Source organism: Tinamus guttatus, unplaced genomic scaffold, assembly GCF_059628265.1.
Source record: "Tinamus guttatus ecotype Peru unplaced genomic scaffold, ASM5962826v1 Tinamus_guttatus_pri_ptg000004l, whole genome shotgun sequence".
In the NCBI taxonomy this organism is placed as follows: domain Eukaryota; kingdom Metazoa; phylum Chordata; class Aves; order Tinamiformes; family Tinamidae; genus Tinamus; species Tinamus guttatus.
In genome coordinates, this window is record NW_028288538.1 from 9360207 (window position 1) to 9482102 (window position 121896).

The 121896-nt window shown below is 42.9% G+C and overlaps 5 protein-coding genes across 5 annotated transcripts in view; 4 read left to right on the plus strand and 1 right to left on the minus strand.

Moving 5' to 3' along the window:
* BNC1 (basonuclin zinc finger protein 1) overlaps positions 1-4562 on the plus strand; it is a 6669-nt gene extending 2107 nt beyond the window's left edge. The window contains exons 4-5 of the mRNA XM_010221888.2: positions 1-1703; positions 3765-4562. The exon at positions 1-1703 is cut by the window's left edge and continues 219 nt beyond it. Of these exons, the coding sequence (XP_010220190.2) occupies positions 1-1703; positions 3765-4446 (2385 nt within the window). The 3' untranslated portion in view covers positions 4447-4562. The remainder of the gene's footprint in view (positions 1704-3764) is intronic.
* A 26139-nt stretch (positions 4563-30701) lies between these two features.
* Positions 30702-68014, plus strand: HDGFL3 (HDGF like 3). Its single transcript, XM_088540190.1, has 6 exons — positions 30702-30846; positions 53211-53287; positions 56503-56641; positions 57935-58093; positions 59628-59774; positions 66646-68014. The coding sequence occupies exons 1-6, from the start codon at positions 30763-30765 to the stop codon at positions 66649-66651; spliced, it is 612 nt and encodes a 203-aa protein (XP_088396316.1). The 5' UTR covers positions 30702-30762; the 3' UTR covers positions 66652-68014.
* Positions 68015-69172: 1158 nt separating this feature from the next.
* TM6SF1 (transmembrane 6 superfamily member 1) lies at positions 69173-87729 on the minus strand. The gene is made up of 10 exons (XM_088539882.1): positions 87600-87729; positions 85923-86026; positions 84463-84560; positions 83433-83536; positions 82477-82559; positions 81104-81225; positions 77857-77961; positions 75676-75768; positions 74582-74701; positions 69173-69535 (listed from the first exon to the last, which is right to left on the minus strand). The coding sequence occupies exons 1-10, from the start codon at positions 87689-87691 to the stop codon at positions 69344-69346; spliced, it is 1113 nt and encodes a 370-aa protein (XP_088396008.1). The 5' UTR covers positions 87692-87729; the 3' UTR covers positions 69173-69343.
* An 8477-nt stretch (positions 87730-96206) lies between these two features.
* Positions 96207-110988, plus strand: BTBD1 (BTB domain containing 1). The gene is made up of 8 exons (XM_088539897.1): positions 96207-96623; positions 102661-102817; positions 103427-103532; positions 105072-105269; positions 105545-105737; positions 106329-106416; positions 109346-109492; positions 110432-110988. The coding sequence occupies exons 1-8, from the start codon at positions 96226-96228 to the stop codon at positions 110588-110590; spliced, it is 1446 nt and encodes a 481-aa protein (XP_088396023.1). The 5' UTR covers positions 96207-96225; the 3' UTR covers positions 110591-110988.
* A 1295-nt stretch (positions 110989-112283) lies between these two features.
* On the plus strand, positions 112284-116316 carry CUNH15orf40 (chromosome unknown C15orf40 homolog). Its single transcript, XM_088525957.1, has 4 exons — positions 112284-112358; positions 112445-112577; positions 113437-113564; positions 115590-116316. Exons 1-4 carry the CDS (start codon positions 112296-112298, stop codon positions 115680-115682), a joined length of 417 nt encoding a protein of 138 aa, XP_088382083.1. The 5' UTR covers positions 112284-112295; the 3' UTR covers positions 115683-116316.
* Positions 116317-121896: the final 5580 nt, after the last annotated feature.

Here is a 121896-nt window from a genome sequence, read left to right on the forward strand (position 1 = left end):
GCCTCCTTGGACAAACTGAGTCCCACCAGCATTCATCCCTTTGAGAATATTGTAAATAACATGGCTTTCATGCTGCCATTTCAATTTTTTAGTCCAGTGCCTCCACCTTTGATAGGTTCACCACCAGAAAGACACTTTATTGAGCAAAGTCAAGACCATAGCAGTGAAACTAAAGATGTTCAGATACCATTTTCTGAAAGCAGCTTCTTAACTTCTAGTTCTGCACCATTTCAAGTTGAAAATGAGAGAAGCATAAATGGTCCAGATGTCATCACTAAAACAGAAGATGATGCCCTTTTAAGTGATTCCAGTTCACATAATACAGCAGCAAAGCTTGAAATGACAGCACTATCTCCAGAAAACAAAATGAAATCTGTTGAAAAAAATGGCGCTGGGCCAAGGAAAGGGCGTGTGTTCTGCACTGCGTGTGAAAAGACTTTTTATGACAAAGGTACTTTGAAAATACATTATAATGCTGTTCATCTGAAGATAAAGCACAAATGCACAATTGAGGGCTGCAATATGGTGTTTAGTTCTCTGCGTAGTCGGAATCGTCACAGTGCAAATCCAAACCCCAGACTCCATATGCCAATGAATAGAAATAACAGGGATAAAGATCTAAGAAATGGTTTGACCATTGCAGCACCTGGAGATAGTAAAAGGACAGAATTTACAATTTTAGCTCCAGATAGCAGAACTATTACCAACTATGCCAGCTCTTGTACAGATTCCAAGAGTCAAGCTGCTTTCCCCAGCATTGGACAGAATGGGGTTCTGTTTCCAAACTTAAAGACCGTGCAGCCTGTTCTGCCTTTTTACCGCAGTCCAGTCACACCAGCTGAGCTTGCTAATACTCCAGGTACTCTTCCTTCTCTGCCTCTTGTTTCTTCCTCAATACCAGAGCAGCTCGTTTCAAACGAATTGCCATTTGACTTGCTACCCAAGAAGAAGTCTCGTAAATCCAGCATGCCCATTAAGATAGAGAAAGAAGCTGTTGAGACCCCTAATGAAAGCAGCGATGCCGCCAGCTCCGAAGATGATACACGTCTGCAAGTGGTAAGCGATGGAGAGCTTGAGAGCTGTGAGCATAAGATAGAGAAGCAGGTGACCAACAGGGTGGAAAAGCACCCTCTTTCAGGTAATTCATGGAAATCTCTCTCTGGGGTAGAGGGCCCACAGTATTTTGAATCTGTCTTTGCACCAGATAACAAATACATCAAGGATGTCTCTGAGAATGAATTGCATCACTGTGAGAAAGAGGTTAATCCAGAAGAAAACCAACCATTAAAACTAGTTTCCCATGAAATTTTATATGAAGATCCAAATCACCACCACATTGATGTTATAAAACCAGTGACTGAACCCCCCCTGTATATTAAAGAGCAGTCAAAGCGCAGGATGCCTAAAAATGACTGCCCTGAATTGCAACACCACTTGCTGACCGGGGGCTTTTTCAGCACTTTGTCAAACAGGGGTGCTGCCATTCCTTGTTTTGAAGACTCTAAAGATATGGATCATGTCAGTCAACATGCACTAGGGATTCAGAAGGAAGAAAGCCGCTTTCATTGTGACATCTGTAAGAAGACTTTTAAAAACCCTTACAGTGTAAAAATGCATTTTAAAAATGTACATCTGAAAGAAATGCATATTTGCACAGTTGAGGGCTGTAATGCTGCTTTCCCTTCTCGTAGAAGTCGAGACAGGTAAGAAAATTATAAACAAAATTGTATTTATTTTACCATCACAATGAAGCCTAATTTGAAATTAAAATGGGTGTTGGAGGAATGGAGCCTGCGAGATTTTTCTGTGTATCTTCGTATAACAGGTGCGATAACTTATCAGAACATTCATGAAATGAAAATCTATTGAAAGAAACATTTCCTTTCTACTAGACTACAAGGTATTAAATAAAGCCATGAAAATTTCATAACTGATAAAGACTGCAATAGTTGAAAATACTTTAGAACATAAAGGGGAAACCACAAGGGTATGAATTTAGCAATTTTTCAGCAGTTGTATGGGGGGACTTATATGTTTAATATGTACTTTCATGTGTATTTTAATGTATGCTGTTTTCTTTAATGAAAAAGCAATTAGATCAATTCAGGAAACCTTTACTCACCTTTCTCCTTGCTTTGCACAAGGATTTTGAACAGGCTGGTGGGAAAAAGTCCACAAGAAAAGTCAGATTAGCTTGTGTCAGTACAAAATTATCATTGCGCATTGCTAGCTGAGCTAATGCTGTCTGTTGTATGTTCACCTTGATAGCGCTTTAATAATGAGAGCACATACTAATTCCTAAATTATACCATAAATTTGATTCATTTCACTGTCACTCCAGTCTTGCATTGCTATAGATCAGTTCATTTCGGTGCGTTACATGCGCAGGCTGAGGAACGGGAACTGCAGCTTTGAGCCCAGCAGTTACGTATATTAATTGATAAGTGGCATAGAGCAGGCCCTTTAAAATGTGAGCGAGTCCTGTAGGTTGGCTGAGACTCGGTGCTGGAGCAGGGCTTGGCGGCCCAAAGCAGGCCTGGCTCGAGCTTCGGAGTGACCCAAGGTTTAGGCTGCCTCGATCTGCTCGGAGCTGGAGGCAGATGCAGTCCAGAGGGAGGACGAGCCAGTGCGAGCGGCCAGACGTGCGGATCCGCCTGCGGATGCCAGGGCTTCATACCCTCATCTGCTGCCTGCATCTTTCCAGATGTGAATTCCTCTCCCCTGTAATAGTGCTCTGCACCACAGGGATAAAGACCAGTGCTAAGATTTGCCTTCACATGCCACAAATGCCTTCCCGCACCAAGATACTTAGCTCAGGTTTAACATAGGTGCTTTTGGGAGATGGCTTGCTTTACATACAAAAAACTAAAAAATAAATGTGTGGAGAGGGAGCATAAAAGCCATTCCACTCCAAGGTCTAAGCAAAACAGTAGGTATTTAGAATAACTCTGCAAAAGCTTCTAGAGTTAAGTGCTGTGACTACAGGTGTAAAGTGTTTCTGTACCATTTTGAATAGTCCATAGTTCAGATGAAAACAAGCTAAGTGATGATAAGGGGGGAAATGAATGTTTTTCCTGTCCTGCAATGAACTGAATCTTCTAGCCAGAGTCTGGAAGTTCACAGCGAGCTGACTGGTAGTACTGAATGAATAACAGTGATTTCCTATGTTTCAGTGGGTTTAAATTTAACCTAGGGATGCCCATCTGAAAACTGCAGGTTCTTGAAAATGCAATATCCCTTCACTCAAGGAAATTCCTTTTAAGGAAAAGCAATATATTAGTGGGTACAGCTGCATCTTAGTATATGGTTAAAGCACTTAGTCATCAGTGTTTCTTTACAGGTTCAGGTGCTGATCCTTTCCTGCTTTGTTCATTGGAAAAGGTTCTTGTTTTCTCCCCTTCCCAGTTGAATCTGTCTTCTCACTTCAGCATAAAGATAGTGTTTTAGTGCGTTCCCCAACTCTTTTAGGTTCATCCTCAATCTAGTGGTACAGACACCTTCCCACAATGTAGGAGATGATCTGGGACATTAATTTTGTGAAATTATTTCTAACATTTGCCTGTGAAAGCAAGTTCAGATATCCAGTCGCATGTATAAATCATCTGTGTGCACTCCCACTGTGGCAGTTGGTCAGATTAGCAATATACAGTTCATGCATGCTACTAAATATTGATATATATTTTTTTTCTGATTAATGATCATTATGAAATGACTTTTCAGTGAGGCAAAACACTTTCTTGCTAAGTTTGTCTTTGTTCTTCTAGACATAGTTCAAACCTAAATCTTCATCATAAGCTTCTGACTAAAGATACACTGGAATTCAACAACCATTTCAATGCAACATACCTCTTGAAAGACATGGCTAAAGAGTTTTGTCAAGATGTCTCTTTAAAACAACATGTTGGACATACTTCTGTAATCTTCAAAGGAACAAACAGAGCAGGCAGCTTGGTTTTTCCAGTGAGCCAAATTAGAGAGCCCTGTTCTGAGAGCTATGGATACGATCCATTGAGTGATGGAGCCGTTCTGGATCTAAGCACTACTTCCAGCATTAAATCCGAGAGCAGTGCTCATTCTTCCTGGGACTCTGATGGAGGAAGCGAGGTGTGCGCCATGCCCTTGGACGATAGCGATGAAAGCTGTGAAGGACCCAGCCTAATGCCTGGTGACGAACTCTACCAAGACTGTACTTTAATTGAGAAAGCTAATCAAAACTTTACTAATTTGCCTTCCAGTTTGCCAATAACTTGTCACATATGCCAAAAAACTTACAGTAATAAAGGAACATTCAGGGCTCATTACAAAACTGTGCATCTCCGCCAGCTCCACAAGTGTAAAGTCCCAGGTTGCAACACGATGTTTTCATCTGTTCGCAGTCGGAACAGGCACAGTCAAAACCCCAACCTGCACAAAAGCCTGGCTGGGTCACCAACTAGCCTACAGTAAGATCATGCTGATCTGAATTTATTTCTGCTGTTAATCATTTCAATTAAGGAATGTCTTAATTTTGTTTCAACTCACTAGACTTGCAGCCCACTTGCCAGCCGCGGTCAGACCCTTTTCTCCCATGTGTGCTCTCTAGAAGTTTCGCTTAGCAAAGCTTGCTGCCATTGTTTTAGTGTAATGATTTGGTTTGACTTTAAATAGCTAAAAATTCTGTAAGGATAAGAAGGCAGTTTTGAAATCAGGAAAATACAGCATCATTAACTGAAATACTTCTGATACCTGCCAAGTATTACTTGACAACAGTAGGAAATTCAAATGAGAGGCACCATTCCTTGTGTTTACATGATAAAGGAGTAAAGGTTGGCATGCATTTCCTCTGGGTGGAGAATTTGGGGGCTACCATTTCATTCCTGAGACCATAGTCCAAGAGAGACTTGCAGTGTTAAGTGAATGTGATAATTGCAGTTTACTGTGTCCTGAAAACCAAAAGATAAAATGCAAATTTGGGAGGATTTTGCAGATAGTCCAAACTTTCTGAAAACCTTGTGGTCCTTATTCTTTAAGTTTGCATTTCTCATGAGTAAATATTGCAGTATTTTGCCTTTATTAGAATTGAGAATGATTTGTTTTGCAAAAGGTGGGTCTCCTTAACTGAGAGGATTATCTAATTTAAATCTGAGGTATTCTGATAGATTGTAGTGGTTAGAGTGGAAGAATAGGTTTAGCTAATATTTCAGAACCACAGCCAATGCATCCATGAAATGGAGGAAGGGAATGAGCCCTTAATTAAAATGCACTTTTTGAGTTCCACTTTCAGGAAGTTTCCTTTTAAATAGAAGAAAAAAGAGGCCAAAAAAAAGACAAAAAAGAAGCCCAAACAGTTAAAGCATCTGAAGGTGCAATTCTAAGTGTTTGAGAGGTGCAGCTAAAATGGATGCAGTAGATACCTTTCATAACTCAGCAGTTAGTTTCTAGTACTGGTGGGGGGCAAATGTTGATCTTTAACACTAAGAGGATGTTTATTCTGATTCACATCTTTTTGTTTTGTTCTTCACAAGCATTGTTCAATATCTGTTAAAATGTTTAATATCCTTGTACTTGTCCCTGTAATTAACAGTATTCTGTATTGTTCTATGCACTTAAAAGACTGATCTTGCATTGTATTTAAACACTTTAATATTTAATTTGTAGTCACATCATACAAATGCTGTGTGTGTACTTGTGGTGCATCTTTGACTAAATCATTTCCAAATGGAAAAGAAGAAACGCTAAAGCAAGCTTTAGGGTAACTTTTTTTAATTCACCAGTTGAAACCAGTTATCAGTTATAATATGCAAGTATGACATTGACAGCACAATCTGTACATATTATACCAAAGCGCTTACACTATTTGTGGTTTCTAAACTAGTCTAGCTTTCCAGTATAACTGGATCTTAGTCTTTATTCATTTTTGTGACTGAATAAGAATAGACTGCATTTTTGGGTTTAGTATGTGTGTAGGAAGAATAGTACAATGCTATTGCCATATGTCTTGATGTTTAACTTATTCTAAAATATACTATGGTATTGTAGCCATTTCATATTGTATAAAGGAAACAAAAGTGGACTGAATATTTCACCAATTTTTTTGGCAACTGGTTTGTTTGTGAGTATGGGTTATGCAAGGAGAAACATGACACAGTTGTAAATGTTTGTGCTCAGTAGAAATCATATCTGTGCATTGTGTAAAGTAATCTTATTTTTTTAATTTGCGGTAGGTTTATGTGATATTTAAAATAATCCATTTGTGCTTGAAGGTGTCAGGAAATGTTATTAGCGTGGGGAAAGCTGTGCCATTGCTTTGGGGATTTGTGTTTTGGGTTTTGTTCTGTTTTTTTTTTACTGACGATGGATATTGTTTGGCGGTTTTTGTTTGTTTTTTGAGTGGGAACTCATGTTAGTCAAGATCTTTATTTGAAAGCTAAGGTCACAATCTTAGGGGATACAATTGCTCCCTACCTTTTGATAGTATAAATCAATGATTTGTTATCCAGCTATTTCAAACTTTTTAAAATATATATACATATATATATAAACTATTTGTTTAATCATAAATGGTGTTTTCGAAAGTGTACTGTAAACTAATGCTGTAATGCCCCTTAATTTGGCTTTCACCATGTCCCAAAAGACAACACAGTTTGTATACCCTAAGAATTTTGTATGTATTAATAAAAACAAATAATAATGTCTCTAGTTGATTTTAAAAAGTAGGCTTTTGTGACTGAAAACATTGTTATTCTTCAGTTTCATTAGAAAAAAACTAAAAGCACATTCCCTATTTAGAGGGCACTGTGTTTTAACAGTGATACTAAGTGATTCTACAAAAAGGATGTATAAGTATTTTAATAAGCCCTTAGAAATAATAAGAAATTTTGGCAGATATTTTACTGATTCTTTATGCAATAAGCAAGAGGAGGCATCAGTATAAATGTCATCATTGGAAACAGGGGTAAATACCTGGTTATTGAGAATTTCTTTGAAAGTTAGGCATTTGGGGTCCTTCTTTTACTCCATATTTCATGATTTGCTTGCTATTTCTCCGAAATCTGAGCAAGATGGGAGAGTCATGAGTGATGGGCTCAGCCCTCAGTACCTCAGTGCCGCGTGTGTCTCCTGAAGCGTCCGTGCAGCTCGCTGCTCCTAACCATCACAGCGTGCCTGGACCAAGCCTTCACATCTCCTGATAGCTTTAAATATGTGGTACTTACAATAGCCTGTAGCACATATTCACCACAGATGTTGAAGGAGGGAACTTCAGAATAATAGTACCATTATTTTAGGCTTTTCATAGCAAGTCAAAGCTGAACTGGTTTCTACTAATTTAAGTTAGTCCAGAGATGTTCATACCTGTGATGCTGCAAGTGTGCACAGTAGGAAGATCAGATTTTTGCATGATATGAACAGGGTCTGGTCGTGCCCATCTTTGCTACCTGTGTATCTTGCTCCATTCTGTTTTGTTTGTATTTTTTTTTCCCCTTTAGAAAACAACAGCCTCAAAACCTAGATCCTGCTGCCTCTCTGTGACTGCAAAGGAAAAGGCACAGATGCACACTGCAGGGTAGCCAGTCTGCCCGCTTGAGCACCTGGGTTCTCCAAATACAGGTATTTTAAATATTTCTTGATAGCAAGCATATATAGCTCTGGGAGAGTGAATGTCATAGTGCTTAAAGGGATATTTGCAAAAATCTGTCTTGAACTGAGTATAAGGGATCTGGTTTTATAGCTCAAGTTTAAGTACTCTGAAAGAACTGCAGCAAAACTAGAGGCAGTTGTTTCTGATGGACTTTAGTGAAGTCACACACTGTAAAACCAGTGGAGTGGAGAAGCAGTTCCAAAAATACCTGTGTGATGCCATGCACTGAGCAGGGAAGCCTAAGAAACAGCCAAACTAGCTGAGCTTAGTCCAGGCAGTTAAACAGGGTGCCAGGCTTCCTCCAAAAGGGTTCCTAGGCAGCTTCCGACTAATGAGTCGGCATAGGTATGAGCAACGCAGCTAAACTAAAAACACCTTTCGAGCTGGAGATGCAGCCCATAAGGAACCCATTCAGCCTGCAAGTGAGTATTCATTTCAAAACTGAAATGTGGGTTTGAATCTGATTTGGGAAGGAGACGGCAGTGCAATAAGAGAAGGAAGCCTAGGCTGGATCAAAGGGGTGTTCTGGAGGGGAAGCCAAGCTACAGGTTTTGCACAGAGCAGCATTTACTGCTGCTTCTCTCATTCGAGGGGGGCAGAGGGCAAGGCAATATATAAAAAGGAAAGGCTGAAAGTTAAGCGTATGCAGCGTGATCAATTCTGTTTGGGCTTGCTTGGTTAGTGAGGTTTCTCTGTAACCTCAGCACGCCGGTCTCTGGTGGCAGAAGGGCTTTTAGTTTCCCTCCGCCCCCCACTCCACCCGTGGGTCTTCTGGTGTTTTTTGCATTAGCGAAGTTGCTAACTTGCAAATGTAGTGTTGAAACATCACCCTGTTAAGCTATAACCTTGTCAGCTCAGTTCCCAGTGAGCACCCTCCACATCTCTGGAGTGTTTTGTAAATGGATAAGAGTAGCAGTAAAGTAACGTCGCTGAGGGACAGTCGCTCTCTGCTGAGAACATCCAATTCTGCAGCAGGTTAGAGCTTCACAGAAGCAGTCGTTGCCATTTGTAGTGTTTTTCCAAAGCTGTTACTATCATAAGCTTGTAAAATTGACTGAATTACATGCTATTACTGCTTGCAGATGAATGCGTCCAGTAAGCAGAGGAGTTGATTTTAACTCCTACATGCAGCAAAATAAGGATTTGTCAAAAATGCAGCTTCCAAAGTCTTTAGCAAAGCTCCCCTTAGTTAAAATTGTAAGGAGTATCACATATCGCAAACCTTCTGCATTTTTAAGCTCTTTCTTTGCAATAAATTAAGGCCAATCCAGCCATGCCTGCTAAACAGCGAACTGGTTCTTTGCTTCAGTCTTTTAAATCTTAGTGACTAATCTTGTTTTATAGTTTCTGTTCACACAATGTAGTGGCTTTTGTAATGTGTCTTCCTATTACTTTTGTTAGTTCCCACAGAAGCTTCTGTTGTGAAGTTTACAAATTTAGGTCGCTTTAAGGCAACCTAAATTGAAGGCTATTGAAATATTGAAGACTATACACTTAACTGAGAGTTGCAAGTTCAAGAAACTGTAAGAGTTGGATGGGGAAGTTGATTTGCCCTTTGGGGTGAGCCGCTGCATGCTGATGTATTGCTCAAAACATCCTAGAAGGGCCCCAGGCCTTCCCTGTCATATGACGATGATGATATAAGTGAAGTAAATTCCCAACTTTTGAAGCTTCCTTGCTGATATTGGTAGGCCATGAGTTAAACTGTAAGCTCTTAAGATGTGTGACACCCTTGCTGCACCTTCCCTGTCTGCAAACTCCTGCCGTAGTCCAGTGCTTCTCCTCTCTTCAGTCCAGAAGCCCAGCCTGCCCTTCTCTTTCAAGTCTAAAGCCATAATCTCTGTTACCAATAAGGTAGTTGTGGAGCATGAATTGGAACATTGTGGGCTGCTTTTCACCTCCTCTTTGGACACATACAAGATTTAGAAACTGCTAGTCCTAACAAATCTGGTCAGTCACAGTAATAAACTGGAATGGGTCAGTATTTTACTCCTAACTTTAAAGAAAAACAGGATGAGTGACTTGAAAGTAATTTATCATTCCTATGTATTGAGTAGCATAGGTTACAGAAAAGCTGACCAGACAGAAGATTTAGATCTGACTTTGCATTCTAATTTGAAAATTGCTAGAAGTTATAGAAAATACTTCTTCTGAACAAATAGGAATGGTGGTATATTTATGTACTCTGCATAGATAATGTGCACACACAGATCAGTACATAGTACAGCTGCATATACATAGGGCTGCTTATTTGTGTTAAACGTAATTCAACTCTTGTTTATGACAGTATAAATTGGGAGTGACTACAGTGAGTTCAGTACAACAGCAGATAACACTGGAGTCAGGGTTGGGGGGTTGCTGGTGTATGAGGTTGTAGACAGCTCCTACCAGCTTGTAATTGCTACCTTACTGAAGCAGATTAAAGTATTGCACTTCTGATAGAGCAGGAGAGTTTTAATAATTTCTACTAGTTTAAAACTGTGTTTCTATATGGCCACTGTGGCAACAGTTCTATGAAAAGTGTTTTGCAATCCTCCGCTGGTAAGATAGTGCGAGACCGATGCTGCATAGATGTTAGGCAACAACTCTGGGTGAGCTGTGCCAGCTTAGGCCAGTTCAACCTGGACAGTTATATCTTATCATGTTCAAACAGTCTCCAGCCAAAAATTCTCCAAGAGAACAAAACTGGTGAGTGTTCGGCTTGGAGAGATGAGAGAACCGGGAGCAGTCGGAGCGACTGCAGAGGAGACGCTAGGAAAACAGCATAACCTGAGAGGAGACGCGTTATTGCTGCTCTGGGAAGCAGACATCTGCACCTCTGTGTGGGATGATATAAACCGTACGGTGGATTCCTGAGCGCTGAGAGGCCATGTGCAAGTGAGAGGTACAAGCAGGCACCTCGGGCTGCAGCAGCTCAGATAAACCCCCTCCAGATAGCGGCCTGCCTCGCGCTGCCGTGCGCGTGCTAGCGCGGGCTTCTCGGTAGCTGTGAAACAAGCACTTGTCTCCTGCAGAGAGTGACACTGCGGAGCTGCCGCTCTGCCCCGGTGTCCCACAGGCTGGGAGCAGCTCTGGGCACACGCAGGAAAACGTGTGGACATAGTGAAATGGGCCCCTGCGCGGCCTGCATCCCCCACTGCGTCCGTGTGCTTGGCCTCCCTGCTGCTTTTCAGAAAGGATTTCTTTAACCCCCAGAAACACCAGAATGAATAAGAGCAGCAGCAGCCACAGGTGAAGCTGGGGCTGTAACACACAAGGCAGCCTAGGCAGGAAGGTGAAGGAGTGCCTGGCACAGATGTCCCCGTGAGGGTGGGATCTGGTACTTGGCTGCTGTTGTCAGCAGTGTGAGAGGCTCTTTTATGAGGGATTTCTTCTTGAGCGTTTGTGGCACAGGGGGAGGGAAGCTTTGAAGAAAATGGTGGTAACTGAACGGAGGGAAACCTGGGAGCGGGCGGTGATGCGGCAGGAGATGAAGCAGGACTGGAGCCAGCTCTGGATGCCAAAGACGAAAGGGATAAGTGCTGTCTCCTCCGACTTGCTCTTTTTCCTCTCGCTTTTGAGAGCAAGGCCCCTTTCCCTCTTCTTTTTCCTCTACTCTGTCATGATATAACAAAAACAAAATGTTGTAAGGGGACAGTCAGAAAGCAGTCTCTTACCCAGATCTTTGCAAGATTTGTCGGGGGCAAAAAATGGGAGCTTTCTGCTCGCTCCGCACGTGCAGCTCAGCTACATGGAGAAAACCAGCCGCTGCCTTTGCGCGGGGCTGCGCGCGGCCGTGCTCGCCCTGCGCCGCGGCCAGCGCTGTTAGCAGGGGCCGCGTGTCCTCTTCGTGCACCCCCAGCCGGGAGGGGCAGGGCAACCCACAGGGGATGAGGTGGCTTTTGGGATGTCTATGTTTTCCCATCTTTAGCTCCCTATTTTTTTTAATCTTCAGGGCTCATAAGCTTTCACTTCCAAATCACCACTCTTTGTTTAAAGCAAAGCAGTAATAAAAAGAAAATTACACTGCTCTCAAAATTAAAGAGCAAAAGCTGGTGTTTGATGTCAGCTCCCATCCCCTTTCTATTACCCTTCTCTGTGATTGAAAGAAATCAATTGTTGCTAAACTGGTGTTTATTTTGTTTTACACATCAGGCTATTATTGCAGAGAATGGATGATGTTGCTGGTCATTTTGAGTCCTGCATTCTGCAAGGAAATGTTGAACATATGTATATATATTGCTGCACTCTTCTGGAGGGAATTAGAACTGGCCAGATCAGGCTATTCATTACTACGATTGGAGGTGATCCTGCTTTCACCATATGGTAAATGTCTGTGAAATCTATGCAGGTATCCTTACAGATAAGTAAAATCTATATTTTGTTTTGTTTCAAGATGTTCATAGCAGTAATATGCCTGGTGATGCCTAGGGGAATGTGGATCTCTTAAAATAAGCTGTATTTTGTATTATGAGGTCTGTTGGTCACAGTCAGAAGTTAAGATCATAAGATGTACAGCACAAACTAATCTACTACTGCTTCAAACTGAACAGTTTCAAGATGATAAATGCACGTGATAATGTTAAGCAGTGGAAATAGATTGGTGCTGCACATCTGGTTTCAGGGATGCATGTAGCCCAGACAAAAACAATAGTCAAACAAGGAAGGTAGAATAATTTCCAGGTCAGTAATAATAACTGTTCACACAGCACTCAGGGGAAATCAGGCATGCGTATCTGCATTCAGATATGTGCTGCAAACCCAAGAAGCCTGCGTGGCCTTCTATAAGAACATGCCAAAGTTCTTTGAAAAGCTGTGTTTTTCATCACATTAATTAAACGCTGGATAAGGGTAGAAGACCACCATCGTGACATTACATCAACAACTTTTGCACTGTCTAATGTAAATACCACAAAGATTCCTTCAAACTAAAGTGAGGGCAATGTGTCCCAGAAATCTCTGCAGGACATAATTTAACCAGACGTATCACCCTGCTTGGCATCCTGCTCCTGAAGTAGAGAATACCTCATGAAGTGGGGTTGCTTTTGCAGAAGGGGAGAAAATATCTTTCTGATCTCAGATATTTCCTCTTGTGTTTTCAGTTTATCTTCATAGTGAAAGATTCCCAGTGCTAATCTAAATGTATTTATCTTGTGCAAAAAAAAAGTCTATAACATGGATGCAAGTAGAAAACCAATAGAGTGCCTTTGAAAATACCCCAAATCACACAAATTCTGTGAACAGTGAGGCAGGTATCCCTTTCCTGACCTAACATCAAAGGAGAGTCTCAAGGCATTTCAAATAAAGATAAAAATGTTTAATTCTGTGTACAGAAAATACCTTCAAGTAAAACATATATTGGAATGAGAGAGCTCCCTGGTGTTTTGGCCTTCTGCTCTCTGAAAGTCACAGGGCCGAGACTGGGTCACAAGTGGAACTGAATGTTTTGTTTGTTCTTCTTGTGCTTGTCTGAAATAATTACGTGCTGCCACGTAACAGGAGAATGTTGCTGTGTGGAAAAAATCACTGCAAGTAGTTGGATATTCAAGACAGGTATGTGCTTTATAGAAGTGCCACATTTTTGGATCCGGATGTGTGACCCAGCATCTGTCCTGGTGTGAGACTGAACCAGCCTCTTTTGCCTTAAGGACTCAAACCCGAAGACTAGGCTCCCAGGGCATGTGCCCAGGGTTATTTTAGATGCAGGCTGCATGGCTCAAAATCTGTCAAAATATATGTGTTACAGTTAGGCTGGTTCTGTTTTTTCTTAAGTAACAGTGATTCCCTTTTTTGTCCTATTTTGCTAACCCAGGGTCCACCATTCTGTTTAGCAGCTATATGGCCTCTGCCCCAATGCAAAACTTCAGACATAATTTGATGAAACAAAGGAAAAATAAATGTGGTGTTATTCTGAATCCTGAGAACTCTTACACAGTCTAATGCTAAGTAGGAATTGGGAAAGGGAGAAAAGGACTGAAGCGTAGAGGAGGTAGTGTCATTGGTATATCACAATGGATTTGGTTTGGGAACACTCAGACATTTGCCATTATGTTCTCCCATCGACCCTGAAATGTTATAATTTTAAGAGCTGGTAATGTTTGGGTTTGGTCTGTTGTTTACAGTGAGACAAACGGGCCTACTGTTGCAACCTCTTCTTGATCCCAGAGGTCCTTGCTCAAAAACTGCCCTACACCGTTACGTGATCGGTGATATCATGTCTTCCTACATGCATATGCTTCCTTAAAGCCTTTTGCAGGGAAAAGGTGACTGTCATTTTCAAAGTACTAACTTTGAGTAGCGCTCTGTATATAGCAGAAGTGTGTTTTTAAAACATAGTACTACCTGTGCAGCTTCATCATGCATGAAATCGTTGGGAGCTGTTGGGATGATACTATCTAATCTGTTGAAAGTCTTAAATTCACATCTGCAGGTAACTCAGCTCTCAACTCAGTGCTTTGAAACAGATAAGTGATAGTAAGGTTTTGCTGAATCTCTCACTGACATAATACATATAAGTTCTTTTTTCTTGCACATATTGAAATATTGTAAAGACTTCTTTGTGCAGAGCTCCAAAAACTGGGTGAATAATTAGATTTTTTCATTACTTTGTCCACACTGCTCAGTGATGTTTTTCTGTTGTTGAACACTCTTTTCTGTGCATGCAATTTTAGACTATGGATCACATTCCAAGTTTAAAAGTGGAGATTCTGTATAATTTTTGCACTTTTGCTTTCTCTTATTCCCAGATTGTTGTCTCTGCTGAAGTCAACATATTTAATTCATTTTTTCCTGGCCAGTGGCAAACTTTCTCAATAGGATAGCTTTAAATGTTTTGGTACAGCAGATGTAAAGCAGCAGGCAAGATGTTGGGGGAAGATGTGTGGTAGGATGCTTCTGAGCAGCTCTCCTAGAATTCCTCTGCAAGAAAACATGCCCCCCCAAAATAAATAAAGGTTGGACGATTCATCACTTTTTGTTAGTTTCATGGCTCTGTTCTTGCCCATTTTCATTCCTGGAAAGTAGCTGGAGCTCCTGATAGTACTTAAGTTTCTGAGCACAAAGAAAGAAATTGTACTCAGGACCTAACCAAGACAGCAAGTTCCTCCAGCCCTCTGCTGCTTTCATACAGAGTGAATGTGTGAGCCGTTTTCTGACACAAAACAGGGCCAGTGCGTCTAGAGAGTTGATGGTTTTAGGAGGTTTTGTTGTTCTTGGGTTTCGGGCTTTTTTGCTTCCTGTGTTCTTGTACCTCCCTTTTACAGATTTGTTTTTCCCTTTTCTCTATTGTTCATCTTTTCTTTATTTGACATCCGTCATATGGATTAAAATCTATGTTGTTGAGGTCAAGACAGACATTTAATCTGTGATATTCTGGTGAGCTCTAAGTTGAACAGACTGAGTTTCTTCAGTTGCAAAGCATGGCAGCTATGCCTTTGAACTTGTAACCCAAGTTCATTTGCCTTGCACTTCCTTGGGTTTCTTCCAAATGTGAACTTCCTGAATGATTGTGATCTCAAGGTCTTGGCTTGTAGATACATTTGAGGATAACAAAGGACATTTATGGAAAAGTAAGAAAAAAAAAGGAGGAATATTATGAGTTATTATACTAAATGTTTAGCATCAGTGATACTTGTGTAGTAGCAACAGAGCTTTGGAGGTGTTAATGAAGCCATCTTGTCATTCCTGGGATAAAGGATAATATTGGTGTCCTTTGTTTTAGAGAAAAAGAAGGATAGTCTGTTTCAGAAGTAGCCTCTGATGTTGTTATCATGTTTGGATAATTTTCAGAGATCCTGAAGATGAAATTAAATCTTTCCTGGGCAATCCTGGCTCCCTTGCAGCCTCTTCCAGGGTCTCTTTCAGTTACAAGATACTTTGGGACTATTCAGTGTTTCAGTGATCACCTGGCAGAGTAGAAGTGGGGGGAATTTTCTCTACGTTGTAATCCACACTCACAGCCATCGTGTGCAAAGAAAGCAGCTACCAGAAAAGTAAGAACTGGAAATAAACCCTTATATACAGTGGTTACATGGGTCTCTTGTCTCCCTGTTATCACAGTATCCTTCATTTCTTCATGCTTAAATGTACATTTCTTCATCTTAAATGTGTGATAGCAGGAGAGATTGGATTGAGTTCCCCAGAAAGTTAACATGCCATCCTAAATCAGAGGCAATACTGGCAGAACAAAGATCAGCTTAGCTGGAGTGCAGGTACTTGCTGGGAAATAGCAAGTGAATCATGAATCAAATTGTACCCAGCGTTTTCAAATCAAAGAACTACCGAGTTGTGAGCAACTTTTTCAAAGGACCGCAGGAATATCTACTGGAGTACCAAGGGGCTTCTGTTTGGTGGTGAATTATAAGCAGAAGACAGGTCTAGGCATTGACTTGACTAAAACATTCAGCTTTGAGGCACAGTGGAACTTTTTCCTGTTCGATTAAAATTCCTTGTGCTCAAGCACAAGCAGTTCCTCTCCTTCACCTTGTTCCCAAAGGCTTGCTGTAGTTAAGAGGAGGACCCTGAGGAAGTGAGCATGTTATCAGTCTTTTAGTTTAATATTTGCATCTTCTGCTAGATGTGTATAAATTGGAAGAATTGACTCAAAACTGAAGAAAAAATTACAACACTGTTGGAATATGGCCTGTGAGCACATCCAGGTGATGCTACCTTAACTCCAAAATGGTTAGCCTGGTGTAGCTGCAAGTTGTTAGATCTTGTTCTGCCCGTCAGAAATAGCATAGACCTTTTTCTCATTTGGCAACTTGTTGCCTGCTGTGTTTTAAGGTTGAATTTGGCTTTGATATTGCTCTCTGGGTATTAAATGATCAGTTTCCGCTACAGTCTGAATACCCCAACTTGTCGTACTCCATGGAAGTGAAGTCAGTGTTTGAGAAGGAATTTGAGTTTCTTTTTATGTCAAAATGCATGTAAAATTGTTATCTAATAATGCTAGATTTTACAATCCAAGATTGAGATGAGTTTGTGATTCTTCAGGCATTACCCACAAAACCCGCTGTTGAGAATCACCTCCCGAGACTAGCAGGGAAAGGCCTTGCAGTTGCTCTGCTCTTGTATTTGTCCAACAACATTTGCTTTTCAGCAGCTGGTGGCAGCACAGATGTGCTGCATTGGTCACTGGCCTTGTTACTGCTTGAAATATGGAACCATGAATTTTGGAAGTCCGGACATGAAGGGAAGGGAATATGCACCTTGCACATCACACTTCAAAGGCAGCTCCGGGAAAGGCTCTTTGAGTGTTCAAGGTGAGCAACCCTTTATGGTAGCTTGTCGCCGTGCCACAATTATCTCAGCATTAACACGTACAGGGGTGTCGCAATGAGCTGCCCGCTGGGGAGATCCCAGTGATTCTGCTGCAAGACACTCGCGTCACAGCATTTCCTGGCATAACAAAACGTGCGTGCCAAACGCCTGCCAACGGGGAGGGTGAAGCCCTTCCCGAGGTGCCGGGAGGGATCGCGCCCACCCCGGGGACACTGACTGAGCCTCAGAAGAGCCACTCGGAGACTTCTTGGTGTTTCCTGGTAAATTGGGGTGCTGCACCGAACAATGAGAGAGCAGACCTAAGGAAATCAGTGTCTACTCCTTATTTTAGCACCTTGCATTTTATGAGTGCATCCCACACCCTGATTGAAGTAGATGAGTAAATAAAATTGAATAGAGGCAAAGGTAGACATAAAAATAAATAACTTTCTCATAATCAGACATATAACTTTTAAAAATAGTAATTTTCTCATCTAATACAAACTTAAATTTGTATTAGAGCTGAATGAGAAGCAGAGAAATTGCAGCCGGAAATCCAAACGTCTGTTGAAGCGGTCGCCCTTGATTGCAGTTATCTCTCAAGTTAGAGATCATGCTACACTTTGAGAAGAAAGTTTATTTTCTCCCCTTGAAGTGAACTTGTCTGGTTTGCATCCAGAAGTGTGATATTTACAGCTTAGTCATTCTCTGATGTATCGAATCATGAAGGGCTCTTAATTCTTGGATTTTTTGAAACATGTTGGTTTTCACAGATAGGCTACATCTGCTGTACAAACCTCAACAAAGTAATTTGAAATATCGCACACAAGGAAACCTCTGGGTATGTAATACATGGGTATTATAACTCTGTAAAACAGATGATGATTTTGAGGTAGACGCTCACATTCCTGAAATCCTGGTTTCTTAACCCCATTGAGGGATTTATTGGGATTCCTGGTCCTGGCTGTGCACCCGCCGCGGACGAGCTCCAATCAGCAGTGGGCAGAGACCTCTGCTGGAAGCAGCTCGGAACTTCAGGAAAATTCCAATTTCTGCTGACGGGCGGAACGGAGCTTGGAGAACTCTCCTGGGGGGAAGGCCGAGCAAGGGCTACAACAAGGGCAGTGGAGGCAGCCTTCGTGGGGCCTTTCTCTCCATTCCTGCGAGGGTCAGTGGTTCTCTTGAGGGATGCACCTGATCTGGACCAGAGTACGGCAGGGGCAGCGCTTGGACTGCCCCTGGCCAAAGCAGGCAGATCCAGCAGTGTCACAGCAGCATGACCAGGGCTTTGCCCAGTGCACATGCCAGAGATGCGCGTTTGGCTAATGCAGGTGACCCTAGGGGCAAGTTTAGGAGGGATAAGAGAAAGTCCTGCCAAGCAGGTTTAGCTGGCAAGGGCAGCAGGGCAGAGCAGCAGTGCCCAGGCTGCATCAGCACCGCTACCTGCATCGATAAGTGACCAGCAAAATGTTGCAGCTGCCCTCCCAGTGCTGGTCTGTCCTGCAGAAGCTTCCTGATTGATTTAGTAATATTTGCAGTGTTTTCGGGTGTGCAGATGTAGCAAGCAGCATGCTGCGAGTTTCTCCTGTGAAGGCAGGCTGTATACACTTAAAGCAGGATTTCACCCAATGGCTTTTCCCGTTAGGTTGCAAAATGGAGTAGGTGTCAGGAACATGAGTTTTCAGACTGCTCCCTGTTTCAGAAAGGAAACAGGTTCTGCTGGGGGACAGCAGCAGTAGCTGCTGCTCAAAGCTCCTGAGATTCATTTAGGGTCCGTCAGGCATAACGCCAAAGGGTCCCAGGTTTGCCTCCTGACAACAGAATTCAAGCTCAAAAATGAACGATGGATTCTCAGAAAAACCGTAGCTCATGCTGTTGTTTTCTCCTCAAATCCAGGAGATAACCCAGTGTATTTGTTGTTGGACAAATACAATGTGTCTGGAGGCATCTGAACTCTTGGAAGCTGATCAGTTAGTGAGTCCAGTGGTCTAGAATGGTACTCAAGTTACAGAGCACCAGTTAATACTGGACTAAGTTATGCTGTAGAAGAGTCCTTATGCATAGGTCATTAGTCAATGAAAAGATTTCTCCAGACTTCAAGGTATGGATTGTGCGCAGTGCATCTCCACCAGCTACGTAATGCACATGTCTGGTAGGTGACGTCCTATCACTGCGTCTCCGTCCTGTGGCAGCAGCTTTCCCTGGGTTGACCTAAGCAGAGCGTAGCTGGTGGCCAGGAGCGCACGGGCGGGCAGGAAAGTGTTCAGTGTGATCGGAGTCTGCCAGACTGCTTGGAGGGGTTGGGATGGTAACCTTTAAGCTTAACCTTTTAGTGAACTTCACATTTTTCTTGGAAGATATTGCCAAACCTCTTGGTTTATGCTGAAGCCTAATTTAGAAGTCCTTGTTTTGTAGTATTTTACAGTTCTATCTGCTAATGTCTTTTCAGCTAATTTTCATACAGAAACATTCTAGCTCCTGTCATCCCACACAGCTAATGTTGGTCACTCGTGGACTAGTTCAGTTCACACACTTCACTTTGCTTGAAAGAATATACAGAGTTCCACAGTCCCAGAGTTTTTGATTAAAGAATTCAGATAACCTTGGCCTATAGCATTTTCACCCAGCACTTCAGCCGCTATACGTAACTGCTTGTTCAAAATTCCTTTTCAGTGAGTTTTCATATTCTGCTTCCTCTTATGTGAAGTTGTCTCTCTTCCATGTTTTGCCTCTTCTAATTTGAATGTGTTTGCATCCCTTAGACAAGTCCCTTCTCACACCAATCCTAGACATCTTTGGAATTTCTGGGCTCTTTGGCCTTAGCTGTATTCACCTCAGCAATATTTAAGAGGCAGAGGTTCCATCTCAGAAACTTCCTTCCTTAAAAAAAAAAAAAAAAAAAAAAAAAGTTTGACTCTGTTGGCCTATAGTAGCAGCAGCATTTTTTCTGTGGTAAATATGCCCTTAGTTTATTTAAATTACATGGCCACATTTATACATATGTCCAAACAAATAAAATATATTTTACTTTATTACTGGTTATAAATGAAATTAGCATTGTGATAACCTTTGCTATCATGCTGCACCTGCAATGCACATCAGCTTTTCCAGAAGGAGAATGTTTTTACAATCTGGGCGTTTCATGTTTTTGCAACAAATGTTTGTCCCAGATAAGGCTGCACGGGGCTAGGTGCTAGGCCTGCATGGAATGAAGGCGGTTTCTGATTCTCCTGTGCACCCTGTTGTAACATTTCCTAGCACTGTGCACGCACTTAGCGTGTGATATTGCTTATCCCAGGGAGCATGACGGTCTGTGCTGACATTTTAGATTACTTAAGCACTCTGGTGGTCATTTTAATGTAGAACAAGAAGGCGGCATGCAGAGGAGGCATTAGGACTGCTTTTCTCCTGTGTCACCCTAAGAAATATTCTAAAGGGTCTAGTGATCCAAAAGAAAATATGTGCGTACAGTTTGCAGTAGAAACTGGCAGGACAAGCAATGTTCATAAAGAAATGTATGGCCAGGTTGGGCCCATTGGTGCAAACCTGCAAACTGGCTTCATTATTTCACAGAACATCAAACCGTGGACAAAGGTGTACTGTGCTCAACCCTGATGAAGTAACTGACATCAGAGAATCCTTAAGGTTGGAAGGGACATCTAGAGGTCATCTAGTCCAAGCCCCCTGCACATGCAGGGTCACCCAGAGCACTTGGCACAGGACTGCGCCCAGATAGCAGCTGAAAGCAAAGTCTGGCCTATCAAATGCTTTAAAATACCCAGTTGTTCTTCTTAGTAGTTTTACAATCCAAAAGCTGTGCATGACAGGTAGGGAAAACAGGAGTTATGGTACATACATTTGTGCAAACAGGTTAATTCTAGAGAAAGTGCAAAAGGAACCTAACCTTGCCTGAGAAGCAAGAGGGTTAGAAGTACAACAGAGAAATAGAATCTTTGGAAAGTCTGCTTTGGAGGCCAGGTTAAAAGCATTTTTAAGTTATAATCAATCACAAAAATGGATAAGAAAAAAATGTATGGATAAATTTTGGAATTGTAGAGGTTTTGGCAAGCAAGAAGCCCTTTCCTCATTGTCATCTGTTTTTACTTTCACACTGAAGCGGCCCAGTGGGATCCTTAAACAGTACGGGAGCCCCCAAAGGGGCCTCCCTGTCTTCTGGAGCAAAACCCACCAAAACTTAGAATAAAAGCTGTCTAGCTAAAGAGAAGAGCTGTGTGTCAGAAGTGCATACATATGTGCAGTAGTATAGGACATAATTTTGTGATTTTTACAGAATAGATGTGAAATCATGGTTTTCCTAACATATTGACATCTCCTAGACGAAAAAATGATGCTAACAAAAAAAAAAAATTCATCCCCAAGCTTAACAAACTTTGAATAAATTCTCATTTTAAAACAGAGATGCAACCTAGCAGAGCTTTTAGCCCCAAAAGGGAAGAATTCACTGAGCACAGCAGAGATTGAGCTTATTGACATTGTACAGGCGCATTGGGTCCATGTGGTGACACAAGGATGAGAGAAGAGGCCCTCAGTCTTGCCAAGCAAAAACTTCAGCTTGTGGAGGTGCCTCTACCTCTACATTCATTTTATCCAGTCATTTATTTTTTAGGTTTTTGTTATGTGGGGCAGTAGCATGATTCAGTCAGTAAAGGGATAGATAATAATAATAAAGATCTGGTCCTTCAGAGCAACCTGACAGTGCTTGGATCCCCATCAGTTACAGCAGTAACACAGTCATGTGCCTGTCTGGCTTCCACCGGAGCCGAGCGTGCTGCACTGGGGACAGCAGCCTTGGGAACACCTGGAAGTGACCGGCATTCCCGTATTTGGTATTCAGAGCTCTCATTTTTAAGGGCTTAAAGCACAAGCTGTTGGTGACTTACAAATAACTTTTTCTACCAAATAAAAGAGCTTGTAGGGAGCTTCCCTTAAATGTTGAGGATGAAATGGAGCGCTTGTCCTTATGCAAACTGGAGGGGTTAGGGATAAAGAAAGAAGCTGAGACTATCTAAGCTGTGACCAAAAAAGCAAGGTAGTTAGAAGGTGCTGCAGCGTCCCTGCTCCTGCTAATGCTTCCCTCTGCAAACTGCTACAAGCGACTGCGCGTAAACATTTTTATTATCATGTCACATGATGGTGCTGCATTGACGGTGATAGATTTCCTGGCAAATGTTAGCATAGAAAAGGCAAACATATGGCAGAGTGATCTACTGATGAGACAGCTCCTTGGACCTCCGCCCGGCCCGTCAAGGATTCCCAGGATCAGTAAGAAGCAGTAGGTTCATTATCATGTGCGTGCATGTGCGAGAGGGAATGAGTTCATAATTCAGTGAAATAAAGGAATGGGCAGTGTAATGTATTCCTGATGTCTCTAATTTTACATCTGCTCTGTACGTGTGTGCTTCACTGATACAGTTCTACATGATATGTGTATGCAGTTGAAGCAACGTTTAATCTTCTAGTTTTTCATTAATAGTCTGTAAGTAGAGTTTGTAAGACTGGATTTCTGTCTGGAGAACTCAATTAGAGCATCTCGCTGGTCTTGCAAGCAGGCAGTCAAAATTAATGAAGTTACACACTCAGCAGGCTTGCATGAATGTATTTCCTGTCACTGCTTTGTGCCATCGAGGACTGGGTGCACAGAGCCAAATTATTCCCTGTACTGGTGTCAGCGAAGCTGCACCAAGAGCTTTTGGTCCATTGACCTTTTCTGCAAAGCCAATTATTGCATTACAATTATTGTAAATTGCGTATTTGCTGAGGAGAAAATTCTTTACTTTAATCCATGTTTGCTTTGTCACTTTATTAACTCTAGAAAATGAAAACAAAACAGAATTGTCTTTCACCTGATCATTTAGATTTGTAGATACAAAATCAAACAAACAAAAAACACATTAATTGCACCAACTCAATTTCAACTGCAGCAGCTCTGCACAGTAGCCAGTCCTAATGAAAGAAGCTCATGTGCTCAGTGCCAGAGTAACCCACTTTCCTGGGTTGGTGTTATTGCCTGAGCCACACATGTTCATACCCCTTGTTAGCAGATGCTGCTAGTATCCAGGTAGAACTCTTGCACTGATGGGAATCCTGCTGTGCTCTGGTGGATGTGACGTCCCCACACAGGTCCCTTAGTTTGCGGGCAGGGTGGCAAGTGTCCTGGAGGCCAGGCGGAGGAGGGCTCAGTGCAGGGAAGCCGGTCACAGCCTGTTGAATTCCTTGTGCACGTGGAACAGGCAGTTGTTGCCTCAGCCTTAGCCCTCCGTGCATGCAAGGGAAGCGGCTTTTCCGCTCCGTCGGGGTGCCGCACACCGTGGAGATGTGGAGCTCGAGCAGCCCCGCGCTCTGCTCCCGTGAGGCTTGCAGGGCAACTCGGGTAAGCGCAGGGCTGCGGTGCCAAAGAGGGGCACCGCTCCTCACCTCTCTGCTGCTGCAGTGTTATCCGGCACCCAGCGCTTCCCAGGTCACCAAAAGTGGGGGGAGCCTTGGAGCGGCCTCTCCCTGCCACCCGCAGCCTGGCTTTTCTTCACCAAGCCACCGTGTCCCCAGGGCTTAAAGCTCTCCAGCCCCGTGAAGATGCTGCAGGAGGCTGCGGTGCCACCAATTAACGCAATGCAGTTAACACAACAGGGCAGCAGAGCTGGGGTTGCGTTGAGTCCCTGAGCCCCTGCTCGCATCTGCACAGACAACGTCTCCTTTGAGCAATCCGGAGGGAGCTTTGCCTGGGTAAGGCAGGAGCATCAGGTCCAAAGGGAGAAACAGCCTGTAAATACCTGTCCATTATGAGGCTATCATTGCCAATTCTGTTTGGATGCTTCATCTCATAATATTCTCTTTGACTCTCCTAATACTAACCAGCCTAAATATTTCATGCGTGTCTTCCAGCAGTGTAGTAGGCCCCTTGCTGCTGTGCAGTGAAGATGGGGGTCATTTTCTGTTTATTCTGAAACACTGTAGCTCTCTGAACTACTCTGGGAAGGTTTGAACTAGTATTTATGCTCCACAAAATAGCATCCACGTAGCCGTAATTGAAAGCTAAAGAAGAAAATAAGCAAGTGGCCAAAAGCAAGACATTTCCTTACCAGGTGATTGCATTCTAATTAAAGTGCAATATTGACATTTCTCTAGAAATATCTGCCTTTTGTGCTTATAAGATTTTTTCTGTAAATCTATTGGGAAATGTATTTATTATTTAGTAACATTTCTATTATTTTTGTAACTTATGAAGCTTTTACATTTTAGCAACTGAATTTCTCAAATTGATACAAATATACATATCTGTGATACAAATCAGGAGCAACTTCATTTTATCCAGAGTAAATAAATTGGCATAAACAGCAGCAGATAATGGGCCCTTTGACTTGTAAGAGGTGTAGTGCATATTGGTTCTTTGCTTGTGAGTGGAGTAGTCGTGATTTATTATTATTCTATTTATTATTTATAAACATATAACTTACCAAACTCAGAAAAAAGAAAACCACGCCTGCTTTGAAGAGTGCAATGTGAAGGAAAACCAAGTAACGCCATGAGGAGAAGGATACACTGTACAGTGTATCAGTTCACTGATCAGTGAAAGGCCAGGCAAAGATGTATTAATTACAAGTTGCAATTTTAATTGCTATTGGGCGCACTAAGTCTCTCTCTTGCCCACAAGCTATCTGTGACCTCTACTTCTCACCCTCCCCGCGCTCGTGCTCCGGGTCGGCATTCCTGTGCTACCCTCCCTTGGGGAGGTGCAGTACCGAATCCGCTGTCCTTCGGGCCCGCGGGCCATGGAGTTTGGGGAAGGAATCCAAAAGATAAGGAGGTTGTGAGTCTTGAGAGCGGCGTGCACAGGAGATGTCCCGAGCAGGGAGCGTAGGCAGCGAATCTCTGGGAGACAAATAGGTGAGTAGGATATTAGGTCTGACACGGCTGACGGAGAAAAATTGGACATGTGGCTGCCATATGACCAGATGTAAGTAGGACGGGACAGCCTCGCAGGCCATTGCCCGAAACATGATCTGGAGGTAGTGGGTATGAGGAATGTGTGAAGAAATGTGTTTTTTGAGGAGTTCTCATGGGAGCCGGCTGGAGCGAGGCCTGGCGCTGCGTGGGGCGCTCTGTGGGCCGCTGCAGCGAGCCCACCTTGCAGGCCGGCGGCCACGCGCACCGTGGGCTCGGCGGCTTCGCTCCCTCCTGGCCTCCGCTCGCCCCCTGGAAAAGGTGAGAGAAAAATCACCTGCTGCAGCCTGGCCCATGGTGGCTTCCTTCGCCCTGCAGCTCCTCGAGGGAGAGAAAGCTGGTGAGGATGGGGGAAGCCAGGAAAGAATATGTAGTAGTGACACGCAGAGAACAGTACCTGCACCAAAACCAACCAAACAAAAAAGGCATCGCAAGATCTGGATATGGCCTTAAGGAAGAGAGGAGGGAGCAATGGGTAAGACCCGTTTTATAGATCTGAGTCATGGACAGGTTGGTAATGTTGACCATGGGAATAGAGAATGAGGGTGTGAAGAAGGTTTGAGAGGTGACATCATGGGAAAAACACTGAGAGTTTTTCTATTGCCTTTGTCAGGGTCAGGATGACACCCTGGTTCTTCACTTCAGGTTCTGTTCAGTTCATGCTGATAGGAAGGTATCCAGGAAGAAACACCTGTCTGAATTATTGACTATTATTGATTCAGTGTTTCTACTGTGATAGCACCTCAGCACCACTCTGCATCACGACAGATGAGATTCAGAATGTAGGTTGTGGAGCCGTGAATTCCAGATCAATAGACAGAATCAAGCATCGAGCCACTCTTGCTACTCTTGCTCAGAGTTTTATGGTACAAAACAGTCACAGTCTCTGCATGCTAATCACATTATTTCTTTGTTTCCCAGCTTCTGGCACTGTCATTCAGATGACATAAAAGTGAAGTTACAAAGCTCCTTAAATAAATATGTTCTGCTGTCCATGTCGGGATGTAATTATTCACTAAGTCACATTCCAAAAGGCACTTTGATGAATGCACCAGAGGGCATGTGAGAGAAATCCTTTCCCCCAGTATTTATGAGGGGAAACTATGATGGGGTAAGTGTCATGAATCTGGCACTAAATTTATTGTGCCTGTCAACTCTCAACATATTTCTCACCCAATAAATTTCTGAGGCTTTAGGTGACACATTTTAAATATTTCTCCAGAAAAGAAATGTCTGTTGCAGGTTTTCTATCCTAGGCATTATGACTTTATAACTTTAGATATTAGTTTGTCACCTAGTGATTTTAAGAGGCATTTTATAGATTAGTATATCAAATACAGATGAGAAGGCATTAGTTTTATTGTAATGAACGATATCTCTACCAAGCAGTTAAAACGATGGGAACGACAAAGTGAATGAAGAATGTGCTACTCCTGTCCTACAAAACCACGGATAATTATGTTTAATCCTTGGTAACGGAAAGTACTAAATTTTGATGTGTGCCCCTCAACAATTGGTTTCTAAAGACCCTTATGGGCCAAAAGAGAAAAATCCAAGGAGGAGTAAAGGTGTAAAGTTGAGGAGCCAGAAGTTGGGAAACGCTTGGGGTAAGCTTGCTGGTGCAACTTGCATTCTGCTCTCTTCTTGGGAGGCTTGTGACACAATCTTTACTAGGGTTTGGTTTTATTTCCTCCATGGCAAAGTTTGGGCATTACTTAGAGACTCTAACAGGTCCTAGGAAGACTGATACCTTTGAGCACATTCTCCAAGCTTTGATCTGAGCTCACGTTACCTGGCAGCACAGTAGCGCACCATTAGGCTTTGTATGGCGAAATTAAGAGAATGAGATGTATTTAGACACTGAAGTTTATTAGATAACGTATGGCTTTCCCTGGTGTATTATAAGGCAGTCTCAAGACTCTGTGATCTTATACTTGTGGCCACTTTTTCCTCTATCTCCTCATCCCTTTTGGCTCTTCTCGTGCCCTTCCCAGCCTTTCCCTCCCTTGCAGCTTTTCCGCAGTGTCTGGGCTGAGGTCTGACCCTTTGGCCCCGCAATACGGTCCGGATGCTGGGGGGGGAACGGCCGTTTCTTCCTCTCGTGAGCGCTGCTTCCCAGGGATCTCCAGGCACGAGCTCAGCCAAATCCGCCTTAGCCTAGAGCATGTTTAGTCCAGACAGAACATCTGAGACGGCTTTACCAAACCTCTGTTGCCTGTGCAGGAATGCTTCTCAGCCCCTTGCAACTTGGCTACACTTACATGGATTTTCACAGGATAATGAAAGGCACCTGTCAGTTTCATCATTTTATTTCTTCTACTTTAATTCTCAGAAATGACTGGAACCTATTTATGTCTAAGGGAGATTCAGCTTTTAGGCACACAGGCATCATGGATAATGTTAACGGTTGAAACTCGACATATATACGCACCTGAAAACAAAGGTGCGACCTGGAAGGCACAAAGCGGCAGTGGCTATAGGTGTCTGCTGGCCGAGGCGCCCGGGACGCAGCGCGCGGGGGAAGCTGCTGGCAGCAGCAGTCTGGGCTCGCTGATTCCCTGCCCGTCCCGTACAAATGTGCCTGGCTAGTAAAGGAAAGCTCCCAGCCCCACGGGAAGTTAATTTTAACTCAAGTGCTACAATCTCCTCTGCCTCCAGGATATGCGCTCACACCTCTGCAACGTGTAAAGCAATCACCTTAAAGATTGTCTGATTTAATATGATTAGGAGATTGCTCTAGTGCGTAACATAAGAAGATTCATGAAACCGAGTATATATAACTTGCTGCAGCTATGATACACACACCCTTCTCTCTCCTAAGCTTCTTATAGAGAAGGTTTGAGATCCCCTGGCGAGCATCTTATCTCCACTAATTAAGAACATCCTAATGGGCATGCTGGGATGGACATACAGCATCATGGCCTCTTTCTGCCCCATGTAAGGTACTTCTGTAATTGCCAACAGGGCTCGCAGACCTGGCTTGCACAGGGGAATGGCTCAGTTGTGACTCAGAACTATGTCCTATTGAAATATTTAACAGACAAGCACTAACTTATTGTGGACATAAGCAAAATATGAATCATCCTAATCATTTCTGAAACATTTTTCTGCACAGGAAAAGGAAATGCAGAAGCAAAGGCGATTTTATCAGTTACAGATACAGATAGATACATTGTAATTTATATATATATATATATATTTTTAGTGTGTCTCACAAGACTGATTATTCAAGAGGTTGTACTATGGTGGGTGTATAGTTCAATCTCAAAAGGAACTTAAGTGGGGAGGGCAACAATTAAAAGGCTGCCAGGGACAGGATTTTGGAGCCAAACGTAGTAATTTATGTGACTTTTATATATAAAATATAGACACATCTAACAAAATGGCCAGCTCAAGACAGCAGCATGAATGTAGTCCACAGATAAGCCAGTCCACATACAAATGCCCAACTTGTGTGTGCAAAAATGTGATCATGGAATATTTCATGCAAAACTTATGCATGTTTAAAATTTAATTAATGGCTTTGGAAGATGCTTTTTAAATTAAGGATTAAGCCATACTCTGTTGAATCAACTGAATTATTTTTCTATGAAAAATTTCAAGGAGGTTTATTGCTATATTTTCTGCTGATATTAAAGAGGTGGAGGGGGAGATAATCAGGACTGGCCTAAAGCTTCTTAGTAGCTTCAGAATACTATTTCCTGGGAGTTCTTGCAAAAGCAAAGTGCAGTGGTGTGTGGTGGCTTCAAAACAGGTACCTCAGAAACCACCTGCCCGTGTGGCTCACGGTGTCCCTGCTACAACTCACCTCTACCGCCCTGCCGGCCAAGTACAACATCCCGCCTGAGGGGACAGGGCACGAGAAACTCTCTCCCATTTCTTTTCTATGTATAAGAGGTAGTTAAATCCTTCTAGTAATAGCAGAAGAGAAGGAAAAAGAATATATGTGACAGCAGAAGTGCCTCTGAGCAGAAGGTCTCAGGATTTGTATGCTGCTATGCATGGCTGACAACATTATGCACACTAAGAGACTGTGCTAAGGTGGCTTTCTGTGCTGGGACACTGGTAAAAAATGGGGACGTTTGGAGGCGTTTTAGTTTAGGATCCGGTCAGTTTGAATGTTGCTGTTGTTACATTAGCAATGTATGGCTGCCTGTATGTGTGCTCAAACTGTAGAGTTTCCTTTGGGGATAAATGGGAATACACACTCCTCCTTTCTGATTTAAGGTCACCAAGAATGTTACTCGAAAGCTGTATGTGGAAAACCTGTAAATGCAAAGCAAACACTTGGAAACAGGAGGAAAGCTCCACCTCTTGGCTAAGTATTGTGGAGACAAGGCTGGTTTGGAGACGTAATAGAGGAGGAGATAAGAGACAGCAAATAACATTATCCTGGACAGAGTCAAACCAGAGGTCACAAACCCCATGCTCAGAATTTTTGTATTAAGTTTTTCTGAAGGGAATTTAAAGCAAAATGAGTTAAAAGGATGGAAAACCCTATCTGATGTGAAAGTGAAAGTGAGCTGGTGGCCACATGTCAGTAGCGAAGGTGCCGGGGCAGCAGCAGAGCCGATGGAGGTGCCCAGGAGCTCGCAGCCGCCCTGTGCTCCGCGCGGGCTCAGCGGCCAAGGTTTTATTCAGCTCGCGATAGGTGTTTTTTCCCCATAGCTACTCTGCCCTTGGTAGCTGAGCTGGTGACCAACCAGCAATGCTGCCCCTTGCAGAGGAGGCAGAAATCCAGCATGTCACGTATCTCCAGCGGCCACGTTTAGGTGCCACCACCACGTCCCTCGGCACCACCAGTAGCTGTGGCGCCGGCCCCGCTCCAGCCCAACGGCCGCTGCTGGACGAGGCGCCGGGGCCCTCGGCTGCCGCCTGCCCTCGCGGTGGCTCCGGTCCCTCCTCTGCCGTGCCGTGGCCACGGGATGAGTCCCGCGTTGGCCAAACCTCTGCTGCACCGTGACCAGACCTAGGGAAAACAGTGTCCTAAATGTCCCTGCTCGCGTCCCAGCTTGCCGGCGCTGTTGTTGCAAACTGAGCACCATTAGCTACTGGTTTCTGACTGCTGTCACGTAGCCAGTCATGCTAGTGAGGTAAAACCCACAATATATGGGGAGTTGAACCCTGCCGGCCTGGGCAGTCCCCGGGCAATCCCCAGTGCGGGATGGAGGACGATCCCAGGCCACTGCGGAGAGGCACGAGTGGTTTTGGTGGCGCTGGATGCTGTGGAGGCCGGGGTGGCCATGGGGAGCCCACAGTCCCGCGCAGGCCTCGCCGCTGCGGCAGCCCGGGCCCTGCGTGAGGCCTCTGCAGCACCGGGGGCTCTGCGGGGCCCGGGCGGCCGCGCTCCCTGCGCCTCCATGTCGGGCGCTTGAGGCTCCATGTCGCGCATGGCGGGCAAGGCCGGGCTGGCAGCGCGCGCTGCTCTCCTGTTTTCCCAGAAAGCGATCTGTGTACCTAGGAAATAACAGGAAGGAGCGCGCGGGAGGGAGGCGCGCGGGGAGCGGGGGGGCTGGAGGAGGAGGTGGGGGGGGAGAAGATGCTGTTTTCGGTCGCTGCCCGAGGAGCAATTCGGCGGCGCCGGCTCCATCTTCGCGCGGCCGCGGCGATGGAGCGGGCGGCGCAGGCAGCGCGCACGGGGGGGCCGCGGGCAGCGCCGCGCCCGCCCGCCCGCGGGTGAGGGCTCCCCGGCCGCCCCCGCCCGCAGCCGGCTCCCTGGCAGCGGGGGCTGCGGGGCTGTGTCCAGGGCCTCCCCCTCCCCCGCGGCCGCTCTCGCGCGCAGCCCGCGCGCTCCCCGTCGCCGCTGCCGCCCGAGCGCCGCTCGCCCGCGGCCCGGCCCCGCTGCCGGCCGCGTCGCACCCCGCAGGGGCGGACCCGGCTGCCCCGCGGGCGGGCGGGCGGGGGGGGGGACGCGGCTCCCGCGGCGGCTCCCGCGGCGGCTCCCGATGGCTCGTCCGCGGCCCCGAGAGTACAAGGCTGGGGACCTGGTGTTCGCCAAGATGAAGGGGTACCCGCACTGGCCAGCCCGGGTGAGTAGCGCGCCCCGCGCCCCGCCGCCCCCGCGCCGCTCCGCGCCGGGCCGGGCCGCGCTGCCGGGGCCGGGCCGCGGGCAGCCGCCGCAGGCCGGGGCTCGCGCCCGCGCCCACCCCGCGCTCATTGTGCATCTTTTCTTTGATCCGCGGATCTCCCTCCGGGGGGAGGAGGAGGAGGAGGGGGTGGAGGAAGGCAGGCGGGGGGAGGGGGCGCCTACCTGGGCTGTCATGGCGGGAGGCCGCGCGGATGCTGCCTGTGCGGCGCGGCCGGGGGGCGCAGGCCGCGGGCCAGGGCCCCGGCACCGCCCGCACCGGCCTCGGCGCCCCCGGCCGCCGGGAGGGCCTGGCGAGGGGGGCGCGGCCTGGAGCGGGGCCGGGGCCCGGCCCGGGGGGCCCGGGGAGGGGACGGGGCCTGGGGCACGTGCGGAAGGAGGACGAGGCCTGGGACACGCGTGTGGGGAAGGGGATGAGGCCGGGAGCGGGACCCAGGGGACCTGTGTGGGCACGGTCAGCGCCTGGGGACACGTGTGGGCAAGGAGGATGAAGCCTGGGGGACGTGGGACGAGCCTTGGCAACACGTATGGGAAAGGGGCTTGGGCACATGTGTGGGGAAGGGAACATGGCTTTGGGGACATGGGACAGAGCCTGGGGACACCTGTGGGGAAGAGGATGTGCCCTGGGGACACGTGCAGGGATGGGAACGATGCCCGGGATCACATGTGGGGATGAGGCCTGGGGACACATGGAGAAAGGGACAGTGCCCGGGAAACACACGTGGAGGGAAGGAGGGCCAGGCCTGGGTGAGGCCGCGTTGCTGCTGGGCGGCGGGTGCACCGCGAAGCACCGCACACCGGACAGCAGCGGGAGCGGGAGACGAGCGCGGAGGCGAAACAGGCCCTGGGACTGGGGGCTGTTGCCTTCCCTGTGTCCCCTGGCCTGCCTTGCTGTGTGGAGGCTCGCGGGTCTGGGCCTCCAGCTTGACCCTGGCTTTGCGTTCTACTCTGTTGACTTTATTTCTTTGTTGCTTTCCGTTTGCCGCTGCTGTGGTAAATAGCCGAGGTGGGAGAGCGTGGTGGCCGTGTGGCACTGGGATAAGCGCCCCATTGTATTTAAACCTCTGTATCTGATAGAGCCGCAGTAAGGGAGAGCAGAGCCTTCTCCGGAGGGTCTGGTGCCGCGCGTGGCACCCTCGCAAGGCCGGTCCCTTCGCTGCGTCTCCGGCACTGTTGTGTAAACTCATTGTGTAACACATGTTGTGTGGACTCATTAGCAGGCATCAGCCAGCGAGAGTCTCTTTAGCTGTTGTCTTTTCCAACCTTAGTGGGACGAGTCAGTAGGGCTTGATGCCTTCATTTTCTAGTCAAGGAAAGTTCCTGGTGCTTCAAGCCAGTAAGAGCAGGAGAACAATAATGTTGTGTACAGTGTGCGGGAAAGCAGAGAAGGGCAGGATCAAGACAGACTGACATCTAGCCTTATTCTTGAGAAGTGAGCACTGGAGGAGGTTGAGTGCAAGTGGTGAAAAGTGAATGGAAATGTATCATGAGTATAACTGAGAAAGCAGAAGTGGCAGTGAACAGCAGGCGCCGTACAGCGAGTGAAGGCCAACCCCACAGATTTATGCAAAGGTTGATAAATAAAGAATAGCAAGAGGGTAGTAAATATCTAGAACCATGTAAATAAGATGGTGCATTTGATTATTTTGGCAGAGCAGACTAAAATTAATATGCAAAAAGAACTAACTTAATGAAAACTGGGTTGTGTTTTTGTTATTTTACCGTTATACCTGTTGGCAGATGTACTTACTTAAGAAGTGGCAATTCTGTCAGCAGAACATTAGGATCCACTGACAACCAACTTCTTTCTTACCTCTGTCGTGGTTTAATTTGCTGTGAAAAATTTAATGTGAACAGTTGAGACCGTTACCATCTTGAAGCATGTTAATCCTTTTCCTTTTCGAGCCTTCGTAACCCCTCTATTTGTTTGCTCAGAAGCAGAACAGGGCCTTTTGTTTTAATGACCTTTTCTCTCCTTTAAAAAAAAAGATCATATATGCCATGCAGATGGTCATAGCCTTTGATGAGGTGTCTAAATAGGTATCTGAATGATAATAACATCCAATTGAGTACGTTTGCAATAGGAAAAAGAACAGGTGTGCAAAGCTAACTTCCTTGGTGTGAACCAACAGGATGTAAAGGTCAAGCAAAGACAAAGCAGCCTCTAATTTTAACAAGACTTAGGAAGCTGGTGTGGAACCGTGGTGGAACCCAGAGTTTGTCACCAGATGGGAATCTAGCAGGCAGACTGGGGGACATTAGTACTAGTTTTTAAGAAGTATCAGTGTCAAGATGCACTGCATGGGCTCCTGTGCCATGCAGTGCAGTTACATGTTTCATCAGAGTGATGTCTACTCTTGAACTTGTCCAGTAACTCATTTACAATACAGCTCATATGGTCCTTACTAGGACTGTACCTCATTTTGGTTGTGAGATTTTATCTGATGTGCACTGGCAATGCCCCTTCTTCTTCAAGTGAAGAAAAGCCCAGTGAGGACTCTTATCTTCATTTTGTTTCCTGGGAAATATCCTTGTGTACAAATGTGGCAAAGTTAGTTAATTTTTAGTTGAGACTGCAAGTCAGATATTCTGATTAATTAAATGCCTTTTATCCAAGAGATCCACTTGTTTCCAAATCCTTGAGTGTTTGTTACCTAGCGTTTTATCCGTTATGCAATTAGTGTGTTTGATCTTTGTGTCCTCCTGTAAACATCTACACATTTTGTCATAATATACTAGCTTAATAATAAAAGCAATAATAGTTTTAAAAAGCAGTGTTGTTATTGTCTTACAAAACAGTGCTTTAAATCTCTGAGACCTTTGGCAGGAATTTCCTATGCAAGTGAAAAAAAAAAAACGTGCATAAACTGTATCTAGTAAAGCTGAAAAGCCTTAAAGCAGTGCTGTGTCTACGCCTGTAATGAAGTGTTGCACCCGACCTGGCTCTCTCTCAGCTGTGTTTTCTTTGGTGCATGGGTAGAGTCACACAGAGTATCCAGCGGGGCCCGTGGAGGCAGTAGAGCCGCATCAGGGCAGCCCCAAGTGATTCCAGGCTGCAGGCGTAGCCAGGTTCACCCAGCCGGTTAGCGGTCTCTAGACCCAGCTTCCATCCCCTCCCTTTGAACTTACGGTCTAATGACCATAGCAAGAACAAGACTAACAAGCTTGACTTCCAGCACCGTGTGGAATGGGATGGAAAGTGCTGTGAAGAAAGCGGCCAGATATTGCTAAAACACAGAGGGACCACTGGGAAATTCTGCTTAAAAACTGATGGTGCATTATAGATGGCATTTCAAGTTTTTTATTTGAGTTGTTGTAGAATCAGTTTGACAAGGACCAATTTACTACACTTAGCCAAAACAGTAACGGCCAGTAAATCTTACTTATCTTATGAAAGATGTCGCTCATATAATCTTGCCTTGAAGGTCGTCTTTGGGTTTTGGTGTCACATTTTCTTGGGCAAAGCCAAAATTTCCCTTAGCTTGACTGAAGGACAATGAATAGCTACTGGATTTTGGCCCCAATAATAGTATTTAAGTCTGATAAGAAGAGTGGATAAGGCACTGGCAGCATTTTTTTTTTGGTCTTTTTTAATGTTAGTTTGTGATACCAGTTGTCCTAAGATGCTCATCAAAAGTGTCCAGCTTATCTGATGGTATGATCCAATAAATAAGCACTTGTGTCTCTAGGATGCATATGCAAACATAGAGGAAAGGTGCTTTTATGGTTAAGATAGTGGCTCAGCAGGTAGGAAAAAAAGGATTTGATTCATTCTACATTTCATGAGTGCCTTTGCCTCTGAATCACTAAATCCCTCTGTGTCTTGGTTCCCCATGTGTACAAGATGTACAACACTGTTTTATCTTTAGAGACGTGTTGCGGAGACAAAATCACCAACATTCATGAGTTGCTTGGCTACTACCACGATAGGAGTTGTGTTAGCACCTGGGTAGAAATGTCTTTCTTCAGCTATCCTAGTTTATCTAAGGATAGATGTTCTGGTTTATTGAGAAATTGCCCCTTGTATAGTCACTCAGCTGAGATAAAAGGGAAAAACTAGTGGTAGATCAAAAAGATCAATAATGGTGTTTGTTTTATGAGTGACCCTGAAGAAACAATAAGCACTTAGTTGCTGAAATTAGCTGCTGATTTAAAAATAGGAAGGAAGCTGTTAATGCAACTGAAGAGAGAGCAGAAAAAAAGTCTGGAATGACCTCAATAAAATAAGAGCATGCCCAGGTGAACGGCTGATGTCGTTACCAAGCAGAAATGTGGGTGATACAGCACAGGAGAGAAGAAGTAGACTTGAGTAAACTCAGATAGCTTGTGTAGGGATGGTTAAATTGATTTGAGACAGTAAAAAAGCAACCCAACCAGGTAAAATAAGTTGTTTTAACATAAAGCACACAAATGTTTAAAGTTATTTAGAACAGTTCATGTTGTGGGGAGATCATAGCCTTCAAAGTGACAGCGTCACACTTACTATTAAGCAGGTCTATTTACTGACTTGAGAATTTGAATTTCCTCTTTTCTGGACTCCTTTTTCTTGTGCTTCTCATATCCAATTCCTTTATGGCTGCTTTGAATTAACATTCACTTGAATTCTAGATTTGTTACTTATGTGACAACCACTCTATATAAATACCACTATTATAAAGCATCTGCCAATACTGGTGACAAAATAGCATTTGGGTACTCCCATGTATTAGGTTGGCAAATGGATATGAATTTTTCAATATATTGCTTACAGTAATATAAATAAATGCTGTCATTTTAATAGGAACTAGTGTCTGTGGCAGGCTTGGCATCATGGACTATTTTCATAAAATGCAGGGATTGTGTGATAGTTTTTAGTTCTGCAGTTTTTTTATTGTTGACTATGTCCCTACAGAGCAAGACATTAAAATAAGGCACTTTAAACAAGGGGGACTTAGAGGTAAACTCGTGCTTACAAATTTTGTTAGACTGAAGCCTGGAACAATAGGCTATTAGTACTGTAGTATTATAATACAGCGTTAGAGAATATTAAAAATAATGATTACTGCAGATTGACACAAATCTAGAAGACTGTCAACATCGGTTAAAAAAAAAAAAAGGCAAAAAAGTATTTTGTACACAAATGCCCAGGCATTTTAGAAAATAAACTTTTATCTCCCAATTTGGTGGAGGATGGATAGAGATAGTGGGTTTGTTGTGGTAAACTGCAGCTCTCAGGGTAGCTCCAAGGCCCAAGTTCTGATTGGGGTAAAATACAAAGTATTCAACTAATAACAACTTTGGTCAGTTACAGTTGTGAGTATAACAGCTTGGAAATATCAAACTCTAAAACACATCATAGAAAAAGTATTCTGCATTTTAAGTGCTTAATATTTAAAGCAGACCATTTGTTTTCTTATTAGGATAAGGATAAGGGAAGGTAGGTTTCCCCTGGCAGAGTTTATCTTTTTTGGCAAAGAACGACAGGCGAAAATCAGATGAGATCCAGAAAACTTCAAAGGGTCCATCAGAAATAGACAACAGATCTTTCTGTACAATTTTGTGCCAAAACTCAGTCTGCAGACTTTTGGGGTTTTCTCCTTGGCCATTTGAGCCCTGTCCAGTCCTTTCCCATGTGCTTTTCTGCTTTTTCCCTTTTTGGTTACTCTGTATTATGCCATCGCTTTTGCCCTGTTTCTAAGTTTGAGTCCTTTGTGACTACTTCACCAATTCAGAGCCTCTTCCTGCTCTCCCCCTCTTTAATTATGTACCTCACTCATACATCACTCATTGGAGTTCTGCAAGCAATTTTTCATGGCAGGAGGTCTCTGTTCCTTCCTGAGATCAGGTGTGATTTTTCTGATTAGCTGCTCAGGTTTATCTTTACTCGGGAGTTAATTCTGAAGTTGGCTACTTTGGGCAACGTTCCTATGGCTTCTGTTGTCATGCATCTGAAAAGATCGCGTTTAAGGCAGTGAATCCTTAATGGAACCATTTCGTGCTCTCTAAACTTTTTGCATCAGGTTGACACATGTTGCTTAGACAACATGTGTTTAAATTTTCCTTTGTAGATACCTGGTTGTATTTAGAGTAGGTGTGAGTGCCTTTTCAGTGACTTCATCAGCTCTTTGAGTACTGTTTCTTTCATTTTATAAAGCTAAAATAACAGGGAGTGAAGCAGGAATTTCTCTAGTGTTTGGAAGGTGGGGAACCTCCATAATTTATGTTCTTTCTTCATGGTCTTGCTTTCTGCTTTAAGTATGACTTAAAAACAGATTTCACTGGAAGACTTTTGCTTAAAATGCATGAAATAATTTTTATATGTAAGGTTGAAACATAACTTATGGGAAAAACTTTCCAATTGCTCTTGTTTAGTAATTGAATCATTTGGGGGCCAAGATGTTCTATATTTGATGTTACTATAGGCTATGAGATTTGGGAACACTCTTTAAAATTCAGTTCTTTAAGATATCTTTTCTTTCTAATAACCACCCCAATTGTGCAAGTCCAATCTGTTTTATGTAGATTACTACAGATTAATATATTTTTCCCTGCAGTGCCATGCTTTGTAAGTCTAAACGAAGCTAACCCAGAATGAAGACAGTTAAGTCAAAAGGTTTTCCTGCCCATCAGTACAGCCTTTTTTCCATACAATTTTGACACTACTGAATAATGCTCATAAACTAGTCTCACGAAATCACAGACAAATGCTTTGTCTGGGAGAAAGCTGCCCTTTTCAGTGAAATCTGTAGTCTGTCAAGTCAATCTGTATGTTCTCACTGCAGAAGGATTAAGAAATGGTAAATTTGTGTTATGTATGTTAAATGACAGATATCTTCTTTTATTGTTTGTGTTAAAGAAGCTGCTGGGAACCCCAATTGAAATGAAGTTGTTGTAAGCAGAGATGGCAAGATGAAGGCTGAGTTTTCAGCCTTAACTCTGCATTTCCTGATTTCCCCATCATAATATTGCATTAACTGTAGTCCTCCCGCATTTAGGGTAATAAAAGTCTTGTAGGCAAGTGATTGCTGACAGTAAGGATATATGGTTGTTGTCTGAGGATAGATGAAAGGATTTCCAGATAATGGTGGAAAAGTGATGACAGCGTGGAGACTTGGACATTTTAACAGTTTGAAATGGTGTTGTCTGAGCAGTGGAGACCTGCCCACCGAATGCTTGAGAGGCAGCAGGAGGACTAGTCTGCCTGAGGCCTCTCAGTAATACTGTGATTCGAATGATAAATATAGCAGCAGCCACTGGAAAGGAGCATGTATGGAAGAAGCAGGAAGAGGATGTGGAGCCAGCTCTTTTAGAGTGTTAGGAATTAGATGAACATCAGTAGCTTTAGGTACCTAAGTATGTTTAAAATCTCTTTCCTGTGTCATCTGTATGTCTGTGCTGCAGATGCTGTGGCTATGCATGTTTTGCACGTACACATATGTGTCCTGTGCATATGTATACACATGCTAATACAAAAGATAAAAGCTTAAAACATGAGTAACACGTTGCCGTGGTAGCGCATCCCTTGACTCTGAACTCCAACAGAGGCAGCATCAATGGAAAAGGCCCCAGTAGTTTGGCTAGTGCACAGTAAGAACAACTAGAATAAACAGTTATTTAAAGATTGCAGGAAATATTTGGCAGACAAGTGAGTACCATGAGGTAAAGCTTCTAAAACTTAAAGAAGGAAATGGATCCGGGCTCTCCTTGCTTCCTGCTCTCAGAAAAGCCTGCAGTGCTGCCTTTGGACTTGGGAGGCTCTGTTCTTTTGCCTGACAGCCAAATCTAAGCCTGATAGAGAAATTGCAAATATACTGTAGATTCATTTCCAGTTTTCTTTGGTGCTGCTCAGATTGTTTGACAAGGCACTCTTGATAATACTCATTTTTACTTAAAGGATATATAAGACATGGATTTGTTTTGGTTTGATTTTGTTCTAGAAAACAAAAAGAAGGTAAGCAATTTGAGTAAGTACTCCAGCAATTAAAAACAAAAACAAACAAAAAAACAGTGAACTTCCCATGTTACGATGTCCCTGCTTCCCTGCTCCGAAGCAGAGTCCCTGCTTCCCTGTTCCGAAGTTGCCCATCTTTCAAATGGTTTCAGGGCACCCCAAATATTGTCTTTGGCATCACTGCTACTTCGAGAAGACTCGTGATGTGCTTGGATTTCAGCAAGATTTAATCTGTGTCTCCTGGCCTTTTGTAAAGCCCTGGTGAAATCTCAAAATTTCAGAGTCAACATGAAGGGAGGAGATGATGCTATGCTGTGCTCTGGATATTACAAGGGCCAAAGTTAGAAGGTACAGGTGTGTCCAGAAGACTGTGGTCTCTGCGTTAGAAAAAAAGCATTTAAATCTCTTTCGGTTTTTCATTAGTAGACTGGAAGGATAATTAGCATAGATCTGTAGCTCTGCAAATACAAACTGGAAACAACTGTTTATTTTGCCTTGCAGCAGTGTGTAAAAAACTAGAGAGAAGCTATTTGCCAGCTCCAGTTTGGCTGTTTGAACTGAAGGCGTCATATAAAAGCAGAGGAAAAACAAGGCAAGGAGTATCACACCTCAAAGAGTTCTTCAAGACCTCCAGTTAACAAAGCAACCTACACGCAGCAGAGAGAAGGGGCAGTATGTGGGGCCAGGGAGGAGGCCTTGCCGCTCTATAGGGACCTTACTGGGACCACTGTGGTGCCACTGGTGTCCACTTGAAAACGGAGTATCAGCTTTAAAGGTCAGTAAGTTTGTGCTCTTGAGAGTTGGAAACACCTACCTGCAAAGCCACTTTTACAGCAGAAAAAAAGTAAAACCACATTGAGGCGATGGTAAGAGAAACGTTAGCTCTGGGAAGGCTCAAGACACAATTGCACAATAATGCAAACCATTTCTGGGAATCAATCCCGTATCAGACTGGATTACTAAATGTCCTAAATATAAGCACATATTGAAACTTAGGGAATAATAATGTAGGGAATGGCCGCACAGAGATACTTAGCCTCAGTCTGGAGATGCAATCCAGGTGTGAAAACAGGAAAGTGCAAATGGAGAAGCTAATGCTGCAGTTGCAAAGAAGAAATTTGGAGTTCCAGTCCTTCCCCTGGTATTCCCCAGCTCTTTCTTGCATGTTTTTCTTTGGCTCCATGAATCTTACCTTGTGTTCAAGGCTCCATAAAAGGGATACTGAGAACCCCTGTTAACTCTCAGAGGACACGCTGCCTTCCCTAGCTGAAGGGTTAAATCTCCTGTGTCTCAAAAAGCCAAGAATCTGGGTTTCGGCTCACTAAGTTATTGTTCAGTGACTAGGAAGCAGTTCCTCCCGCTCCTCCTCCGAATGGCCTTTGGGGATACTCTGCATGCAGGGCGCTTCCCGGCTCCCCTTCCCTTTGGCCTGGGTCGGTACCTTGCCCCTGCGGCAGCCGCGGGCTGCGTGGGCAGGGAAGGAAGGCCGGGCTCAAGCTGGGTGTGAACTGGTGTGTGCCGCAGGTTTGCAGTCGTGGCCGAGCAGCGCAGCCTGGTGAAGCAGAGCGGATCTGTGCGCCCTGCGGGGCCGGTATCTCCTGCCTCCCCTCTGGAGCGCTGCTGCCTTTCTCTTTTCCTGCTGCTCATGCAGAGACCACAACAGCGAAGGGGGTCTGCAAAGCTGGAGGGCAGAGACAATGTTGCTCCTTGTAGCACAGATGAGGCTCTCCACGCCTGGGCTTTCCTCCTTGGGATCTCCTTTATCACTCCGTGTAGGCAATCCCTGCAGCCCATTGACTGCCTGTGTGCGTGTGTCTGCGCTACTGGCCTTTCAGCATCGCTGTGCGCGGTGCCAAAATAATTTTCCCAGGTGGTTACAGCACAAGACTTGTCTTCTGACTCTGGCAAGATGTGTTTGCACACGGGGACCAAATTGTCTTGACCTCTATAGTATGTTGGCTCTTCCAGGGTATTTTGTGGTCCACTATTGGCTTCTTGTCATGTTGTGCTTCCAGTTTTCTCTCTCTCTCATGTTGCCAGTGCTTTTCCCCCAATGTGATAGCTTTTTCTCTTTTGCAAGCTACATTTTAGCTAGCTTTCAGCTTGTATTTCATGCTGACCTAGGATTCTGAGAGTCATTTCTTGCAGGTTCTAGTGGAATGGCTGTGTATTTCTACATGCATTCCTGGAGTACAAGGAAATATCTTTGTCTTTGTGCTTGTGGAAGTTCCCAGTTTACTGTGCTGAGAAGCCTCTTCCAGAACATGGGAGGTATTAAATGAGGCAGCGCCTAAGAAGGAGCACACCAAAGCAAGGTTCCTCCTTCCAGACACTACTGTCTTGGCATCTTTTGTCATTATCATTGGCTTAAACTAATTAGTTGCTAGTTAGTTTTCAGCACAGATGTTCCTGCTTCCATCTGAGACAGCATAAATGTGTGTTTCTGTAAGGATTCCTTGAGCTGCAGTTATGTGCATTCCCATTAGGTAGCTTCATTTGGGATGAACGGTCTGCGAGCAGAGCTGAAGTGCCGGTGCCTTTGGGGTGCTCCGTGCAGACCCCGCGGCTGGCAGGCTGGCTGGCCTGCTTGCTGCGGAAGAGCAGAAGGAAGATGATGCCTGTCCCATTAGGTTGCTCTCTGAAGACCATGTCTCTAAGGAAGCAAACCATTTTGATTGCACCAGGATTACCTCATTTCAATAAAACTGCTTACAGGTGTGGTGTTCTGCCTGTAGAAACATAAAATAGCATTAGAGCCTAAGGGAGAAGGCAAATATTCACCTTAAAAAAGAGAAAACAAAAAAAGATGATATTCCTTACTGCAGTGCCTTTCCAAATACCAGGGCTTTTGAAAAACATCAGTGATGCAGCAAGCTCAGCAGATAATGCTTTTTGCATGGTGTTGGGATTAGGTGACTCACATATGTTCATATTTTCAGGTACTCCCTTTTACTGTTTTTTATTAGGAGATATTTTTCAAGATCTTCCTCTTTCATTTGTACAAACTCTTTTATTTTGTAAATATTTCTATCCACATGCTTGCAGCTTTTCAAGGAAGTTAGCATAAAGTTATTAAACCTTCTGGTTTGAATTTTAATGTCTGTGATGATATATCACCAGCAACAATTTTCTTCTTTATGTTAATTTTTTTTCTGCATTTGTTTCAGTGACTCTGCTTTGGATCTTTTTATTGTTGTTAAAGGTGTGGGTCAGTTTGTTGAGCAGGTTTTTTGAATTGATACTTCTGGTAAGATGATGAGAATTCTTATGAAGACAGATTAGAGAAGACACATTTGTCAGACAGGGCTCTTCAGTGTTAAAATGCCGTGAATGTTGTGTCCTTAGATTTTGCAAAATGCCTCCTGCCGCCTCCTCCTCACAAATTGGTGGTTTCACCTGTGTGTGTGTGTGATCGCCAGCCTTCGGGGCTGGATGGGGTGGGATCGCACAAAGACAACGACGCGATGCGTTCGTTCAGCCAAGGCGTGTGCCCAGCTGCGCCGGCACCGTCAGGCCCTTAGCTGTGAAGCCTTTAGAAACCCAGAATAATAAAGATTTTAGTGACAATATGCTGAGATGAAATGCCAGCTTCCTTAGCAGATGGGGGAGCAAGGAGAGACAAAAGCTGTTGTACTTGTATATTATCTTCCAGAATGCTACTGGGCTGGCAAATTTTTTGATGAGAAGCCTTTTTTTTTCCCCTGCACCCTTTGCTGCTAGATAAAGATGGTGTTAGCTTAGTTGTTTGTCAAATGCCAACGTTATAGTTGAGCTAGTGCAGTACAGGATGTCAGGACAGTGTCTGCAGCCTGAAGTTGGTTGTCTGCAGGACAGATTTAATGAAAATGACTGGCATTATAAATGCTGTAGGTGAGATTGAACTGGGGATCTTCAGCATTAAAAGGGTGAGCAGTGTGAGCTAAAACTCTTCAGTTATGAGGCACAGCTTGGATGCTTGTCCTGGGTCATCACCAGTGCATTAGAAAGTAAAGGCAGATGACACCTAGAATGAGTGTTTTGAACACTGACTGAAAGGCTTGTTCATATTCTGTTAGATTGTATGGAGGGGGCATAAACACCGTGCCTGGTTCCCAGGATAAATTTGTATGTTTATTGTTCCCTAATGTACTTCCCAGTTCTAGATATGTGTCTCATTAAACAAGTTCTCTTCTCAGTGTAATTGCCTTTTCCTGGGCATTTGCACAACATGAGTCAGAACAATACACTGCTTCTTTACAGCTGCTTTACAAAACCAAATGGTAACCTGATTTAAAACAGGTTTTAAAACATGAGCTGCCATGGCTGCAGACTGGTGAGCGCAAAGCTCCCTTGCTCGGTACGAATGCTATTCCTGATTGAGGGAAGAAGAGTGCTTTAAGAAATTAATATTCATGTATGTAGGAAAAGAGCAATTACAGTTCTACACGTGTCATTTGTCCCTTGACATCCCATATCCCTTTCAAATCATTGTTTCCTGAAAATAAATCCTCAGGCTGCCTTCCAAAGTTGGGTAGAGAGTTGAGAAAGAAGAATGGTCAGATGTCTTGGTGGGTTTCACTCAGCTTTCACTCCCGAAACACAACTGTGGCCGAGTCGCAGTTTTATAGGTAACTCAGGGCTTGTGGTCATGGAAGCACCCTATACCTGATAGGTTGTTTAAAAATACCACAGAATACTTGCACATGCCTCATAACATGAATTCGGGAAGGGACGTTAGAAAGTAAGTCTTAATCCTACAAATATGTTAACATGTAAGCAACTTGAGCCCATGGTTCATCCATTTAAAGTAGCATAAAAACCAAAGAGAGTACTCACATGCTGAAAACTAGTGCTTGTGATGCAGAATTTTTAATTTTATGTTTCTTAGAATGATGGAAATGCCACCCTAGCTAGGCTGCTCCCTGCCATATTGTGTATTCATCTTGTCTCTGACTTTAATGCCACTTACAGCTCTAAAAAAACACAGGTTTCTGCCTGCCACATTTTTACTGTTACAGTTGAGTAAATTTTTTTCAACATGATTTAGTAATTAGGATTTAAGTTCCTAGGTATGTGTGTACCTGCTGGAGTGCTTTGACTATTTTTATAGAGTTTATATGGTTTCTTTCCTGTAAGATGCTGCTTGAGACTTGAGACTTTTTTTTTTCCTTTTGAGGAAAATGTTCATTTTGATAAATAATATTGTGTGCCTTTTTGGGGGCATCTAAGTAAAATTAAGCAATATGACATTTTTGATCAAAAGTAAATAAAGACTAAATAAGAACTGTCCGTCTGTGGTTTTGGGAGCAGAAAAATGGGTGGGTGGGAAGGAGCATGAAGCAGCTTGGAAAATCTCACTCTGGGCTCCCTCTAGGCAGACGGATTAAAATTCCTAAGAGTTTAACCTGGACTGAGGGCCTTGGCTAAGAGAGTGTCTGACAGCGTAATGACAGCCCGGCAAAGCGGAGTGGAGCTGGGAAGCACAAGGAGCAGGAGGCCGGGAGCCGGCTCTGCCTTCGGCGCTCCCTGTTGCTTCAGCACTCTCAGGGCCCTGAAGCTGTGTGTTCGCCAAACAGCCTGCCCGTTTCGTTGGATGTTTTGTACCAAGCATGGTGGGGAAGGCTGGAGGAATAATGGAAACAATTATTTACTGACAGTTGTTTGCTGGGAGCAACCGTAGGCTTTCTGCAGACAGAGCTCCTCCACAGGTACGGACGGGATGCAGCTTAGGAGCAGGCCAGACAGGAAAACCTGAGTTTGGATGAAAAATTACTGCAAATCACACTGCTGTTGCACTGGTTCTATAATTAGAGCTCGTTGTTCCTCCATTGTGCTCATCGTTCTGCACAGTACTTGCATCACAACAAAGTATTGGCCTGTCTTCACATGGTATTTGGGGGATGATACCATCCCACAGCCTCAGAATCTGGCCTGGGGCCTCTCCCTGGAGAGTCCTGGTGCTCATGTGAACACAGAGGACTGGAAGTGCCCCCGTTTGGTGCTCTGACTGTGCCTGTCCTCAGCACTGGGAATGCAACGGCAGAGCAGGGACCTCCAGCCCATTTGCTGGCAGCAGAAGATGCTGGGGTGGCTCCTGCGCTGCCCACGCAGCTCAGCTCTGCAGCTGGGCTCTGCGGGCAAGAGGAGAGCCTCCCTGGCCTTGGGAGGGAGACGCTGAATTGCTTAGGAGACTGCAGAAGAAAAGGTTATGTTTTGAAGCGGTTGCTTAAATCCTGCAAATAGATGTTCTGGTGTGAACGCCTACACTCAGGTATTTAAGACTATGAGTCTACATGGGCCTGTGGGTCCAAAGAGAACTGCATAGTAAAAACCCAGTGTGTGCCAAGCTGTCTCACCATTCACTCATGCTCATCTACATTGCTGATCCCAGCCTCTAAGGGCTGCAGGACACTAAAAATGTCCATGCTTTCAAGGGACAGAGATTTTTGTGCTCTTTTCCGATTAACAGTAAGCTTCTTTCTAACTGCAAGCACTGGCTCGAGGAAGAGTGTTCCAGTCCCCTGATGCTCCCAGAACAGGCCAGGAGGACACAGGCAGGAAGGTTTTTTGTACCCAGAGGCCTGAGTGATAGTTAAACCTGTGTCCCACGTGGGCCTGCACCAGCAGGAGCCCGAGGGCTGTGGCAGCAGAAGCAGGTTGCTCCCATCCTTGTCTCCAGCGTCCGTGTCCTCCGTTGCGTGAAAGGACGGCCAAGCTCAGGGCCTGCAGCCACAGTCGGGCACAGTCCCGTGCTCCAACGAACGGGACCGTGGGCCGGGCTGCTGCCAGGACTGGGGTTCTGCGGGCCAAGCTGGGCCAAACGCTGCACGGCGGCGCCGGGGCTCTGCAGCCTGGAAATTCTGTGCCATCCCAATTCTTAATTGACTTCTTTGGGAGTAAATTACATTGGAAAAGAAATAGTAAAATAAGGCAGCCAACTTGGGGAGATAGCTGCCCTCCAGAAATTTGCTTCCTTTTGGCTTTAAGTGTGCCAGTGTGGGCATAAGGGCTAGCAGCACTTCTTTCAGTAAAAGCTTGAACTGTGGAAGTTTGGGTATGTGAGACAGGTGAGCCGGGAGCGGTGAGGCTGCCTGTGTGCGTTTGGTCAAACGCCAGCGCCCTGGGCAGCCTGTGCCTGAACGAAAGGACGAATAAAAGGATAAGCTGACCAGCCAAAACATCCTAGCTCATAAATAAAACAGTTTTCCTTAAAAGCAAAATCAATGAAATAATGAAGTTCCAGTGTAAATATTGGAAGGTCTAAAATATCCCTCAGCCTCTTGAGCGATACGATTCATGCCCTCCTCTAGCACAGACACAGCAAGTGGCAGAATTTCCCTCTGCAGGCTTGGGGCAGAAGGTGGTGGGACCTGCGATGTTGCTTTTGCTTGTGAGGAGATTGGCAGGAGAGAAACGCGCTGCTTGCATAGGCAATAATGTTTCCTGTTTGTTAATGTCTTGACCGTTTAATTTGATTTTATTTGCTGTGTGTCTTCTGAACACATTTTTATTTGGGTATTTATTGTACATATTTCAAAAGAAAAGTACTTGTAGTAAGATGATAGTCCAGGATAATCAAATTTTGTCATCAGAAACTGTCCAAATTTGGTGTTATTGGGCTTGCTATGGTTTGCTCAAATGGATCTGTCTTGCATACAGTATTTCAATAGTACTTCAATATTTAAGGAATTATTCTGACAAAAACAATTAAGCTTCTCTATGCTTATACTTAAAAGAAAACCAAGTAAACACAAAGCACCTTGGAGCTGGCAATATTTATTGAAAATGAGCAAACTCTTTCCCATCCATGCCCATATAAAAAGTATTTTTGTGAGCTATGAAACTTAAGAAGTGTTTTCCTCTGCCTTGCCTTTGTGTGGATTCTCTGCTGTCTAACGTTGTGGTTGAGTGTGTGCTGCAAGCTTTCCCTCAGCAGGCAAGCTAACTGTCTGTGAGGCTTCTAGCAGACAGCCTGCCAGCACAAAACACCTGGAAACTCAATATCTCTTTCACCCTTCTCCTTTTGTCTGATTTGACAAAATCATCTGGTGTGTTCCTGTATTATTGCAGGGAAGAGCCTGACCGTGGCAGGGAAACACTCCATTTGAGAAAATGGAGCAGTGCTGCAGCAGTCTCACTTCTGTATGTGGCCATCTGGAGAACTACAGTTTGGAAACGCAAAATCCTCCCCTGACAAAGCTGAAAGAATTCGTTACTAATAATACGGAGCTTTTCAGCAGAGAGTCTCAAGTGCTTTGTGGGGAGGACAGAACCAACGTCCCCACTTGTAAGAGTGAAAGCGAAGGGGATGAGGTGGCCGAGGCTCCCCGCAGGCCGGGGCAGAGCCGGCGCTGGACCCTGCGTGTCCCGAGTCTCCTGTGACTGTCTGGTGTCCGCCAGCCCCTAAGGCCCGTGGAGGGCTCTGCGTGGGCGAATGCCTCTGCTACCTACAAAGGCAGGCACGCACAGCCAGCCGCTGCCCCCATTTTCATGCTGAAGATTAAAGCAGCTCTGCAGAAAGTGTATTTCAAGTTTCTGTCGTACAAATATGCTGCTAATTAGGGATGTAAAGGGGCTGAACTCAGCTGCAAGGCTGCTGCTCTTCCCCAGCGCGCGTTGCCTGCCAGCATTGTTAGCACTCACACTAACCCCTCATTGTCTGCTTTCCATCTCGTTGGGGTCCTGAGCATGCACAGAAGAGAAAGGAGGATTGATGTCTTTATATTGTCATTTCTGGCTGTCTGCAGGGCACCCTTCAGCCATTTTCAGCAGTGCTCAAAAGCATGCTCTGCTGTTTTTAATCTTGTTTTGCTTTTTGTTTTTTGCTGGTAGCACTCTCTCATGCCCAGAAACCTTTTTTGTTTTTAATTTTTACTTCTGTAGCTGTGTGATTCTACCTTATTAACTTGAATTCTGCTCTAGTCTCACCCTTCCCAGGGTTATCTGTTATAATGGGTAAAAAAGTGCATATGCCAGCAATTCCTACTAGCAGTTCTAGTGTATGTTAGGGAAAGAGCAATGCTCAAGTATCATACAGTCCTGGTAAAGGAGAGACAAATTCCGCAGTCTTCAATCAGTTTTAGTGGGAATGTTGTTCAATTTAAGTATCACAGAATCTGAGTCACTGTTTTTGTGTTGGGGGGATGTGTACTTTTTTTTTTTTTTAGTGTATTTTAGGATCCTCTGGAGAAAAAAAGTGGTTTGCATTCTACAGAATAATGTTTTAAATAATGATTGAGAAAAGAGCAGCCGTGCTGCTGACTCGCAGTAGCATTAGCTATTAAAAACATATTTAAATTCACGCAAATGAAAATGCTAGCTTATGGAAAAGCAAATCATCCTATTTTAATAATGGCTTTTGAAGAGTATTGCTTTCATCCATTTCGAACTGTTTTATAAGCTAACTGCAGAAGATCGAGCTGCTTGCCTGTGTTGGGCAATAATGTGCAACTTTAACCACTTTCCAGCAAAAATACTATTGGCCTTTGCCTGACTGCTGTGCGGTGACTCCGGGGCGCTCAGGGGGAGCTGCTGCTCCTTGCAGTGCTGCTGTGAGCTTTTGCCAATCAAAGGCATTTACATGATGTCAAAATAATCAGTGATTACTGCTCTGCAGCTTTAGTTCCCTCTTTTTGCAGAATAAATGGACTTGTCCTTGTGGTTTCTGTGCCCTCTATTTCTGCACACTGAAGTAAATCTCTCTTGCCTGTATATGTGGCCCTGATAGGCATTTTGGTACAACACTTTTTTTTTTTTTTTTGCGGTGTAAAATTCTGTTGGACCCTAATGGGCCAGGTTCTGGGAACTGCTCCGCTCAGGAAGCCCCCCTGGAAGCACAGGATTCCTGCTGCTGCTCGGCAGCGCGGCTGCGGCACCGGCGTTTCCCGAGGGCCGCGCGGTGGCCGCTGCCCTCCCTCCCTGCGCAGCGCCAGCCCCGCCATGCGAGAGAGGGGAGAGAGGAGCGAGCGCAGCCAAAGCCGGGTAAAAATACCCCCGAGAAGGCAGCAGTTACTCAGTTCCACTGAGAGCAAAACACTCGGCTGCGTGTGCAGCCCAGCCGGCAGGCTGCAATGCAAGAGGAAGATGTTTTGCCTGCACTTCGGTAGTCCCTAGCAACACCGCTCGATAAAGCCCTGCTCTGGTTTGCGAGGGCCAGGCTGAATTTTCTGCTCAGTATTTCTGATCCCAGAAGCCCAGCATTTGTTTACCGGAGGGGGGAAAAGGCAAAAAAAAAAAAAAGCACAGTTACATCTTTAAAGCGCGGCTGCTTGTTTGGCAAACAAATGCTGGGAAAGGCGCTGTGCTGAGGCTGTGCAAAAAGAAAGTGATTGTTATTCATTAAGCAGATGACAGCAAAGGGAGTAAAGGGGATAAAACTCGAAATCTGAAACCACCTGCTTTAATTTTAGCCCTAATTGAAGCGAGTGCCATGATGTTGCCGACGCACATATCAGATTTGCCTGCCTGGCTCTCGCTGATTCCTGCAGCCGCAAGCCCCAGCCCCCTGTCTGCGCTGCGCGAGGAGGGGATGGATCTCCTGGTTGATGGCAGGTTGTAACGGGCATTTTGGAATCTGTTTGTTTCCTTCCAGGAGCAAAACGCCGCACAGCCTGGCTCCTGATATACAGATGCTTCAGTCATTAGCGAGGTTTCTGTGACTACAGCTCTGTGTCCTAGCATGGGCGCGTTTATCTCTTTTGTTCCTCATTGGAAGCACTGATGCTTTTCTAGCTCCTTTTTATTTTTTTTTCCCCCTCATTCTCTCTATCTCTCATTCTGTCTCGCTTTGATCTTGCTGAAATGCAGAAAAGAAATCAGATCCAAAGCTCCCAGATATTCCACCCAGATCTCTAGCAGGCCGGGCCAAAGCGGTGGTGGCCGCGGGGGCTGCAGTGTGGCGGCCCTGCCTCGCTGCAGCGCAGCAGGCGTCATCGGGAGCACTGCGCTGGCGCTGCAGCCCAATAACCATTTAGGGCCTTAGCGCTTGGAGGGCTAAGGGGGTTTTGCTCTAAACGGACGGGCTGTGCAAAGCTCTTTGTGCCCTCTAATGCAGCGATTCTGGTGAAATAAGGGAACTTTCCAACCGGCAGACACGGTCTGATTCTTCACTAACCTGCCTGGATTTTTTGCCATTGAGTTAAATAGAAGCAGGGTATCACTGTCAGTTCATATTCAACTTTGCACAGCACTGGATGCAGAAGCCTGAGAGCTGGGGAGCTCCCCGCAGAATCAGCAAAGGCAGGAAGAGTCTTGACCTCAGCTGCACAATGAAATTCTAGAGCGGGCGCATTAACGGCCTCTCCTTGAGCTGTTCAGCACAGATTTATACTGCGTGTGTTTGTGTTTATGCCAGCTTTCACGAGCTATGAAAAGCTCTTTTATGATTTCCTGCAAAGATATCTAGTCAGTACGCAAGCAAATAAAGGAATACGCCAGGAAATGGGGGGCAGGTGAGCTGCGCGGCGGCCGCACGGGCTGTCCGTGGGGCTGCTCCTGGCGGGGAGGTGCCGCGAGGCACCCGTGGGCCGGCACAGCTCTGTGTCTGGCACGAGGCCCTGGGGCAGCGTCCCCGCTCGCTCCTGGTCAGCGTTCCCCGGCAGGCGCCTCCTCGTTCCTCAGCATCACTCATCGCTTGCAGCTGTTAGCGTCAGCTCAGGAGAAATCCTCGAAGGGCTGCGGCAGTAACGGCCTGCGCCGCTGAGCACCAGGAGCCCCGCTCGAGTCCTAGCGGGCATCGCTTGTCCCACGTGCAGGGTCTGTGTTTTATGGGGCTGATTCTCACTGAGCACCTTAACGAGGAAGCCACAGCATCATCCGGGCAGTTGGGATGTAGCACACAGGTAATGGGTAAATTGCCGGCAGAGTCTTTTTTGGTCCAAAGCTTAGATATCTGCAGTGTTTGGCAAGCCTTAAATGTGTGGCAGAGTGCACCAGATTATTCTCCCTGGCTTGCAGTCAGTTTATAAAGGAGGTTGCAGGGTTTTCCCCTTCATGGTCTTTTTCTCATTGTTACAGTATATTATCTGTATTAGAATCATGAATTATTAAGAAAATAACCAGATTATGAGCACTTACTTAAAAAAAATAGTGAATGTCAAAAAATAATGAGTCCTGGAATAGCATCTTTGGCAGTCTTCCTCTGTATATTCTTGGTGATGAAGTATACCCCTAGAACAGCCTGTCATGTTATTTCTATGTCTTCGTACACACAGCTGAATTAAAACTGAATGCTAGTTTCTATCTTCAGCCAGCATGTATTTTCTTTTTATGTGCATTTAAATACTATATTCTCCTTTTACTTATCAGTTCACCAGCTGTAGTAAATGCAGTCAGTTGTGTGTTGCTACACGCACACAGTGTGTGATGCGTCTGACCAGCACAGCTGTCCCGCACAGCGCCGAGCTGCGCAGTGACTGCGAGCAGGGACGCGCGTCTGCGTCCCATGGACTCCTCATCCACAGGCAGGAGGGTGGCAGCTCCTGCACTCCTGGACCTTGCTGCAGAAGGGAGCCAGCACGTGGCTTGCAAATGCTCTTGATCTAGGTGTAACTTCAGAGAACGTCCTCCTTAGGCCGAATAGATCCGCATCCATTTCTTTTGCAGAAGGGGACTCTGTGAATGTAACAGCTCTGAGCGTGGCGCTGGTTTCGGTGTCACCAGCTGGTGGCCCTTCAGCAGAACCAAAAGGACCTGAATTCTTATCAGAGCTCTTGCTCCTTTGAGAACTGTGCAGCCAGCAGATGCTTTGCAGAGAAAGAGAACATCATTCAAGAACAATCTGGTGTTTATTAATCAGCAGGAATTCAGTGTTTGAGGTCCTTAGGCAGGGAAAGCAAAGGAGAGCACCTGAGAGAAGCCATGCAGGGTTCGCTCTGCTTGTGGCCCTGAGGAGCAGATCCTCGCGGCACGTTGCGGTGCCAGTGGCATTGGGCAGGATCTGAGGTGCTCGTGCTGAGGTTGGGTTGCCCGAGCCCCGGGCAGCGCAGGCCTTTCACCTGCTCCCTCATGTTGCCCCATAGGTGTCTGGATTTGTTAAGCTCTCTCTATTTAGCCTGCAGGTTCCCTGGGCATTTAATTTTAGGTGCCTGCGTGGGCTCAGAAGTGCCACTTCTGGGAAGACAGGCACTTAGACCTTATTTAAACCTATGTTTCTGGATTTTGTGAGGTAGGCATATGGACTCTCTTTATTCCCTTGGAGAAGACTGATAATTACATAAAACAAGACTAACAGTCATGAGCCTGACCTGGTGCCTTGTGATCAATCCTCTCACCCAGGAGCTGGGAGACTGGGGTCCATGTGCTGTCCATGCTGAGCAGTTTGCCCCAATCCCGTGTGTATGAGCACCAGCCAGCCCACCAGGCTGCCGTGCCAGGAGGGAACAGGGCAGAAGAGAGGACCTGGGAGGAGGAACAACCAAAGAGCTGTAGTGAAGGGGCAGGAGGATCACAGACCTTGCTCTCCAGAGTGCACGGCGCATTTTACACCAGGCACCAGCACCAGGAAGCACCAACATGAGATTGGCCGGTTTTCCCTTCGCAGCTTCTCAGAGATGCCATCTGTTCCCCATTTATGGTATAAGTTATTTAGGTGGCCATGTGAGACAGACAGGATTGCCCTCTGGGCTTGGATGCCTTTGATGAGGCACTATCTGAATTTACCACTGAAATTAAACAGACTTGATTTTATTGCCTTCATGTATTCTAATGTCCATGAAATCATTAAAACTTCATGTCTGCTCATTGATGTTTTTTTTTTTCCTGTTGTCTTGCTGAAGTTTCTGTTATATGCTGGTGTTAGTAAATATTTTGTATGCTGACATGCCTGCTTGACAGAAAAATCAACAGCTGTCTTCCCTGCCCCATCTCAGAGACCACATTAGCCCTTTCGTGTATCACAAATGCAAGCATGTTAGGGAAAGTCAAACAATTCATATTTGTCCTAAAGGTATTACTGAAATTGTCCATGTGAACATGAGGCTTCTCATGCTGGTACAACCGTGGGTGTGAGACCCTGGTGTACTTTAGGCTTGGCTGCCCCCATAGGAGGGCTCCCGCTGTGAGGCTGCCAGCGGGGCAGCGTGGTGGGCGTTGCGACCCGTGCCCTTGTGGCTGCCCCCAGCTCACTGCCAGCGGGGCAGCGTGGTGGGCGATGCGACCCGTGCCCTTGTGCGTGTCGTGCGCCGCCGCACAGGCTGCCCCCAGCTCGCTGCAGCAGCGCCGGGCGAGCGCTCGGGGCGTAGGTGCTGCCTGCTGGAAGCGGAGCCAAGCAGGGGCAGCGCAGAGGAGGGCGGCCGATGTCTGCGCTGGCGCTTCCCGGGCTCGCTCGTGGCTCCCAGCTCTCCTGGCAGCCCCGGAGCACCTGATGTTTGGTAACAACTCTGTCCGTTTCTGTCTCGCAGATTGATGAACTCCCTGAAGGAGCCGTGAAGCCTCCAGCAAACAAATACCCCATCTTCTTTTTTGGGACCCATGAAACGTAAGCAAATGAACATGATCTGTCCTTTGAAAATATTCTCTTCCGCTTCGGCCTAAGTCAGCTCCAGTGGCTTTACTGGAACGAATCCTGACTGAAACCATTGGGAGACTAGGGTTAGCTCTTCTCATTTGTATTAACACAGGGGAGTGGAAGCTGCAAGGAGGTGCAAATGCTGCTGTCGGGATGGTGTGCCATAGTCTGAGCATAAATAATAATGAGTTTCTCTATTTTCTGTAAATAAAAGTTTCAGCATAAATTTAGTAAAGGATCATCTGAATTCAGATGCGGGGCAAAATAAATTTTCCTTGGAGCACACAGTAAGAGACACCAGCCTCTTGCATTCAGATATCTCTGGGTTCTTGTGTGGCAACTTGCCTGGTGCCTGTTAAAATGAAAAGGAGCAGAGCTGACCACAGTGTCTCACACAGTCCTCAAATGGCTTTAAAATACATGTATTCTTTTGAGACTTGTGCTGGGAATATGGTAGGACGGAGCTCTCACAAGCGATGAAAGAGCTGAACCAGCTGACCTTATAGGGAGAGAAAAGGACTGGAACAGAAAGGCTATCGTAGATCTCACAGTAATTGCTAGGAAGTACAGAAGTTCAAAATTATAATGTAATAGCCCTTTGCCTTTTTTAAAGCTACACTGAGCTAGTTTTAAAAAAATCACAATTTCCATTTTGTATGAAATGCTTGCTTTTCAAAATCTTCCTTTTCTCAGAAAGCATGTGGGATAATGTTTTTCAGAAACATGAAAAATGAAATTCTGATGATAATATTTTTACATTCAGTTTTAGAATTTCAAAGTTTCATTCAAAATTTGTTTGCAGATGGTAACATTGTTTCAGAACATAATATGGCCCATAGCTCAAATTCTTTTTCATTCTTAAAGGCTTTAAGGACATTTTTTACTTAATAAAGATCAGACTAGCATCATTTTCATTAACGTATCTCCTTCTTTTGCTGTAATGAATCTATTTGATATTTCAGTATGTTGTAATCTACTACAACTGTCATGAAATCGTCTAAAAAGAATAAGGATAATTTTAAACATATGATATGCAAAGTCAGAAACCAAAATGTAATTTTATTTTTTTCTGGATCAAAACTTTTTAAGAAACATTTTGAGAAAAATAATCTGTCCAATTTTATTCTAAAACAAATGAATCCCAAACTGCTGATCTCTTTTGTTCTGGATTTTATTAGCCTGCGATCTGGCTGTAACAGCTGAAACAGGAAAACATTTTGTAGTTACTACCTTAATAATTTACAGACTATAACTATTAAAAAAGAACCGTAGATTTCAGCTCATTAGTTTTATAGTGGAACAGTAGAAACCGTTGTACCCTCCCAGTGACAACATATTTCAAAAATATTTTACAATTATAATACTGTTTTTTTTCTGTTCTTGCTATACTTGGAGACTGTAGAAGTGTTTCCATATGCTACTGTTCAACTAAATTAAGGTGGCTCATTTTAAGTTTCAAAGGTTTTCCTTTGTTATTTGGATTATAAACATTTCTATGCGTTTTTGGCAATAAGGAGACATCTCTCAGTGTTAGCAAAAGCGTGTATAAAATACATTTTTCAGATCCGTTACTCTGTTGTTGCCTTTAATATTAACAAGACATGGTTTGTATTTTAAATAGAAGTTCATTCTTGGCCTTGCAATTTATAATTACGGTATTTCTCAGTGAGACAACTGAGTTTGGATTCGGTTCTCTCGCGCACAGTTAAGGAGAAGGAAGTTCTTTCCCCAGAGACTTGTCATCTAAGGCCTTTATCCACCAGTGTTGGCAAGGTTTTTGGCCAATAGGATGATTAAATTGAATGAAACTTTGCACATTCATAAATGCTAGGAGGAATCGGGGCATAAATTAATCTGAAATTATGTTTACAGCAAGGAAGAAATATGATCCTTTGGTTAAGGAATTAGATAAAGTATTAGAGACTCGAGAGAGATGAGTTTTCCTCTGTATCCTCTTGCCAGTTTGCATTTGACTTTGGGCAGCTCCCTGCGCCTCAGAAGCCCGTCTGTAAAAAAGGAGAACTCACCTACCCAGTGAAGATGTATGAGAATAAATGTATTAAAAATGCTGAAGCTCCAAAATCCCAAGATAATAGAGACCACAGAGTTAACAGTAATGCAAAGACCATCAGAAAAGTAGGACAGTGATTATGAAGGACGCTGTGACTTGCTCAGCAGCGATCATATGTTGATGACAGAGAATCTTCCATGTGGGAATGAACTATTGTTTCGTCTTCACTATTTTTAATGTAAATTATGTTTAACCATCCCAGTACCATGAGACAGAGCACAGAAAACATATCAGATAGCCAGTGAAAAAGAAATGATGCTGTCTTCTGTTGTATCTATGAAGTTAACATTTTACTGTAAAATATGTAGAAGCAGCAGGAAAATTCACCGCTTTTTTTCCTCTTTTTCCTTGCACTGAAATGCTGCCATCTGAAATGAGTTGGCCTAGTGCACAGCTAACCTAGGCAGCAGCAGAACCCCAAACAAATCCTCCTTCGCTGCGCTGTCTAAAAAACAATTTGGCCACAAGCGCCGTGTGTGTCTCATTGTTTCCTCGTATTACTCATCTGCCTATATTCACCCATTGTTCCTTGTCTTATATGAAATTTTAAGATTTGGAGAAGTAGAACATTTTCATTGTGTTTGCTCAGGATTAGCATGTGGGGGCCTTATTCCGTGAAAGAAGCTCCCAGGCATAATGGGCAGTAATAAATGTCACTGCGTTTTCTGTCCAGTAGTATAAGGGATGAGTTTTGGCTCAGGAGTTCTAGGCATTCCTTACATGCTTTAACTTTTCAGATAGTATTATTTTTAGGCCTTTCTGGATTTGTAACACATAGGATTGGAAGTTTGTTCCCTTGCTATCGCAGGCAGTTACGTCATATCATCCCTTTCATAAACTGTTCAAGTGCCAGTTCCCAGCAGTAGTTAATATAATAAATGAGACTTGTTTTAGTTGTTTCTAGAGAGGCTCAGCATGATTTTGCAACATCAAACATCGGGGTGGTGAGCCAATCCATAAAATCAGACTCACAGCAGTAACTCAGAGCCAACATGTAAAAAAAATTCAATGGAATGAGCAGAAGAATAGGGAAAACATTTCCACTGTTAATGTTTTTAATTTGAAGAGAAGGAATTAAAGTCCTTTTTTGAATGCTACCTTTGTTAAAATGCAGTGCGTTCCTGGGGCCCAAAGACCTTTTCCCATATAAAGAATATAAAGATAAGTTTGGGAAGTCGAACAAACGAAAAGGATTTAATGAAGGCCTGTGGGAAATAGAAAACAACCCCGGAGTAAAGTTTACTGGATATCAGGTAAATGAGTTTCCCTTTTATTCCTCCTTATCTTTCTTATTTTCCTTTTAGAAGACTTCTTATCTATGTAAACATTGGATGAGCGGTGATGGAAGGTCCTGGTTTTGGTGAGGAGTTAGCTAGGAAACTTTCCCAGCTGGTGATTGGAGTGTAATCGTGTCATATAAAGAAAATTGTGGTCTCTGACAAACTGAACTTTAATCATACTGCAGAGCCCTTTGCTTTCTGTGATATTCTGGGGTGGCGAAGTGGAAAATTCTGCAGCAGATATAGCTGAATTAAAAATGGAAGGTTTTATTTACTCCAGTATAAGCATGAATAATTTGTGACTTCTTATTTCTGTTGTTTGTTTTTACATCAAATTCGGTGCATTTTATCCAGACCGCAAGGTCACCGCACTGGAGATTTTTCCAGCGGTCATGTATAAGGCACAGGGCAGCGCCGCTCAGGTTGAGGGCTGCGGAGGGGGAGGTTTGAGCTGCTGTACAACAGCTCTCCCTGTTGGACAGCGGGGACAAATTGCCGCTCGAGCTGGGGAGGAGAAAGGCAGTCGGGGGCTTGCAGGAAACCAGACTGCTTCTATCATTAAGAAAAGATGGTCCTTTGAAGACAGGAATCATCTCCAAAAGATGAGGAACACCTATTACATTATTAGCACGAAAGTTTACGAACCAGCGACTCGGCCCACCTGCAGACAAACTGCGGCTCCACTGCTCCTGGTTTGTGTTTTCAGCCCGGCAGATGTTCTTGGCACTCTTGGGGATATAAAAAAATCTCGGAACGGGCTGTGGGAGATGGACTGTCAGGGAGCTCTCGGCCTTCTGCTCAGTATTTGCTCTTTGCTGTCACAGAGATCAAGCCCTTTGTGGGGTTTGTAACAGCCATCTTTTTCTCTGGAGTTACCTCGCTCCTGTATGCAGCCAAAACTTTGAAGTTTCCTTAGTTTTGTCCAAATTAGATCATGCCAGGTCTCTGCACTGAGCTATCCTTAGTTCTTCAGCAAATGCATTTTTGCTATCAAATTTTCCAATTCTGTGCAAATCCCTGAGAAGGTGCTATCCCACAATCACATCTGATAACTCTGTTCAAGAGGTGACTGCAAAAATTGCCTCTGCAGCCCTTCTTGATAATTGTAAGAATAATTTTAGCTCTTGTAGACTAAAACGATTAAAGTGTAAACTGTCTGTTATCAGTATTTTTGTGTTCAATGAAGAACAAAAGCTAATTAATAGATTATAGGGATACCGTTGTTGTTGTTGTTGTCATTATTGTTTTTCTTGTTTTATTTTAAAGGCAATTCAGCAACAAAGCTCGTCAGAAACTGAGGGTGAAGGAGGAAATACAGCAGATGCCAGCAGTGAGGAGGAAGGTGATCGGGTAGAAGAGGATGGAAAAGGCAAAAGAAAGAATGAAAAAGCAGGCTCAAAACGAAAAAAATCCTACACTTCAAAGGTTGTCTCTGAGCTTTTCCATTGTTACTCATGTGCATTTACCATGAAGATGCAGTGCAGTTCATGGCAATCTGTCTTCTCTAGCATTTTGATTCCAATACCATAATGATGCATTCAGCCAGGCCCAGGGAAGTGATCTGGCTGTTGAAACACTGTGCTCAGTTGTGGAACCTATGCTTTGAGGAGATAGAAGTATAGGAAACAGTTCAGAGGGTCTGGAGGGAAAATCTTTGCAAAGTTAGCCAGAGGAGCTCATGTATTGGAGGAAAGCATTGGGAGGTTTGATCACTTCGTATAGCTATTTCCACTTGAAAAGCAGGAAAAATGCTATAGGAGTCTGCCTCCTGGGAGAGCTCTAGCTTTGCTCTCCCATCCCCACTGCAAGTGCTCCATGAGTCTTGGAAAAAGACACGGGAGGGTCGTGTGTGCCCAGTTGCTCCTGTTGTAGCTACGTACAAAACCCTTCAGTACTCTATCAAGGGAGGAAGAACTAATTCTGTAAGCAAGGAGTGGGATGCTTAATTAGGAGATACAGCACCTGCATCTAGGACCTGCCTGCCAGGGAATATTGAAGCAGCAGCAAAACTGAGAAGGTTAAGAGTAATATGGCTCAGACTGCCTCAGAACAGCTGGCCTGCATAATTACCTGTGTAGTGACAACAGCTGGTTCAGATCTGCACCTCTCTTGTCACTGGAGTGACATTTCGTTCAGGTCTGTGTGTGCCTCCAAGTGTGGCCTCTGCTCCCACTGCCTCCCTTCGCCCCTTCTCGAAGGTGCGACTGAGTCACGTTTGTTCGCATTTGTGTTATTCTACTGAAAGTGAAAAATAAATTAAACTAAAAGAAACAAGTAAACCAATTTGATCTGGGCTTAGTTTGGGGGAGAGAGTGAATTTTAATGGTACATCCACTGAACAAAATGTATGAAGTAATTCCACCCTCTTTGTATGTTTTACATTAGAAATTCAGGTCTGATTTACCATCTTCTTTCCAGAAGACTCTGGGCAAACAGAGGATTAGGAAAATGGTGGCTTAATGCCACAATTGATCCTTTTGTACTGTAGAATTGCATAACATAAAGGGAACAGGAAAGATGTATTGGTTCCACATGGCTTTAACGTTAATATATTAAAGCTGACAGCACTAAAAAAAAGTATGGAAAGCAGTTCTGTTAATGTTATTCTCATTTTACATCTCTGTGTTTAATCAAAACTTTTGTCAAGCTGGCACCATCTGTTTCATTAACTAACAAAACCTACAGGTGACCCAACACTAATACCCATCTCCTATTACTGTGTCTGCCTTAGTCGGCTGTGCCGACAACTTGTGTTGAACCCAGAATTTCTCCCTTTTCTTCCCTGATGGCAGTAACTCCATCTACTTCACCTGAAACATGTTTTTCACCCTGCATACCCTCCCCAGTGTTCATCTTGAGCAAGGAACCATGTGATCAGGCAGCTCTGCACATGCAGCACAAAAGCATTGGTCTATGTCTGAAGCACAGTGGTCTTTAACTGTATTGTTGATCTTTTCAGAAATCCTCCAAGCAGTCACGGAAATCTCCTGGAGATGAAGATGATAAGGACTGCAAAGAGGAAGAAAATAAGAGCAGCTCTGATGCTGGAGACGCAGGCAATGACACAAGAAACACTTCTTCAGATTTGCAGAAAACCAGTGAAGGGGTAATCTTCAGTCTTCCATTAATATAATTCACTTCACGAGCAGTTTGTTACCACAGGGCCTTTGGACTCCAGGGTGAAAGGCATTGCCTTGCAGTGACCTGCATGTACCATGTACAGACCTTTTTACATTCCATTTAATTGGCCAGAATGATGTAGCTGGAACAGAAGCATGGTCTAGAGACTGAATGAGAACATATACAATAAGCATTATTTTTGTTCTGACACTTGCACGGATGTCAGCTGAGAGTAACTGTACTGAAAACCATTAACTGGAATGATGCAAAATTGATGTGAGAGCAGAATCAGACCATTTGCATAATGCATTTTGGCTCACTAGACAGTGGGATCCTGCTTATTGTTTCCCACTTGTTTTAAATGTGTGCAATCTTACTGACTTGCTTGGAGTTCATGAGGATTCATGTGAATGTGTGTTTCAGGAAAGGCAGAATCCACATACTGTAGGTTGTGGGGCAGATCCTTCCTTGGGACATGCACTTCCAAGGAGTTGCACAGTCTTCTCCAGAGCAACTTGATATAAGAAATAACTTCCACCCATGTTCATGTCAGTTGCGTGTTCAGGGCAGTATTATTTCATTGTTACCACAACAACAAAAAGGAAGGCTCCTAAGCCACATAACTGGCAAGGGAATTGGTTAATTGTCAGCCCCCTTTACCAGCTGGCACTGTTTTGTGCCCTTGGAGCGGAGCAAGCCTGGGTGCTCCCACATTAGGCTCTCCCCGCGGGCTCCGAAGCGGCGCTGGCGGCGCGACGGGCGGGCGGCCGCGGAGCTGCTGAGTGACGCGAATCCCCAGGTGCACGAGGAAACCAGCCCGTGCAGCCTCTCATACAGCAGAGGGGCTTTAGCACCCAGGGTTACGTTCAGCCGCAACCTCTTTTCACAAAATCCAGCCTGTGGGGAGCTGCTGGTGTCTCCTGCTTCAAGACTCCTCCCAAAGCTCCCTTTCCTCTTGTCTCTCTGAGATAATGTGTTTGATGCTTCTTTGCCTTGCAAAGACTTCCGTGCGTGGCCCCTCTTCTGTTCCCTCTGAACAAGCACCAGGTCAGAGCCAGGGCTGATGCAGTGACTGCACCAGCTATTCCTTCCCAGCACCTCACCTGCAAAATCTAGGGGCCTGGGGCTGGTGACTGTAGCAAGTTTGTAGTGTATGTGAGGATCACGTTCTGCCTAGTGAGCCCTATGACACTTTCCTGCCCTTAAATAGGCATCAGTGTGGGAACCCTGTCTGGAAGGTCCATCTGAGGTTCAGGAGGGCCTGCTTCATTTCCCTTGTTGTAGCAATGAGAGAGGATGTGTCTGTGAAGTTCAGGCACATTCTGCACATAAGGACCAAATGTTTACCAAGTCCGAACAGCCGCAGATTACGTGGCTGAAAAGTCCCATACTGTGTTGTCTGCATGGTGGTGACATTCATCTACCTCTTCTTGCCGTATATGACTTGCTTGAAACTATGGAGAAGGAGCCAGCATGTCGGAGCTTCATGCTGCTCTGCAGCAGCACTTTCAAGGTTGCCAATATTTTAGCCTCTGTGCTGGAATATGGGCAACGGTTGCTGTGTCCTTCCTGTTGGTACCACCTCCACAGAAATATTCACTGGAAACTTGTGTACCCATCTGAGGAGCTGTCCCTGCTCTGCTCTGACTTCTTCAGCCCCAGGAGAATTCAAACACAACTAACAAGTCTTTAGCTAGATCTTGGATGCTTTTGGTATTACAGAAAAAGCAAAGCTTTGGTATCAGAGACAGGGCGAGAGGGTTAATTAGTGCAACTTAAGGTCAAAGCACTGAAAGTTTGGAGAAGCGTGTATTCCAATACAAATATTATAACTTGCCCATTTCTCCTGCAAAATCAGCACTTCATATTGAAATTTTCTTCAGCATTTCTTTTTAGATTTTACCAATAGCAAAGTTCCCTTTTAGGAGCAGGAGACCCTCCACCTCTTGGTGTCCTCAAAGCCAGTGCATGCGCTTGGGTTTTTCCCCTGTAGGAAGGAGCACAGGGAGAGGCTGGCACTAACCTGACGTTATAAAATACAGACTATAGATGAAACAACGGTCTCTAAAAAGTTTTATAACTTGTGACAAGAGTGTTGGGCTGGTAATGACCTATTTGAAGAAAATGGGATTCTTCCACCTGCGTGCGGCATGGGAGCTGCCCTCGCTGCCCAGGAGCTGGATCTGGACGCCGAGCTCAGGGCGTTTCTGTGGCCGTGAGATGGCGCCAAGAGCACAGAGGAGGGAGCCCCTGGGTGCCCGCCCGCTCCTCCTGTCCGCCAAGGTCAGCAGGAACTGCAGGGCACCAGAAAAGCGGTGGGCTCAAAGTAACCTGTAGAGAGGTGCCATGAAGGCTCAGAGTCAGTAAACAACAGCTCAGAGCCCCGATTTCAGAGGGAGGGGTGTTTGTTCTACCGATCTGCTTTGGGGATGGCCATTTAAAAGCTGTCTGGTAGTGGAAGCTGTGAGAGGCCATGGAAACCAGCGGGACGTTTGCTGCAGCGCTGCCCAAGGGCTGTGCGGCCTGGAGGGCCGGAGCTCCTGTGCCCAGCGCTAACAGGTGCCTGGCCATGACACAAGCAGCTTTTAATAATAATGAGGTAGTAATTATGTATGATAATGCCTGGACTCCAGGGTGAAGACGTCCCCTGTCTTCAAATGGCAGGAAACTTTGCCACTTAATCATACCTTCCCCCTCAGCATTAAGGGGACTTTCTTGAAGGGTTGAACTGCTGGAATCAAATGATTACAGGAGCATCTTCACCTATATTTTTAATGAGATTTCTAACCTCCAGGTGGTAGGAGTCAGAAGAAGACTCAAAAGTCAGAAAATATAAGTACTTCCAAGGCTACGGTGATTGTTTTCAGCCAATTTCATGATGTTCAAAGGCTGGACTCATGATTTGCCTTTATTCCTGGGGTTGACAAAGTTGCTACCATTTCACATCTCTATCCCTTAGTTTCTCTCTCATTTCTGAGGACTACAGTCTCAGCAGATGAGACATTAGCTTTCTTTGCCTCAGTCACCATTTATAAATCTGTCCTTACACTACCTGTTTCTCAGACTCCTTCCTCACTGCTCGTTTGGCTGATTCTCTCTCCAGAAGGAGGCAAAGACTGAGTCCCAGGATTTTATTATCTTGATTGATTAATCACATATTATTAGCTAAAGCAGCCTATCTCTGAGCTTGCTCAAATCAAGAGTCACAACCCCCCTGTGACAAGAGTCCTCTGGTCTTAGGTAGTAAACTGTTACAGCTTCCTCCAAGTACCCATAACAGAACATTCCTGTGGAAGGGTATCTGTGTCTCTGGGCTGTTTACGTTGTATGGTGCAAAATTAACTCATAAATCAGTGAATCCACGGCAGCAGATTTACATCTCGCACACAAACCTCCTGTGACCTGTGTGTGTGGTTCTTGGCTGCCATAACTCTGAAATGCTATAACTGATTACCTGTGTTGTTTTTTACTTTTACTGCTCTGATTACCCATATAACGACATCTTAAAGCTGACTATAGTCTGCAGCCTATTACTCGAAGGTATTTGAAGGTTAGGGTCAGCATGGATAGGTGGCCAGATTTTCACTCAGTATTCCTTATTTTGTTTGCAGGGCAGGTTTTCATTCAGTGTTCCTTTATTTGCAGGCCAAAGCTCGTATGGGTAAGGTAGGGCTCTATTGCGTGAGGCTGCTTTTGTGTAGGGACGCACACACTTGTGTTTCTGGAGGTGAATGATTTTACTGAGTCTTTGAAAAAGAAGAGATTTCTGGGAAACGAAATACGGGTTTTGCTTCTGGTGCAGCTAGAACATTAAAGTGGGGCAAAGGACTGTGATCTTTTTACTCACACTGACAATCAGTTACTAACATGGGAGTCACTGGATCTATTTGTGGAGGCAACTGCTTGCCAGCATGAATAAGGGGATCAAAATCTGGTCCAAAATTACTGCCATCTGATACTATTGCAATTGAGAGAACATATTTAAAACAGCCTGTGTCCAAGACATTTTTTGTTGTGATGTTCTGGTGGGGTAGCAACAATTCAAGGACTGCTGTGAGAGAAAGACCTTGCTCCCATCTGTAACTACTAAAATGTTCTCTGCACTACCAGGGCCAGAGAATACAGGTTCCCTCTGGTCCCCTCCTGCAGCTCAGAGGTGCTTGGATCTTCTCAGCAATAGCACTGGTTTAACTGTGTAGCAGGTTTGGACTTACATCAGCATTAAAAGCATAGCACTTAGGGCTCCATTCAGTATAAAAGCACATTGCTGACACTTGGCAAGAAAAGTAAAATGGAATATATATTTCTCTCTGATTTTTTCCAATGAATTTGAAGTAAGTTAAAATATATCTACCAAATAAGGTGGTAAACATTTGTGTTTAGCTATTGCACATTCTAAATTTCTATGTTAAAAATCAAATAGGAACATACTCTCTACTGCAGCATGCCCACAAACCTAAGGAGGTGTGTTGCCTGCTGGCTTCATATGGCTGAGGAGAACAGCACTCCTACATAAGGCAGTGGGATATAACTTAATAAAATATCTGAATATAAGTCAAGATGAAAGCAGCTGGTGTAAACCAAACACACCCTTTGCATCTCCCTCTGCACTGAAATCTGTAACCAGTGTGACTTCAAACCAGCACTGAATAACAGGAGTACAGAGCAAGTAAATAATTATCCTTCTGCCCTTCCACCAGGAGTCAAAGCGCAGGATGGCAAAGGCACTTGCTAGGCACTTCTGGTGACAGAGTTTTCAGTGCCAGAAAAAAAGAAGGCAGTTTGGGGGCACGGTGGGGAGGGAGGGGGCGGTTATTCCCTGCTCCCTGTGTCCTCCTCCGTTCTGGGAGCTTCATATACTGATGACTGAGACTTTCCCCTTCCATCGGCCAGCCCGCTGTTGTGTGCGGCGCTCGGGCAGCACAGCGCACACTGCAGCGTATTGGCTGTAAAGCTGACTGACTTGTTTCAACAAAAATGGGTTTTATGAGTTTCCTCAGAAACTCGACGCAACCTTGTGGGGCTCACAGAAGCTGCTCAGCCACATCCCGGCTCAGCAGCCGCTGGGACCTGGGAAGAGATGCCACAGCTGGGAGACAAAGGTGTGTTGTGAGGGAAGGTGGCGCTGGACGCTTGGCCAGGGCACTCGCCATGTCCTGTGCGCTTGGCCCTGCGCAATCCCTCCGCGGCCACACTGTGGTCCCACAGAGCTCTCTGTGGGATGGTGCAGTGGAATTACTGGTGTTCCCGGCAGCCGCGTGGGAACGGGGCCTGCCCAGGATCCTGACCCTATGCCCACGGTTCAGTGGTGATCGGAGCAAAGCGTTATCCCTCCGGAAGGACACCCTTGCCTCATGGATGTGAGCGGGAGGCCCTGTGGACCGACTGCTTCAGCCCCCAGCCTACCTTCGTGATGGGGGCACCTGTCGTTAACAACTTGAGCTGAAGGCTCCTGGGTTGATTGACTAATTGTTCTGGAATTGTTCTAATGGATGCCTGCACCTTCCTCTGAAGGGAAGAGAAATGGCAGTGAACACTTCCAAGCCACCTTTCCACAGTCTCGTTGGCCCTTGGAGAGGAGCGAGGCAGTGGTGGGTGCCCGAGCGAGGTGCTGCGGCCAGGGAAGGGCCGAGGGCTCAGAGCGGCGTCCTCTAGGCCGCTGCATAGGGTGAGCCCTTCTCAAGTGTCGCAAGGCAGGACGCAGCAGGAGCTCCCACGCGGAAAGCTGGCGTCTCCATTACGTGCTTTGTAGAGCCCTGTGAGAGGGCGAAGGGCGGCTCTGAGCAAGCCCTGCGTGGGCACCGCTGCGGCATCCCCTCGAGCCGTGGCACCACACGCGGTCGGTACGGTGACCCACAAGGAGACGGCTTAGGTGGGAAACCCCTGGGGCAGGGATGTTGAAATAGCTTTTTCATATTCTCTTCCAGATCCTTTCTAAGATGACAATCCCATAATTCCCAGTGGATTTACTCTGTACCCTCTCTCTTATTCCTTGGTGTTCATTTTTTTTTCCTGGTTGATCGCACCAAATACGTTAACTCCTTCATCCTGGCCGCGTGTTGTGTTTCCTCCCAGCTGCCAGGGTGTAGGCGGAAAAGCATTGACACTCGGGTCATTGCATGGGAGAAGGGAGGTCTTGCTCAGAGCCAGGTGGTCACATAGCAATCCAGGTCTTCATGTTGTTGGACAAAAATAATGTATCTCCATGGCTATGAGTATTGCTATCTCTATTTAATATGAAGAAAATGAGACTTGGAGGCAGTTGCCCTGATTATGAAACAGTCTGATCCTCTTTCCATTAATGTCAATGGAAGTAAGAGCTGACCTTGAATTGGCCACAAAGTGGAAGTTTCTTCCCCTTCTGTCATCATCTTTCAGAGAATGCCAAGCCAAACCTCCAGATATGCTGTGAAAACCCTGTGTCTGTTTTCATGCTTATTAAGTGTTCCTTTGCTGAACCCAACAGCCTTCTCACAAGGTGTCCAGGCACACAGCAGGGATCTCCTAACCTTTCACATTGAGCTTATCAGTGGTGGTAAGGCAAAAAATCACAATTTGGCTCTGTTTGAAGTATACCACAAGAGTCATAATTAAAAAATTGTGGAAAAAAAGACACATGCATGATTGAAGCCGCTTATTTGAATAAAGCCCCGAATGTTTACTTTTAAAATCTGTTCTTCAATATTTTGTAGTGATATATTTAGTCGATGTAACATAAGCAGTTTTCTCTAGAAAAAAATATCTGCTCAAACAGACCACGTAGTTACTGTACTCGGGATTGGGAAGTGCAGGAAGTTTGCTACAGTGTGTTTTTCTTACATTACATGTGCCTCTCTTTTTTTCTTTCTCTCTTTCAGACTTAACCAACATAATGACTGCTGACTATTAAGGGAAAACGCAAGAAGGTTACATGTTTGGTTGTCTAATATTCTTGGATTTGATATGAGTCACCACATCTGTTCATTAGTATCATCAGCAGCATCCCAGTTTGTATGCACATTATTCACATTCCTATCTGTTGTGTTTGCAGAAATGACATTTTGCCCTTTTTTCTAAGGGTTATTTTTGATTTTCATATTACTTGGTTGCATGAAGTTGCCCTTTACCAGTGGCTGAGGTTTATGAAGATATTGCATACTTGAACATGTTTTAGATTCCTTTTCTAAACAGAAAAGGTATAACTCCAAATTAAATCATTCTAAGTCAGCATTTTTTAAAAGACAGGTAAATCATAGAAGCAAGTCCCCTACATGCAATGCTACAAGAATATTTTCCACCTACAAACATAACTTTAAATTGCCCTATATCATTCTTTATTTTTTAATCAGTTTACGACATGAAAGAAAAAAAACCTCTTCAGTTGAGATCATTGCAAAGTTCAATAATGTAATAAAATACCTTTCCTTATTAGAAGTACCTAGCTAGTTATACTCTTAATACTTCTCAAAATCATGATGTAATGTACACTATCTGACTTAGTTCCTATATGTGGAGTTAGTGAAAGTCTTTTTGTGTTTCTTTAGATTAATACAAGGATTTTTTCCAATGCCAACACAATTTGAGATCATTCATTTGGATGCTTTCCATTTTTAAGCTTACTGTGATATAGAACCCTATGGGAAACCAAAAGAAAACATCAATTCTAAACAATGAAAGGCTTAAAAAAAGGATGCTGTCATTCTGGCTTTTTTTTTTCCTTTTGGAAATAGAACTAGACTAGTAAGTAAGCATTCCAAATCCATTATTCTGTGTACATTATTGTTGCTATTGTGATAATAGAGATTTTTATTTATTTTTATGCCAGCTTTTATTGTGAAAACATATTTAGTCTGGTTTTATCAATCCTTGTTATGCTTGTCCTTGGAACATCTTTTGCGTATTCAAGGTTTGTAGTTGACGAGTTTACTGTAAAAAACTTTAAAAAACGCAACAAAAAAACAAAAAAGAAAACAAAAAGAAAACAAAAAAATGTATTGTTTTTACAGAATAAATTTATTGGAATGTGTATTGGGAGTAAGGTTTGAGGTTGTAAGCAACTAAGTTAGCGTCATATTTGGCTTCATACGTGTAATAATGTGAGGTATTAATGTAAGTCAAGTATTAAAGCAAAACATTCTGTTAACATGAGTTGACCATAATAGATACAAGTGCAGGTGAGATCTTTATTTTTTTCTGTACTTTGCCTTTTCTGGATAACAGGAGGTTATTAAATTCACCTTGAATGTATTCAAAGTTTCTTTAAAAACATTAGAAGTACCATCAGAGGCTCAAATATCTTTGTGAGACAGCACGCCAAGCAGCTCTGCGTTTGCTTTCTGGGGAGACACTTGGGGATGGAGCTGTCCCGCGTCCCTGCGTGTACGGAGGGCATCCACCCCAGGGAGGTTGGGTGCCGGGGGGCGCGTTGGCATCGGCTCCATTCTGCTAAGAAACGTGCCCCGACAGAGCCTGTGGTGCTGGGGAGCCCAGGGGTGAGAGCGAGGCTGCACTTGTGAGCACGATGGGAACTGCAGCTCAGCGTGCAGCGGGAGAGGAGTGCAGCACGGCCCTGGCGCAGGCTGCAACGCGCATCTGCATGAGCTGCTGCTTCCTTGCTGCTGATTAGGTTTAAAAAGAAAATGTAAATGCTGTAAATCAAAGCATCCAAAACTAAACACCCCAAAAGAAAGTGCTTCCGGCTAAGTGGTATCAGCTAATTTCATCTGTGAGAAAGCTACTAAAGGTACTGCTTTTAGTATAAACACACACACACACAAAAGGCATAGAAATAGTTCTAATTGCAAACAGAAACACAAACCACATGAAACCAAGGTCCCTCTGTGTGCTGCTACTTGCCTACAACCTAAGGTCCCAGCACAAATAGCTCCTTAGAGAAACACAGTAAAAATTGCTCCCCACTGAAGCTGGTGCCGTTGTGTCCGGCCTCGTGTGCAAGGTGCTGAGCACAAGCCCAGCGCAGAACTGCTCAGAAGCACATGCTTAACTTCAAGCAGACGATAGTCCTTGCAGAACTGAATCTTTAAAAATAGTAACAAAACTATATGATTCAGTTATCATATAGGGAATCTTACCATCAGAGTTGATTGCATCTTAAAATTTCTTGGGATTTTTAACAAGGCTGACCCACAAGACGTTCTTTTTGACAAATAAAACATGTGCATGTGACAGTTATGGATGTTAATTTTTGACACTTCAAAAACATTGATCTTAAAAATTATACAGTACTTTTATACATGAATTGCTAACACTGATATATGTAAGTGTATGGAAGCAAAATACTGACATCATTATTTAACTCCATGCAATATTTCTAAAAATGTCAGCACACCTCAATAGCTGTATGAACTATTATCTACTGCAGTGTAAAATCAAACTGTGCAGAACTGATACTGAAGGCAGTTGTCTTTATTTTCTCTTTTTTTGAGTAGGATAAACAAAGCAGACTGTGCAATTTTACACATCTTACACACTTCTTTTGGGTTCCGTTTGAGCAGTTCGGTTACATCCGAAGCCAATTATTTACATAGCCAAAAAGAGGAACTCAAAGCAGTGGCACTATTCCGTTTTTTCTTCTTCTTTCATTTTCATAAAAAACTCTGGCTTGTTTACACACCTGTAAGCCAACAGCTGGGGAAGAATCCCATACATTATGTTCAATATCAGAAAAAACTGTTTTGCCTCTTCAGGGACTCTGTAGATGTAAGGAGTTCGAGCATGAAGAGAAGCACCAATATGGGAAAACTGAGCCTGTGGTGTGTATATAACGTATATATTAAAAGAGGATAAAATTGATGTATATTTTGGAAAGACAGCATAATCTGCATGCAAGTATGCATTCCCGGTGACATTTTCCAAGCTAACCCTCTTATTTCTCCATTATCTATCATACTTTTGCACAGCAGTTTAAAAATACAGTCTGAACTACAGTCATTCGCAGCTTGATGTAACGCCACGAGCAGGATTTAATCCGTGGCTACCGAGTGATAATTCACGTGCCCGGGTGCCCCCAGGGAGGTGCAGGGAGCCGCTCGCCCGTCCCCAGCATTGTGCCGGGCACCGGCGGGAAGCGACGGGCACTCGCTCCAAATAAAGTTAGAAAATAAAAGCTTCAAAGCTACAGTTAAAGAAAACAAAATTTGAGCTCAGTCTTGCAGATACTAATCCCAGAACTCCTCATGGTTTCGGAAAACGTCTGAAAAATGCGGCCTTTGGGCTGGAAGCAGGCAGCTCGGGAGTTTACATTGAAGGTTATCGGCAAAGAGAAGCTTGCTGAGCTGGAGCATAGTTTTAGCATAAACAAACATTTAAAGATAGAAGCATCAGAATAGTTGCTGTCTTTTGTTTCCATCTGTTACCTGCTATTTCAAGCAACAGCTTGTTCACATTAACTATCATGCGTCCAATTTTAGTTAGTTAGTTTGCAGTGAATGGGGGACTCTGAGAAGATAAACATGAATTTGACCTGAAGCGGAGCAGGAGAAAGGGACACCAGGATTTTAGCAACGCAGTGGAGTTCACTATGGCCAACTCCTGTTTGTTGTTCTGGCTGAAGCAGGAGTTATTTAGGACTCACAAAGAGCACAATTCAGTTTGTATTTAGTAAAGCAGTAAATACAGTGCAGGTGTCTCGAGCAAGCGGTTGGGCTGACACCATACACTGGAACAGAAAAGGGAGATCTGATCTAGCAAACCTGAGTTACAAAACAAAGTAATCAAAGAAATCAAATACAAACACACTTCAGCAGAGTGCCACTTAGCATGTCTCTGTAAATAGCCATTACTCTGCAAACAGCTGCTCAGGGACACCTTATCAGCAGTGTTTTTATATCAGCCTGTTTGCCCTCACCTGGGTCAGGGTTTCAGGTCCCTGTGTGGTTTGCTCAGGTGCCTGCTCCCTTCCCTCAGCCTAGGAGCTCCCTTGGAGTGGGTGGCCCACAGGATGGGAGGTAATGCTTTCCCAAGTTGCTACACAGCCACCAGCTGCCTTAGGAGACCTGGAGCTACCGTTTATGTGGGTTCTCACAGTTCCTCTGTGGTACCTTAGGGTTCTTCTGAGGTGAGCAAAGTACCTTATAAAGAGGGAAATGTGGGGCTGGGTTCCAGGGCCCTGGTGGCTCTGAGCACAGTCCCCAGCCCTGTGTGTAAGTGCTGTGGGTGCCTGCGCTTCTGGGAGAAGCGTTGTTGTCTCAGATCCAGAGCTCCCCAGGCCTCCTTGGTGGCTTTACTCTCTGGGCTGCTTTGTCTGGTTTCTTTCTTAGAGCAAGACCATGGGGTGTTAGTGAGTTTCTAGCTCTATAAAAGCCAGAAACATTTGACTGTTAAGCTTTTGTTCTTTCTAGTCCAAAGCGTTTTACTGGCTAATGCACTCTATGGAGATGTTACTGTTTATTAGACTTGTTTGTCAGTATAGCACCTTGGTGTTTTTTTCTCTCTCTCTTTTCAGTGAGGATGTTCAGGTGTGCTCAGGTAGTCACCCTGTTTTATTTTTTAACTTTATTTACCTGCATGGAAACTGTTCTATGTCTCTAATCCCCTGTGTTTCCTCACTTACTCTCCATGAATTTGGCTCCTGCCACTTCTTTCTTATTTGGGGTAGAAATGTGTATTAAATCATTCCCTAGTAGTCCAATCCAGCTTTTGTTTCATGTACCAGATTCCCCCAGCAAATCTGTAGCTGTAAGCAGTAAGGGCTGTTATCATTCCAGTGATACCTGCAGTGTGATATCCAAATATCTGCAATGGGCTGGCATTAGGTAAGCAAGAGCAGTTTATGCTCTTTGGTGCTTTCTGTTATTGAAACATCTTTCAGTGGAGAACTTCAAGGATCAAAACCTCAAACTTTGGCAGAAAAAAAAAAAATCTTGTTTGGGGTGAACCTCTACTAGAGCCTTATGTCTCTAACCAACAGCCTTTTCTTTAACCGTGATGCCTTGGCCAATCTACTGATGAGGCCATTCTGCAACCACAAGAGACCTGGCTGCTGGACATGGCCCTGCTCAACCTAACAACTGCAGTTTGCACCTGAGTGGTACTAATTTAGCTTGGTGGCTGTACAAAATAGTTTGGGTTTAGATTTTGACTATATTCTGTCTATAGATTGTTCATAGGCAGTACTTGGAGTATTTGTTAGCCTGAAATGAAGAAAAACCCCTAGTCAGGGGAAGAGAAGGGCCTGAATTCTTCCTCCTGTGTGTGCGTGTGTGCTTGTTATCTCTAAACGTAGTGAAGACAAAAATTGTAAGAGATTTCAGAGAAGTTTGGCCCAGGTCATACGAGCCTGACAGCAGGGTGGAGGCAGCCTGGAGACACCTCTGTTCTTTGGGTTAAGTTCCCTTGTAGACAAAACACTATGTTGAGTTTTTGCACTGCAGAAAGTAGCCACCAGAAACTGCAGGGTTAAGTAAAACACTTGGCTGGCAAAGGAGAGAAGAACATTCCTCACATCAGGGCAGAAAAGGGAAGCAGGGAGGAGGTGCAATGGAAAGGCTGGTGTGTGGCTATGGCTCAATAAGGGGGGACTCCTTGTCCCTAACCTTTTTGTATAATCAACAATCCAGGTATTTTAGCTCTGTGACACTTAAGGAGATGTTCCTGGAGCTTCATAAAGCCCAAACAGAGGGTCCCAACCTGTTTGAGGCAAAATGTAAATAACAGAATAACTCGAGCTGAGATGTATGTAATTTGGGGGAGGGGGGAGGAATTCTGTTTAGCTCCATTACATTGCATTTTGGAACTGGTATTTCAAATTTTTCAAAATATGCAAAAAGTGCATATTTCATGACAGAAAGAAAAAATATTTTTAAAAATCCTAAGTGTTGGCTTCCATGGAGCATTGCCTTCTGTTTCCATTTTTAGTTTTTTAACTTTCATTTTTTTATAATAGAAAACAAAACATGTTCCAATAGCTGTATATTAATTGAAATTATAAGCATTTTAACTTGGGAAAAGTGTAGACAAATCCGGAAATAGTGTTTTGTGACTCGGAAGGGCCAAAAAATCTAAAAGGGAGCCCTTGGTTCATTCTAAGTCATGCTTCTGCTCTCTTTCTGAGTTGCTCACAATTCAACAAGTCAGAAATTCCACAGCTGAAAATGACTTGAATGATTTGAAGCTCATGCTGTGGTGCATTAAAGTATTGGGAAATGCCTTTGTAGTATTTAACTTTGTTAACAACTTTTAAAGGTTTTTTTGTGTGTGTGTGTGTGGGGGGGGGGGGGGCGGGGCGGGTGTTTTAATCAGAAAGGTATTGGGGAAGTGCAGCAACATGCCATTCTTTTAGTCAGCTGCAAACAATAAAAAGGGAAATGGGTGAGCATTAGTTTTGGACTTCCAATAGCCTTTTTTTCCCCCTCTGTCAGCATTATCCTGAAACCACACCACAAGGGAGAAGAGGATTTTTTTTCTTCAGCAACAAAACACTGGCATATCTTAAACCATACAGATACAAAATATCATTTTAAAAAAAAGTGAATGTTTCTTATGGGAAACTTTTTGTAACATTCCACTCTGGGGGTCTGCAGCATTTGGGGAATTTTGCAAGGCTTTGATAGCACATTGTGACTTGACTGACTTTCCCTTGTGCTAAATGATCTTTGATAGAGCAGTTTCTTTCCTGACAGCCTGGGGAATTCATGAAACTTGAGTAATCTATCAGTAGAGAGAGGTTTCTGATGCTGGGCTGCCTACTTTAGCTAGCTTGTGCTTTTTTTTAGATTAGATCTGGGCCAAACACAGTTGTATAAAGATTATGGTACCTTTTGAGCATTTGAAACTCTCCATTAATATGTTTGCCAGATTCTGTTCTGAGGTAGTTTGGTGATTCAAGATTCTATATAAGCCATTAAAAGGTCATCTCATTCTCTGTGGTAGTTGCTCACAAATAGAAACCTGTCACTCCCCCATCCTTCCTGGACAGTTCAACTGGATTGTAGTTGGTATCTGTGATTGTTATCTCTGGCATGGGGAACAAAGTGCTGGTCTGTGTTTGTCTAACAGCGATGCTCAAGTTACACTTAATGCCATGTCCCTATGTTCTCATTATTTGCAGGATTATATATGTATTTTTCTGCATTGTTGGGATGTTCAGAGCTCATTTCATTTGCTATATATAGTGCAAATCAATTATTTTCACCATCTCAAATGTCATGTCTTTATCTGTTACGATAGGAGAGGTAATTCACTAGTTCGCATTGACTTTTTTCTTTTAGTCTTCTCATAATCATCAGCAACAACTCATAATGAACTGTGATTGCTCATTTAAGAGATGCAGAACAGTGAGTTACGAAAGCCTGATCTTTGGGAGGCCGCTGGGAACATGAGCGTGTCTTAGTGTTACGTTGGGTGTTCTGGGAGGTTCCCACTGCTATACCGAGATTGTCAACTGATGTGGTCCCTTTTAGGTGACTAGCAGGTACTTTGTTCGTTTAGCTTTTTCAAACTACACTTTGTCAATGTATGTTATGGAAATATTTTTATTTTAACATGTGTACTGTTAAAGCTTTGAAACAGGCTTCCTTTGTGGCTTCAGTTAAAGAATGTGTGGTGCTTGATAAGGTTTAAATGAGCCCCATAAATACACTACAGAAGGGGAAAAGAATAGTCTGTCAAAGCATGATAGACACTAGAGACATGCAATAAGCTTGATACTTCACTCCCTTAACTTAGTTCTCTACAGATATAATGAGTGAACTGAGTTAGTGGCACCATCCCAGCGTAATAATGGGGCCCTCTTGCATTCTGTGGTTCTCTAGGTATTCACCAGCAATTAAAGAGTGAACATTTTACAAGACATACCTGTGCTAGTCCTCCAGCATGTATAAGGGTTAAATCGGGCATCCAGGAACAACCAGGCACCAGTAGGCCATACAGTGCAATCACATAATATGGCACAGAGTAGAACATGTACGCCAGCATCTGCATTTCAAACAGAAATGTTAGTTGCCTTGCAGCATTTAAAAATTGCTGCTGACTGAGGAACTTGAGGAACTGAGGCTACTCTCCTTGGAGTAATGATTCCCAGGCTTTTTTGCAGCTACAACTTTCCTGAGAAGAGAGTTTTGCACCTGAATGATGTTAACTGGATCCAGTTCCCCTGTGGCCTTAGCTGATACTGATGTCTGTTCTTTTTGTCCCACCCAGATTCCCTTCATCCTAGGACACGTCCTGCCCTCTCCTACCCCTTTCCATCTCTGAGGCCATGCCACTAAGTCTGGCTTGACCTAACTCACTGTCCAATGTAATCTGTGTCCCTTTCTCAAGCTTCAAGACACTTCCAGCTCTGGAGTGAGGTGTACCCAAGCCACCCTCATCCCCACCAAGAACAAGGTCACCAGAGCGTTTTGGGTTCTGCACTCTGGCTCCCTAGTGAATTCTGTAACTGTTTCAGGCACTGCCCCTATGCAGCAGCAGTTTCCTGAAAATGGCAATCTTGCAAATACTAAGAAGCCTCAATCAAATCACTCCTTCCTCTGCAATGCTCATGTAAGCAGGCTTTGCAAAGATGTGTGATTGGAGTAGAACGTGAACTTACGGAATCTTGTCTCGCCTCTTTTTGCTTCATTATTCCAGACTGAAAGTCTGCTTTGCCCTTCTAAAGAAGGGTAATGATGATCAAAAAAAGAGAGAATTTAATGGAATGTATTTTAAAAAAGCCTGAGCACTTGAGATGTATAATTCTAGGTAACTGATTTGAACACAAGTTGGGTTTATCACAGTGAAGAGCTAGTACCCTGCAATGATTGTTTAGTAGAATATGTGAAATACTATTTAACTTGCTATGAACAAATACTTCCCTCACTGTTTGTCATCTGTAAAAACCCATGGTTTTGTCTTTGTGTCAGTTAAGAAAACACCTTATGACCCTGTATGCTCCACAGCTAATGCTTTACCTGAAGCTTAGGGTAGGCAGCAGGATCTTTTATATACGGCTCGTGAAGCTGGATATACAGCCGGCAGAGTTCAGCGGGGCAGTCCAGAGCAATCTGAGGAGAATTTTTAAAACGTCCTGTGACCAAGGAATTTGTTCTAAAACAAGTTGACCTGATACTGCCTGTTACTAGCCCTAAAGATTCAGTAATTGTCTGCAGTGCTGCAGCTGCCAAGGCTTGCTCCAAATCTGCTGGAAAGGTGGCCCGTTTTCTGACCAGTCAAGGCTGAAACAGAGCGTCCCCTCGATTCCTGCTTGTAAGGAAACGCTAATGCTAACGGCCTGCTGCAAAGATAGGTACTGGAATGGTCACTTGCTGTAGTACAATTATAGTCATTATTGATTTGTTCTGACAACCTGGCTTTGCTCCTGACAAGCAGGTTTTCCAATGGAAAACTGCTCTGCAGTGGAAACCTCAGGCTAGGCACCAGGTGAGGATGCCAAGCCACGTGTGTAGTCCCAGAGTTGCACTACAGCAAAGTAGCAGTGGAGACCAATGGAGATCTAAGGTTCACTGGCAGGTTTAAAGGTGGTGGCAAATGGGAGATTATTGGATATTACACTCTTATACAGAGAACGAAATTGCCAATAAGCATAACGAGCACCCAGTTACTCCAAAAATGTAGTTACTTTAGTTACTTTACATAGTAGCCCTTAGAAATCTTACTACAAAAAATACTGTTCTAAAATGAGCTGGTAATCTGTGTCAATAGCTATCACTGTAAATGTGTCTGGCAGGGCATTATTAATGCCCAAGTTTGCAATAAGGCTGAACATTGTTTTGCACAACTTAATTTCATGTGTATTTGTTGTGGCTTTGAAGAAAAATACAAAGATGTACAAACAATGGGTATTTCTCCTTTTTCTTTTCTGACATAGGCATCAAAAAGAGGTCTGGGTCTGCTTTTAATGGTTTTCTCTTGACTAACCACTTCACCAAGTTCTGGTTATTGCAGCCTACACAGAGATGTTCAGCTGATCTCTGTAGGCAGGAATAAAAGGCCAGTGAAGCAGTTCCTGCTTCGGTAGAGGAAGGGTATAAGGAAGTGACCACACGCTTTCACCCCATCCTCCTCCACCCCAAAAAAGCAACAGAATTCTTCTGAGAAATGAGGAAATGAGACTGCAGAACTAAGTTAGCTGGCAGAGCATGCGATAACCCTTCCTGCAACAAACAGATGCTTAACCTGCAGCAGTGGTGCCCTGTGTAGCATGAGCTATGAGAAATGAAGGCATCTAAATAGGGTAGAAGCAAGACAGTGTGAAACACTTTTGAAAGAAGTTTTCAGAGAAACAGAATGCAATGTGAGCAGCAGAACCACAAAAGGACTATCTGCCCTGTGTAAACAAAACGTTCCTATGGATAGCTGTTACTTGAATTATTTTCAAGCAGACAGATAGCTGTCTAAGGTGCCTAAACTTTTGAGGACTGTGCGCTAATATTATGAAATTTGTTTTGCTTAAGGCAGTCAGTGCATTAAAGCTTTAAAAAAAAAAAAAGTTTGCCTACTCCTGGATTTACCTACTTTAACAAGCATTTTCAATACTATTTCATTCCCTTAAAATTTTTAATCTATTGTCGGTTATGCTTACAGATTTAAAAAATCAGCTCTTGATAAGTAGAAACAACATCGGTATAAAGTCAGGTAACTTAGATAAAGCAAGATATTTGCACCTGAAGCAACCTTTTTTTTTACCTGGGAGAGTGTAAATTAATTTGGCTTGGTTTCCTATGAGTTTAACTACACATTTCTGTTTAGGAAGACACAAATTCAGTTTAATTTAGTTTGATTGCCTCCATCTTCTTGTGGAAGAAAACACTAAACTAACAAAAAACAGTGAGACATGTTTAACTAAGCTTGGGATGCTATTTACTCTTGTTACAATGTACATAGTTTCTTCTGAAAAAACATAATTTATATAAAAAGATGGGGAAGCAAAGCAACAGTAATCATAATAAGTAACCAATTTATCCTTTATATGCCTAGGGCTTACTCCAACCCTGAAAATCAAAGAATATCCCTTCACTGAACTGTACGTACCTTTTTCACACAGGCACTAAGACTTCTCTTTTAGGAAATGCAGGAATTTAAAAGTTTAAGGGAAAATCAAAGGCCAAAATATTAAAATACTTTCAACTTACCATACCCCTGAATATGCAAAACCCCGCTGCTAGAATGAGGTATGCAGCTAAGATCAAATCTATTGGTCGTCTTAACAGTCCTTTCCTCTGGACTTCCTGAACCACCTGCAACACAGCATCTATTTAGTAGCACATCTCAAATGGCAAACATTTAACTCCAAAGTAGTTACTCAGTAAGGGTCAAGTGGCAAAACATGAGAAGTGGGTAGTTCTCAGTTATGTTACCCTGCTTCTGGTAGGACTCTTCTGTAGGATGCGATCAAGAAAACTAATCTGAATGAAGTCTAGAAGTGTATAGACACAAAGTCATTGTATTATAGAGTCATTTACTTTCAAAGAAGGTTAAATTAATACTGTTTTTTACTCTGAGTTCATCCAAAGCTTACAAAGAGCATTGCTAACTTCATTTAAAGTCACATTTATTATTAATTTGAATTAATATTCCTGAATGTCCCTCTGTAGGGAACTTCTGAGTATGTAGGTTTGTCTCCTACACTTGAAGTAGGGTATCATATGATTTACAAGGACTGTTGGGAGGGAGGGCAAAATGAGTGTTCACCTCCTTAATGGTGAATGGATTGGTTTTCAGCAGGCTGTGACACCGTATGGAAACAAATGGAATAGCACTTGCATGGGATGTAAAAAAAGAGCTTTTCTAGTGTTAATTGAGGTTGCTGAGTTCAGAGAACAAAAAAAAAAACATTGTAGGTAACACATGAGTGCATAATAAAATGTGTATGTGCACCTAGCATGTGGAAAAAACTAGATCTGATCGGGGCCTCCCTTCCCTAGTCATAAAACAGGATCCCCCCCCAGAACTAGGCATGCAGAGGTAAGGTAACAGAGGCCATAGAGCTGTATCTGAGAGAGAAAAGCAACAAAAAGAGATCTCTCTGCCTACATGGTAAAACCTATGGGAGCCATGGAAATAACTCTGGCTACACTTTCAGCGCCGTATTCACAGCCAAAGTTATATGCACATCAGAGTTTCTCTCTGCAGTTTATAGGGAAAACTTCCCCATTTATATGTGTTACTCATTTCCTCTTCCTTTTTATTAGCCGTGTGCTGGCATGCACACAGCAAAAACAAAAACCAAATTTCCTTCCTGTTATATACTTACGGTATTGTCTCCAAAAGCTCTGAACAAAAATTAGGATGTAGAGGCACAATTAGAAGCACTCATGTTCAACATACTCACAATAAAGTTATTGGAACAGGAGAACAAATCTTGCAAGCACAATTCCTGAATAAGAACTCCAAGATCTGGATGGTAGCTTAACAAAAACAAGGCCATTTTATACACCCAGGCCATCCCCTTCATCAAACTCTTTATTTTTTGAAAAGGTTATGTTTCAGAACAAGTTCTATGCCACATCCTTTTTGTTTCTCATACTAGAACAACAGGTCTGTTTTGGCAATATCATAATTATGACTGTGTTACTTTGCAGTATTTAAAAGTATAGGAATGTTCATATAACTACCTGAAAAAAATATATATATATCCTAATGCTTATTCCTAAGGAAGACAAAGACTGCTGAGTTACAAGTAATTTTCAGATGTGGACTATCTAAAAATAATGAAAAGTTCATCATTTGTTTTTTTTTCTCCATTCTGTCTAATTAATTAGCTTACATATGTAGCATGCCTTCCTTTCTTTCATGGCCATACATTAAGGATTTTTTCTTCGTGTGCCCCTCAAGCTACAGCATGACTTTGCACTTGGAGGTTTTAGAGACAAAACCAATATAACAGTGCAAACAAGCTTTGATGGTAGAATGAGTCTTTTAAAATGCCAAGGGACAGAAACCAACAGCTTTTTTTCTCTCTTGTGCCCATGTACAAAAGCAAAATGAAAACACAATGCTTAAAAGTGGAAGGATGAAGAATTTGAAAGATAACGCGTCCTCAAAGCAGCAGTTCACCATCAGACCTCAACTATCGAGTACATTTATGTTTCCCTTCTAAATACAGCAAAAATCACCCCAATACATGCTAAAATGAACACAAAAACATTGCCAGTCCTGCTGTTCCTTTGTGGAGCATAGTGCATAGCCATAACTAGCATTTTCTGTCATTTCCTAGGGAAAAGCTCTTTTCCATAACTTCTCCGAGGCTCCTTCCACGCTTGGTTTTAGAGGTTGAGACTAATCTTGTATGCTATCCACAAAAGTCAGTCCCCACAGAATTCTGATGCAAATCTGAACTTATGGATATTAATGTTGTTAATGAATTTGAAATTACTGTAAAGCTGTTTCCTTAGCTACTATACTTGTAGCTGGGTCTACTGGGCTTTGTGAAACATTGTAGTACAGCTTGGTTTGATTCTAAAGGAGGGCATAGCTCCATCCCTTCCCCGTGAACAAAAACAGCCAAAACTTGATTATTTCCTCCTGTCGGTGTTTTTTTTTTTTCTCCTTCAGTATTTTCAGGGTTTGGAACCTGATATTTCCCCTAACTTGCCTTTCATAGGAATTTGCCCTAAAAATGATGATTCGGTAGCAGTTCCTCAAACTTCAGGAGGCTGAGGGGCATCTTTCATTCATTTCTGCGAAAAATTGCCAGTGCATCATCTGCTGATATTCTTGCCATAGAACTGACTGCCTACTAGGCAGAGGATAGGAGCTATCTCCCACCATCTGTGTGTGTGCAGGTGGACCTGCGGGCACTCAGGAGCTCCTGTGATGCACAAATACTAATTGGTTATTATTGGCAAATGCTGCAGTGTGTTGTGGCAATAAGCTGGCTTGCTTGTGGCAACAAAGGGTTAAATACCTGTTCTGTGCTTTGTACTGCAGGCTTTCGTTTTGTAGAAAAGTACATGAGCCTTGCTACATTTTTGATTGCTCGGTTACTAATCACAACACAGCCCAACCATTAAACTCCAAAGACAAAGGCCTAAGCAGTCTTCAAGTATTTTACAGATAGACATATTTTTGGACAACTAGAAAGTGTTTAAACAATTTTTATATCAATTAATGTGCTAATATCTTGCCTCTAAAATCAAATGTATATCAAATTTGAATAGAGATGAGCAGGACAACAATATCTATAAATTTGAGTACTTTGAACTTGAGATTTTTTTTTCTTTAACCAACCTTAATGAACTTTCTTATGGTATGGATATTTCTATAACATCTACACAACTTAGCCGCCATTGTCATAACAGTGAACAGTTGTAACACATTCCCCTCTCACTGATGGCTCTATAGAACTCAGTAGGAACAGTGAATATGTAATAATATTACCTTGACTGGAGTATCATGAGTCACTGAGGGCTGATTATAGATTCGGAACCCAGCCCATATGGGAAGGCAAATGTATGGCAGGCTTAAGAAAAAAGCAGGACACACTTTTGTTCCGTATTTTCCTATTAAAACAGTCAAAAAATGTATGAAGAATCTGTAAAATGTGTTGCAGTGGAGTTAAAAAAAAAACTATGGAAAGTAAAACCTGAAGCAGTTAGAGTAAAAAATATAAAACATTAGGAATGACTAGTAAACTAACATGCAAATCCTGCTGACAATCATATGTTTAATAGTAGTAGAGCGAAAGGTGAGAGAGAATCTATTGGATAGAGTGACATTTTAGAAATAAGATTTTTTTTTTTGAGGAGACAGGAAGCCACCTCAGTCACACTATGCTAGATAACCTTGTAGGATGGCAGAACTTTGTAATCTCTTAATGAAATATGCTTCAAATAGGGGAATCACTAATGAAAAATTGAGAAAAAATGAACTGATGAACTGATCTATTTTTTAAAGTTCTGATACTGCATTTGGTTTCCAAAGCCCTGGTTTCTCCTACAGGCCTGTACTAATACTTACATACAGATTCATAAGTCTATCCTCAGCCAGGGTTAATCAGGTAAAATGGGGCTTTTTATGCTGACTCCTCTGTGTCAAAATTGAAAACCAAAGGCAGGTTCTAGTAAATAAGTCTTTTGGCTTTCCATAGAGGACAGAGGCAGAGATATCACAGTAAATCTGCTGGCTCCCTCCCGGTGGGAGCGTGAACCTGCAAAGGAGGGAGCTGGGCTGGTTCCTAGTAGCACCGTGAATATTTCTCCTCTGTACTAAAAACCCAGGTTACACTGAGCCTTTTCAAAGCTGACCACAGGACTTGGACACATAATCATCTATGTCAGTAGCATCCTGGTCAACTTTGTATTAACTTAATTATTAAGTTAAGCCTTGGTTTAAAAAATAAATAAATAAATAAAACCCTCTTGGGTTCTTGGGGAGTTGTTTGGTAGGGGAATAAAAGCTCTCAAAAGACCAGCAGATCTGGTCTTTTGACCTGTGGATAAATACCTGTTGGAGATTTTTAATTACAATTCTTAACCTCTAGTAGCATAAATATGCACTGATTTATCTTAGAAATCTAGGAATATTAAATTGTTTTCAATATAGAACAAATTACTTTTAAAAGTAATTTGGATGTCTTTTGTGCAGTGCTTGAAAGTCAGACTGTGAAGTACATTAGTAATTTTAATATAATTTTTAATGATAATAAGAGACAATTATTGTCTCATTGTTTAACTTAAACTTTACTTGAATGAGATGCTGAATTTTTAAATTGTTTCACAGGGGAAAGTTAATTATATAAATTATGTCCTTACCCACAATGTTTCCAGGCATAAAGACAATGATGCTCATGACAATGGAACCTAACCAGTAGAGACCAATGGTTCTATAACTTTGTCTGTTAAAAAAAGGAAAAGAAAAAAAAAAAGTTATTGCACCATCCCTAAAATCCCACCACCCAAAATCATCCTCAAATATTCTACCGATTGCCATAACTGCACCTTGGGAAGTAAACGTTTTAAAATCTGTCCCACAAGTGAACAATCCTGCCTCCCAGCTGTGGACCTAGAGGAATCCCACATGCATCCATGAGGAGATGATCACGAGCCGCACAGGATTTGTGCATTCTTAGTGCTTCTCTCACCTGGAGGCTGCGTGTGATTTTTACACAAGCCAGTCACTGTGCAGGACTATACAATAGATATATAGGTCTTCTGGTAGTGCTTCTATTACAAAAAGCTACACTATCCTCTGGACTTCGAATGTAAGTACTTATTTTCTCAAACTCCTGTAACAGCAAGGACCATAAGGGTGTCCAGAATAATTATTATTTTCTTAAATAATGATTATTTAAGAGCCTCTTAAACTGCATAATGGTTTCTAACACAATTGAAAAAGAAAACATAATAATGCTGAGAAAAATAGTTTTCCCAGCATTTATATATTCTTTGAATAAACAGTACTACGGTTTTACTGTACATCCTCTTGAAGCTTTCCTTTTCTAAATAATGTAATGCAGATGGGCTATGGGCCGCAGAGTGAAACAGAGAGAACACAGTTTAGTGTATTTGTTGCTTTTTATTAATGGAGAGAAAGGATAACTTTGGTGTGGGTACAATTCCTGAAAGTGATGGAATTTTAATAGCATTGCTTTGGGCCAAGGCACAAAACAATCTGGAAAGAAAAATGTAAATACTATATAGAAAAAGCCTTTGCTAGGTTGTATGAGGAGGCAAACAAATTAAACAGTACGCAAATCCAAATGACTTACTCCCATGCAATAGCTGCCACCATCAAGAGATACATCAGATAATGAACTGAGCCATCCCAATAGCAGATCACATGGCCATACGCTGTGTTCAGATACGGTTCATCCTAGAGAAAATTTATTTTTACAAGTATACGGTGATTCGAGAAAGTGTTAGAAATGAGCAATTAATAACAAATAGCAGGAATCAGTCTGAGGAAAGTAACTGGTGTTCAGTCTAGGGGTACACTTTTTGACTGTCGGCAACGTGTTTCAGGAAACGTTTTGTCACTTAGGTAGGACCAGAAATAATAAAATTCCATATATATATATACACAGTAATGGGTGGAAAAGAGAAGGAAAAACTCCTTGTCTGTATGTGACTGTCAAATATGCTGCTGTCTTAATGAAATATTACTTTTCTATATTCCAGTAATAAAAGATAGGATCCTAAAGTTTAACAAATAAAGCTATAATTAGCAATGTAGCATGGTATTGATTGAATAGATTAATGACAATGCACAACCTTGTAGGGCCCGACCCATTTCCCCCTCCAGGAAAGATTCATGGAATCTTTTCAATGACTTCAGTGACTTTCATATCAAGCTCTTACTGAGCTGTTTTTGGTGGATGTTGATATTCAGCAGCTAACAGATTCTGCTGACTAGGTATCTGGCACCATCATTTTTTAACTCTAATTCCTTTAATTAAAATGATTTAGTGGAAGTACAGGCTAATTTTTTCCTGATTTGGTGAAGCACATAGGTATTGCAGTGTTCATCCACTCCTGTGTGCTGAGCACATGTGGATTCTGCAGACTGGATAGCTGCCATGGAAGTTCATACTGGAAGTGGTACTTCAGCTAAATGACATAATGCTGGAATTTGAAAGGTGTGCTATTTTTTCAGATGAAGCCAGTGAAAACTTTGTCTATAACAATAATGAAACAGGTTAATGACCAAATGCAAGAAGATCCTTTGGGCATGTAAGTGGCAACTTTCTCTGACAAATACTAGTGATTTTATTTAACTCTGTAAGACAAACAATTGTTTACCTCTCTCAAGTAATGGGTCATGAATCCATCAATAATTCCATCTTGTTCCAGCCCAATTATAAGATTGACTACACTGGTAAAGGCAAATACAGCATAAACTGTAATTATAAAGGGAAAAAAAATTACTGAATGTGAAAAGTCTTAAAATCAAACAGTTAATTCACAGGCTGATATATTCAGCCAAACAGATTAATATCTATCAACGCAGATGTTTCTACTTTAGAGGTCGCAGACTTTTCTATATGACTTTCTGCATGTAGACTTTTTAACTATTAAAAAGTGTTAAGTATTATGAGTGTCTAGCCCAACAAGTTTATTAGGAAGTTGTTCTTGGGAAGGTGAAATCCTGCACATCTGCACGTTTCCCCATTCATCTCACAGGAAAGTCACAGAAAGGCACGATGTAGCCCTTCAGAATGCTCTTTGTTACACAACATGTACAATCCTGACAGTAATAATCTTTTGGAAAGGAGAAAGGACAACAAAAAGGAAAAAGAGAGGGCAATATTCCTTGCCATTTTTGGAAGTGAGCAATAAAAAAAAAATGTATTTGCCATTTAAGTCCACAAGAGACCTATCTGGCAACGTAGAGTCACTCATTTGAGACAGGAAATTTATATAGATAGATGTATGGTATTTATTTCCTTTGACTTCAGTGTGAACTGAGAGTTCTCGCATCACTGAGAGCACCGCAGGACAGACACCTAGGAATCCTAACGGAGACAGAGGACAAATGCAGCCAGTTTGTGCTCTGTATTGTCTATGGACCCATGCTGCAAAATTTCCAGCTAAAGGGGCAAATTAGTTCAAGGCACAGCCATTAAGCAGTAGTTTTTTTTTCTTCTAAACTGTTGCTATAATGTAATCTAAATACGAGGTTTTAATTCAAAAATATTCTTCTCTATTCTTTTATGGCAAAATATCAGTAGAGAAGTGTTTTGCCTGAGTCTGCAGGCAGAGTCAAGCAATAGCTGGAAAGGTATGAGATTTCTTATGTGTCACAAAGTGCGTTAACACAGAAACTTAATGCTAATGGGAAAATGAAGGAATTTGATCATGAGGAACCAAGCCATAGAGGCCCTTGGTCCAAAAGATCCAAAAATCCCAACTAAGCCCATTCAGAGTGAGATGTGCATGGAAGGTCTACACTGCTGTCTAAGCCGTGCCACAAAGAGGATCTTGATACAGCAGGTATGATCATGTGTCAAACACCTTCACAGCCCAGCTTGAGTGTTATTTTATTTTTGTTCTTTCCAAACGGGATGTCTGGTTCAGAGAGAGCCTTAAAAGATGTGAAACTTCTCCTCTAGTCTTTACTTCCTTTCAGGTTTCTTAAGCACCTCACAGGGCTGAATTCTGAAGTCATGCTTTAAATGTTCAGTGTGTGATAACAGTCATATATTACACCTACATATTACTGGATGCATTCTGAATTCAGCTTCCTTGTTACCAATACATACCATAAAACAGTGGGTCTTTTGGTGGTTTTCTCTTGACAAGAACACGAGCCAAAAGAGCAATAAAAACTAGGACCAATAATCCAGCTGCAACAACTGTCCAGGAACTGAAAGAATATCAAAAATAAAGAAAAAATAGAAGAAAGAAGAAAAAGCAGACAGAATTTTGCTTTTTACAGCCTTTTTATCAAAAGAAGAGATTACTTTTAAATGTCTTAAACTAACTTTTAGTAATTAAAAAGGCTGCTTTTCAAGCCCAATGCATAGTCAGTCATAGTATTCATTTTGCAGGTTTGCAGAATTTATGGGCCTGTCTTTTCACATGTGGTCATCTAAAAAAGGAAAATACTAAAATAGCTAGATAAACAACATGCCCAGAAATGCAGATTTGTCTAAGATCCGTTTTTGTACTGATATCAACAGAAAGGGATGAAAATGCTGAAAAACTTAAAAGCCAATGAGAGGTGAAAGTCATAAATGGAGAGATTTCAAGGCCAAAAAGGATCATTAGCCACTTTTAGTCTAACCTCAGCAATAAGTTATCTACTTAGGAAATCATATATTTCCAAACACCAGTACGTCAGCTGCATGGACGGGCAGTGTGGAGCTCCCGCATTTTTGGCTGTGGATTTAAATTCCAGTTTTGGACAGGCAATTTTGGATGAGCTGGAGGTGCTACCAAAGGTGTCCCAGGCTCTGTGGGGTGGGATCGCTCCGAGTGTCCCTGTCATTGACTCTGGCAGCAACACGATGTGCTCTGCAGAGCAGACCTCTCCTCCCAAGATGGTGTTTGTAACGGGAGCGCAAGTAAAGCGGTAGAGAAGACAAGTACAAAAATCCTTGACACAAAAGGAGATTTGTCTCTTCCTCCTCCCTCCCCCCTAAACAGTGAGTTTTTAAAAAAAAGTTTGAAATTGGTTGACAGTTGAAACCTAACTGCCTAAATTTTATTCGTTCTTTTAAGTCTGAAACACAGTCTCAGCTGGTCTCAGTCCTTGCTTTTGTGTCTATATACAGGGAGGAAAAAAAAAAAAAAAAAAAAAAAAAAAAAAGGAGGAGGGATTAGGTAAACTCCAGACCATAAGCTAAAAATATGTGGGACATGATTTTATACGCAGCACCCGCTCCGTGTCTCAGGAGAGCAAACCAGGCACGACACATAGCACCGGTCTGGACAGTTCTGGGGAAGCCTGGCTGGGGAACTCGCAAGATCCGGCACTTCGGAGCGTTCCCGCCCGTCGCACCAGGAGCGGCTCCATGCGCGTCACCCGCACCGCTGCCCCGCGCCTCTCCTTGCCCCGCGCTTTACCAAATTTGCACTGAACGCTGGCCAGCACCGAGCAAGCCGGCGACTGCTACGGAGCAATCCTCCGGCGGCGAGAAGCAAAACGAAGGGGAAAATAAAATAAAATAAAATAAAATAATAAAATAAAATAAAATAAAATAAAATAAAATAAAATAAAATAAAATAAAATAAAATAAAAGTTCTCCCGCAGCAGGAGGGGGCGCAGACGGGGCTGCGCCTCCACCGCGGCTGCCGGGCACGAGCTGCGGGGAGCGGCGCGCGCGGGGGCGGCTCTGGGCGGGCTGCGGCCCCCGCCGCCCCGCGGCGCCCGAAACACCCGCCTCGCCCCAGGCGGCCCGGCCCGGCCCGGCCCGGCCCGGCCCGCGCCGCCTCACCTGCCGCCGGCCGCCAGGCAGTTGAAGAGGTACGTGACGGGGATGGCGGTGAGCGAGAGCACGAAGACGCCGGTGGCGGCCGAGGCGCTCATGCCCGCGGCGAGAGGCGGCGGCGGCTCCGCTGCTCAGCGGGCGCCGCGCATTGTCCGGGCCGGGCGCTTCACGCCCCTCGTCGGCGCTGCCGCCGCCTCGCCACACGCGGCGCCGCCTGCGCCCGGGCCCTCGCCCCGCCGGCGGCCGCCGGGCTCTGCCCGCCGCTCGCGGCCGCGTCGCCGCCGCCTCATGGCCCGCGCGGGCCGCCCCTTCCCTCCCTCCTGCCCGCCCCGGGGCGGGAAAGGTTAAATCTGCCTCAGGCCGCGGCGGGAGCCGCTTTAACGAACAGCGCGGAGCGAGGCCGGGCAGGTGCCCGCGGGGCAGCGTGACCCGGTGTCTCCTGCGGGCGACCCGCGCTGCTGGGCGGGAAACAGAGGGAGTCCCTGACTGACCGTGCGGGAGCTCCGCGATGGATCTGCCTGGAAAGAGGCGGTGTCTTGGGGTGGTGGTTTTTCATTTTAAAAGGGCTTTGTTGATAAACTCATCCTTTCTGTTCACACGTGGAAAAATAAACAGAAATCACGAATCGCTTTGGATTCGTGCGTCAGCGTGTTTCCTGGCTTAGCGTGCTGTTTTTGTACATGTATATCAACACTAAGCTGTCTGTGGGCAAATAAGGATGGGGTGAGTCACTGTGTGCGAGGCAAACAGAAGTGAAAAACGTTTTCCTTTAAATTATGGGATGTGCAAATTCAGGGCTCTGGCGAGTGGGAATGATTTCTCTCATCAGCCGGTGTTGCATGGGAACAAATTGCAGCATGTCCTGAAAGCTTCTCCTGGCGGAGACCTGGAAGTATTAATGCCGTGGGGAAAGTGCTTATCTGCAGAGATGTCACCGTCCCTCTGTCCTGCAGAATGCGCCCAGCAGTGACACGGAGGAGGACGGCAGGAGTGGCCAGGGAAAGGGGCACCCATCCATCAAGGAGAGGCTCAGGAGCCTGGCATGCAAGTGCTCCTCATAAATACTTGAGGAGTTAGCATGAGGAAGAGGAAAGAACTCTTCAAAGTACAAAGCTATGAAAAAAACTTTTACTAATTTTTGGAAACAGGCTTTTAGGTGTCACTAGTAAAGGGTGTTTCTGTTCTTTTCCAGTAAGAAATAAAAAAGCAGTCCAGCTTTGAGATGTCATTTGATCAGTTTAAGAAATGGATTAATCAATGTGGCTGCCTCCGAAGAAAAAAGTTTGATGATTCAGGATGTATCTATGTTCCAAAAGAAATACATTCTGGTACAGTTATTTAGAATGAGAAAGTAGAGTCTGGAATTTGGCCATCTGAATGTGAATGGGTTAAACTATGCTCCATCAAACTATCTGGTAAAAACATGATGTAACTCCTAAAAGTAATTTAGTCCACCCAAGTGTCAAAATTGCCATTGGATGAGTCAGGGCTAAATTTATCACCTCCAAATGCCTACCTTTCAATGCACAGCCGGTTTACTTCTCAGCCTTTCAAATGTATAGGCTGCTTGTTTGTAGGCAGCTGCTGCAGTACAGTCTTAAGATTCATGTTTCAGAATCCACCTCTTAGTTCCTGTGTCCATAATGTTAATTGCAATATAGTTGTACCGTGCTTGATAAGGCACTTTGTGGTAGACAAATAGCAACAGTCTATGAGCATCAAGCAGCAGAAAAGAGTCCTGAAATGGCATTGCAGCAGCTCAAAGAGCCACAGGGCCAGACCAAAATGTTTTTGCAGAGTCTGTGCGCTTGTCATGCATTTTCTTCCTGTGAAAGAAGCACTAGGGAGCCTTCCAGCTCCGCCATTCCCTTCCTGTCCTGACCAAGGAGGCCCCCAACTCCATTCATGAGGAGGAACATGTGCATGTGGGATTCTCTCCTTTCTGTTACATAAATCTTCATTTCTATTAGCTACCAATCCTCCTAATTCCAACTTTGCTTCTCTTTGCCAAAATGTTCTGGCTTCTGTCTAAGTCTTTCAGAGAAAATAACATCTGCAGCATTCTTGTTTCTGGAACTCAAAGCCATCAAATTACCTTTTCCTCCCACAGCAGTGTTGTAGAAAGAGCATCACTCCTCCGTCAAGCAGAAAGGTTCAGGACCTCGCACATTCGCTTTTCTGCAAGGAAGAAATCTGTGGCTCTGGGTAAATATCAGTGTGACAACTTTTGTTATTTTTTTTTCTATTTTTAATAATAGACACCAATTCTGGAATACAAATGGGTAAAACTTGTTCAGATGCCATGGCCCCAAACCACTGACCAATGTCCTATAACAGATCAAAAACTGGCTTTATTTCAAAACCAAGCAGTCAAAGACAAACAGCAAACTATCCTGCTGATAAAACAGCATCCAAAGTTCAAAAGAAAGAGTCTGAAAAAAGAATTAAAACAACAACAACAGGAAAAAATGAATTTCTTCCAATCTTTAAATGTTCTTTTGCAGGAGGAAGGAGGAAGAACTCGGACTTTGACTGTACGTAGTGCCGCCCTCTCTACACATGTACCAGAAATGCAGTATAAAGATTAAGGCAGGTATGGAGTGTATTTAACAACATAATTGCTAAGTGAAGTGTTACATGAAAGAAGTGTCCATAAGGTGCTGTCACCAGAATAAATGTAGTCTTTCAGCCTCCTTTCACATATTTAGCAATATATTTTCCTTAAAGTTGTAAAATGATCCTTCATCATGCTAGAACTTTCCTATGTCAGAAACAAAAGGCATTTCTGACTAAGTGGTCATTTTTAAATAGGTAGGCCAACTCTTTCTGCGATCACAGGTATCAGCCTTATGCCCACGCCTGGTCCCATATTTGTCAGCTTTTTGGTCAAACCATTGCTAAGTCAGTAATCAGCATTTTTAAAAGGAAAGATGTTCTCTTCTTTCTGGTCTCCTAAATGGCAGCGGTTCTGTCTTGATGTCAGCACTAAGAAGGCATTTGGGAGTATGCCAGCAAAAGCATACATTCGAGGACACAAAAATGCTTGTTTGTTAAGAGTCAGCTTCAAAATAGAAGACTAACTGGCCACTAGGTCTGTGTGTCTACTTTTAGCTCTGGAGACAGCAATTATCCTTAATATCAATCTGCTAAATCATAACAAAGTTTAGGTCTTAATAGCTGATTTTATTTTAAACCAAATACAACATTAATCTATACAAATATAGATAGGTGAACCTTAAGCAAGCACATGAAGATCAATGCGAGGATTAAGGGATGCTATTTATAGCTCATGGAAGCATTGCTCATGTGTTCACATATGGCTCTGCCAAGCAGCAAACTTTCAGTGCATTATAATGCCAGCTACAAAGTGCCATCCCAGTACAAAACAACTCGTGTCATTCAATTTTCATTGAACAAAGCTGATAAATTCCTTACAGAGCACACTTTCTCTTTTTACATTTTTTAAGGCAAAAGAAGTCAACCAATATTAGTCTAAGTGAAGGTTGAATTGAAAAGATTCATATTTGGACTTTTGTTCATTTGTTGAGGGAACAGCTTAGACCATACATAACTGCAACCCTCTGACGTCTTTAAATCCAAACTATTTTACTTCTGAATTTCTTGTCAGTTGGGACTATAAGACCTCACATACTGTAAAAGATGCTGCATTGTGAATCAGAGGTGGTGTGCTGCGCCCGAGGCAATGTAACGCAGTTCATAGGGAATGCAGGGAGGGTCAGGAGGCCGCACACTAATGATCTCTGAGGATTTGGGGGGATTCTGCAGCAGCAGTCATACTACCAAGGGAGCACGCAAAGAGGGCTTAGTGCTTAGTGTCCATTTCACTTTCAAAATTGAATATCAGCACCCCAGAAATAGAGCTGCTTTTTGTATTGCAGCATATCTATTTGCTAATTAATAGTGTAAGATGGATTGAGACATGTCAATGCAATTAACAGGCATTACAGTAAAAAGGGAGCATTTCGTTGTATTGTTTGGCTTAAACAGTAGATGGCAAGAGTATGGCTTCTCAGTAAGAATCTTGCTAATCATGTGAAAATCAAAGTGCTAACTAAATGCCCTGTTAGAAATGGAGGAAACATGTGCCAGCCTGAGATGCTACTGTGCTGTAATGGACTGCGCACATTTAGCAGGGATGAAAGAGTAAATGACTTCACAAAATGTTTATCGTTTAGTCATAAAGAGGCGGTGGTAATAACTGATAAAAGAAAACCTCCACGATGATTTCTGCAGCTATGCAACAAAATAGCATTTAATTAAGGGGAAAATGTTTCAAAATTTTGCTGTAGAACCTGCCAAGGTAGAATTCAAAATGATCTGTAAAATAGGAGCATGGTGAGTATAAGAACACCTCTTAGCCTTAATTCATTTGTTTTGTAAACCATTTTTTTTTAAATAAACAGCTCTGTAGAATGAAAAATTGAAGAGTTACTTCTACAATTGGTAGAGCTGAGTGAATCAAAATTTCCTTGTAAAATTTGTGCTGGTTGTACACATCCTCTTTGAGTTAGGATGTTTCTGCTAATAAATTTCTGAAAATATTATGAGAAATATATTCGCAGAGAAGTTTATTATAACAGTGTACTATATGCAATAATTGCAATATGTTAATAGAAAATAATGTAGAAGTTATGAGTATTATCACTAAAAGTCCACAAAGTATATCAGTATAATTGGGAGCACATACATAACAACCTATATACCACTAGTCAGCACAGCTGAGAATGTGCAATAAAGCGCTCACATGCAGGAATCGCTGTAGAAATGATAGGGCAGAGAAGTATTAATTGTAAGTTGTGCTCATACTTCAGTTAGTTTTAGATCACAGTAGACTTTATTAGAGAGGAACAAATATCTTATTATGTCTTTTTATCAACATTATGTAGGCACTCTAAAGAAGACACACAAGAAAAAAAAACGAATCCCTGCCTTTCAGTGTTCCCCAAACCTAAGACCTTGAGTTTATGTTCTGTGTTTGCATGAATCTCAAAGGAATTCAGCAGTGCTCCACATGCTGCAAGGTTAATTACCTGCAGGTCCCACATCAAAACAGCACAGGTTAATGCTAGCTAGAGGTAAGAAAATAATAATAAGCACAATAAAAAGCTCAAGGAGAAACCTTTATTGTTATTATTTAAAAATGTTGTTACAAATTTACACATTTTTATAACTATTATGCTACTAATAGTTGAGTTATGGGAATGGTTGTACATCACAGCAAAGTCATGGATCAGATGTAGGAGATTTCAAGTATCTGTCTGAGCATGGAAGGGAAAAGATATATCCAAAAGGCCACAAATGGCCCCAAACAGGAAGCTCAATCAGAAACAAATCTGTGAATTATTCTTTTCCCTCCTGAAGCAGAGGCAGGATGCTAACTACTTATGAGAATAATAATTAATCACTGTGCGCCAGCTCAAAAACTAAGATTGCAACAACCAGTCACTTAGAACATGCACAAAGCTAAGTTCGTGTTGGGAAAATAAGGAAGGGGAGCATCATTAAAATAAATTCAGGAACAAACGATTGAAAACAATATGCTTTGTAACGCAAACCCTTTGATGGCCCTCAGAGAACTCCCGCTCTGTTACTAACAGGAAGGATAGAGCCTCTGGGAAGACATTCCCAGGCTCCTGGGACATCCCAGGCATCACAACTATCTCGCAAATCCTTTGAGTTTGATTGCTAAATTCTCTGGCATTTTTTCAATGCTATGTGAGCCCTTTTCCTCCTCTGTTTCCCTATGGACAGGTAAAGGAACCTCGATGATCAGAAAATTCTTCTTTGATGAATTTTCTTAACAGAAAGGCCCAGGTCGGCATCAGCGAGCTCAGGTCGCTGCGTGGACCTTGGAAGCGCATTTCCCAAACGCATGGACACTCCCTGACCTTCTGTTCTGCTGGCTGGCGACCAGCACAACCTTCACAGCTACAGAACATAATACTGTTGAACTTTTGTCTGCAGGCCTTGATTTGTAGCCATTCTGTTACCTGAGATCAAACACAAAAGTTCTTCTGGGCCAATTCACACTGCTGATGTTACATGAATACTTTTCTCTATATTTCTAGATAAAAACTGAGCATGCTAAGAAAGCAAACAACAGGAGAGTATTTTAGTGACATTCATGGGACAGCCCTTTTAGGAAATGCATTGTGTGTTATTTCTGACTGAGACTCCTGCAAAATCCCCTTACATCACCTTAAAAAATGGCTGAGCTCCATCTGCTAATTACGCCAACGAAAAGTTAGCTGACGCTTTCAAGAAGGAAGCTAGCACAAAAATTACAAGGTGAAACAAAAAGCTGAGATTTATTGTCTACATGCAGAAAAGCCCACTTATAAAGGAAATCTGTTATGTAACATTTCTGTACCTCTCTCAAACTGTTTGAATTAGTGCCTTTAGCTTTTAACTGTATATGGGCATCCAGTCTCATTTCTTCTTTTATCTGTTCTTTCCATTTTTTTTCCCCTTTTATGTGTAGGTGGGTAGGTGGAGTTAGAACACCTGTATATTTTTATGATTTATTTTCTATTATTTTATTTTCTAATTTTTTTGCTCATTTTATTTCTCAGCTTGCTTTATCAAACTGTTTGCTAGCTCTTTCCCATTCTTTCCCTCTCTAGGATTCCTTCTCCACATCCTGTCCCAGCCTCTCTCCTCTCTGCCCGTTGCTCCTGCCCCTTGCCCTAACCCTTCTCCATCCTTGTTAGTGTCCTTGCGTGGTACCGGTGCTGTTGCATCTTGCAGGACACAAGCGGGACCATCACACCTGCTGGTCCTGGCTGACAGATCAGCCTGTGAGTGACAGCAGAAAGGTGAGAAGAGAGACATCTGCACAGAACTTCTCACTGATGCCCAGACCACCATGGCTGAAAAAATAACTCCAGAAATTCTCCAGTTTTCTTATGTATATCAACAGCGTAACCAGTTCACTCATGGAGTTTTCCACCTCCCATGTCAACTGATTCCTTTTTCTTTCTAAAAAAAACGCTTTATCCCCCAAAAGGATAAGCAATAGTTCCCAGCTACAGCCTTCAGGTTCCCCAGGATGGGTCTCAGGCAACATGTGGTGAATCCCAGCTTTCTGCTCTCCTGGTTCCTGCACTGATAAGGGGGTCTGGGCTTCTCCCACCTTCCAGCCTTGAGACAAGGAAAGCACTAAGGAGAGAGCTTATTCCTAACTGGGCATTAACAGTAAATAAGGCAATAACTAAATATAGTTTCCACTTGCTGTCCTATGGTTTGTGTACTGTCTCCTTGTGTCCTTTCCCACGATGCCCTACCCCTATGAAATTGCTTCCATCTTCCTTAAGGGTCTGTGAAACGTGTTCTGCAAAGCTTGGAGTTTCCTTGGTCTCAGTTTTGTCCTAATTATAAACCCAAACGCAGAGTGGTGACATATTCTATTCCTCTTTTAGCCACATGCTTCCATTAATGCTGACAAGTCAGGAGCTATGATGAATAGCTTTCAGCTCCGTGATTTAGATTGCTGCTGTATTTACAAGGACACGCCAGTAGATGGCAAAAGCATCCACCTTATTTTTCAGTTGACAGGGCTTGGTTGATGTTACTGTGAGGAGGATTTTGCAGTTCCAAGGAAATTTAATTCAGAACTTGCCAATGTTAGTTCTTGTATCATATGTATCTTAAATACAATCTATTTGTATTTCAGTGAGCTCTCAACTTTGGGGACAATTCAAGAGTCTTTCCAGCTGAACGCAATAATGCAGAGGAGTGTAAAGACACTTAATTAAATGGAAGTGTTATGATGCATTTGGCATATTCCCAAGTGTCACCTCTCCTGTCACAGAACCGCTGCAGTGAGGAACCCAGCACAGCCTGTCCACCAGCAAATCCTCATAGTGGGGAGGCCTTTTCTGTATTTCTCCCTTGTCACACAATCACACTTGCTTTACAAAAGCCACAAAGGAAGCATTCTGTAAAAGTTTTTAGTTTGACAGAATGGCCAATGTGTTTGATCACCTTACGCTGGTCCAGAAGCGTTTGGTTTGATGTGTAGTGCTTTGGGCCCCCCAAAATATGCTCTCCACTACATTCACTAGTGTTAGGTTTTTGGTTCTATTTCTCCCCATAAGTTTGAAATACAAGATATGCAGATGCCCCGTAAGTGAATTTCTCACATAGAAGCTGTAATTAAACATCGGAGGCCCCTGGTCCGTGTGCCGGCCGTTCCGCACGGCCCGCGCGGGGACGGCTCCGGCCCCGAAGCGCGGCGGCCACGAGCTGCGGGGGCCGCCGCAGCCTTTGCGGGTTTTGGTGAAGCCGGGCGGTTTGTCACGTTCCTGTTTGTGGCGAGACAGCGCCGCGGCGCTCGGCCGTGCCTGCCACGACACCGCCTCAGCGCGGGGCCGCGGCGCTTCGCCCGCAGCGGGGAGGGGCCCCGGGGCGGCAGCCCCGCGGCGGGCGGGAGCAGCGGCCCAGGGCGGCGGCAGCGGCAGCGGCAGCCCCGCGGCCGCCCCCGCGCCCCCCCGCCCCTCCCTCCGCCTCAGCGCAGCCCGGCGGCCAGGGCGGCGCGCGGGGCGCATGCGCGGCTGGGGGCGGTGAGCGGCCGAGGCCCCGGCGCGCGGGTGCTACCGGCCCCGGAGCGGCGATGGCGGCGGCCGCTGCCGGCGCGGGGGCGCCCGCCGAGGCCCCTGCTGTTGCCGCCGCCGCCGAGGCCGGCGCGGGCGCGGTGCTGCAGCGGGAGCCGCTGTACAACTGGCAGGCGACCAAGGGCTCGCTGCGGGAGCGCTTCGCCTTCCTCTTCTCCAACGAGCTCCTCAGCGACGTGCACTTCGTGGTGGGCAAGGGCAGCCCCCGCGGCGTTGGCGGCGGCGCTGGCGGCGGGGGGGGCCCCGGGCCGGGCCAGCAGCGCATCCCCGCCCACCGCTTCGTGCTGGCGGCCGGCAGCGCCGTTTTCGACGCGATGTTCAACGGCGGCATGGCCACCACGTCGGCCGAGATCGAGCTGCCCGACGTGGAGCCCGCCGCCTTCCTGGCGCTGCTCAGGTCAGGCCGCGCCGGGCCGGGGGCGGCGGGAGGGAAGCGGCGGCGGTGGGGAGGGAGACGCTCTCCGTCCTTCCGCCTCGCCCGGCGCTGCCTCCGTCCTGCGCCCGCCGCCACCTCGGGGCCGCCGGCGAGATCGGGGCGTCCACGGCGCCTCGGCCCGGTCCGAGCGGCCTTCCCCCTGCGTGGGGTTGTGGAGCAGAATGGAGGGAGAAGAGAGCCGTGGGCTGGGGAGGCTGTTCTGTCTTCATTGTTAATAACGTCGGGAGTTGGGGCTCGCTCGTCTCCCCTGCGGGTGCCGCAGCTCTGCACCCTCCCGCCATGGCCAGAAGGAGCCGAGGCGGCTGCGCGATGCTTTCCATTTCGTGTGACATTTACTTTGAAACCGTGTCAGTCCTGGCGATGGCTCCTCGGGCGGCAGGGACGCCTTGGGTGGCCTCACCACAGCAACAGCCGCTGCCGTGGCGCTCGTTTCGGGTGTCCACCTTGCGGGTGGAGGGGGAGCGTGTAGCAGGAGGCAGGGATGGAGCGGTTTTACACATAACCCCCCAGGTGAGAGCGATCATCAGTACAGCAGTGAAGAAAAGAGTAACTAGATGAATTACCAATTTGCAACACGGGCAGAACAGGATGTGCAGCTTCTTATTGACAGAAAGCTCATTAATTTACCCATCCTTTACCTTTATTCAGTGTATTGGTAAACAGAGTTTATGGTGTCTGTAGAAATGATTGCTGTCGGTTTTCGTGCGTCAGGCTGATTGCTGAGGGATGATAATATGACTAAACACTTACTTAACCTTTAAATGCTTTTTTTTTCTTTCTGTGTTTTTTTTAAGGCAGCTGTGTTGATGATTACCAGATGCATTGTGTTTACTATCTGAATTCTCAGCAAATTGTTGTGAAAATATAGGATGAAGAGTTTCTGTTAGCAGAGTGGGAAATACTAGGAGGTGTCTTTCAAGCACTTCAAGCATCTTTTCTAAGATTTAAAAAGTAAATGCAAGTGTGTGTGTGTGCTTATACACACACACACGTGTGTATATATATAATATATGTATTATATGTATATATTCACTGTGGTACAGTGAAAAGCAGCTGTAATTTGATAAATTAGCTTGGACCAAAATGTAAATAAAGAAGTGGTCAAGCTTTAAATAACAGTTAGAAGGGTAACACTTGAAGACTGTAAAAGTGAATGAAGAGATGTTGTTACAGTCAAACAAAAGCTGTCTTGTGTTTGCAGAGCTGCTGGTACGTAATGGCCTGGGGACTGACGTAAATAAACTTATCATACTTGTGTCTTGTCTAAATATCACAAGACTTAAAGTTCCTCAGATCTGATACCTTCTTTAGCTTGAAATACATGGCAGCTTTTAGAACATGCTTCTCTGTCGCATGTATATTTTGAGCTTATGTTGGAATAAATACTAATTGCAAAACAGAAACACACCTGAGGAAAACTTCTTTAATACAGTCCAGTATACACATTTTTTTTAAAGCATACTGACTGTAAGGCCATTTGTTTTTTCTCAAGGTTGACCTGGAGAGACACAAGAACTGTATCCTGCGCTGCTATCCCCTTGTATCTGTCATTAATACATTAGGCAGGTAGTATTGGTAGCCTTTTATAGGACCCTCCTGTTGATCTCTGCACAATCCAACTTGAGCTGCTTTGGTTGGGAGTTAGGTGAGGTGGGATCTTTGCCCATACACAGCAGAAAAGCATTGCTTCAAAGGAAGAATCCTAATGATATAAAAAAACTTTAGAGGAAATTTACTAGCTATTTAATGTTCAAACAATCACTTCTGTTTTCTACTCATGCGTTGTGTTAGGTCCTGTTTGTAGTTGATATGGCCAGTATGGCCATGTAAAGTAGATAATGCCAGAGGGGTTTTTTATGAAAATTTTCATATTTTTCTTAAACTAGTCATCTTTATCTGTCCAGTGAGACTGATATTTTCTTGTCTTAGGATGTAAACTTTCCTCAGTGTTAGTCTTTAGTTACCAAAGAGATTGTTGCTTGAGAATTACATTTATGAGGAGGAGAAAAAAAAGCAGTTAGAAACCACACAATTAAAACAGCTAACATGAAGTTAATATGACTTGTGACATCTGTTTTTCAATTTGTCCTTGGATATGTTCATCTACAGTTTTAAAATGGCTACAATTCGTACTTTTTTTTTTTTTTTCCCCAGAGAGGGACTTCTAAAATACCAGACTTTTAGAGCTGAGGTATTTAAAAATAATGAGAAGCTTTAACTGATGGTACCACTGCAATTTGAGTAATAAGTTGTTGGGGTTGTTTTTTTTCCCCCTCCAAAGACAGTTGTTGTAAGTCCTGATGATCTACACTTTGGCTAAAATTTTAGCTATGAAAATGGAAGAGAGGGGGATTTTTAGGACTTACTGGGGAAGGGGAGAAAATGTTCTTAGAAAATAACTGGCTGAGCTCAGAGGCCTAAAATTGACTGTGGTGTGTGTTTTGGCTTGCGATCGGGTCAGTGTTCCTCTTGCCTGAAGAGTTCTCAAACGGGAGCCAAGGGAGTTTTTCTGAAGCAGCTGACGGCTTCGGTAGTTTGGCAGATAAAATCCTTAAGAACTGAAAATTAAGTCAAAGCCACAAATTTTGTCTACCTTTTTTTTTTCCTGATTCATAATTAATCAACTCTTTTTTTTTTCCCCTCCATATTTCTAACTGCATATTTCTCTGCTTCTAACTTGAAGCTCAAATCTGGAAAATCGAAGTAGTGTCCTAGTAACTATCTGTGTTCTAGAGTTTTGGCTTGTCTTATAGTAAGTTTTTTTTTTCCCCCATTCATTCTGATTTTAAAATGCAATTTACAGTAATTTAATTTGTACTTTTATCATAGTATAAAGGGAAGTGGCAACATGGGATGAAATTAACTTTCCAAATGTCTTAGCAGAGGACTTTGACAGGCGGTAAAAGAGGGGTGATCATGACTAAACTGGGAAAGATCTTTGAGTTATTTTTATACTAGTGAAAAAGATGTGCTTACTTGAGAGCAAAGAAAAGCAGCATAAAATTTGAAATCCTTAATTAAAATCAACAGCTGACTGGAAAGCTGTTATCCCTCACTGTGTTCCCCTACTGCAACGCCCCAGGTGAAAATAAAATTGTTCAGTGTCCAAAGAGCAGATTATTTTCTGTGAGATGGGAAACTCTTGAGAAGGGAAGGGAGACCGATAATTGAGAAAGAGAAGCAGTCTTGAACCCCACTGATCTTAGCAGTCTGCTAATCAAGAACTACTTAAAATTTATTCTTTTTTGCCTTAGCAAAGAAGAATAAATGGCCTTTGAAATCAAAGGAAGAGAGAATGGAGGGATCTGCAAAAAAGGGATATAAAATGAAGATTAAAGGAGCGATGAAAGCAGAGAAAAGGATTGGGGAAATAGATTATTAAATGCACGTGTGCAAGGTGGATGGAGGAGGACGAGTGGCATAAACAGAGGAATGCGAGTTCATACCTGCCCCGGGTGGGAGAGGCAGCGCAGCCCGGAGAGCTGCTGGCGCAGGAGCAGAGACGACGCACCCAGAGCTGCTCTTCGTGAATTGAGAAATGACTCATGATCCTCAATCAATAATTTAAAGAAAATGCTGTAGGATTACATGAAATTTTAGAATAATGTATTACTTTGTTGCCATTTACATTTTTTTCAGTTACATCAACTTTGCAAATTGACACTTAGCATTTGCAAAAGGCTGTTTTGGTTCTGGCAAATGCCCGAAGAGTATTGGCACTGTACAAAATTTGAAATATTACACATAACAGAATGGTTGTGTAACTTCCTAATGTGCCTTGTCCTACTATGAGCTTTCTCAGTTTAAAAGTCTGCGCCCGTGTTACATATTTTATTACTCTGAGTTGTCATGGCCTCTAGTGATCGATGCCCAGAAACATACTACACCATGCGATCAGCTTGCTGGACTTGAGATGCTGGGCAGCTCTTGCTTAAAACTTTAACCACTTGAGTCCTGTGAGTTTGTCACTGGCACATACGCTTTCATTGGGGAAGTGTCACACAGTGGGAAAGGGACTGGAGACAGAGCTTCAGGAATGTTATCTATGGGATTGAGAAGCACCTTGTAACTCCCAGACGTCGCATGAATGAAAACCTTGCTTGCCTGTATACTCTTGCCACGTTTGGTTTCCTCCCCTTTCCACATATAACTGGCTTTTGAGGAAAAAGCCTGCAAGATTCCTGAGAAAGGAAGGATCAGGAAAATAAAGACTACCAAAATTAATACCTTGTAGCTGCATTGCAGCTTTTATTTTAAAGGTATAGAAAGTGATTCACAGACCAGATGAGCTCCTCGAGTGGATCAGTTCATTGGTTTTAAGTTGTATGCTCTTTACAAATAAAATTGAAATGATGTTCTAGAAACAAGATCAAAATATTTTTAGGGTTAAGTAAAACTGAGGGTGTATGGTTAGTTATACTGCTCTTTTTCAGATTGTTAAGTTTATTTCTTATGTTATTCGGATTTCAAGGTCATATAAACTTTTACAAGATTAGGGCATTTTGAGATAGATTTTATTTTTAAAAATAAAATCTAAATGCACTATTTTAGTGCTTTAGTGAACAATTTGTCTACTCAGTGTTCAAAACTGCATATTGAAAATTTAGATGCTTAAAAGTAAACTTATCAGTTATTGGCGATTAGCCTGTTATTATGATCAGTGATAAATAAATTGTAGCTTTCATAAATTAGCTTGAAATGATTTAATTGAAACTTGTTAATTAACACTTTGGCATGGTATTAAAGTCTTTTCTAAAACTTATTTGATATAAACTCTGTTTAAAGAGTTAATCTAAAGCGTCACATTTTCCAAGTTATCATTTTCCAAGATATGCAAGAATGAATTTGAGCATTGTGACAGTAAATGTTTGCCTCTTGGTAAGCAACACCAAGTTTAACATTGAAGACACTATGTTTAGTTGCGCATTAGCGCGAATGAGCTGTTAGCAATGGCTGAGTATTTTTTACTTTTGGAAAGTATTTTTTTTATTTTTTGGAAAGTAAAAAAATATTAATAATGAAGTAAAATTGCCAAAACTTTAAATGCAGGTTTCTATTACTTAGTTCTCCCCTTGTGTGAACAGGCTCATTAATTTCACAAGCTTCCTCTGCTGAGTGCAAAGTATTTATCATTATAGCTTCTAAACCTGTCTTCCATCTCTACCTTCTTGATTTTATTTTTTAGTTAACTTCTTGAAGGCTAATGAAATATCGATAAGATTGTTATCTCAATGTCATAAAAAAGAGCAGTTAGTTTTAAAAAGTCTTCTTTTCTAAACAGAGCTTCTGACTAGACAGCATTTATTTTGAAGTGACAGCTGCTCAGGGAAGATTTTTCTTGGTTTTGGTGAGGATTTCTATCTCCTGGCTCACTGCTAGCACTCGAACCTCAAGCAGTCGTTCAGTCCCAAGCGGTGGAGTCAAGCCAGAGTGTTTGCTGTGGCAGTCTGCAGCAGGAACAGGAGCCTCAAGGTCATCTGCTAGCGTTACTCACTTTTTCTGTCTTCTGTACCCTAGGGAATGGTGACTTTGACATCAGGTGTTATCACAGTAGAAGTCCTTGACGCTGTTCTCCTTCTCCCTGGGAAACCAGTGTGCACTTTCAGTAAATTAAAATCAGTAATAAAGCCATGGGGGGTTATAAATACATATGTAGAAATGCAACTCTTCCCGGTGCATCAGAAGAGACTGTGTTCGTATGTTAGGTAATTCTACAGCTCAGCTGTTGTTTACGATGTAGTAGCTATGTATAACTGTACAGCCAGATCAGTCTTAGGGAGTAACATGTTTAAAACAAATGTAGGCTACTAGGCTAATATAATACTTTTTCTTCAACTGTTTTATTAGTCTTTAATTTATAAAAATGTCAGGTGGTCAGCTGTTGCATAATTATAATGCAATTTTTTGACTTGTATTTTCAAATCAAAGAGACTTACATTGTACTTAACTGCCCATCAGAATACATTTTCATTGTCTATATTTGTGTGTTGTTTTTCAGATTTCTTTACTCAGATGAAGTTCAAATTGGTCCTGAAACTGTTATGACCACCCTTTATACTGCTAAGAAGTATGCAGTTCCAGCCCTGGAAGCACATTGCGTGGATTTTCTAACTAAGCACCTCAGAGCAGATAATGCTTTTATGTTACTTACTCAGGTAGGTTCATTCAAGCTTAGTTCTGATTTCCTCGGAAAAGCAATATTTGGAGAAAAATGGCCAAATAATACTTCACAGTGCGTCTAGCCATGACATAGTCTAGTTTATACATAAAAATTGCCATTACTGTATGCTAGCAGTTTTATAGACTTATTCTGACTTCTTATTTGGTAATGTTAATGTGAAAGGAAAGCTTTTTTATTATTATTAATTATTTATTTCAATTAAAATGCAATGTACCAGGACATTTCAAACAGGGCCACTTTGCTCTCCAGTGTATTTATACAAATATTGTAACTTTTGTGATAATACTGTATTTCAGTTCACTGTAGTAGATTTGATTTGTACTTATTTCACTTATCATATTGCAAGAATAAAAAACTTTAGCATGAGGCAAAACTTGTGTGCAGTGAGTTCTCTGAAATCTTCAAAGTAGTACACAATTAAAGTATCCTTTAAGGGATAAACACAAGGTATACTTAGACAAATCAGCCTATTATAAATTAAATTATTCTAGAGTAAAAATATTTGCTTGTTAAGTTTGGTGGTTTGACAACTTGATGCTTGCAATACCAGAGTAACCAAACTGGTATTTCTTTATTTTCCTAGGCTCGTTTGTTTGATGAACCTCAGCTTGCTAGTCTTTGTCTTGACACAATAGACAAAAGTACAATGGATGCAATAAGTGCAGAAGGCTTTACTGATATTGACATTGGTAAGTTACTCTCTGTGTCCGGAGTATTACAGTTCTGAAAGGAACCATACTTTTGTTGCTGCATGGTCCTTCTCTATTCAGTTTTGCACAGAATAGATACAAATTATAGAATCTATTCAAAAAAAAAAAAAAAAAACCCAAAAAACTACTGATTTCATTCACTTTCTTCTTCAAGTGTCAGCAGTTGTAAATTTGGTTACTTTCATTTTTTTCAAACTCCACTCATATATATGTCTGAAATCTTATTCCAGTTCAGTTAAGATGTGTCAGAATTTCAGACTAAGGGTGGTATTCCAGCTGCTTAAAGAAACTAAGCAGTCATTGTTAGCTCCTGTGTTCAGTGGGTTTATGGTACTGTGTGTGACTGCTCATCTCCACCTTTGGTAAGTCCCAATCTGTTGGGACTTCCGTGATATTTTTTATGACACCAGATGTACCTTGCTCCAATTTGGGGCATGTAATAACTCCTGAAGAAGGCAGAATACTGAGATTGTGAAAACACTGTTTTTCAGACTTGTATGAGAGGAAAAGTAGAGCAGACTAAAACTTAAATATTCACTACAGATTTCTTACCTATCTGTTGTTCTTAAAATGACAGAATGAGTAAGTAATACAGGAAAAATTGCTTTTATAACACATGTGAAAATCATACCTCATATCCTGCGTTCTATCTTCAAGCTTTAGGTTATAAATAAAAGCCTTTCACAAATAAGTTCTATCAATTATTGCTAAATTAGCTTTCACCTAGACTTGCAAGGAGGGCTTATTTCTTGTGGTTCTTCGCAGTACTATTTATTGGAATTGGTGTTCACCAAGTAGTTTCTTATACTTTACCAGTATCAAAGTTGGATGCAGTCCTGTGCCACGTGCTTTAGGTGACCCTGCGTATGCAGTGGGGTTGGACTGGATGATCTCTAGAGGTCCCTTCCAACCCTAAGCATTCTATGATTCTATTAAAGTTGTACATATGAACTGTATTTCTTAGGGAGTGGACTGTGTTCTGTTTATATAAAAGAATGAAGAAGTTCTAATAGAATTTTCTTTTTTTTTTCTTTTTTCTTTGTGACCACCACTTCCAATGTCTGCAGGTGATCTAGACTGGCAGGTGGATGTGCTGATGAGAATAAGACAGTGTTGTCACGAATAGCTTTTTTTTTTTTCATAGTGTATAGTCATTAGTCTATTTATAGAAATTCATAGTTCTATTTATAGCAATTCTGCTTTCGATCTTTCCTAGCTATGGAAGTTCTTTAGTTCTTTTATGGTCACTATAGAGATTATATGCAGTCTTAGTCCTATATAATTTTAGGAGTCAGGATCATAATATACCATCTTTATGACAGAAAGAGGGGTAGGGATTTTTAGTTAGGAGTGTACGTCTACCACTCAAATTTACTTTATACACAAGACAAATTGTCTTTTATGCCTCGTTATAAATGTCCTTAATGTTTATTTGTTTAGCTATTAAGCTCACTTGAAATGTATAGAACTGTTATTAGTCTGAATGAAAATTGATTCAAATCTTAACTTCTTCTTTAGACACATTATGTGCAGTTCTGGAACGAGACACCCTTAGCATTCGGGAAAGTAGACTCTTTGGAGCTGTTGTTCGTTGGGCAGAAGCAGAATGCCAAAGACAACAACTGCCTGTGACATTTGGTAACAAACAAAAAGTGCTTGGAAGAGCCCTTTCCTTAATCCGTTTTCCACTAATGACTATTGAAGAGTTTGCAGCAGGTGAGTGTTTGGGTTCTTTGTCTTACTGTTGGACTGTATCTCTGCACTATGTGTTTCATCCTCAAGTGTTTAGATGCTTACTACTCTATTAAGATGTGATGCACTCTTAATCAAAGTAAATCATCCTGCAGAAGATGTTATGGCCTTTGGAAAACTTTGCCATTTTTAAAAGTCAACAGTCAAATCGTCAGTCTGTCATTTGCAAATATGTGTGGTTAAATACAACAGGTTGGAGTAACTCTTAGAATCGCCATAGAAGTGTTTTCTTTTCACAGGTCCTGCTCAGTCTGGAATCTTGTCAGATCGGGAAGTAGTAAATCTCTTTCTTCATTTTACTGTCAACCCTAAACCCAAGGTGGATTATATTGACCGACCAAGATGTTGTCTTAGAGGAAAAGAATGCAGCATTAACAGGTTCCAGCAAGTGGAGAGTCGCTGGGGCTACAGTGGAACAAGTGATCGGATTAGGTATGGCTTTTGAAACTTTGGAGGAGAGGCAGAGAACTGTGGAAAGAAAGGGAACATATTACTCAACAGTTGCTTCTTTGGCATAAAGATACAGTAATAAATATGAGGGTTCTGTTTGGGCAGGTTCGGCTGTTTCTTTTTTCCTTCTTTTTTTTCTTTTTTTTGGGGGTGGAACTTAGGCTGTTCCACATAGTAAATATGAAGTCGCAAAGAACAAAGTTTTAGAAGGCTGAATGCATCCCAGAGTACGGGATTCTGGTGATTGGATATTTGATGCGTATCCCATTTTAAAATACCAAGTCTTGATCTTTTTTTATTTTGGAGAAATTCAAAAGAATATGGTTTACTTTTGTTTAGCGATCCTGAATACTTCAGAATATCTTTGTGTGTTAACAAAGCTTTTATCTGCAAAATTGATACCTTAAGTATATCACCATCAAAATCTAATAGAAAACATTACTGAAAATATATTAATGTAATGTCATTTTTAAGCTTGCTCTCCTACTCTTCAGAAGGAATCTGTTCTACTTGACATGGAATAAGGTAACATGATAGTTGTTTAAATTTCTTTCTTGTTTTGTGTCTTGTTAGGTTCACAGTTAATAGAAGAATTTCCATAGTGGGGTTTGGGCTATATGGATCTATTCACGGACCCACAGATTATCAAGTTAATATTCAGGTACAGTATATTCTGTTGAAATAGCATATGTGAAACTATGCTTGTTACAGACAAGTACTTGCAAAACATCTAGTGTATATTTGAAAGGGTAGGAGAAATATGTCAGGCAAAGAATTTTATCTGTGTTTTGATCCCAGCTGTGATCATAGGCAGGTGCCTAGGAAAAAGTAAGAACAATATGGTATTTTTCTTTCCCCGTCTGGCCTCCAACTATTTTCAGTGTGGGGAATTTCCTGAGAATGGTTTGTTTTCTCTTTTTAGTAGCTCCCAGTGAATCTATCTTTAGAATGCTTGTCCAGCCTAACCTTGAACTCCTGTAAACTTACAGCAAAGAATTTTACAAGTTTCTGGTCTGTTCACTGGACACTAATTCTGTCCTTTATTGAAATTTCTGGTAATTTAGGCAGTTACAAATCAGGAAAGAGATCTTGGATTTGTCAGCAACAGTTCTCTGAAAGCAGTGACAACATGCAACATGTAGTGACCAAGAAAAATACTGAAAACAAGATAGAAGGCGGTGCCATGTTGCTGTATGAAAAGTAGGTGTGCTCACATGTTGAGTGCTGTGTTCAGGCCTGGTCTGTAGCATCCCCAGAAGAGCAGTTGTGCATGTTGGGGAAATGAACAGTATCGTCTGGCCTCTGATCCTGTTCATCAGAAGCACCTTCTGCTGCCACACTCTGAGCACGTTGGACCTAGCAGAGCAGTAGTCTGACCCAGCAGGTTGTACGTTGTGTTCCTTGCTTGCCTAGGACATGTATTGGGCTTAGGGACTTGTCATTGTCCAGACCTACAGCTGTTTGGAAGGATGGACATCTTGTTTGCCGCTCCTTCAGGCTTAAGCGGGAGCTGTTTTTATAGCTATTTAAATTTTAGGGTTACTGAGAACATAGCTGCTTTTCAGCAAGCTTCTGTTTTTTGTTTGTTTGTTTTGTTTTGTTGTTGTTGTTTGTTTTTCTCTTTGATGTTTAGTGTAACTTGAAGTTTAGCAACTAGATTTGGTTGCTTATGTAGGAATGTTGACTCTTCAACATATTATGGTCACTGTCACATAGTGTTTCCATTATGAAATTTCAAATCTGATCCTGCTCATCTCCTGGTACCAAATCGAGAGTTGCATTTCCTTCTGCTGGGTGATTGGTAAGCAAGCTCACGAAATGGTCAGTGATAGCATCTAAAAATGTCCTCCCTGCTTCGTGTCCTGGTATGACATGGTATGACACTTGGCCAACCTGGGAGAGTAACTTACATCATCACTAAATTTCTATTTCCTGTCATGATTGGCTTCTAGTTAGTTAAGTGGGCAGTAATACTGATCCTGCACCATATCAAGTATGGACTGCGAGGCTATATGAGTTGTGTTGTTTATTGCAATTAGTTTTGACTGGATTCTGAGCTTTCTAACAGGTACTAGTACTCTGGGACCAGCGTTCTGCTGTCCTGGTATTTTTGTAACCAGTTTTGCAGCACTCTATAGGTGTTCGGGAAGTTTTGTGGAAAAAGAAAATCCATAGCTTCACTCAGCCCATTTTATTCCATAGATTTCTAGCAGCTGTTGAGACGCTTGGTTCATTTCTAGGCATCTTTTTGAAACGGCACTTTATTTGTCTTCTGTTTCCAATTAGGTTATTTCCATTCTTTGACCATCCTGTACTTAGGGATAAGAATTTTTGTGTCCATTCCTCATGAAAGAATGTTATGTCTTCTCTCTTATGATGTTCCAGAGAGAATGTATCTGGGATGAGGTTTCAAAGGATTTTGTTGCTTTTTCCACATTCCTCAGTTTGAAAAATCACTTGAAAATTCCTTGATTTGAAATTGCATTAGTTTGTTTTTTAAAACCACATCTGTGCAAGCAGCACAGTGCACTAGGAATAGATCTTTAGAACAAAACAGTTGGTACTGAAAACCCAGCAGCCACACTATGCACGTTCTGGGATTTTTACTTTGTACTAACTCTTGTTTGATCCTCTAAGCTAAATTCCTGGGAGCAGATGAAACGCATTTGGTGTGATCCCTCAGTGTACTTTCCAGATTTATTCCCTCTGAAAGAATTTAGTTTTTTCAGGGCAAAATGAAGCATATTAAGTGAAAGTTATACATGAATGAGATTCACTTGGAGAGAAAAAAAAAAAAACACTTCTGATCTAACCTGAAAGGCTAGTGCACCTCTATGGTTTGGGTGAAGGCCACATGTCTATACAGTTTCCCTTTATTCTGGAAGCATTCCCAGTTCCTGATGAATCTGATAGCTTGTCACACAATCTTTTCAGACAGGTATTTAAATTTTGCCTTCTACCTCTGGACATACATGAAGTGCTGGGAGAGCTATAGTAAGAGTTAAACACTTTTATTCTTGTCTTAAAATAGTTTAAATTTAAAACATGCATAATTGTATGATAGTGGGATTGTTTGTCATTGGAACACTGAAGTACAAGTTTCTTTTTATTTCTGAGAATGTATCACATTATTTGTGAGAACTTGTTTGTTTAAATTAGCCAGAGCCAAGGAGGAGGCAGGGCCTACACCCTAGCTCTGCAGTTCTCATGTGGGCTGTGCAGATGACAGCAGCAATTAGCGAATCTAGGTACAGGATCGTATGTAGTCTATGAAGGTCAAAAACAGAAAGTCTAACAACTATCTATCCCTCCTGGGCAAAGACTGTAGCCTGCCTGGAGTGCAGTGCTTGTGGGCTGAGTTCAGGCTGTACAAAAACCTGCAAGCTGTGCTTCAGCCCACTGCTGCCCACTGAATCCTAATGGGAATACTGGGAAATGATACCTGCCCTCCAGTTCTGAGGTTGCACTATCTTTCCTGTAAAACTGGGTGGAGTAGGCAAGGGCCCATGTGTAATATTCTAATATGCATGTGACAGGAATCTTTTCCAAGCTTGTAAACCCCAAAACACCATTTTTATATTTTTATGCAGATAATCGATTATGAGAAGAATCAGACTCTAGGACAAAATGATACTGGATTTAGTTGTGACGGAACTGCCAATACATTCAGAGTTATGTTCAAAGAACCTATAGAGATTCTACCAACTGTTTGCTACACAGCTTGTGCTACACTGAAAGTAAGAACAGTATGGAAGAAACTGTTGTTCTGAGCCAAGGTTTTGTCTAATCTGTATTTGTTTTCTGATGGAGGAGTGTCTTGAATTTAAGTTCAGTGCTGAAGAAGGCTGCAGTTAAATTCTGTGGTAATGTGTAAAACTGTGATAACGCTGTTCTGTGCCACAGCAGAGAATTCGTAACTGAAGTGAAAGAGAGGTGGGGATGTTACTTTATCTTCAGTTTTTCTCCTTTGTTTTCCCAGTGCCTTACTCAGAAAGGGAATGGATCCTAATGAGAGTCATCATTTCTGTGTGGGCAAAAGCACAACCTAAGATATTTAATCTGGCAGCTATTTGTATTAAAATTCAAGGTGTGCATGGGTTGTTTTTTCTTCTCTTTCTTAAAGATTGCTTTTATCAAGGATATTCCGGCAAAGAACTATATCCAAAAAAATCAAAAGCTTTATCATTTTTTGTGGAATTCTTGAAATACAGAAAGGAGTGATTTACTTTATTAATGCTTCCTCCTAAAGTTAAAAATAAATTTATTCATACAAATCAATTCATTCAATTAAAAATCAGTATTCTTTTAATTTTAATTTCCTATACAGAAATCGAAGTTGAGTATGATGGAAAAATTACTGCACGTTTAAAAGAAGCAGCTGAGGCAGAGAACTAAATAAGGGTTTGGACAATCAGTATAACAAGGAAAAATACTATAAAACATTTGATCATTATCAGCAAGGCAAAATCAAGTGATTTAAGTCTACTTTCAGTAGCTTTTTTTTTATGTAGACTTTGCTACGTAAGTAGCTTTTGCTGCTTTTCTATGTGGTTTTGTACATAAGTGCTGTGGATACAGTATATATATTATAATAATCTAAGTCAATAGACTTCCACACTTCATGAGTTTTGGTGCGTGCTTCTCATTCAGTGACTAATCTCTTCTGATATTTCTAGGGTCCTGATTCTCACTATGGAACAAAAGGTTTGAAGAAAGTGATACATGAATCTCCTACTGCTAGCAAAACATGCTTTGTCTTTTACAGTTCACCAGGTAACAATAATGGTACATCAATAGAAGACGGACAAATACCAGAAATAATATTTTATACATAAAACCACATGATCACCTTGGATGTATCAGTGTATCAGTGGACTCTAGCTCACTATTAATGGCAGTCGCAAAATTCTGTGAAATTACATGAATATTTAAAACCAAAATTAACTTGTTTGAGTGATACCAGAAAAGCTCTTTTCTCTGCATGATTACTGGAAGAATGGGATTAACTTAGCTTTTCCTCTTAACAAAGCCTCAGGTGAAATAACTATGCTGTATGTTGAAAAGATTGTTTTAAAAAGTACCCTGTGATTAATGGCTTTGTGTTTTTGCCCCTTAGTCTCTGACACAATGGAATTCACCCTTTAAACTGGAAAACATTATTCATTATGAATTTCTAGTGTACACTTTCCCCTGCCTGTCTTAAAAAGACAGTAAATCTGCTGCTGTATTTCCAGCTTACATTTCTCTTCAAAATGACTGTGGAATGACCCTATGAACCTGCATTATTCTTTTTTTTTTTTTTTTTTTTTTTTTTTTTTTTTTTGGTAAAGTTTATTAGCAAAACTGGATCGATAGAGTCATTTTGACTCTTTTGAATGAGGTATGGATAATTAATGGATTTAGCACTTCAGACAACATCAGCAACTGGTGAAGAAATACTAAGTCAAAATCTGCAATATTGATGTATCTAGAATAATTCAGAAGGACTGTTTTGGAACACAGAGCTGGTTACAGAGATAGCCACTGTATGTACATATGTCCCTGTAAGAAAATGTATAAATGAAATGTGAAAATGAGAATACAAAACTTGTAATGATGTTATTTTATGAATGGATACTCTAATACTAAATACTTAATCCTTAGTGCATTTTTTTTGTATACAGCTAGTTTAACAGAGTGTGTACAGTAATTAGATGTTTTAAGGTACATATCTATACTATTTAGCGTCCTGCAGTATTTGCTGTGGTTTCACAGGTAAAATAGTGCAAATCCTTCCTGTACAGACTCCTGTGCCCTCTTATGAACTATGTAACAATTTGGGAACACGTGAGAAAATGTTTATCTCCCCTAGAACCTATTGGAGTCTCTCTACTCTGATAGTTAGGGTACTCCTACAGAGTTTAGTGTACACAGTACAGTGTGTACATTCACCCTGATAATGCTTTTATGGTTGCAGTAAAGTAGTTTACTTTTTAAACCATGGAACTGTGTATCAACTCCCTTCACCTGCCCTTAGTGCCTGTGAAAAGGCAGCTGGTGCTAGAAAAACTGCTCGACTTAGGAGGAGGCTCCTCCTGGAGATTCATGTTTTAAATGGGAAAGCGTTTCTCATTATGGATTTGTAATGCACATTTTCCCTAGTCTGTCCCAAAAGCCAGTCCAGGTGTTGCTCTGGTCACACTTCACATCTTTCTCCAGTCTAACCCCGGAATGACCCTAGAGCCCTGCCTTGCTGTAATTATCTTGCGCTAGGGCCTGTTTCTAGTAATTCTGTAGCCATTTTCGTTTTGACCCCTTTTAGCCGCCTCTCTGTGACCCCGTTGGTGGCCAGGAGGCTTTAGTTGCCCCTGAGCGCGGCCCGGTTCTGCGCGGGAGCCGCTGGAGGCCGCGGGGCCGCCATGGCGGCGCTGCCCCGCCCTCCGGACGCGCCTCTCCGCCCCCTCCCTGCTCCCCAGCCGCCCCGCCCCCAACCGCGGCTGCCGCAGCGCGCAGGCGGGGGCGGGCGGGGCCGCCGCTGTTGCCGGAAGCGCCGCGCGGGGCATGTTGGCCCTCGCCGGCCTCCGTGGGCTGCCGGGGCGGCGCGCGGCCGCCATGCCCCGCCGGGTGGGTGAGGGGCCGGGCCGGGCCGGGCCGTGGGGGCGGCCGCGGGGCCGTGGGGGCGGCGCTGACCGCTCCGGTGTCTCTTGCAGGGCAAGGGCGGCGCGAAGGAGGCGGTTGGGGCCCGGCCGACCGTCCCCGCGGGGCCCGTGGCGGCGGGCAGCGATGGCTCCGTGCTGGTGACGGTGCGCGCCAAGCCCGGCTGCCGGCGCAGCGCCGTGACAGGTAGGGGCCGCGCCCGGCGCCGCTCCCCCTGCGCCGGGCCGGGCTGTGGGGCTGCTCCGGGCCGGGGAAGGCGGGAGCTGCTGCCGGGCTGCGCCGCTCGCTCCAGCGGGGGGAGCCCGTGCCCCGGGAACGGGAAACTTGTGAAAGAAGCGACAAGGGGGTTTGTTCACGTGCAAGTTAAAGCCGGTCTTCGTGTGTGTGTGTGTGTGTGTGATGCACCTGTCTTCTGCAACACGACTTGCTACGCCCTGTGTCTCTCCTCAGAGAGAAGCTAAAGCCCGTTTGCAGCTGTTAGATGTTTTAACAGGGATGGAAAGCAGTTGCAATAAAGTAGTTTGAACCATAATTGGTGTTGTTTTAAAATATGTGTCAGCTTAAAAGCTGATGCAGAGTTTAAGAAACAGTAGGTGATTTGGTGAGGTTCAGTAAAACATAAGCATGCTGGCAGCAGGTTACAGCGCAGTGTGCAGGTGCCCTGGGCTGCCAAGAGCCTGTTGGCGATAGCACAGGTCTGTGTGCAGGCCTTTGAGGGGTAACACTACATGCTGCAAAGCTGAACCTACAGCAGCGACAGAATGGGCATTATATAGAGAGATTTAGTGCAATTCCCCAGTTGCTACAATGTAGAAACTGTTAATTCTTAGTGCCAGTTTTATACAGGTCTGTACTTTTTTTGTACTGGGTGACTGTTTGAACTAAGTAATTTGTGGAGTGTAAAAATGTCAAGTTGCATACTCTTCTGGGAGCTTATTTGGATTTAAATTAAATTATTTCCAAAACATAAGTGTTACTTTTAAGAGCTAAGAACCAGATGTTTTAAGTACTCTGAAGATAAACTCCTTAAAATATTTTATTGTAGATGTGACAACTGAGGCAGTAGGTGTAGCTATTGCTGCACCTCCGTCGGACGGAGAAGCAAATGCAGAGTTGTGTCACTACCTCTCTAAGGTGCTAGAGGTAAAGAAGAGTGAAGTTGTTTTAGAGAAGGTACCTTTTATTTCTTTTTCCCCTTTTCTTTCAGTCTCACCCTACTGCAGTTCACCTTCAAATTTCTGGAATTATTCATTGAACATTTGATAGAGGGAGCCTGTTCTCCGAGTAGTACTCGAGTTTCTGGCATTCAGTTCAAAAGTGTTTGTCAGACATTACATTTGAATGGTGTTTGACTGAGTTAATGGAAAGACTCAGAGCAAATGCAGTATAGGAGGAACTGCAGCTGGTTTTGAGATCTTTAATCAGATGGTTCTCATCGTGATATATTTTCAAAATTTGTGTGTTCCATGTTTTCATGGTTTTTATAGATCTGCTTGTTTTCATTTCAAATCCACTTCACAAAATTCATGTGCTTTGTAGAAAATGTGTATTTTGCAATAATATTTTTGGAAGATACTTCTGTACTGAGTGAAAATTTTATGACAACTGCCATGACTGTAAGAGCATATATAGATGCTTCGACTATAGCTAGGTCTTAAGACTTTCTTTGTAACAGCAGAACTTCCATGTTTTGGCTTTGGCAAGCGGAAACTGTTTTATTTATTGCACTGGATAAATAATTTATTTTATTAATTCATTGTACTTAAAGTCAGTTTTTCCAGCCCTCTTCATTTATAGCTTATGAACATGAAGTAAGTTTAATGTAATAGTTGTTGAAGTCTGTTAACAGTTAGTGGTAATGGCAACATGATCAATGAATTGAGTGCTGCCTTGCTGAAAGATAGAGATGGCAAGGTTTAAGTTCTTTTTTTCCTGAGTGCTAGGCAAACTACTTAATCCTTATCAATATTTTACAGATAACAAAACTTTTCTGCCCATCCTGCTCAAGGGGTGTTGAGTTTTAACTAGATTATTCTCGTACATGTTAAGTAGAATCAAGCGTAAAAGGGAGCAGCATTGTCTGACCTTCTTGGCTGAGTTGCTCTGGCCTACAGCACCCAAATAATTGCATGCAAGTGTTTGTCTTTGACAAGCCCTGTTTGGTCTTGGTGAAGCATGTCTCTGTGGTAGAGTCTGTGTTTTCCTTGTGGCTCACATTTCCTTCTGATCTGCTAGGTGTGCAAAATAAGTGATTTTGGGTACTGGTTGTTCTCTCTTACCTGCTACTTTGTAAGTGCTAACAGTAGGAAAACCAATCCAAGTAGGAAATGATCCAGTAAAAAAAAAAAAAAAAAAAAGGAGTTACTGGACTTTTATGCAGTGTCTTGATTTTCATCAGTGGGCTAGACTGCTTCAAAATCTATTTTTCTTTTTACAATTCATACCTTATTTCTGTATATTAGAGCTAAGAACTTTTTCCTCCTTCAGGATGTCCCTTGTGGAACTTTCAAATGCCTTCCTGCTAGGCCACAAGTTAACATACAGCTAATGTGTTTCTAACATCTTTACTGAATGTCAGCAATGTTGTGACCTTGGGCAACATGAAATGAGGTTACAGGTTTGTCAGTTCCTACATCAGATACAAATTTTGTACGTAACACTTGAAAGATTTTTGTTGTTATTGTTCATAAATGCTGTATGAATCTGGAGTGTCTTACACTTTCTTTTGCAATGCTATTTCTTTTCCTCCTGTTGATAATGATCAATCTGAGAACTCAAGTCATTACTGTTCTTTGGGACACAATGTTGAAGGAAGATCTGAAAGTCCACATCTATCAAACATATATAGTACCTTTTTAAAAAACAAAAAGCAAATGCAGTTGGACTTTTACTTCTTGTTGATTCAACAGTTATGTACTTCTTGCTTCTCCTTGTAGCTTGTAAAAAGAGCATTAATTTAGGGTGTGCTCTGGCAGCTGAATCTAATTTTAATACGATAGTAGATACGACTTTTCACCTTTAAAATAGCTAGAAAAAGCACTGATGAACCATATCACACTGTTGTTAATTTTGTATACCAAATGATAAGCATTATTTTTCCAAGTATCTGATATATTGGCTTTACAGTGAGATTTTTGGAATGTGTATGTGGTGATGATTCTCTGAAAGATATTTTTTTTGTGTGTGTGTCTAAACTAGGGTGGTAAATCACGTGACAAAGTGGTGAAGATTTTGGTATCGATGACACCAGATGAAATACTAGAAAAACTGAAAAAAGAAGCTTCCAGTTGACCTAAAACAAGAGCAGGAAATGGAACAATGCGTCTTGGTAAATTATGTAAATCTGGTCCTTTTGAGAATGTGGATAATGACTAGGGAAAGATAATTGTTGCCCCTCTGTTAATACAGCTGCTGAACAGTTGAAGTGTTTGTGTAGGTCTCGATCTTCACGTTTGTCACGGTATGTCGTGAAAGTGGAAAAACTTGTCTTTACAGAGGTTCCAGGTCTGATTCACTCAGTACAGATTTTTTTTCCCCCCGCCCTCTGGAGAGTTTTCTGTTTGTAAGATTCATCCACTTAGCAAATAGTTCAGAGAACCGTTTAGAAATGCCATGCAAAAGGATAGATCAATCTAGATGGTAAAGAGCATTCACTGTAATATCTGATGGCAGACATAGGATGCAGTTCTCCTTGTTACCTGCACATCTGTATATCTAAATTAAAGTTATTTGAAGCCAGTATCCTTTGTTGAGCACACAAGCAAGCTAGAAGCAGAATCATCTTCTGAGTAACTGAATGAAATCACAAGTTTGCAGTATGAAAAACTGACCCCGAACTTAATAATTGCAGAGATGCAGTCATAGTTTCTTTGCTAAATGCCAAATGTAATAACTCTTTAATAACAAAAAGGCAAAATATTTCAAACTTTGTTTTGTGTTTATATTTTTAACAAAAAAAGTTTCCTAGACATCCCTTTGTACAATGTTTTTTTTTTTTTTTTTAGGCAGGGCTTGTATTCATTCTTTTCATGGCTTAAAAATGAGTAGTATTCTAGCCAGTAGAAACTGGAGCAGAGCCTTAAAACACAAATAACAAGAAGTCTGAAACTGAAGGGGCAATTGCCCAGTGACCCAGGATAATGAAGCCTTAAAAGAAATAAGGAAGCCTTAAATTTTCTCTTTATCATGCTTCACAAAGCCAACTAAGATTAGAGCAATATTTCTCCCAAATTGATGTGATACACCACTATTCACTGCTGTTCCTCAGAATGTCCTCACTGCTTTTTTTCTCAGTAACTGTTGGCGTCTGAAATGTTCCTCTCTACTGTGTTTTTCAGTTTACAAGTGAAACAATGTAATTTTAATGGCCAACATAAAAAGAAGGAAAATGTTCTAACTGTCTGTTTCAGGTTAGTTATACTTTCCTCTGGAAACGAATCCATTATAACTGCAAAATGTAGAGCTGTGTTTCTTAACTGGCTTCACATTGTGGAGACCTCACAGCAAACATTTCAGTTTTCCATAGTCAAAAATCTCCTGCCTTAGCTATTTCTCCCTGCTTCCTTTTATTCTTAATATTGCAGTGATTTTTAGTGTCAGAGAACTGGACCTACTGGTGTTTATCATGATGAAATATCCTTTGAGGTGACTCAGCTTCACAGATCTTATTGTAATGTAATTTACTTATTTTGATAGTGTTTCGATAGTGCAATAATTCTGTAGATCACAAATGCTATTTGTTTAATGTTTTGTATCAGGACTATAGTTTCCTCAGGCTTGTGGTCAGCTGTGTGTTGCCCCCTTTGCTTTTCCCTAGCCCTTTCCGTATGTCACGTTCCGTTTGGTTAAGGTCCATCATCTCTGCTGTCCTGTGAACTTCGGCTCAGGGCTGCTTGCTGCCTCATCTGCTCTTGCCTAACAGAGGGGTCCCATGTCTTGTAGAAAACTTAAGGCAAGGCAAGCAAAAAATAAGTGATTTGATTTTCATAGCCATTATAAAGGTTTCCTAGGAAACTGATGCTACATGTTACATTATATTACACTATATGTATTTTAATACATACTGAATACATATTTAAATATGTATTTGAATACATATTTCAAATGCATATTGAAATAACGTATTTCAGTACGTACTTGAAATAATGTATTACATTTTTTCATGGTTACAGAGTCATTCTGGAGGAAGTACTGGGTGGTTGTGTACAGTTACTGAACTATATTGGTCTTCAGTGATGATTATCTGTAACACTAGTCAACTTAATCTTTCCATTCCCTCCTGGGACTTGGATTATTTTATCCGGTTTAGTTGTCATAGCTTTCAAAACTTGTTGCAGCTAACTATTTTTAGCATTGTTTCATGAGAAGTAAAAGTGTTATTGGTGGCATGTATTCAAGGCCTGGCTTCTGCTGCTCAGTGCATTAGCTCCGTAAGGTCTTCATGCGGGTGTAATGAAGCCTCAGCAAGAGCAACTATAGTAGCAAATAAAGCAGAGGGTTGAAAGGTAAGTTCTGTTAAGCAGTGGCTTCCCTCACTCAAGACTGAGTAAGTGGAATAGCTTACAGTGTGGCAAATCAGTCTTTATATGCTGAGAACAGACAATATTTAATCAATAACCAAAAAAGTATTTTAGAAAGGTAACACAGGTAAAATTGTGGTGTTACCATATCTAACATCTGAGAGCCTCTTATATCAGTATTGTTATGCATACTCTCAATTATATCTCTAATGTTCTAGTTTCTGATGACATACCCAGGAGGCAGGAAGATCATTCCCGATGCACTGTATAGCAGCCTGATTACTCAACTATTTGATATCCAGCATTTTATTCAAGCTCTACTCCCTTTTCCTAATGCACTGTCTGACAAATCTCAGTAAGATAATTCTAGACGTGAACTAATATCTTAGTACTTACAGACCTGGGCTGCGGTTAAAGATATACTTTTAGCTTTTTATTTGTTGTTATAATTAAGTTGCTAAAACATTAGCAAGATAGAAGTTATATGAGTAAGTCCAGCAGTGTCAGGCAGTCTTATGGTACAGATCACTTTTGCTCATTCTTCCCCTCTGTTACATTCATTTTCTGAAATCAAACTTGGAAAGTAGATGCGTGGTTTCACTGCAGCACTCTCACCTGCTAATTAAGGATGTTTAATTATACTCTCTGAAACTGGTCGCTTTGCTCTTTAACTTTCAAATCCCCTTCATTTATCATGTGCAGCTCATCCCTATCTCTCCTTTCAGTCCCATGTGTTTCTAAATCCCTGTTTCCTCCTGTATCATCAGTCCAAATAATCCTGTATAATTGACAACTTTGTCAATAACTGGCAGTGGCAATTTAGCAGAAAGCACAGTTTAATATCTTCCTTCTTTCAGCCTCCAGGAAGATAAATACACCTGATCTTTCTCATTACTTCATGTCTTGTGTGCAATATTTTCCCTTTCATACTGATTGTTGTATATGTAAAACCTGAACCAGCTGAGTCCCACACCCCCTTTCTAGTTTACTGTATTCTCTTCTTAATGTTTTTAGGCTTTTCTCTCAGGAGGATGAGTCATTGCTGTATTAGCTGGTGTAAGAATGTGCTCTGTTTCCCTCTGGGCACACGGTGCTTTACCTGCGTGTGAAGCATATCTTGGTTAATATTCCCTGCTCCAAATGCAGCAGCCTTTTAAAACGTGCTGTTAATGTAAGCAAGATGCAAGTCAGAAGGCTGTTTAAGAAATCAAATACTTGCCTGAAAAACTGATCCTTCTCTGATGTCCTGGGACTCTGTGTCTTCCTGCTTCTTTATATATTAACTTTTCAAATAATGAATTTTTGTTTTTTAGTGAGCTATAAAGAATTTCTCATTCCTCTTTAAACATGGCATTTGTTTCTGTGTTGCCTGAGACGTTGGGAAAGCTTGAGTGAGTTTGTTCAGCAGGGAGACACCTTGCCATCTTGCTGCAGCTTCAGGCACGATTTGGGGAACATTGTTTAAGTAACATTTAATGTCATCCTAATCTCAGGAAGACAGGTGGAAAGGGAAATACACCGAGTATCTGCCATTCAGTCACTATAGAAACATGCCCTAAAGAGAGCAGTTGGCCAGGGACTTCAGGAGAGCAGAGTGCTGAAATGAACTGCAAAGGATCGAGGCCTCATTTTGTGCTGCTCAGGAAAAGCAGGCGCCAGCCTTAAGAGAATATCTGGGGTTAGAAAGTGCAGTTCTGGGGTAATTACCATTAAGCTGTGTTCTTTTTTTTTCTATTATCTTGTATGAGTGCATGGGAGGGGTTGCAGTGAGTTGTTCTCTGTTCAGCCTTCATTGCTATAATAAATCTTGCAGAGCAGTGGTGAACTAGAATGCATTAAGGCATAATTAAAAAAAAAAAAAAAAGCTAATATACGTTTGGATATATTGGGTGTCCATTTATTTGAAAGGGGCAAGTTGAATTTTATAAAATAAGCGCTTTTTATGGAACTTTTACTGTTGCCCCTTTTGACAGCTTGTTGTAAACCCTGCCCAGCTTTCTGCTGCTGCTTGGGTGCTCAGGGAGGTCCCGGGGTCAGTCTGAAAGCAGTAGCATCGGGCACAGGCAGCCAGGCAGCCGCTCCTGCCCCGGGCTCCAGCTCACCTGCCCTCTTGCTGCCCTCTGGCATTTGGGTTTGCTGCTGCTCTTCCCCGCAGCAGGACCAGGCTCTTTAGTGCCTTATCCTCTGCTGGGCTTGCTTCTGCTCTTTATCTCTTGATCAGCTCTGTTGCTGATGCTCTTCTCCTTAGGTGTTTCTGTGTTTTCTTGCTTATTCTGTTTCTTAGCCCAGCAGCACTTTGAGATGCACTCACTGCAGAAGGGGAAGAAAGATTTTCTTTGGATATAATCCGTGCAATCAGAGGGTAAACCTTGCCCTTCTGGGAGAGTCTCATAGCAGCGCTGTATAGTCTCTTAGCATTTGCCTCTAATAAAATGTCTGCTTTTGTCTTCAGTACATCTGACAGCAATCAGCTAGCACATAGGTAAGGTCACATTCCTGCCATGAGGAAAGATTGCTACCAGCTACTCAAATGCACTCTGAGCAGAGAATTTTCTTTGGTATTTTACCTGCTTTTTACAGTGAAGGCAGTTTGTTCCTAATAAATGTAATAGCTCTGTGAGGTTTTGGGAGCTTTTGTTTTGTTCTGAAATCCGTAATTAAGCTCATAACTGGCTGAATATCAGTGCTCGTGCACAGAGGGGACCTGGCTGGCAAACCGTGCTTGGCTGGTTTGCCTTGGTGAGGATGCCTGCCTGGGCTTAGTCACTTCCTCACTGAGTTCAGGTTCAACTACTAGAACAGACCCAAGAGCTTTTAGTAAAATATTTTTGAAAGATGCGTAATAAATACTATGGTATTCTCGGACTGATTTCTCTATTTGCTATGATTGCTGTGACATATAAGCAGAAATTTTTAAAAAACCCAAAAAACTATATATTTAAGGCAGTGGCAGGCAATATTGCTGGCAATAAAAGGTAAACATGAAATTAGACCATCTGAAAACACTAATTTAAAAACAGTTAGGTTGTGTTTATAAACCAAGGCCAGTCTTTCAGTAGCCAAATGCCTATGTGGTTGAAAGTAGAGAAGGTGTAAGATCTAATTAAACTCAGTTTTCAGTAGTATAAATGTATATAATCCTTTCTGAGAATAAAGTAATTTTTTCAGTGGAGGTGTTTGTATGCCTCTATTTGCTCTCTTAAGGAGACAAAGATAAAAAGAATGTGCAGAGCCAAGTCTTCCCCTAAGCTAGTCTGCTGATTTTATGGGGTTGCCATCACATGCTTATTAAAAAATATTTTTTCTCTAATCACACTGTAACAGTGAGCCTCACAAAAAATAGATTTTTTTTTTCTTCATCACTGTTTATATCATGATGCTGATTGGAAAAGTTCTGCTCAAGGCATGCTTTCTGGAAAATGGATTTTAACAGCCTTCTCTGTAGAAAACATTTGGTTTCTCTGTGCAATTTTGAGTTACATCAAATACAAAATTTCTGAAAACACTTTCTATATAGAGTAAAAAAAAACCTCTAAATAAAAAGCATCTCCATTCAGCTGTACAGTACGGCAGAGGCAGAGAAACTGATCCTATTTTGAAAAAAATGCTATTTTTCCCTTTAACTTGAGTTATAGATGACTAGAACATTACATGTAACAGTGGTAGACCGAAAATAATTGGAATTGTGAGCATGAAGTTGTTGGTGCCCTTTGGGTTCTTTAAAAGTAAGGCAGAGGATTGGAGCCTTTCAGTCAAAGGCTGAGATATCAGGGGTCACACTGTATTTATTGGGGAGTTTTAATCTGTTTCTTACAGATTTCAAATGCACTTAATGTAAAGGGAATAGACAAGTGAAAAGAGCTTTGTTAGGACAGCTGTGAAATCAACTTCTGGGGTTGCAATCGTCAACTAAGTAATTTGATGCCCTTTTGCGGGGCGAAAGGGACAACGTGTTATAACCGCTTCTGCTTCAGAAAAGAAATCTC

What these genes read in the sequence shown, in the direction of transcription:
- HDGFL3 (XM_088540190.1), top strand. Translation starts at nt 30,763, where the DNA reads ATGGCTCGTCCGCGGCCCCGAGAGTACAAGGCTGGGGACCTGGTGTTC. An exon ending in ACCCGCACTGGCCAGCCCGG is followed by an intron (nt 30,847 to 53,210) that starts GTGAGTAGCGCG and finishes TCTGTCTCGCAG; the next exon opens with ATTGATGAACTCCCTGAAGG. An exon ending in AAAAATCCTACACTTCAAAG is followed by an intron (nt 58,094 to 59,627) that starts GTTGTCTCTGAG and finishes TGATCTTTTCAG; the next exon opens with AAATCCTCCAAGCAGTCACG.
- TM6SF1 (XM_088539882.1), bottom strand. Translation starts at nt 87,691, where the DNA reads ATGAGCGCCTCGGCCGCCACCGGCGTCTTCGTGCTCTCGCTCACCGCC. An exon ending in TGCCTGGCGGCCGGCGGCAG is followed by an intron (nt 86,027 to 87,599) that starts GTGAGGCGGCGC and finishes ATATTCTTTCAG; the next exon opens with TTCCTGGACAGTTGTTGCAG. An exon ending in TTTGCATATTCAGGGGTATG is followed by an intron (nt 75,769 to 77,856) that starts GTAAGTTGAAAG and finishes AATTCTCCTCAG; the next exon opens with ATTGCTCTGGACTGCCCCGC.
- BTBD1 (XM_088539897.1), top strand. Translation starts at nt 96,226, where the DNA reads ATGGCGGCGGCCGCTGCCGGCGCGGGGGCGCCCGCCGAGGCCCCTGCT. An exon ending in GCCTTCCTGGCGCTGCTCAG is followed by an intron (nt 96,624 to 102,660) that starts GTCAGGCCGCGC and finishes GTTGTTTTTCAG; the next exon opens with ATTTCTTTACTCAGATGAAG. An exon ending in CAGCTTGTGCTACACTGAAA is followed by an intron (nt 109,493 to 110,431) that starts GTAAGAACAGTA and finishes TGATATTTCTAG; the next exon opens with GGTCCTGATTCTCACTATGG.
- CUNH15orf40 (XM_088525957.1), top strand. Translation starts at nt 112,296, where the DNA reads ATGTTGGCCCTCGCCGGCCTCCGTGGGCTGCCGGGGCGGCGCGCGGCC. An exon ending in CGGCCGCCATGCCCCGCCGG is followed by an intron (nt 112,359 to 112,444) that starts GTGGGTGAGGGG and finishes TGTCTCTTGCAG; the next exon opens with GGCAAGGGCGGCGCGAAGGA. An exon ending in CCGGCGCAGCGCCGTGACAG is followed by an intron (nt 112,578 to 113,436) that starts GTAGGGGCCGCG and finishes ATTTTATTGTAG; the next exon opens with ATGTGACAACTGAGGCAGTA.